This window comes from Lemur catta, chromosome 18 (assembly GCF_020740605.2).
Source record: "Lemur catta isolate mLemCat1 chromosome 18, mLemCat1.pri, whole genome shotgun sequence".
In the NCBI taxonomy this organism is placed as follows: Eukaryota; Metazoa; Chordata; class Mammalia; order Primates; family Lemuridae; genus Lemur; species Lemur catta.
The window spans coordinates 37,130,508-37,269,873 of NC_059145.1; the positions used below are offsets into that span (position 1 = coordinate 37,130,508).

Genomic DNA, 139,366 nt, shown 5'->3' on the forward strand with positions numbered 1-139,366 from the left:
ATCTGAATGCCTCTGAAGGGCTTCAGTTATAAACACTGCAAAGACAGCTTCCGGAAACTCTCCAATGAGGCGCCAGCAGCGCTCCAGGCACTCACCAAGGAAGTAGTTCATCATCTGTGGCGTATGGTGAGGGGTGGGGGCGATCCGCAGGAGCTCTTCGCCCCGCGGCACCGTAGGGTAATTGATTGCTTGGACGTAGATGTTATGTCTGCTCATTAGTTCGTCACAGACTTCTGTGTTTTTAGCAGCATCTGCAACCTAAGTTTGAGGAGAGCAGAAGGTAAGGTCGCAACAGGCTGGACTACTTCTTAGCAGAGATGCTAATGAACACAGTGTCCACAAGGCTCAGGGTCAAGACCAGACTGTAGCAACACATGCAAGCTTGGGGGAGAAGGAAAGTGCTGCCAAACACCTGCATTGTTCAGTGAGCACCAGAGAACCAAAACCATATTAGAAAGAAGGAAACTTCACATTGTTCTCCTCTCAGGCCTCACCTGGGGAAAACAGTGGTTCTATTCACACCAGCTGGCCCTCACACCCAGGATGTATAACCCAGCTTCGGTTATAGTAGCTGTATTCATTATACTAATTCAGCCGTGATACCAACAGGGCTACCGTTTGCAGTGGGAAGGGCATGACTTATTTAAAAATTTACAAAGTAGAAAGCCGTATGTCACAGCTGGCCAAGCTCTGGCTTCTGGAGCTTTCTAGATACAATCTCTGTGTTTACTCTGTTAAGGTCAGTGCTCTGGAGACAGAACCTCTGCTCCAGCCTGCTGGGTTCAAAGTCTTTATCCTCATTGTGAAATCAGCCAAAGGCAGAAACACGGCAGAGGGCTGCTGGCCATAGCCCTTGCCCTAACAGTTGCCCCGCCCAACTTCAGGAAGGTATGCACCAGAATATCTGCACATCACGTGTGGAGGCATAGCCCCAGCAAGTCCAAGCAAAGACAGGCCATTACCCGCACAGGGATGATGTGACTAGGGCAGTGGACGACTGGGAGGCCAGCATCCATTAACATCTGCCTCATGAGCTTCACGTTGCGCTGGTGCTGGCGGCGAAGTGCCCGCCCCTCGGCACTCTTCAGGATCCGCACAGACTCCAGGGCTCCAGCCAGCAGCATGGGTGGCAGAGAGGTGGTAAAGATGAAGCCAGCCGCATAGGACCGTACGGTGTCGATCAGAGAACTTGTACTGGCAATGTATCCTCCAACACAGCCAAATGCTTTGCCTAAGAGGAGACAGTTTCGTTTATTATAGCAACAACCTCTAAATGTACACAGCAAGGTCCTGTAGAGTGTCAAAGCATTTACTTTTTTGCTTATCATCTTAATTTGTCCCAGGACTGAAAGTAGTACAGTCATGTACCACATAACATCTTGGATCTTGGTCAATGACAGACTACATATATGATGGTGGTCCCTAAGATTTTTTTTTTTTTTTTTTGAGACAGAGTGTCACTTTGTTGCCCTGGCTAGAGTGAGTGCCGTGGCGTCAACCTAGCTCACAGCAACCTCAAACTCCTGGGCTCAAGTGATCCTCCTGCCTCAGCCTCCCGAGTAGCCGGGACTACAGGCATGCACCACCATGCCTGGCTAATTTTTTCTATATATATTTTTAGTTGGCCAGATAATTTCTTTCTATTTTTAGGAGAGACGGGGTCTCGCTCTTGCTCAGGCTGGTCTCGAACTCCTGAACTCGAGGGATCCACCCGCCTCAGCCTCCCAGAGTGATAGGATTACAGGCGTGAGCTACCGTGCCCGGCTGGTTTTTTTTTTTTTTTTTTTTTTGAGACAGGGTCTTGCTCTGTTGCCTGGGCTAGAGTGCAGTGGCATCATCATAGCTCACTGCAACCTCTAATCGATCCTCCTGCCTCAGCCTCCCGAATAGCTGGGACTACAGGCACGCCACCACACTCAGCTAATTTATTCTATTTTTTTTTGTAGAGATGGAGTCTTGCTGTGTTGCTAAGGCTGGTCTCGAACTCCTGGCCTCAAGTGATCCTCCTGCTTTGGCCTCCCAAAGTGCTGGGATTACAGATGTGAGCTATTGCACTGGCCCAGTAAGATTAAAATACTGTATTTTTACTGTACCTGTTCTATGTTTAGACATATTTAGATACACAAGTACTTACCACTGTGTTACAACTGCCTACAGTATTCAGCACAGTCACGTGCTGCACAGGTTGCTCTAGCCTAGGAGCAATGGCTATACCAGATAGCCCAGGTGTACAGAAGGCTATACCATCTTGATTTTTGCAAGTACACTCTAGAGTACAGGACGCTCACACGACAACGAAATCATCTAACAATGCACTTCTCGGAACATATACCTGTCGTTAAGCAATGTGTGACTGTAAAAGGATGCCCACCCGTTTTAAAAAGGGAAAAAAGCTGAGGAAGACTATGAAAGGGTCTTGCCCAAAGCCACACGGCCAAGCTGGTATCTGACCAGCATCAAAACGCAAGTCTTGGAAGGAGGCCTAGCACCCCAGTGAGTGGCCCCAGTGTCCCCGAATATCCAGCTGCTGCCTCTCTTCCCACCATTTTGTCCTTACCTGCCTTTCCCACCTGGGCTTGCTGCTCTGTCGGCTGGCAAAGCTCCATTCCCACGTTCTGCACTGTATGTGTTCTTTGGAACAAGATTTGAGTTGCAGCACTTGCGCCACCCTCTCACTGTGAACACTACCCTTGAGGCTGGAATTTTACCCAGCTAAGGCATTAAGGGTTTTGGTATGATTGGTGTTATTTCCTACTTAAGTAAAAACAAAACTCTTGACAATTAGCATTTGCCAGATAAATATGAAAACTCAGAACCTGTTAGGATTGATTTCGGGCCAGAATTTTTTTTTCAATTCTTGTTGAGTCTCTTTATATAATCTGTATCTCAAGTTTCAGGATTAAGAACTCCAGAAGAGTCCTCACAGATCTTAACATTATGTTCTGTAATTAACATTTTTGCTGAAACCACACACAGGGCTGGGTTGGTTCAAACTTCTAAGATGGAAAATTTCTCTCTCCAGCCTTTTCCATCTCACAATGATCGTACCTTCAAAGAGCCCACGTCATGAGAGCTCTTTAAAAGAAAAGAGCTCCTGGAATTAGGACACATGAACAAGTGCTCTTCTCCTGGCAGGGTTCCGCCCTGAGAAGCCTCAGGCTCTCTGGGTTTGCATGAGGCTCTCACACCCCTTGACAGTGCTGAAAGATACTCTCTTTGGCCTGCACTTCCTTTACCAAGTGTAGGCTATAAATTGGTATTTCAGCTGCTAGATGGGTTTCCAACTGCTTACCAACTTTTGAAGGTTAAAAAAAAAATCTCCAAATTTATACAATCTACATTTTCATCTCTTTAGGGTTCTCACAGGCAAAGAGAATGTGTTTGCATACAACTCATTTATCTTCTCCATAAAAATCTGGACTGAGGTCCTACAGCCTCCATTATATTGATGAGCAAACTGAGGTGCAGAGAGGTTAACACCAATGCAAGGTCACATAGGTAGTGAGTTATGGGGCCAGGAGTTAGACCCAGGCAGCTTGGCTCCAGAGTCCAGCTCCCAACTACCACAAGACACTGCCTCCGTATGAGGAGAGGTAGAGGAGAACCAGGGTGAACAGGAATGTTCCCATGTGGCAGGCACGGAGTTTAGCACTTCCTAACACCTGAACCTAATAACTGCTCTAGGAGAAAAGTACTAGAATTCTTTTCTTTCTTTTTAATTCAGGGTAATAATCTGAGGCACAGAGAATGAAGGGTCTTGCCACAGCATGGAGCTAGAGCCACAATTATGTCTGAAATGAGTTCATATGGCAATAAATGGTATTTCTGTCATGTTAGGCTAAGAGATTTACTCTGCTTCTAGGAGCCATGCCCCCATGACCCAGGGGATTCTGCCAAGCTGTGCCATCACTCACTGGGACAAAGAAACTCACTACAACTAAAAAGCGGCCCAGGCTTTATGTGCTATCACACTGTCTCCTTACCTGATACCAGCTAGACTAGTTAGTCCTTGGCCTTGTTAGAATAATGTAATTTTAATGTAGATGACAGAATGTACAAAGTATACATACCGAGTGTTCCAGAAATGATGTCCATTTTTGGCATGACTCCATCCCGATCGCCAATCCCTCCGCCTCGAGCCCCATACAGCCCCACCGCATGGACCTCATCCACGAAGGTGATTGCTCCAAACTCATGGGCCACATCACACAGCTCTTCCAGTGGGCACACTGCCCCTGAGGAAAGACCAGAGACTGCTCTGAAGAGCTTGTCATTTCAGAAATTTCTGTTTTGGTTAGAGTCAGAACAAAACTAACTTACATTCTAAGGTATTGTTTTTAATATTCGGAAGAAAATGAACTTGCCCCAATTTCTAGGTTACCCTGGAGTCTTAGAACCTAGTGAAAGCCAGAGAGAAAATCTACATTCACTCAAATCTGTACAATGTCTACCAATTACAAAATCCCAGCAGAAAGTAAAAGGAAAATAAAATGCAAAAGCAAAACAAAACACCACACTTTTAAGAGTTCAGGCCTAGTTTTTCATCTCAGGTTTCAGATTAGTCTCTCTTTAGACTTACCATCCATTGAGTGGACAGTTTCAAATGCAACAATCTTGGGGACTGAAGGGTCAGATCTTTGCAGCAGTTCTCTGAGATGGCTGACATCATTGTGACGGAAGATGTACTTTGGCACTCTGCTATTCCGAATCCCTTGGATCATGGAGGCATGGTTCCCAGAATCAGAGTAAATCTCACAGCCTAACATGACAAAAATGCTATTTATTGCCATCTGCATCAAAGACAAATTATTTCCTAGAGAGAGACTACAGACTTTTCCCTGAAAATGATACCCTGAAAATGCCCAGCAGGAAAAAGACACTGTGTGCCAGTTTCTTCCTGGCAAAATAACTAGCTAGTGCTTCACCTCTGAGAAGGCCCAGAGGTGTAGAATAACTCTGCGGCAGGCAATTAATCTGCTTTTAAATCTGGCTGCCTCACTCCAAACTCAATCAAGAGTGACTGAAAGGCCAGGCGCGGTGGCTCACGCTTGTAATCCTAGCACTCTGGGAGGCCGAGGCGGGAGGATCGCTTGAGGTCAGCAGTTCGAGACCAGCCTGAGCAAGAGTGAGACCTCGTCTCTACTAAAAATAGAAAGAAATTGGCTGGACAACTAAAGATATATATAGAAAAAATTAGCCAGGCGTGCTGGTGCGTGCCTGTAGTCCCAGCTACTCGGGAGGCTGAGGCAGAAGGATTGCTTGAGCCCAGGAGTTTGAGGTTGCTGTGAGCTAGGCTGACGCCACGGCACTCTAGCCTGGGCAACAGAGCGAGATTCTGTCTCCAAAAAAAAAAAAAAAGAGTGACTGAAAATGATTAGGAGTTTTCTCCAAAGGATGTTCTTAGAATATGAAGCACATTTGAGGTGATTAGCTTAAGGACAAGACCTTTCAAGTCTGAATCTTCATTAGTATCATGTTCTACCGAAACTCATGTACAGTTAGCACGTCATGCTCAATCCAAGAGCAAATGCTCCCAGATAGGACTATTACTTTCAATTGAGAGTTTTTTGGTAAGCCTTCTTTGTTGCCAATATTCTTGTTAATACTAAAAATACCAAAACTCAAAGGCACCCTTTCCAGGCCTCCTTACCTGGCATCATCTTGGCCAGGGTGAAGAGGGTCGAGTCATTGGCCACAAAGCATGAGGAAAACAAGAGTGCTGCGTCTTTCCCATGAAGGTCAGCCAGCTCCTGCTCCAGGTCCACGTGGAATTTACTAGTTCCTGAAATATTTCTAGTACCACCTGCCCCAGCACCATGTTGTTTCAAAGTGTCCCTGTTTAAAAAAAAAAGAAAGAAAAGAAAAAAAGAAAAAGAAAAAGGAAAGGTCATGGTTCTAAACGCTCTGTGAATTATTCCAGGATCCAGGAGACAGAAACTTACATTGATCTAGCAATTCTCTCACTGTGAAACCTGGGACCAGAAGTTTCAACTGACTTCATCTTCAAACTAGGTGGGAGAAGGTATCTACACTAGGGTGATGATACCTCTAGGGACCATTAAGAACAAGTGTTCATTTAACAGTCAATAAGTACTTAGTATTAGCTGAGTTAATTTCCTAAAGTTTCTTTTCTCTGAGAAACATTATTTCCAATAACATGACATCTTAAGGGAAAAAAACCCTAGAGAAACATCTGGGATGGTGGTCACCGAAACCCTCTGCAAACCAGTCACAAAGCATTAGGGTACACTGATAGTTATACCTCGGATGGACTCTCTTTAGCAAGCCTCTTGGAGAGTTTGGCAAGCAACTCTCTCAAGTAACCCTGGCCATGGCGATCCTCCTAAAGGACACGAATGATGGGATCTGACATCCTTTTTAACATGGCCTTTTGAAGTAGCTTTTCCTCTAGTGCTGCTAATCTCTATTTCTCTACCTGCAGCCATGAACAAGGGTGTCTCTGTGCAAGACTGCCTGGTGTTAAAGGCACACTCACTTGCAGAGTGGTAGGAAGTGAACTGACATGTGTAGTAAATAAGCCCATAAGCTTGAACCCTCACCCACGAAGGGGCTCCACCAGCTTCTTGCATGTTGGAGTTTCTTTAAAAGTAATCTGTAGATGTCTTCAAAGGCTAAGAATAGTACTTTGCTATGGCACACTTTCAGCTGCTGAATATTCCCTCTATAAAAGATCCAACCCCTATAAATTATCAATATCTTGCCAAATAACACCAGTGATATTCGAAAGCTGAGGGCTACTTACATCACTGCTCCACACACCCGTGGGTGGCGACTCATTCCTAGGTAGTCGTTACTGCACCAGACAGACACCTGCTTTTTGGTGATGAGGGAGTCCGAATAGTCATCTGCCATGGGGAAGATGTGTGCCCTCCGGTTTACAGTTTTAAAAACTCGATAGGTGTGGTCATTTTTTTTCTCATCAATCTTCTTCTCAAAGAAACGATCATACTGGAAAGTGGAAACAGCTAAAAACCGAACAAAAGATAGTACAGTCTGATGGTAAAGAAGCACATCTGGGTTTCAGTGAAAGACAGACTTGAGTTCAAGTTCCTGCTTGAGTAGCAGGGAGATTCTGGGCAAGTTACTTAACGTCTTCACCTGGTAAGCAGTAAAGGAGACAATGTACACCAAGCATTTGGCAGCGAGCAGTGTGTGGATGGTAGGTATTAAAAGACAGAAGGCAGGCTACCAACAGCATCTGTAGTCACTATAACTGAGAACACCTACTCGCTCAAGCAAGGGACGCGGCTTTCAATCCTCTACTCACCACGCAATTTTATGTTTAATCTGACGTATATTTAAATTATATACTCCTATATTAGGCAAATAACAATGAGACTTACATTTTGGCAAGTTATCTTGAAGAAGATGAGACACTCTTTCTGGTCTTTGCTTTCGCATGATATCTTGGAAGTTCTTCGGCAATCCACTTGGATCCCCTCCGTCAGTCTCCACACTAATCACACCGGGGTTCACTGAAGTTTGGGCAACCTCTGTAGCAAAAGCAACAAGAGGCAAATAGGGCCAGGCGCGGTGGCTCACGCCTGTAATCCTAGCACTCTGGGAGGCCGAGGCGGGTGGATTGTTTGAGCTCAGGAGTTCGAGACTAGCCTGAGCAAGAGCGAGACCCCGTCTCTACTAAAAATAGAAAGAAATTACCTGGCCAACTAAAAATATATATATAGAAAAAATTAGCCGGGCATGGTGGCGCATGCCTGTAGTCCCAGCTACTCGGGAGGCTGAGGCAGTAGGATCGTTTAAGCCCGGGAGTTTGAAGTTGCTGTGAGCTAGGCTGACACCACGGCACTCACTCTAGCCCGGGCAACAAAGCGAGACTCTGTCTCAAAAAAAAAAAGAGGCAAATGGGACTGACATTCTATTCTGCACTCACAATACCCTCCAGACATATTGTCAAAAATGGTTTACTACCTAGATCACCAAAAAAGCCATTCATAATCAAAATCAGCTGTAATCCAGTGTATGAAGCATCTCTTCTTCTATTTTAGTTATTATAATGGCCAACTCTTGGTGTTGTTTTCAGAGCTACCAGCCAGCTTTAATGAACATGAAAGTCCAAAGCTTTCTAGCTGGTTGGTGTGCCTTCTCTACTCTATCCCCATCTGAATCTCAATTTTCTTCACAGAAACCAATTTTGGCCATATGTATGATTTCTGCTGGTGGGGCTTTTTGGGGGCTTTGGGTGCTCTGTGGATACAGCCACAGCTGGAAGTAAGGTTGCCACTCAAGGACCATCAGTAAGACACAGCTTGGGAGCCCTAGGACCAGCGTTTACTGCAGTAACACCAGTTTTCTACCTTTTATCTCAACAAATGGTGCGAAAGACCAAAGGGACAAGGCGTAGTTGGTAGCAGCTCAAGACTGCAGGTTATTTTCAGAAATTAAGCATGTTACTATAAGAGCTGGTCACATCCTATACACTCACCACAAAGAAAGTCCCACATTTTGCAACACAGTGCTTTGACTATCTATCTTGAGGACCTTCCTCCTTGGCCCTAAAAGAGGAATGTGTTTCCATAAATATTGCCCTAATAATAGCTCATACACAAATCTGAAGGTCCAAAAGAGCCAAAAAGACCTCTTCACTCTTCCTAATGGTCCGTGTCTCATCTGTTACCTTTCCTCACAGCATGCATTTCCTGCACATCTTCCTGAAGCTCGAGACTGGCTTTGCAGAAGACACTGCTGCCCCTCTGGCTCATCTGTGCTGCCAGGAAAGGGCATTTGCTTGCAGTGCCCTGGCTCGTGGCAGGCAAGGGGTGTCCAGACGGAAGCTGTGTGCCATCTGGAGTCTGCTGGGATCCGTCAGGAGCCTGCTGGACCTTGGCTTTGGCAGTTTTGTCCTCTGAGGCAGGAAATGGAAAAAGTGAAGCATCAGATCTGGTTGCACAGTATACAAGAAAACCACTTCTTTCTTTCCCTTATTGCCTCAAAGATAAACTTTATACTTACTCTACCCCACCATCCACACACAAGCTTATTTTTATTAGGTTCTGCGAATCTATTTTCTCATCTGTCTCACTGGAAACAATGCTCCTATGAAGAGTTAATTGGCACATTCCAGTTACCTCTCAAACCCACGGCATTTCTCCTTATAAATCCAAAAAAGTCCCATTTTCTAGTTTTAGACAACCCAAAGTCCTTAAGTTGGACCACTTCCAGTACATTCTACCCCAAGTACACTCCATTTATTTCATGAGAGGACATATTCTCTAAGGTAATTGGAAGTACTCACATGAATTTTTACTCTGCTAATATATTTGTTTCCTATTCAACCTGTAAGAAAAGAATCTGCTAATATTTTCTAAATAGATTCTTGACAAAGAAGCTTGCTATTGCTTAACATAAAAACTACTGGTTTTCTTCTAAACAAAAGAAGTTAGACTAAAACTTAGGTTACTGTCTAATATAGTTCAAATTATTAGTATGCTAAGAAAAAACCAGGGTGTATCACAATCACATACCTCATCTACTTTCTCATCTAATTCACCAAAGAAGTCTGCTGACTTAACACAGTTGGCTGGTAATTATGCTTCTAGTTACAATGACTTCCCTCTCCCCTTGAGCAAATTCATTCACTTTCCTTCTAGAAAAGTCTTTCTTCATTCTGGAATACTCCTGTGAGTCACTGGCTAGCCTTTCCTATAACTTGAGTAAGGTGTCTCAATACAGTTCTCATTAAAATCTTCTATAAAGGAAAGCCAAAAAAATTATTTTGAAGTTAATTTCATTCATTACAAAAGTAACACATATTCATTATAGAAGGTCTAGAAAAAAAAATGAGCCCTATCGTTCAAAACATAAGCTTTACAACCATTTTGGTAAAAAAGACATAATTCCTGAAAATAAATCCTACAAAAGATTAAATTCTTTCTGCTTAAAGAAGAAAACATTCCTTTCTTACAAGTCCACACCCAGAGCACACACCTAAAAGAAGCCTATAAAGTAAAATGTTCGCAGGATTAAGTGGCATCTGAAAAGCCTCATCATCTCTTAGCAGAACTGGACCAAAACTAAATTCAACTTTTGTGTCTTTATTAAAAACAAAAACAAAACTTTATATACAAAATAAAGATATATGTATTAAAAAATCACTAACAAATACTGCATTTCACTTATATAAGGTACTCATAGTAGTTAAATTCACAGAAAGTAGAATGGTGGTAGCCAGGCACCGGGGGGAGGAGGAAACAGGGAGGTATTGTCTCACGAGTACAGAGTTCAGCTTGGGAAGATGAAAAAGGCTCTGGAGGTGGATGGCGGTGATGGCTGTACAACATTATGAATGTACTTAATACCACTGAATTATATATTTAAAAATGTCTAAAATGATAAATTTTATGTAATGTGCACTTTACCACAATAAGAAAAAAATTTTTTTTTTTTTTTTTTTTTTTGAGACAGAGTCTCACTTTGTTGCCCGGGCTAGAGTGAGTGCCGTGGCATCAGCCTAGCTCACAGCAACCTCAGACTCCTGGGTTTAAGCGATCCTACTGCCTCAGCCTCCGCAGTAGCTGGGACTACAGGCATGAGCCACCATGCCCGGCTAATTTTTTTGCATATATATTTTTAGTTGGCCAGATAATTTCTTTCTATTTTTGGTAGAGACGGGGTCTCACTCTTGCTCAGGCTGGTCTCGAACTCCTGACCTCGAGCGATGCACCCGCCTCGGCCTCCCAGAGCTAGGATTACAGGCGTGAGCCACCGCGCCCGGCCAAGAAAAAAATTTTTAAGGAAAAAAAATCACTACTTTAAAAGCCAAAGGCCAAATATTTAATGAGGGAAAAGTTGGAACAGAACATTCCAATTAATATTTAGGTAAATGAGGCACTGAAGAAACACTAAAACCACAACAGACACTGACACAGAACCCAGAAACCTGTAACATGGAACACTGGCCACCATTTCACCTTTCAAGGTGTGAAAACTAAAAGTGCCTACCTCATAGGGTTAGGGTGACAATTATAAGAGATAATTCATGCACAGTGCTGAGCCTGGCACAGAGCAACCCCTCTGTTAGTGTGGCCCTCACAACGACTGTGGACTGGAACTGCTTCTAATCCAGTAATGAGTGCAAACACCACACCCGCTCCTTCATTGCCAATGACACCACTTACTCTCATTGGCCGGAGAGGTTTCTTTGATCTGCTGGCAGTGTACTGTTGAAGTGGACAGTGCCCGAGGGGCTGGCTTGGCCCCAACTTCCATCATCTTGGGGCAGTTTTGGGCATAGAACAACAGAGATTTGCCTGCCTTCTGCAGAAAGGCCTGGGGGACCCGGGATAAGAATGGGCAGCGGCGAACAACAGTCTCCATGTCTGGGAAGTACACTGGCACCTGTAGAAAGACTGACGATGAGTGACATCAACACTTGTTAATAATCAGGCAAATACCACACTGCAAGGTCACTGGGTTCAGGTGGCACCTGCAGTTTATGCCAAGGGTACCCTGGGATACTAACATGTCTCACTCAAAAATGCCTAAAGACAGCACTAATGTGTGGGACTCAGTTAAAGAGTGGTGACCACACTCTACCCAAGTCACCAACTTCTTCATTCCCCAGCTCTATACAAAAGCATCTGCAAAGCAACTTCACCGAATGAAGTAAATACTGACAGTAAATAACCAAGGGGGTGGAAGGATGAGGGACAGGTCAAGAACAGGTTTTGGAAGCCAGAAGCTCCTTAGGGAGATGCACAGTGCAGATAAGACACCTTGTCACACACCCAGGTGGAGAAGTGAAGCCAGGGAAGAAGCCACTGTCATCCATTCAGGCAGAGAGGCCTCTCGGAGATCCGGACCTTCTCCTGGTCCCCACGCCCCCAAACCCACCCCTAAACCGGAGGAAGGCATGGAGCAGGACCCAGAGTCCAGGATTTCCCCGAGGTCATGCCCCCACAGCTGGGAGAGCTGGGTATAACAGAAAAAGCAGCAACTTAAAGGCAGGAGTGTGAGAAGCGCCTTGGGGCCAACTGGGGAGCTGCGGGGCTATAAAATAGACCGCACTGGGTCTGGAGAAAGGAGGCAGACTTAAGGGAGTGGTGGTCAGAGATACCCGGGGTCGAGGGCTCGAGAGGGGCATGGGAATGGGAATGGCATTCTAAAGCGGCTAGTTAAACGCGGACTATCCAGAAGGGGCCGAATGGGGGAAACTCAGGAGGCCGAATCGGCAAAAAATCTGGAAGCTAAACGTCGACCCCCAAGGCGGCGGGGGGGCTGGGGCAGTGGGGGATGGGGTCTCAACAGCCAGGGGAGCGGCCGGGCTGGCAGGACTCGCGGGGGCTCCCCCGGCCGGCGCCGCACTCGGAGCGCGGGCTCTCACCTGCGCCGGGGACTCTGCGGAGGCGGAAGCCAGAGAGGCGGCGACGTCGCGCACTCAGGCCGAGAAGTCCAAACGAACGATCGCCCTTGCCCGCGACAAACCTCAGGCCGCGACCGCCGGCGCCCTAATATACAGCGGGAGCGATCGCTGCGCATGCGCCCTGGGCGCGGCCCGCTTCCACGCAGGCGCGCCGCGGCGAACTCCGGCTCCGGGAGTCGGGGGTTGGGGGGAGGGGGCTCCCGGGCTCGGCGGGGGCGGGTGGGTGCTCGATTTCCCAGGCTCGCCTGCCGGGAGGAGGAGGGTGAAGGCGGTGGGCAGACGAAGTCTCGTTTCTGGACCTCATCCTGCACCCCGTTGTCACCTCTCCACCAACTGCCTTATGCTTCGGAACCCAACTTCCCAGTTGTGGGGCATGAAAGGGCAAGGTCGGAGGCGAAGTGCCACTAGGGCCAACGAGGAGGTAACAGGGCTGTTAAAATGGGTGTCTTGAATATGAAGGAAGGAGAGATTCACGGGGTTCCGGGCCAGGGTCTTAATGAGGATCCGCCCCACCTGGGGCTTGTTTTAGACGCTGTGAGGGAGGGCTTCCCGGAGGAGGAGGTGGGGCTAGATCACCCAAAGATGGAGTGGTCCTGGTGGGATGCGCAAGAGGCTGGAGGGGGACCTGGGAGAGAGGAGGGCAAAACAGAAGTGGAAGTAGACTCAGCTGAGGAACTTTCTGGTCCGAGATGATACAGAGAGGGGACTGAGGAACAGGGCTGTATGGGACCCATCCACTAGAGGGGAGAGGGGAGGCACAGAGCCTGACAATAGTTAGTGTTTGACACATATTAGCTACAATTTTTGTTTTCCATCCCGAGTTGTCCAGTGCCACTTGCTGTCCACTCTGGGCACCCACTGGGTAGCTTAGGACTCCATCCCAGAGTTCAGAGTCGGGGCAAGCCTTCCCTGAGTCTCCCTGAAACCACACCTGAAGTGTAGGGCTTGGCAAACCCCTCTCTGGAACGCCAGTCTGGCCTCCTTGCTCCACACCCTTCCCAGCTTGGCCCAGCCTGGGCCAGGCCTGTGCCAGGTTCAGAACCACCTTCTCCACTCTTGGGGAAAGGACCATTCAGGTTGTTTTTCCCCCAGCTGGGCATTAATAAGAGGGACAAAGTCCAGAATGACGGTGACCAAGGTGTGTCCGGGTATTTCCCAATTCCCTCTTTCTGAGCATCCAGCTAGCTACAAGGCAGGCAAATGAGTCTCAACCCACAGATGAGGCACCTGGGTCCAGAGTGACACTGGGATGAGTGGCAGATTAGGGCTCTGGTCTGGGAGTCCAAGACTCAGTTCTGCCTCATCCTGCTGAGGGGTCCTGAGCAGTGACCATGAGCCAGAGAGGAGGAGAAAGAAAAAAAGGTCAGCACTTGGACTCAGACCTAAATGCAGCTAGAAATGAGAACAGGATAAGGATGGTGTTGAGTGCTTTGCTTATCTCTGGGCCTCACTTTCCTTATCTGGGCAATCGGATAATAATCCCCATTCTGCCTGCCTCACGGGCATTTTTCGGTGATCAGAGACAAAGCAAAAGCAGAACTTGATATTGGAGCTGGACATGGCTTCCAAACCCAGCTCTGCATCTTACTTGGCTATGCCCTTGGGTAGCCCATAAGCTCGCTGAGGCTCAGTTTCCTCATTTGTAAAGCTCTCCCAGCCCTGCCACTGTGGTTGGCAGGAGGGTCAGGTGAAGTCATAGATTTCAGAGGATTATTGTTTATACTAATAAGTCTCCAGCCTTCTGGGAGTTTCCTGTTTAATAGAGAGAAAGGTTGGGTAACAAGGCAGACTCACATGGAAAGTGAAATAGAATGTTGTAAATAATTCCAGATGGAGGAGGAGGCTATTACTCAAACAAGCACTGGAGGAGGAGGATCCCAACCACGAGAAAGGCTTCCAGAGGAGAAGCTGGTGCTGGCTGGAAGGGTGGATCTACATGGGACTGGGAAGTTGTTGGGTGAAACTTAGTATGGGAAAGGCCCGGCCCTGTTGGGGTGGGGATGGGGGATCAGTGTGAGTCAGCCAGAATAGCTGGGCTGTAGGAGTACAGCCAGGACCTGGGGCCAGGAGGTCAGTCCAGACAGGCTCTATATAAGCCACAGGGCTTCCCAGTGTCAAGGCCCCCAAACCACCATTAGGGTACTGGTCAAAATGCACATTCCTGGGCCATGCTTCTCTGATTCTGACCCATGAATCTGCATTTTAACCAGACCACCCTTTGGGTGATGTAAGAGTGGGGTATCCTGGGGCCATAATTTTAGGATATGCTGCCTGGGTGGTTCAATTTTTGAGACCTTAAAGGGCAAGACTAAAGCCATGAGTTCTAATCCTGGCTCTGACACTTTCTGACTCTGAGATCTTGAGCAAATTACCCCATGCTCTAAGCCTTAGTTTTGACATCTGTGAAGTGGATGTTACCCCACCTGCCTCGGTGGTGAGTCTGGGGATGCCCTATTCTAGTCTGGTTGTGATTCCTCCCCTGGGCTGCTGCTTCCCCTCACCCCCTCCTCTCCCTCCTCCTTCCTCCTTTTTCCCCCTCTCCCTCTTCCCTTCCGTTTCCTTCCCTCCTTCCCCCTCTTTTTTTCACTTCTTTTCCTTCCCTTTCCCCTCCTTGCTTCCTTTTCCCTCCCTCTCTTTTGCCCCCCCCCCCTCAGAGGCACAGAACAAACTCATCTTATCCCTTGTTCTGGCCCTGAGCAGGGGAGCCCAAACCACTGGAGTTCAGGCAAGGTCAGGCCCCATTCTGGGGATGACGCTGGGGCTTCTTTCCCTCCCACCCAGTCTGCGTCACCATCACCGTCAGGGGCTGCTGCACATAGCACTTGCCCAGCAGTCAAGGCCGGAGAAATGTCAACCCCAGCCCTAGAATTCACCCTTCCTATTCTGGGCCCCAGGAGCTATTTTTAGCAGTGCCCCTCCAGGATGGTCAAGTAGCTCAGCCTGGGCAAACTTCCTGCTTTCCTCTGGGCCTCAGTTTCCACCTCTGCCAGCCAAGCTAGAAATCCTGCCAGCCTTCTCCTCAAGGAGACCCGGGGGAACATGGGACAGCTTAGGAGATGGACAAAACCTCAGACCTGTGCTGCTGATGTTCACTGTGGCCTTGGGCCAGCAGTGCTACTTGGGGTATCAGTGCCCATCTTGGGGTGTCAGTGGTAGACATGGGGCTAGCCTCATAGAGTAGCTAGAGGTTCTGGAAACAGCTCAGCTCTACCCTGGAAGGTTGGAGGCGTGAGCTCCAGGGTTTACAGTGGTGGGAGCCATCGTGTGAAATGGAATTTGGGGATTGAGCAGGGCAGGAGGGTTCTGAGGTCCCCAGCACCTGTCTTGTCCTGGCCCTGCCTTTGGAACCCCCTCTGGCTCTGGTCCATGGAGGACATCCTGGGAGGGGCAGTGCAGGCCTGGGCCTGGGTTTGTGAAGGCAGCTGCAGGCAAGGGGTAGGCTCTGGTTGGGGAGGGGAGTTAGAGGGGCTGGAGAGGAGCAAAGCGGAGATGCCTCAGGAGGCAGGTCCGGAATGGGCTTTGCAGGGAACAGCAGCCCCCATCCTAGACAGCAGGAAATGCCCAGAGAGCCCCCGAGGACCCCTAGACCTAGCCCTCTAATCTGGCACCCACACACTGTGGCCCAGAGGTGTTCTGTTTGGCCCACATAGTGCTTATTTTAAAATGTGAATCAGTTGTCAACATTTAACCATCAGGAGATTTCTCATCACACCTCAGATTTTTAGCTTCTCTTGAGGGATCAGCAGGCCTGGAGCCTCTGGGCTGGCCCGGGCAGGATGTGTTCGCTCCAGTTTTCTCCCAGCACCCGCTTCAGAGGATCCCCAACCTTGAGGACATGTAAGGTCCAAGCAATGACCTGCCTGACCTCGTAGGCATCCGTGCGTGTCCCCAGCCCTAAGCCACTTTAGAGCCAGGGATACTAAGAGCCAGAGGACTGGCTCAACGTCACACAGAAAGTGACATTTGTGCTTCAGTGGGACGCAGGTGTCCTGCTTTCTAGTCCCACACACTGAGCTCACAGCCTCTGGAGGGGGGTCTGGTGTAGGGGGCTAGGGGAAGGATCAGGTTAGCTGTGAGGGGCTCTCTGGAGAGGACTGGCCCAGAGGTGGATTCCCCAGCACTTGTCATCATCCCCCCAGCCCTTGCAGGTGGGTCAGGCCAAAGCAGGGTCCCTTGAGGTGACAGGGCAGGGGCGGGTGGCAGGAGCAGGCTGAGCCACTGCCTCTGGCTGGGCGCCAGTTGCTGGATGCACAGTGTGAAGGTGTCTCCTTCCCAGCTCTCCTGAGCTGCCAGGGAGACAGCCATCAGGAAAGGTGCTGTCACAGGCTGTGACCTGTGTGAGTAAGGATGCTGGGATAGATAATGGTGGGGAAGGGGACCCATCTCAGAGCTGGAGCCTGGTGTCAGGAGATGCCACTTGGGACAGAGCAGCCAGGCCGAGGGGTCCCCAGTGAAGGCTAGAGGGAGCCTGGTGTGGAGGAGGAACCTGGAGAAAGCAAGGGGAGAAGGAGGATGTGTGGCAGAGACGGGCTGGGGGAGCGCCATAGTCCCAGCCAGCTGCTGCTGGAACCTCACCATCACCAACGATGCAGTTGTACACCAAGGCAGGGGCCTCCTTCCTCTCTGGCTCTGTAGGCATTTAAAGGCCTATCCAGCACCCCTTCTGCTCAGACAGAGGGAGCTGGAACAAAGGGGAGAGGGAGGAGGGAGAGATGAGCGGGCTCAGAGGAGAAGTGGTGATAGCTGGGTAGGGCCAATAAGGAGAAGGCCAGGGAGCACGAGAACACAGTGAACAAGGATGGCAGCAGTAGCTGCTCTACTCAAATGTTTGCCCTGGTGCTGTGATTATGTGCACAACCTCAGGTCCCCTTCAAAGCAACCCTATAGGTCAGTGCAATTATTAGCATATACATGGGACAGACGCTCAGAATGGTTAAGTAGCTTGCCCAAGGTCACACAGTAAGCAAGTGGGGAGCATGGCTAACCTGCTGGCCTTCTGCCTTCTGGTCCAGTGTTCTACCCCCATGGGGGTCATTGAGGAAGTGGGCAGGAATGAGGCTTTCGGGGTCTCAGGTCTTAGGGAAGGCATTTCTCTACTTCTGGGTGACAGGTCCAGTTTGGGCAGGCAGATGGGAGCACCCAGCTAAGGAGGCTGACAGAGACTACAGCCCAGCTGCTGGCCAGCCTGACTCTTGGGAGAAGTCACCACTTCTGGGAACCACTGGGCAGCCAGCCATGGCCTCAGGAGGCAGGGCTCCTTCCAGACCCCACACACTGGTGGACACTGCTCACTCTCTATCCCCTACACCTGGGTCAGCGGCTCTGGCCCAGTTACACAGCACCAGGACCCACAGCTTGGCAGAGGCCTCCTTTCTGCCCCCCTCTGCCCTCCTTGGGGGTGCCTCCTGAAAAGAGGAAAGAGTTTTCTGCCCTACACTCCAGAACTCATCTCTAACAGCAGGGAACAGTAGCCCACTCCTGTCTGACTCCTCTTCCAGTTCCAACAACCACCCCCTTATTTACTTTTCAGAGATAACAGTAGTAGTAATAACAGCCACTCTCTTACTGGATTACGTCTCTACCATAGGTATGGTGCCAGGCACTGTGTGTGTTTTAATATCTAACTCTCACAAGCACCCATGAAGTAGCCCCATTCTCCGAGAGAGGAGGCGGTGTGCTGCCTGGGTTCAACTCCCAGCTGCGTCCTCTGTGTGCTCTGTGACCATAAGCAGTTGGCACAACTTTTCTGAACTTCAAGTTCTTCATGTACAGAAAGGGAGTGATACTTCCCGTAATGGTTAAATGGTATGAATCAACTTGGCTAGGCTATATGGTGCCCTCGTTTAGTTAAATACTGGTCTAGATGTTGCTGGGAAGGTATTTTGTACATGCGATAACATCTGCAATCGGTTGTCTTTAAGTAAAGGAGATTTTTCTCAATAATATGGGTAGGCCTCAGTCCAGCAGCTGAAGGCCTTATGAGCAAAAACTGAGGTTTCCTGGGAAAGAAGGACTTCTGCCACAAACTGTGTCATAGAAGTCCTGCCTGAGTTTCAAGCCGGCCAGCCTGCCCACAGATTTCAGACTTAGGCTCCACAGTCATGTGAGGCTGATTAAAAATTCCTTAAAAATCTGTCTCTCTTTCTCTTTCTCTCCTGTTGACTGAACTGGTGCTGTCTACTCACAAGGTTGACAAGAGGTTGCCTCTGTTCTTGGTGGGGGCCCCAGCACCTGGGAACAGCATGCTGCTAGTGTTAGCTCTTGCCTACACATGAGGGAACCGAGCCTTAAAAAAGTGACTTGTCCTAAGTTTCAGAGCTGGAGTCAAGATTCAAGCTGGGCCTGTCTTCCCACAGGCCTCAATCACTGTGCCCTTAACCTTGTCAATCACCACCTTGCCAAGGTGCCCAAGGGGCTACTGGTGGCTCCCTCTCTCCAGCTGTTCCCTTTAAGTTTAATTAAGGCCCTCAGGCCCTGCTAGGGGAAGTGAGAGCAGAGATGCCATTGGGGCCCCTCGAGTACTGAATTTCCAAGTTCTTGTGCAAGACTAGCAGACATGTGACCTGCCAACGTTTACCTGCTTAGAATTATCATGGCCCTGTTGCTGCTTTTGGAGTTGTGTGTGAAATCAGCAAAGGAGTGAGAGCTAAATGATAACCCCTTGCCTTGGGGAAGACTTCTCTGCCCTGCCCCTCACCCTGAAGTCCTAGCAAGCTGAGCCCTTTGCAGCATAGACCGGGCATCGGCAGCGTGAAGGTCCGTGGGGTCCAGACAGGTGAGGACAGCGGGTGCCCTGGGCTGAGGGGCAAACATAGCTCTGGCCATTGTTGTCCCCAGGAACACAGCCCAGTGTGGCCAGGCCTTCTTCCCATTTTTCAAGAAAAGACTCACATCCAGATTTTTATATAAGCATTTTGAATTCTTATTGATTTTTAATACTAAAAACTTACTTATTTGAATAGATATTTGCATATGGTAAAATGCCAGGGTAAATAAAGAGATTCCCCTCATCCAAGTCTCTTCCTATATATAATCACTGCTTTCAGGTTCTCATGGGTCCTTCCAGAAAGATCCTACTCATTTATTTAACATTTATCAGGCCAGGAGTGGGCCAGGGCCCCAGGCTGGGGCTCTAGTTCTATGCTCTTGGCCACCTCCAGCTCTGGCCACTATGCTTTATAATGTAAGAAGGTTGGAAATACCACATCTCAGGGCCCACCACTGAGGAGGTATTGGGTAAGTCTAATTGTGATTACTATGATGATGACTAAAATGTGAGCAGGGAGGCGTGGGAGAGAAGTGGGGGGAGTGGACAGCACTTGGAAGGTGGGCTCTGGGCCCCCTAGTTCTCTGGAGGACCCGTGGGAGGGGGAATGGGGAGGAGCTGGAAGGCCAGAGTCCTCCAAGCCCTCGGTGGAGTCACGAAGTTTGGTGTAGCTGGTGGGAAGTGGGCAGCAAAGACAATCTGGGCCCAACCGAGGGGCTTGAGAGCCAGCCAGAGAATGGGCCTTGTTCTGTGGGCTTTGGGATAAGACGGCTCTGAAGCCTTGGGACTCAACTCCAGCTGCCTCGGCCTCAGGCAGGGTGACTATACCAGACCCAGCCTGGGGGCCTGGGGTGGGGAGAAGCTGGCCACACCGTTTACCCAACCTCCAGAGCCCATCCAGCTGATGCAGTGGCCTGGTTGTGAAACCTCTCAGTGCTTCCCCTCAGCTAACGGCCACCAGCCCACTCAGGCCCCAGGTTCCTCTTTGCTGAATCACCCACACTGAGGTCCACTGGGACTGTGCCTACATTTCTCTGACCTGGGGGGCTGGGGGAGCTCAGCAAGGCTGGTCGCTCACAGGAGTTGCTCAGTGAGCGTTTGTTGAATGAATGCATGAATGAATGGCATGGGTAAGTAAACAAGGATTATTTGTGGACTGTGTGCAGATGAGTGAGTCCCCAGAGATGGGGCAGCCGTGGCAGGTTGTGTCAGCAAAGAGGCAAGTGTGGAAAGCTAGAAACAGATGGTTGGTCAGCAGATGGCCCAGAGGGGGCAAGGGAAACTGAGCCAGGTCACTCACTGGGCACCCAGTTGCTTGAGTGCCGTCAGAAACCTGCCCTGGGGAGATTTGTGAGTGTCCACATCCCAATTCCATGCCACCCCACTGCCACGCGTACATATACAAGCTCACACAGCCCTCCCAGGTGTCTCTCCCAGCCTTCTCAACACCCCTTTCTGTGCTCACCCCGGGACAGGCCACCTCTGATCCCGGGCTGGTCTGGGGACCATGTGTATGTGGTCAGGAGTCAGTTGCATCCCCTGGGAGCTGAGCTGGGGTGGAGGCTGAGGGACACACTACAGAGCAGGTGGCAAATCTTCCCCGTCTCAGACCCTGGTGACCCTCCTGGACCTTGCCCCGCCCCCTCCCTGGCTGGCACAGCAGAAGCTGACCATGGCTGTGCAGCAGAAGGGCTCGTACTTTATATTTGGGTAACAACATTGAGAAAATCGGTTTTCGACAGCCTGCCCATGTCTTAGCAGCAAGAAAGTGCTGGCCACTCTGAAGTGACAGTTCAGGTTTGAAAGTTCTTAGGGCCAAGTTTCTGACAGGGCAGCCTGCTGGTCACATTCGTAGGCATACACACTGAATATCTCTCAGATACATACACAGTCCCCGGCCTGCGTACACACTCCCTCACACACAGCCACCTGCCTAGCCCCTCTGGTCATAGGGACAGCAACACATGTGCCAACAGCCACAGGCAGCTGCAGAGTCCCATTGTTAAAGGTAAATATACACCATAGCCGAGGTGTGCCCCAGGGCTGTGACATTGTCACAGAGGCACACATGCATAGCCACAGTGTGCCATGGCTGGGACAGTGTCATAGGTGGTGTCACACAGATAGGCTGAGCTGTGCAGGGTCACAGGGTTGTGCTGCTTCACCCCTCACCTCCAGGTCACCACCCCCCAAGTGCCGCCTAGCTCCCCAGGATGTGGCATTGTGGTCCCTTCCCCCATCTGCATTCCTGGCAAAGTCAGGGCTATCATTGGTCCTGACTGTCCCTCCCTCTGCCTGCCTCCTCCGTGACTGTTCTGATCCAGCTGTTGCCATGGCCCTGTACATCCTGAAAACAACCCAACTGGCCAGAATGTGGACCGGGGGAGGTCCCTGGGGCATTATAGCTAAGCTGTGTGACCGTAATAGTCCCTTCTTTCTGGGCCTCAGTTTCTCCACCTGTTCTTTTAAAAATGTTTATTAATAATTAATATATAATAGCTGTACATATTCTCTAGCCACAGGAGCATAGACCTGGTGGCTCCAAGTCTCTTCTGGTACCCATGATGGAGACAGCTGTGATTCTGTGGCCTGGCATTTCCTGGCCATCTGGCTCCTGAGTGTCTACTGGGACTTCATGGCCACATGCCTGTTGCTAGTGAACGGGCCCCCAGCAAGGTTTCCTTGGGAGCAAAGGAGAGCTCAGCTGTCCTTGAGGCCTCAAAGGGGTCCCTGAGGCAGGCCTGATGCCTGGTTGTCTACAGGGGCCAGAGGAATGGCTGCACAGCTTGGAGGCAGGGGCTGGCTGGATTGACCTCCTGGGACCCCCCCCTTCCCCACCCCCCGCCCCCGAGCTTTCTACAAGCAACAAATCATCTGGGCCCAGTGTGTACTTCTCGGGCCAAAAAAAATGCCTTCTAGAGAAGCTGCCTCATGACTTGGCCATGAGCTCAGGCAGGGTGGGCATTCTGAGCACCAGAGCTGGTCATTGTTCTGTGAAGGCCAAGGCGGTAGCCCCTCCCTCATCCCTTCCTTTTTCTTGGATCCTCCCAGACCCTTGGGCTCTCAGGGCAGCCCGGGGAGTCAGTGTGTGAGGGACTGTAGCTAAGTCCCCCCAGAGCTTGGGGAAAGGTCAGTTGATTTGTAAATCACCTGAGTCTAGTCAGGGTCACTCTGGGGAACATCATGCACTTTTCAAAGGGCAGTTGTTGATGGTCACTCTGTGTCAGGTGCAGTATGGGAGCCCAGGGAGAATAAACCAGAATGCACCTGAAGCAGCATTTTTCAGTGTGGTCAGATGTTTATAAAGTGAGCTCTGAAAAAAAGTGTCCCATGGTCAAATAAGTTAAGAAAGCCTATTATATAATTCACCTGGGAAGAACAAAGGTGAATGGGTTTCTTTTTTGTTGGGTTTGGCAGAGCCTTTAATAGGCTATGTGTTGAGAGCATTTAGGGGTGTGGGTGGGGGAGCCCACACGCAGCTGACCACAGAACTCTTTTTTCTAGAGCGTTTGGTGGGGTGTGGTAGGGGTGGAGTTCTCTAGAAGCACTGGAGCAATGCTGCTGGCGTGGCACCAGCAATCCCTGGAGGGCTCCTTCTGACACGGACCTCGGTGCCCTGCCCCAGGGTTCTGATTCAGTAGGGGTGCCTGAGAATCTGCATTTCTGCCAGTGCTCAGGTGCTGCTGTAGGGGACCACTCGTGAAAAACCACTGATCTTACCTCAGGGCAGCCAGAGTGGTCTTTTAAGTTTTTATTTATTTTTTTTAAAGACAGGGTCTCTGTCACCTGGGCTAGAGTGCGGTGGTGTCATCACAGTTCACAGCAACCTCAAACTCCTGGATCAAGTGATTCTCTTGCCTTGGCCTCCCAAGTAGCTGGGACTATAGGCACATGCCACCACGCCTGGCTAACTTTTCTATTTAGAGTGATTCTTTTTAAAGCCAAACTTCGTGGACCTCCTCCTCCGGTGAGAGCCCTCCCATAGCTCACTCTCACTCAGAGTAGGAGCCAGGTCCTCTCAGGAGTCTGCAGGGCCCACCCATCTCACTGACATCCTCCTTACAACTCATTCTTCTGTCCCTTAAACCTACCCTGCAAATCCCCACTTTAGGCCTTTACTTTTGCTGTCCCTTCTGCCTGTAATGTTCCTGCCCCCAGTGTTGGTGGGGCAACCCCTCCCCCATGCCCCCATCCCTGTACCCTTGCTCTACTAAGAGGCCCTCCCTGACCACCTTAGCTCCCACCACCCTCCACTCCCCAGCCCACTTTCAGCCTGCCTCTTCACACCTGAACGCTGCCACCTCCTTAGGCTCTGCCAACTCCAGGAGGCCAGGGCTATGCCATCTTGTTCATGGCTCCATCCCAGCACTGGGTGCAGGGCTTGGCACGCAAGGGTGTGTATTGGGGGTGCTGTGAAATGAGTGGAGCCCAGAGTAGCCCAGGAGCCCCAACAGGGCTGAAGCTCAGGCCTCCAGGCCAGTCTAGTCTGAGCAGCTGGGGCCCTCACACAGGAAGACACAGAGGGGGCCTTTCTGGTCCTGTGCCAGGTCCGGTGCCCTGGGAGGGAGTAGGGAGAAGGGAGAGGCATCCAGGCTGGGGTCGGGGGGACTGACCTCGTGGGCTTGACCACTGGCGCTTCATGAACCTTATCAGTGCTGCCCTGTGTCCTAACCCTGGAGCACTCTGTGTTCCTGACTCATCTGCACAGAGGTCACGGCAGTGCGCATAAACTTAGTTCACCTAGTTACCATAGTGACCCTGATGAGGTGTCCTGTGGCAGGAACTAGAAGGCTCTGAGCTGGGCAGGAACAGGGCTCAGACCTGTCCTCCCCATCCCACCCTCCACTTGCCCTGGCCTTGCTTGGGGTGACCGCGGTGGGCAGCTGGAGGGCAGGAGGTTTAGCTTGGGCCGGTCTGTGGGGAGGTGATGGGGGAGTGGCAGTCCCCCCTGGACCTCCTCCTCTGTTTGGTGGGGAGCAGCTGCCCATAATCTTCACTGGGGCCCCTGGGGCCTGATTCTGTGTCCTGACCCATTCCCGCTAAATGGCTGTGCTGGCAGCACCCCACAGCCCTCCCCATCATGCCAAGACTGTGGGTGTAAGTAGCCTTGGACGTGGGGGGCTGTCTATAAATTTGCACATGACGTCAGCAATGGCCTTGCTCAAGATTCCCAAGGAATTTTCTGAAGAACAAAGCTTTGACTTTGGCAGAGCTTCCATCCAGGAAGCTGACATTATGCCCTGAGCCTGGTTCTGCTGGGCCACAGGCTGAGGTCCCTGAGTCACCTGTCTCAGCCCTCCTGGGTATGATTCCGTAAGTGGTGCTTTACTTCCTGTGCGCATGTACCTGCCCAGGCACATGCATGCGTGCATGTGTGAGTATGTGGGTGCATCCAGAAGTCTGCCAGCCTGAGCGCCCTCAGCCTCCCCCTGCCTGCCCTTGTTTTTTAAGCTACCATTTATTGAGAGTTTGCTATGTTCCAGGCCTGTGGTTTAATCCTTACAGTAACCCTCTGCCCTAGGGTTGTGTCCCCCAAAACGTATGTTCAAATCCTGACCCCCAGTACCTGTGAATGTGATCTTATTTGGAAATAGGGACTTTGCAGATATAACTAAGTTAGAAAGAGTTCATGCTAGATTAGGGTGGTCCCTAATCCCACGGCTAGTGTCCTTATGAGAAGAGGGAAGTTCGGACACAGAGACACATAGAGAAGACAGCCGCGTGAGGAAGGAGGCAGAGATTGGAGTGATGCTGCCACAAGCCACGGAGCTCCTGGGCTGTCAGAAGCCAGAAGAGGCAGGGAAGGGTCCTGAGCTTTCTACAAGCAACAAATCATCTGGGCCCAGTGGGTACTTCTCGGGCCAAAAAAATGCCTTCTAGAGAAGCTGCCTCATGACTTGGCCATGAGCTCAGGCAGGGTGGGCATTCTGAGCACCAGAGCTGGTCATTGTTCTGTGAAGGCCAAGGCGGTAGCCCCTCCCTCATCCCTTCCTTTTTCTTGGATCCTCCCAGACCCTTGGGCTCTCAGGGCAGCCCAGGGAGTCAATGTGTGAGGGACTGTAGCTAAGTCCCCCCAGAGCTTGGGGAAAGGTCAGGGGAGGCTCTGGAAGGACAACGGCCCTGCCAATACCTTGACTTCTGACCTCTGGAACTGTGAGAGAATAAATTTCTATTGTTTTGAGCCACCCAGTTGTGGTTCTTTGTCATGGCAGCCACAGGAAACCAGTACACTTAGCTTCTCTTACGATCTCCGTTTTACGTGAGGCAACTGAGGATCAGGGAGTTTGAGCTCCTGTCCACAGTTACACAGCAAGCTAGGCGACACCTGGAATTGGAGTCCGGCTCTGCACAACTCTAAGCTCATGAGCTCAGCTCTCCCCAACGGATCTCTTTGATCTGTCACCTTCTCTCTTGGTCTCATCCTCTGAAGAGCTACAGCACCCTCCCATCCCAACCCTTTGGGGAGGCCCCATCCCTTCCCTGCTAGTTCCTAAAGACCCAGGGTCCTGGCTTCCCTGAGCCCCAGCCACCTACCTCCTTCCCGTCCCCAGCAGGTTTCAGGGGTGCCCCTCACTGTGCCCTAGGCCCTACAGTGGCCTCAGACCTTGATGTCACTGTCAAGTGTCCATTCGGGAATTCTGGTCCCCCACAGCCTGGCACTGCCCCTATGCCCCTGCTGCCTCTCTGTCTGTACTGTGTCATTCTCCCTGTGGCTGGGCCCCTTTCCTCCTGCTGTTCCTCCTGTCTCTAGGGCCTGGGGCCTCCACCTTCGCTCTTTGCTGAGGAAACTTTCCTGGGGCACTCAGCCTCTTCCTGTCTCACCCAGTCCTGGCATTGCCCATTCTGCTCCTTGAGCCCCTCCCCAATTTATTCTCACACTTCTTCCACCACCCCCTCCTGCTCCCCTGCCCGATGGCCAGCAGACTCTGTTGATGAGACCTGGCAGTTCCTCCGTCCCTATTCATTTGGCCCCCTGTCTTCAACCCTGTCCCACAGCTCCTGAATTCCTAAACCTTGCTGAGACAATAGTAACTGGTCACCACCCCTCCCTAAAGAGGAATAATATCCCCTGGCAGTGTCACACCAGGAACATCTCCTTTTACCCTGGGCTAGTCATCTGTCACACTTAGAGCTTTGCACCATCTGCCCAGCTCTGCTCATCTTAACAGCCTTCTCTGGATGCTCTGACCTCCACTCACCCCCACGCCCCAACACTGTGCTTTCCAGCCCTGCTCACAGAGTGGTTCCTCTAAAGGGGAGCGCTGGCTGTGCCCCTTGCCAGCACAGCCAACTCCCAGCACCACCCACCGCCTACAGGGCAGGGCCAAGCCCCCCTGCATGGCATTCTCATGGGGACTTCCCCATGCCCCTGCCGCCACCATGCTGATCCTCAGCCTTTACTCTGGCCCAAGGGCAGGAGCTGCCAGTGCCCAAAGTGGGTGTAGATCTATTTGGCCAAATTTGGCACAGGCCTGATGTGATTTGGCAGTCCTGAGACAGCCAGGCTGGGAGAGGGAAGGAAGGCAAGGCCAGGGCTTGGCTGATGTTGTTCTGACCTTTCCCTGGACCAGCAGAGGTTTGCACAAGGAGATGTCACTGGAGTCCCTGTGTCCATGTGGCATGACGGGGCACAATCACATACACATACACGTGGACACATGGTGTAGCAGCTTGTGTTGATGCTCTACCTGGTCCCCACCCACTTACCATTTTTGTGCACATAAGCCTGACTTCCAGCTGCCAGTACTGGAGACCCTGTGCCCGAGGGCTTCCTTTGTCCCAAGAGCTCAAGCCTGTGTGTCGGGTGGGCCAGAAGTGCTTTGCCTCAACCACGGCTGCTGAGGATGGGTGGAGACTCCCTTATACCTCAGGTGGGGTGATCTGGGACTTGTTCTGCACCGTGTCCCACAGCTTCCAGTGGAATTGAGCCCTGGTCACCCATAGAGGTAACTTGCTTAATATTATACCTGTTGCTGCCACTTTCCCTTCCCTGTCTCACTTTCCCATTCCCTCCCAGTGTTTCCTAGAATCACCTCCCAAAAAAATGAATTACCTTTTTTGTTTGTTTGTGGTTTTTTATTTGTTTGGTTTGGTTTTTTTGAGACAGAGTGTCGCTCTGTTGCCCAGGCTAGAGTGCCGTGGCGTCAGCCTAGCTCACAGCAACCTCAAACTCCTGGGCTCAAGCGATTCTCCTGCCTCAGCCTCCCGAGTAGCTGGGACTACAGGCATGTGCCACCATGCCCGGCTAATTTTTTCTTTTTGTAGTAGAGATGGGGTTTTGCTTTGCTCAGGCTGGTCTTGAACTCCTGACCTCAAGTGATCCTCCCACCTCAGCCTCCCAGAGTGCTAGGATTACAGGCGTGAGCCACCACGCCAGGCCAAGAATTACCCTTGAATCCTTTCTCAGGGTTGGCTTCTAGAGGAACTTAAACCAAGTGACACAGACATGGTACATGCACAGAATCTCACATAGGCACACACATGAAGTACATACAAGCACTCAGAGACATAGCCATGCACATAAAGATCCATAGATACCCACACAGAGACACAGCCAAATACACACACAAACACACATGCACACAGAGGCATAGCCATGGACACAGACAGACACAGCTATACCCATACATGCACACATGTGTATGTACACACAGACATACATGCACAGACACATGCATGCACTCTCAGTCATGCATGCAGACAGGTACACACAGCTGTGCATACACCTTCATCCATTCCATATGATCAAGAGGGGATCAGAATGAACTGATAGGACCCTCCTTCCAGGAGCACATGGATGCTCGGCTAGAATAAGATCTGGCTTCTGTAGCCATAATGGAGGAGAAGCTGGCCTGCAGGAGTCCAAGCAGACTGAGCCCCTGGGTTCCAGACAAGAGGCAGGCATTCCTTCTGCATGTGGGAGGCAGGGACATTTGAACCAAGGTTAGGGGGCTGGATTTCCCCTGAGGAGCCTGGACACAGGAGCCTCCCAGGTAGAAGGAACAGTGTAGACCAGGCACCAGGGTAGGAAGTTCTGGCCCAGGAGGTAGTCCTAGTGGGGTGGGAGGCAAGGGGAGGCTAAAGAGGTGGCAGGGCAGAGCAGGTGGGCAATGGGGAGTCTGACCTTATCCCCAGGGCATGGGGAGCCACAGATGGGCTTTGAGTGAAGGAGCACACGGCAAGCCCCAGCGAAGCTAAGTGTTCTCAGCCCACGTCTATACAGTCCCTTTTGTCCTCTTCTGCAACCAGAAGATAAACCCCCTGTTCTCTGGAACTCAGTCTCCCTCCTGTACAGGGTGGCTGCTCTGGCACTGAGTAGGTGAGTGACTTGTGGGGGTTGAGGCTACCTGGGATCTAAGGATGACTCACCACAGGGAAGACTTCCTCGCTTGGGCGAGCCCCTTGGCTCCTTGCAGCTGAGCTGGGCCAGTCCCTGAGAGGCAGGGGAGCTGATGAGCAGGAGGCAGCAGAGGTGAGTCCACACCAGAGGGGCCTGTGACTACTCACCTCAGCCTGCAAAAATTGTGTCCCTGCTATCCGTCATCATTTCCTTCCAGGGCCGGGGGTGCCCATGTCACTGTGGAAAACCTGCTCTTCTTTCAACGCCCCCACCATGCTTTCCCCTCCTTTTCCCCAGAAGCCTGCCATCCTGCCAACAGAGGGACACCCCCAGTGCTGAACTTGAACCCGTGTGAGGACACTCACTGAACTCAACCTGCCTGGGGCCCTTTGCCTCTTGGTTTCCCTGGAGCGAGGACTCTGGTGTTAGTCACCGGCTTCTCCTGCTGAGCCAGGCACAGGGCTGGTCACACCTGCCACTTCATAAGAGCCTGGTGATCCCAGAACAGGGTTCAGCTGTCATTCCACGAACACCTGTGGAATTGAAGTGTCTATTCCCCACCCCACAGAAAGCCCCTCCCTGAGTCCAAGCCCTGCTGGAGATGGTGGGAGGGATTTCCTGGCACTCAGAACCCCTGATTCCAGGGATTGATCTGTTGGACAAGCCTGAGTGAACTTTCTCTGTGTCACACCATCAGGGTGTGGTCCCTGCCCTCAGGCAGTGCATTGTCATCAGGGGAAGTGGACAGCAAACCCACAATATATGAGCAGTGAAGAGGATGGAAGCATGAGAGGGTGCTGGGGTGGGGTCAGAGGAGGCATCTGAGGAAGTGATGTTCAAGCTGAGGCCTGAAAGACCACGAGCCAGTAAAGTGATGGGCAGGGGACAGCCAGTGCAAAGGCCCTGAGGAGATCCTGAGCCTGGCTTGAGGGAGGGCAGTGGGGAGGACAGTGTGACACAGTGAGGAGGGGAGATGAGGGAGGCCTGGCAAGGCTTGCCTCCAGCCAATTCCTCCAGGGAAGTCCCCTGACCACATCCATTCATTGAAACCAGAAGGGCCCTAGAGGTCACCTATGGATGTCCTTCTTGTACAGGGAAACAGGCCTGAGATGGGATCACAGAGCAAGGTGGAGTCAGAGCTGGGACTTGTCTAGTCTGTGTCCCTCACCAGAGCTTTATAGCTGGGTGAGAGTCCCCTTGCTCCTTGAGGGCACAGCAGGGCTGCCCTTTCTTAGGGAGGCCCCACCAGGAGACTGAAGTCCAAGAGGCTCAGTGGCTTGCCCACAGCCAGACAGCCAGTGCACAGTCTAGAGCTGTGCTGGCCAATATGGTAGCCACTAGCCACACATAGCTGTTTATATTTAAATGAATTAAAATTAAATAAAATTAAACATTTGATTCCTCAGTCACACTAGCTACATTTCAAGTGTTCAATAATTACACAGGACCAGTGGCTACTGTTTTGGATGGTACAGACAGAATATTTGCATCATCCCAAAAAGTTCTTTTGGCCAACGCTGGTCTGGAGCAACAGTTCTCAGCCTTGGCTGCCCACTGGACTTACCTGGGGAGCAGATGCCTGGGCTCCACCTGCAGAGGTGCCGAACATCAGTCAGGGCTGAGACTGCTGCTCTGGAGGTATGTCCGCATTATCTACTGGAGAGATTCTCCGCTTTGAATTCAGACCTTATGTGAGCGTTTACATCCTGCTCTCAGCCCACGTGTGCAGGGCCAAGGTAGGGGGCTTTGGCTTCGTGGGATCTGTCCTCTAATCACAGCTGGGCTGCCCTGGCCCCTTCCCTGGTCAATGCGAAACAGAGGCCTGGCATCTCTCATGGGGCTACTCAGGAGTAAGGGAGGGAGGGCATGCCATGCTCACTGGATGTGGGTAGAAGGACTTGGCACACAGGGGCTTTGCCATCTGATTTGAATGGATGAAAGTGTGGTTACTGGCCAGCTCTGTGTCCTCATACCTCTTAGAAACTGGTCCCAGGAACCCCTGGGTCCATTGATATCACTGTTTCCAGGAATCACCATGGCAGCTCCAGTCATGCTACCCACTGCCTGCAATGTGGAAGGACAGGCCTGAATGGGATGCTTATCCAGAGGGTCTCCCTAATGTCCCTACCATTGAGACATTTTTATCAGAGTAGCCACTGATGTTGGATGGAGGAGCAGGGCTGGGCGAGGTGGAAGGCTTACGGCCACATTGGATGTCTCCTCACTCTGGGATGTGGCCTGCTTTTAGAGGAAGCTGACATACAGGGGCATGCTAGTTCCACTGTGGGTACCACTGAGGCCCCAAATTGCCATGGGACTCCCTGGGGAGGGGCACCTTGCAGGAGTCATTCCCATAACAGGTGGGCCTGGTGCCATAGCCCCATCTCGGGTCTCTTTTGGCTCACCTTAGCCCTAGGAGGGGACAGGTGGCCCCCTGACCCTTTGAGACCAATCCCCAGGGATCTTGCCTACATTTGTGGCCTTACAATCAGGCCATACTCCTGACTCCATCTGTTTTGCCCCCATTCCCTAGACAGTCCATGTTCACTCTTGTTAGCAGACCTTTACCTAGCCTGTCCCTACAGCTGAACCCCTCTTCCTCTATTCTCCCATCTGAGCTCCACTCACTAGAGGAAAATAAAACAGGGATACGGTAGGTGTGGGTTGATATATTAAATAGGGTGGGCAGGAAAAGCCACACCAAGAAGGTGACATTTGAACACAAGTCCTGATGGAAGTGATGGATTGAGTCAAGTGGACACTGGGACAACAGCTGCTGCAAGAGTCCTGAGATGGGAGTGAGGCTGGCACCTTCTTATTTAAGGAACAGCAAGAAGGTCAATGTGGCTGGAGCAAAGAAAGCCAGGGGAGAGCAGTGGAGCAGAGATTGTCAGAGCAGAGGAAGTATGAAGTCACATATTTCACATTATGTGGCAGCTCAGCATCAAGCTCTGACATGAATTAATAGCTCATGGAATCCCCCTTCCCCCATCATGGCAGGTATGTTATTATGATTATTTTATAATTGAGAACACAGCAGCTGGGAGAGGTGGTATGACTCTTGCTAGATCACCCAGCTAGGAGGTGGCAGGGCCGGGACTCTTCCCCAGATCTGCCTGACACCAGGACAAGCTCCAAGATGCCCTGTTCAGAGTTTCAAACCCACACCACTAGCAGGTGCAGGGTAGACTGATAGCTTTGCTGGGGCTTTCCAGGTGCAGGCTGGCTGGGATACATAGATGGGTGTGATCTGTGCCTTTCCCACTTCTTTCTCTGCCCTACCCTGGGCTAGCCTTGGCCTGTGGGCAGCAGGTTAGGGAATGAGGACAGGGTAAGAGGCTCTTGTAGAAGAGGCCACCTGTGGGCTTGTACCAGACAGAGACCTTCCTGCTTAAGGGGGGCTTGAAAAAGAAGCTCCCTTCCAGCCCCCCTCAACGTGAAGGTCTCCCCAACATTGAGGCTCCTCCAACACTTGAGTTCTGCCACAATATGGAGGCCTCAGTCAGAACTGGAGTGCAATCTTAATGGAAGTGGCACTGGGGCAGGGGACCTGCCCAGTCAGGAAGTGATCTTGGTTTATGCAGGTTGTGCTAGCAGCAGATCCTGGGTTGTCTGTGTGTTGTTGGCAGTCTTTGCATTTTTTTGGTGAAGCAATGAGCAAAAAGGGGTGGGGCATCCCCTGCTCCTCCTCCCTGGTGAGTAGGGATAGAAGACAGAATGATCTGGAAAGATTAGGGAGGGTAAATAAAATCTTCCAGTGATTCTCTCTTTGACAAACCTGACATTTGAAAACCATTTTACCGATGAGTTTCTCTAAATTCAATCTTCTAAATTACAAGCTCCTATAGAGCAGGGTGTTCCACAGCTAAAATTGACAAAAACAAAACAACCAAAACCAAAACTACCACTCAACAATAGAAGAACCCTTAAATTTAGTGGATAGATTTTTCTGTATTTAATTTTATTTTTTTCCTTAACTTTGCCCCTGTAAATGTTTGGCTGGCAGACAAGAGAACAACTGAATAAGACACAAATGTTGGTGGAAAGACTTAAAAATTGTCCTTTGAATAATGTGGAACAATTTCAGGGTGTGTTGTGATTTTAAGGACAATTTCATTGTGTCTAAGTTAAATTAGTCTGAACAGTTTTAACATCAAGGAACCAATTCTATACCAAATCACGTTTCTTGTGTCTGGCCTCAGACCTTGAAAGTTAAAACGAAAGAAAGCTCCTCCACATGCCAGGTCCCTGCCATGTGCCAGTTTCTGAGTTTACTGAACCCGAGTATGGTTTGCAGATCCAAGGACACAGTGTCAGGTCTTGATGTGGTAAGAAGCCTCATAACCTGGACAGATCGTATCAGTGTTGTAGTCTGGCCAAGTCAGCCTGCCCAGGAGAGAGGTGGTAGAAGCTTCCTGAATCTTGCAAAACATGCAGTGCAGGTCAGTTGCAGGTTGGGAAGATGCCGGTAGTGAGGCGGGGTAGAAGAAAGATTAGGACAGTCTGGGTATTCGGACCGCAAAAGTGAGTAGGGACGGCCTCTGGTGGCCGCCCCTGGATTGCCACCTCCTTTTATACGTTTAAAAGGGCTCAAGGGCCCTAAGGGCCCGGCTGCATCACGCTCGCTCTCATTACAAGTGGGGAAACTGGCCCGCAGAGCAGAGGCGTTCTCCCCGAGATCGCACAGCAAGCCAGGGCGAAAACTAAGAATCGAACCTAGATCTCTCCGCTCCGTGGTTGTAATTCCGAGTGACTCGTGTTCTTTTAAATCGATACTTGTCCAAAGAGCGTTCGGAGGAGCGAACCATTTAAAGAGTTCCCGAGGGGCGAATAATTAGTTCTTAATGGAGTTTAGCACGAAAACCTGGAGACGCGAGCGCGAGCGGGTTCTTTAAGGGAACACAGACACAACGACCCACTAGCGCCCCGCTTCCGGGATCCCAGAGGCCGCGTCGGCGGAAAGCCCGGCCCGCCTCCTGGGAAATGTAGTCCCGCCTCCCTCCCGACTCAGGGGCGAGGACGGCGTGGAACTGCATTTCCCAGAAGGCTGCGCTCTGCGTCACGTTAGCCGGGCCAGGGCCGGTGGGGCGAGCCCCTCATTCGGCGCTTTTTAAGTTCTCGGGAGGAATGAGTGACTGCAGGCAGGGGCCTTTGGCGGTGTCGTTTGTGGGCTGGTTGGCTGGGCGGAGCTGGTCGCGGGGGCCGTGGCGCCGGTCGCACAGCCCTGCCTCCGGTCGGGGGCAAAAAGCTGAGGCGCGTCTCCTTTAATTGCGGTGGGCGGGACGCGGCGACGGGGTCCGCGTTGCTATTGGCGGCCGTTGGGGGCGCGGAAACTGAACGGGCCGCAACGGCCGTCGCAGCTGCTTCGGGCTCTTCAGGCGCCTCTGGCGCTGCCAGCCTCGCTATGGCTGCGCCCTGCCCGGTAAGTCCCTGCCGCCGCCGGCCCCAGGCCTTAAGCTCCCCGCTGGGACGATGGGCACTTGGCCGGCTGGAGCGACGGCTGCGAGACCGGCCGGTGAGGCGCCGGGTTCCACGGCGGTCCTCTCCAGCCCGGTTGACAGTCTGTGCTGGGGGCGCTGGGTCGGGGCACTTACGGAGCGCCCCCTGCTTGCCAGCCCTGTGCGGGGCTTTTGGGGCGAACAGACAGTCCCTGCCTCGAGGGTTTGCACCTTAGTGGGGGAGACAGGAGCATGTCCCAACTCAGGTGTGACCTGCGACCTACGGGCCTCTCTAGTCTGTCTCATCCTGAGCAGTGGGTGGCTGCATGGGGTCATGGGGTCTTGTTGAGGGTACACCTCGCTCCATCGTGGGAACAGCAGGCTACTGGGATGCCTGGGACGGCCTAGGCCTGCAGTGTGACCTGGGCGGGGCCGCCTTGTTCGAGCTCCAGGCTCCTTCACAGGCCAGAGAGGAGCACTCCAAAGCCGCTCATTTTGAGAGGTGGTTTTGAACGGGCCTGGCCCTCTGGCTGGGTGGAGAGTCAGGGAGTGGCCCCTTAGGCATCTGAGGACTTGGGCAGAGGGTCCAGACTTTTGACCCCTGGTTTGGTACTCTCCCTACAACCCCGCCTCCTCCCCTGATATATAAATCACTGTTGAGGGAGATGAGGCCCACTTGTAGGGAGTTACAAGATGGGAGAGAGTCTTGGGAGTTACCAAGGGGCCCACTGGTCAGGGGTGGACCTGAACTTGCCCACTGAGCCTAGAAGTAGGCACTCTCCTACCCTTGTTCTTCCAGAAGGCTCAGGTGAGGGCAGGAGGCTGAATGGGGCAGGTGCTGCTCTGTTGGGGGTCCTCTGCCAGCTGTCACCCCCCCTGTTGTTGAAAGGAGGACTCAGGCAGGTGTATGGGGGGGTGGAGCTGGGCACAGGGCCATAGGGCCTTTGTTCTAGTTACAGCTTTGTTGGGTGGCAGTGGCTTTGCTCTGCCCCAGTGACATCTTTTCCCAAGAGGAGCCTTTGGGCTCCCTGGAGCACCCAGTATACTTTGAAGTTTCTGATGTTTGGGGTGGGGGGAGATGAGGTATAACCCTTCAAATGCTGAAACACAGGATGCTGTTGGATAGTGTCTCTGGAATATTCTCTCTGGTGTCTTCCAAAGCAGTGTCCTGTACGGCCTGGCTGTTTCTCTGACATTGGGTAGAATGGAGATGGTGGTGATGCCAGCAGGGGCCTGTCCATAGCTGATCTTTGGGTTCACTGGTCAGTCCATGGTGGGATTGAGATGATGGGATCTAATTCCTGAGATGGGGGTTGCTGAAAGGCCCCTATTTACTCTCTGTGGGCTTTTCAAAAAATAACTTTATTGAGATATTCACATGTCATAAATTCACCTTTTTTTTTTTTTTTTTTTTTGAGACAGAGTCTCCTTCTCTGTCACCCCAGCTAGAGCTCAGTGGTGTCATCATAGCTCACTGCATCCTCAAACTCCTGGGCTCAAGTGATCCTCCCACCTCGGCCTCTCAGAGTGCTAGGATTACAGGCGTGAGCCACTGCGCCTGGTATACGCCTTTTAAAGTATACAGTTCAGTGTTTTTTTTATACATTCACAGTGTTGTGCAACTGTCATCACTATCTAATTCCAGAACATTTTCATCTCCCCAGAGAGAAACCCGTACTCAGTAACAGTAATTCCATTTCTTCCCCTTCCCCATTCTCCTCAGCCCCTGGCAATCACTAATCTGCTTTCTGTCTCTGTAGATTTGACTATGCTGGACTTTTCATAAATGGAATCAGACAAAATGTGGCCTTTCATGCCTGGCTTCATTCAATTAGCATAATGTTTTCAAGGCTTGTCATGTTGCAGCATGTGTCAGTACTACTCCTTTTTATGGCTGAATAATGTTCTGTTGTAGGGATATACCACATTTGGTTTATTTGTCTCTTGATAGACATTTGGGTTAATGAACCATATTTTCAATTCTTTTGGATATTTACCTAGAATTGCTGGATCATTTGCTAACTTTCTCCCATCCAAGTACTCACCAGGCCCGACCCTGCTTAGCTTCCGAGATCAGACGAGATCAGGCGCGTTCAGGGTGGTATGGCCGTTGACCATTTTACTTTCTGTTTAACTTTTTAAGGAACTGCCAAACTGTTTTCCGCAGTGACTATTATTGTTTGTTCGTTGTTCTTTTTAAAGACTGTTTTGTTTTTTCTGGGTATCTTGCATTTTTATATGAATTTTAGGATCAGCTTGTCAATTTCTGTAAAAAAGGTACCAGTGATTTTGATAGGAATTATATTGACCCTAGATTGATTTGGGCAGTATTGCATCTTAACAATATTACATCTTCCAATCCATAAACATAACATGTCTTTCCATTTTTTAGATTCTCTTTCATTTCTCTCAGTGAGGTTTTGTCATTTTCACTGTACAAGTTTGTACGTCTTTTGTTAAATTATTCATAAGTATTTTATTCTTTATGTACCATGAGTGGAAATTTTTTTTGAGGGGGTTGTTTATTGCTAGTGTACAGAAATACAGTTGGTTTTTGTTTATTGATTTTGTGTCCTGCAACCTTGTTGAACTCATTTATCAGTTCTAATAGTTTTTAGTAGATTCTTTAGGATTTTCTTTATATAAGATCAGGCCTTGAGCATTTTTAACCCCTCCTGGCTGTTATAGGAAGAGTCTTGGCCCCAGGGAAGCCCCTTCCTCACCCAGGCTTCACACATTTGACCATGGCTCTCCCCCAGGAGGACCCCTCGCTGGAGAGGCATTTTAAGGGCCACCGAGATGCGGTTACCTGTGTGGACTTCAGTCTCAACATGAAGCAGCTGGGTAAGAGGAGGCATCCTGTCCAAGCATGGTTATGAGCTGAGAAGGCCGAGTTTCTATCTGGGAGGTGTAGCGTGCAGGCAAGCAGAGGACAGCAAGGACGCACAGCTTTGTCTAGGCCTGCATCTTGCTTCCACCTCCTAGCTCTCTGGGTGCTGGGTTTTGGGAGCTCCATTTTACATGTGAAGAACTTGAGGCTCAAAGAGGTTAGGGGCCTTGCCAAGGTCACATAGCCTCTGAGGGTGGGATTGGGGTTTGGGCTTTTCCCTGTACACCCTAGCGATCACTTGGGTCTGTCCTGTGGAATGAGCCCTAAACAGTAGGTCATTTTCCTTGAATCTTCATTGATTCTGTTGCCCATAGTTATATGGCACACCTTGTTGAAGAGACCTACTACCAGTCAGAAGGATGTTGAGCAGAGCTGGGGACCCCCCTCTTCCACTGCCCTTGTGCTGCATTTGAGTGCACCCCCCTTCCTTGGTTGCATGGGGGTTCATACACAGCTTTTATGAGTGCGTTTTCTTGTTTTCGTGGACAAGCCTTGCCCCTTCGTCTTATCATCAAGGCCCCTGCCAGAGGCTGCTGGCTTTGTGGTATGCTGTAGTTTAAGAGGGAACTGAAGTCATTTTTGGTCTGTTTTGGGGGCCTCCTCTAGGCTTCTTATTGATTTGGGCCCTCTCATTGGGTTGGGCTGGCTCCCCAGCATGGGGAGGACTTGCTCTCTGGTTCCCCCGGGGTGTGTCTGTGGGGAGACCTAGGGCCTGTGGTGCTTAGTTTCCCCAGAGCTCTGAGTTGCAGCCCAGGGGCGGCACATGAAGGGCCTTTGTCAGTCTTATTCCCATGTGGCCATACTGCTTGGAGAACTGCTGGGCCATAGGCCCAGTGGGCAGTCACTGGAGGTGTGGCCTGCCCCGGGGGGAGCCTTCTCACTGCCCTGCTTGTGGATGCTGGGGAAGGCGGAGCTGGGCCTCTTGCTACCCCTGCCTCGCCAGTCCTAGCTTGACTTGAGGCCTGCTAGAGTTGAAGGTCATAGCATCACCCACTCTCCTCAGCCAGTGGCTCCATGGACTCGTGCCTCATGGTCTGGCACATGAAGCCCCAGTCACGTGCCTACCGCTTCACTGGCCACAAGGATGCTGTCACCTGCGTGAACTTCTCCCCTTCGGGACACCTTCTTGCCTCAGGCTCCCGAGACAAGACTGTCCGCATCTGGGTGCCCAATGTGTGAGTTTTAGACTTTGAGGGGCTTGTCAGAGTCTGGGGCCCTGGTGCCAGAGCTGTCCTGCCCCTACCCTGGCTTGGGACTTGTCACAATGGAGCATCTACCCTGCTTCTGAGGAGGTGCCATCAGTGGCTGGGCCTTTAGTTGGAGCCCTTCCCTCAGGGTTAGGAGAGGAATTTTGGGCTGACCCCAGCCACCCTTGAAGAAATGCTACCTGATGCTGCTTGCATGTGGATCGGGGGTGGGGGGCGCGGGGGCAGTGCTCTGCTCCTATAGGAGAGGCTCTGGCCTTCCCTTTTGGGGACTGGGGCGCTCAGGTCTGACTGACTTTGGGAGGGGTGGCTGAGGGGTGGGGAGAGCTTTGATGTACTTGTGTGCCCTCATGTCACTCTTGTGGGTTTCCTGACTTGTGATGCCTGTCCTTGTAGCAAAGGTGAGTCAACTGTGTTTCGTGCACACACAGCCACAGTGAGGAGTGTTCACTTCTGCAGTGACGGCCAGTCCCTTGTGACGGCCTCTGACGACAAGACAGTCAAGGTGTGGTCGACTCATCGCCAGAAATTCCTGTTCTCCCTGAGCCAGCATATCAACTGGGTCCGCTGTGCCAAGTGAGCATTGTCTGGTCTGGAGGGACCTGGGGGTTGGGGGGTGGCTCAGAGGGGCTGTTGAGTGCCTGCTTGTGACCTTGGACAAGTTACTTAGCCTCTCTTTAATCTTCCTGAGCCTGTTTCCTTATCTGTAAATAGGAACAATAATAGTTCCTGCATTGTAAGTTGTTGAGAAGCTTCAGTGAGCTGATGAATGACACATAAGTTAGTCCTTTGTCAGCCATGATGACCCTCTGACATCTGTGCTGACATAGCACAAGCCAAGTCAAAAAGCCAAGTCAACAATAACAATAGTTGTTATTAGCAATAACAACTTTTATGAGATATGTCAGTACCACCAGTGTGTTTTCTTCCTGTTCCTCATGAGAGTTCTGCAAGCTAGGTGGTATCATTTTCACTTTGCAGATGAGGAAACATGCTCAGAATGGTGCTGTATCTTGCCCCAGAGCACATGGTGGGTAAGTGGCAGAGCTAGAGTTTGTACCAAGTCTCTCTGGCACTAGGCTTGCTTACTTTGCTCTGTGGTGCTCTCTTAGAGACTGATTTTGCTCCCGAGCTGCCAGATGGGGGCCTAGGCTTCTGAGGGGGTTTGGCCTGGAGGCTGACCCTCCCTTTGGCCTGGGAACCTGTGCTGTGTGAATGGGGGGCCAGGGGATCCAAAGGACCTTTCAAGGTCTAAGAATTGCAGACACAGATATGCCTACTTCTAGTTTATTTGGTTCCTTTCAACAGAGCTTTCTCATGTGTCAAATATCTTTGCTTCAGAGGAAGGGGTTGGGTGTGACCAGAAGATACTAGGAAACCATGGGAGTCAGAGGTTGGGGACTGTTGAACTGTGTTCTTCTGGGGACCCCATGTAAGTTACTCAATTTCCAGGGCACCCTCATTCCTTTGTTCTGGAAGGCTCCTGATTGCTCTGTGAGGTCTCATAACCAGGGGCCTGAGGATGGAAGGGGCCGGGCCGGCAAACTGGGGGTATCAAGCCCATACTTGGCTGTTGGTGGTGGGTCCCCAGGACATTCATACCTTTTTATTGGCAGATCGTGTTTTGTTACCCCACACTCGAGTCAAATGTAGATTCAGAGGACCTGGGCACAGGATAATGACACTGATGTTGGGCTTTTGGCCACCTTCATGCTAATAATACCAGCAGTCAACACAGGCTGCGTGGTGCCACGTGCCATGTGCTGCTGGAGGCTTATGTGCATTATATTGCTCTGTGCTTACTGTGAGGTAGGCATGTTCTTTTTTATTCATTTATTTAAATTCATTTTTGCTCTAGAGCGGCCAGAAAAAACTTTTACTTTTTACTTTTTGTTAGAGTTTACTGTTTAGATGGAGTGGGGGAGTTGTTTGTGCATGAAATTAAGTAAACAAAAAACAAGAAAGAGCAACATGAAAGATCAGTTTCATAAATTCAAGAAGAAAAAAATGGGTGGGGTGTGCTGGCTCTGGCCTGTAATCCCAGCCAATCCGGAGGCTGAGGCCAGAGGATCACTTGAGCCCAGGAGTTCAAGTCCAGTTTGGGCAACAACATAGTGAGGCCTTGCCTCAGGAAAAAAAAAAAAAGAGGAAAAGAAAAAAAAAATAAAGGAAACAATTTTATAACATTCAAATTTTAGTCACAGGTTCCTGAAAAACTCTTTAGAGGGAAAAAAGAAAACTTATCAAGTGCTAAAAGTTATCATTTTCAATAACAGAACATGATTAAGATATAACCAAATAAACAGAAGTAAAACTGATATTTACCTTGTATGATGCAATCCGTATGTCCCTGAAAAGATATATTAGGGCATTCAGTTTTTGGGTTTTATTTTTACTGTTTTTTTAGATTTTATTTTTTTGTTTGCTGCCAGGAATACTGTGTTGAGATTTTCTTTTTCTCGTAGAGACAGGGTTTTGCTTTGTCACCCAGGCTGGAGTGCAGTAGCATGAGCATAGCTTAATATATCCTCGAACTCCTGGGCTCGAGCAATCCTCCTGCCTCAGTCGCTTGAGTAGCTGGGACTATAGGTGTGCACCACCACATCTGGCTACTTTGTAAAAAATTTTTGTGAGATGAGGTCTTGCTATGTTCCCCAAGCTGGTCTCAAATTCCTGGCAATCCTCAAGCAATCCTCCCTCCTCAGCCCCCCAAAGTGCTAGGACAAATTTTTTTAATTGGCAGATAAAATTGTATGTATTTATCATGTACAACATGGTGTTTTGAAGTATACATACATTGTGGAATGGTTAAATCTAGCCAGTTAGCAAATGTACATGGTTATCACATGGTTATCGTTTTGGCACCATTCTAATTCATCTCACAGAGAGGGAAGCCACTTTGGCCTGGATCACTTGGGGCCAGAGCAGGGTGTGTAACCCCGGGGGGTTCCTGGGGTCAAGTCGTAGGCACTCAGGGAAGGGTTGCTGTGGAAAATATGTGTGGTGCCCATGACATCTGTTAGCCAGTGGTGTGACTTGTGCCCCATCTGGTTCAGGTTCTCCCCTGATGGGCGGCTCATCGTGTCTGCCAGTGATGACAAGACTGTCAAGCTGTGGGACAAGAACAGCCGGGAGTGTGTCCACTCATACTGCGAGCATGGAGGGTGAGTCCCTGGATGCTGTCCTCCACCTGCAGGCTCTCAGGGACAGAGCTCAGACCTGGGCATGAGGAGGCCCAGTGGCCTTCAGTAGCTGGAACTGTGGGAGCCAGCCGCCATGTCTCTGCTGCTGTTTATCTGAGGTGTCTTCTGCAAAGGCTGGCAACCAAGCTCTCTGTCTTTTCCTGCGTGGATGGAAGGTTCAGCGCCATCCCCTTCCCACAAATAACAGGAGCACTTAACTTCGTGCCATGTAATTCTTTAGGCCTCTCTTTTTCCCCTTTACTTTCTAGTACTCAGCGCTGCAACATGCCCATCTGTGAGCAGCTGAACTCAAATGGTTTTATTTTCCAGCCTATATCATGCTTTGACCCAACTGTGTTTTAAAGCTTTTTAGTATGTTCCACCTATTGTGATGGCTTTCCAAGTGAAAGCCTCATCAGGTTCTTGTAGCAGGTGGTGGCTGTTCATATTGTGCCACATCATTGAGAGGGGGAGGAGCCTGCATTTGAGTAGGGACTCAACTGTTCCAAGTTCCTGAATGAACCGCAGCTTCTGCCCTCCTTAGTTAGCCTGGGAACCACAGGAAAGGGCCCCTCCTGAGAGCTGGACGTGGTAACAGCCTGAGTGTCATGTATGGGTATAGTGAGGGTCCTTGGCCTGTTTCCTTAAGATAGGTGGGCCAGCGGCCCCATAACCCTGCTGGACCTTCCCACCTGAACCTCAGCTGGCAGGATCTGTCTTGCAGCCAGCCCTGGCAAGGGTACCAGCTCCAACTCTCAAAACCCCAGAATAGCCCAGCTGACCTTTGAGTCTAAAGACAGCTTTCTCTACTTATATTTAAAAATTGATAGTGGGACAGGGTTCTTGGTAAGTCCACCTTAGTTCACTGCTGGCCACTGTTCTTACCTCCTACTTCTTGCTTTCTCTTGCCCACTTGGTAAAGAAACGTGGCAGAAAGGAGGTGTCTGGGTCAAGGGAACAGTATGAGCAGATGCACAGGGATGGGGAAGCAGTGGACATTTTTTAATTCTTCCTGAGCCAGGATAAATGGTAGTCCCTGTCTTTCCAGCTTTGTCACCTATGTGGACTTCCACCCCAGCGGTACGTGCATTGCTGCTGCCGGCATGGACAACACAGTGAAGGTGTGGGACGTGCGGACTCACCGGCTGTTGCAGCATTATCAGCGTGAGTGTTGAATCGCCTCCTGGGCACATGAGCAGCCGTGGTGGAACTGCTGGTGCCAGGCATTGGTTCATTGCTGCAGTGCTTAAATGGGCCTGAGGATGGCCTTGGGTGGGGAGGAGTCCCAGTCTGTTGGGATTCCAGGGGTGGGTAGTCTGTGGCGTGGCTGCCCTGACTTGGAACCTTGGCCAGGAGATGAAATGTGGGCTACTTGGCTTTCACCAAGCCCTTTGGTATCTACCTCCAAGGTAGCAGAGTCTCACACACACTCCAGGGCCAGATGGGGAGTCCTCAGTGGGTCTCTGGCCAGGGCTGTGGAAGCCACTGGCCTCTCCCTGTGATGGAGGCCCTGCCCTCCAGTGCCAAGGTGACAACCCTTGACCTGTGGTAAAGGGGGCAGGGCTGTCAGTAGAGGTTCAGCATTGGCCCTTGTCTACCTCTGGCCTCATAATGTCCGCCACAGATGCAGAGCCATGAGTCATATCGAAGGCTGACTTAGCTAGGGGCCAGGTTCAGAAGGCAGGCCCAGGACTGTTTCCTCTGATTTAATTGTAGTCCTTGGAGGGCAGGGCAGTGGGCAGTGGACATGGGCTCATGTCAGGCTCCAGGTGGAAGGTGAGGGGGCGAGGGCAGACTTGGATGTGCTCAGGATGGGCTAGCTGAAGGTGTTGGGGTCTGGAACTGACTTGGGAGCAGGTATGGCTGGGCAGGGCCATGAGGTGTCCCAGTTCTGGGGATGGAGCTGCCACGGGCCGTAGGAGAAATTAGGAGTTGTGAACTGTGGTCATTGACCTGGGACTAAATTTAAAGTTTATGGGTTCACTTCCCCAATCCACACCTAAAGTGGGAAAGATGTGGATGTACACAGGTGTGGGGCTTGGGGTTCACAGCTCTCCCCTGACTCCCCACAAGTTCTTCCTAGCTGACTCTTCGACGTTTGAGGACAGAACTGTTTTGGGGATAAACAAGAAGGGGGAGAAGATCCTGGTGTTGAAAAGCACGTGGTGGAGGCCGGGCGTGGTGGCTTCCGCCTATAATCCTAGCACTCTGGGAGGCCGAGGCAGGAGGATCGCTCAAGGTCAGGAGTTTGAGACCAGCCTGACCAAGAGCGAGACTCCGTCTTTACTAAAAATAGAAAGAAATTATATGGACAACTAAAAAAAAAAAAAAAATATATATATATATATATATATATATATAGAAAAAATTAGCTGGGCATGGTAGTGCATGCCTGTAGTCCCAGCTACTCGGGAGGCTAAGGCAGAAGGATTGCTTGAGCCCAGGGATTTGAGGTTGCTGTGAGCCAGGCTGATGCCACGGCACTGTAGCCTGGGCAACATAGTGAGACTCTGTCTCAAAAAAAAAAAAAAGCACTGAAAGAGTGGCTGACACAAAGGTATGGTGTTAGTGATGAGGACATTGACACTGATGATGCTAAGAGTCTTGGTCCTGGTGTCTGGTCTAGTGAAGAAAACCTGATTGGTTATGGCCTGCAGTACTCTACACCACCACCAGGTGGCAGGGGCTGCCACAAGAACTGCTTCTTTACTACACAGGGAGTCCTGGAGTTTGTCACTGATGCTCTTTCAGACAGAAGCTTCCAGAACAGAGCAGCAGGGGGCCTACCCTCCACTTGGAGACCATACCTCTCCCTTCCCTTTTTCAGCCTTAGAGACTTGTCTTCTGCTTTGGGCCAGGTCTGAATTAAGGGTGGGGTGGATGAAGATTGGGCATATCTGCACAGCGGGCTTGGGGGAGGTGGGCAGGTGCAGAGGAGGGAGGACTTGGATGGGAAGGGAAGGTGAGAGGCAGGGCAGTGGTCAGTATTACATGCTGTGTAATACTTTCTGTACTTCTCGTACTTTCTGTACGAGGTGATAATAAGGCCTTCCTCATGGGCCTTATGTGGGTCTGGTGGGAGAATCCACATAAGGATTATAATACAGAGCAGGTGCATGGTTTGTGCTACATAAGCCTTGATGCTGGGAGGAGAGGATCTGTAAGTGAACTTGGGAGGGTCCGGGCCCCTCTCTGATGGATCAGGAGCCTGGGCCTGGTGTTCATGGGATATAGCAGCAGGTACCCATTGGGGAGAGCCTTGAATGCCATCCGCCCAGCGTCCCAAAAGATGTGGCCTGGCTCACAGTGCTGGAACTGGCCCTGTCACTTGAGGAATGAAGGGAGGACGGACATCTGAGAGGACAGCTATGTTGAGAGCCTGTTTGGGTTGGGACTGGTGTGTCCCAGTGACTGGTGGATGGGCTGTCCATGCCCAATGTCAAAATGAGGGCTGGCATCAGAGCGAGGGAGGGGTCAGGCCCAGAGGATGGGTTGTGGAGATTGAATAGAGACAGAGGCTGACCCTGCAGGGATGGAGGGGACAGCTGGGCCCAAGGATCTGGGATGGAAGAAGGGCTGAGGCCACATCCTGGGCCCCTACAATTGTGGGACCATGGAAGAAAAAGCTCCACAAACAGCCAGAGTGAGGGGTATGAGCCCCATCTCCCAGCATGGGAGGGCTGAGGAGAGTGGAGCCAGGGAGTGAAGGAAGGTGACGTCTTGTGTAGAGGGTGGTCAGGAGGTAGAGCACTGCAGAGCAGTTGAGGAGAGTGGTGGATGCTGGGGAGAGGGCCCTGGGATTCTTTTTTTTTTTGCCCCCACTCTGTTGCCCTGGTGCCATGGAATCAGCCTAGCTCACAGCAACCTCAAACTCCTGGGCTCAAGCAATCCTCCTGCCTCAGCCTCCCGAGTAGCTGGGACTACAGGCATGCGCCACCGTGCCCGGCTAATTTTTTCTGTATATATTTTTAGTTGTCCATGTAATTTCTTTCTATTTTTAGTAGAGACGGGGTCTCGCTCTTGCTCAGCCTGGTCTTGAACTCCTGATCTTAAACGATCCACCCGCCTCAGCCTCCCAGAGTGCTAGGATTATAGGCGTGAGCCACTGTGCCCAGCCTAATTTTTTCTATTTTTAGTAGAGACAGGGTCTTGCTCTTGCTCAGGCTGGTCTTGAACTCCCTGAGTGCTAGGATCATAGGCGTGAGCCACCTCAGAGTGCCCTGGGATTCTCGAGGGAGCAGGCTTGGTGGTGGCCAGGGTGGGGGAGGTGTAGGTGGATGCAGATGAGCCCTAGGGGCCGAGTCCTGTGTGGACCTGAGTGTGTGTGGCTGACAGTCTCCACTGAGGGATTGCAGTCTTCTTGTGCTGCTGGCCTTGCCTCTTGTGACGGAGCTACTCAGTGGCTTGCAGCATCTTGTTCCTAAGCCAGCCTTAGTGTAGATTGGAGGCTTAGAGGAACTTGGAGTACCCTGCAAACATGACTGGGTTCCGCTGAGCTCTTGCGCAGTGCCATGGCACATGACAGGTGTTCACAGGTTAGCAAACTCATCCCATAGCCTCTAGGCTCGCCCTCAAGGGCTCAATGACCTCTTTGCTGATGGAGGGACCTGGCCAGGGCTGTTCAGCTCTAGGGGCTCCTGAGAGAGCCCCTAGCTGAAACCCTCTACCTGAGAAGCTCCTCCTCCCCCATAGGGGCAGTGGGATCTCTTTGGAGGCTGATTCTCAAGGGCTCCCAGTACTGTGCAGCAGCTGCCTGAGAGGTTTTATATCCCCGATCCCTATGAAACCCAGGGAAATTTTTAAGGACACAGTGACACCCATTGTCTCCTCTGGTAACTCTGGATGGGCACCAGGCACTTCCTGAGTGGCCTTCAGGTGTGTGAAGCTGATGGGCTCTTCTAAGAGAATTTGGTTAATGATGTTGCAGTGTGTGGCCAGCAAGCCCCAGCCTGCCTGTGTCCAGCCATCGCATGATTGTGCTCTGTGGAGGGCACTTCCTGTTCTGGGTCAGGTTGCTGGAGTCGGAGCCTGCTTGGGGCTTTGGGCCACAGTGGGCAGCTGGCGCCATTTCTTTCAGGCTGGCTGACTCTCTTCCCAGGCAAGGAGTTGGTTGGCTCTGGCCTGTCACTGTGGGGAGCAGTTCTGACTTCCCAATTCAGCAAGGAGTTGACGGGCTGGTGGAGCCCCAAGAGTGCCAATCCCCATGAGGTGGTTTGCTCCACATGCTCTGAACCCATGTTAAGACTGTTCAGACATCTGAACAGCAGCCCCCGTCCCAGAACCCATAATGTGCGTTGTGGTTTATGGCATGTGCAGGTCCGTTATCCAGTGACACGCCTGGGCTAGGCCTGCTTTGCCCCAGAAGGGTATCTCCTACTTGGGTGGGTACCCAGGCCTTCTCTGGACCCCTTGGTCAGTTTGGAGCCCATCGGATAGTGGGCCCAAGTTTGCTGAGGACCTCTACATGCAAAGCAGTGTGGGCCAGAGTGGATTGTGGGTACTCAGGTCTCTCTTTAGGCCACCTGCTGTCCACAAGCCATGAGCAGTTCCTGGTGTTTGGGGACAGGGACTGTGGTGGCCTCATCCCACCCTCCTTGGGCTCCTGGTGACCTATAGAGGTTTGACATTGGTATATCTCCCATCCTGAGTTGGAAGTTCCCTCTTTGGGGTGGAAGTTGGGGATAAGAGCCAGGAGCTCACAGCTGCCACCCAAATGGCAGCGTGTGTCATCACTGATATCTGCCATGGAGCCAAGAAGAAGGCCTGCAGCTTTGTACTTGATGAAAAGTGGATCATTTCTGGACAGTTGCTGCTCAGGGCATTGTGATGGGAGGCTCACCCCATCATGAGGCAGCCCTCGTGGAGGACTGTCATGCAGGGGTGGTTCTGAAGGTGAGGCCTTCACCACCTCTACAGAGGCAGGGAGGCGTGAGAGCAGAGGCTGGTGTGGCCAGTGGATGAGACAGGAGAGCGAGTGGGGAGAGGTGGGGTGGGTCCTGGTGTCTGGGGCATCCCCAAATCCTGGTGTACCAGACCAAGCCCTCTCCTAGAGTAAATGGCTCCAGGTGTTTCTTGGTATTTCTGGCATTTCTATGGAGCCGGGGCTTCTGTTGCCCTTCCTCTGGGAGAGCTTCTCTCCCTCAGGTGGGCTTGGCCAGGCGGGAGGCCCTGCGTGGTATGCACACGCTGACCCTGCTGCTTTGGTCGTGCTATGCTAGGGAAGCCCTGGCCTCCCCTCCTGCCACTGGCTGCCCTCTGCTGGCTTTGTCTCATGTAGGGGTGGGGGTGGCCTTCATCCCAGTGCAGGCGAGGGGGTCTGTGTATTTTGCCTCGAGAAGCTGGCTGCAGAGACCTCAGTAGCCCCTCCCCAGGCTGCCTCATGGAGCTCCTGGCACTCGGAGGGTGTTGTTCAGATATAAATATTATCTTACGTAAAGCCTTGGCTGTCTCCCCTAAGCGTGCATGGGAACATGTATCCCTACTCCCCAGCACATCGGCATGTCAGCTAGGCTGGCATCTGAGGGGCTCTGTGCACCCCCATGGGCCCTGCCAAGGGCCGTTTTGTGGTAGGTATGTTTACCAGCCCAGCAGGGGTTCTGCAGCCTCTCAGCGCTGGGGTGAAGGGTTGGTTTTGAATTTGCCTTTATGTTTGTAGCAATTCTGACTTGGCAGGGTCATGATTACTTCAGTCCTGCTGGTTCTCCTCATCAGGCCTGTGGTAATGGGAAGGAAGGCACCAGAGTCTCCCTCAGCAGCAGTGCCACGTGAGGGTCCGTGATGCAGCTGGTCCATACGTGGGCTGTGGAGTTGCTCTGTCCCCAGGTGGACTGCCTGTGCTTGACCCCAGCTCCACTTAGAACATGCCCTTGGCCTTGAGAGAGGGCTGTGTAACCTGCTGGGACTTCTGGACATCCAGCCTAAACACCTACTCACCAGCCACTTTCTGGGTCCCACTTGGTGCTAGGCACTGAGCCAGAAGCCAGGGACTCAACACAGCCCCCGCTTGGTGGAGCTCGTGGTCTCATGGGATACCCAGACGTGAATCAGATGGCTGCACATATATGTGAAGAGTGAACTGAAGGGAAGCTTGTCATGTTTTGGAAGGACACATGGAGGGGGTGGCCCCAATGAGGTCAGGGGAAGCTTCCTAGAGGAGGTAACTCCAAGTGGTAAGCTTTAAGGTTGGGGAAGGGAAAGGCAAGAGTCTCCCAGGCCTATTGGGAACAAGAGGTGTAGTAAGGCTCCATGGCTGGGGGAGTTGCAGAGTGGAGTGGCTGGATCTTGGAGAGTGCCGGACACCAGAACAGATGGTGGGGCTTGGGCTGGAACAGTGGGGGAAAGAGAGCCATGGACAGGGCCGAGCTGTTGAGTGGGTAAAATGGCAGGACCTGGAGTTGCATGGGACTCATGGGGGCAGAGGAGAGGGACATCCATGCCGGCACTGGGGCCTGAGGGCTCACTCTGCAAAGGCCTCAGGGGCTTAACCTGGTAGCATCCCCATAGCACCCCTAACACATGGGTGCTGTAGTACAGACGGATAAACTGAGGCTCAGGGTGATCAAGATGCTTGATCAGGTGGGCCAACGGGAGGCTGGGATCTGAACCCAGGCCTGACCGCCTGAGAGTGTCTTAGCCTTCTGCTTGCCTGCCTCCCGCAGCTTCTCCTGTAGGGCAGTGGCATTGTATTAGCATTTCAAGGGTTTTGTTTTCCGATTGGCTTCTCTAAAGAAACAGTACATGAGACCGAGTAAGTGCTGTGTGTGAGTGCTCTATTGTGCTCTTGCTCGACTGCTCATTGTCATGGGAGAGGTGAAGGAATCACTTGGTGCTTCTGGCTTGCCACATGCTTCCACCTGCTTTGCGTCTCCCACTGCTCACCTTTGCCTCTGGATGGGTCTTCTCTTGTCTTTTGATTGTGCTGCTTTCCTGGAGGTCTTTTTTGGGCTCCTCGCAGCTCTTCTGAGCGATGGCCACTCTGGCCCAGCCCTGTCAGGCCCATGCTGAGCCTCGATTGGCCGCCATTGCCTGGCTCGGGCTTCAGCTGTTGTCCGTGTGCTTCCTAGCCAGCACCTAACTGATGTCCTTCCCCCAGTGCACAGCGCAGCAGTGAATGCCCTCTCCTTCCACCCGTCGGGAAACTACCTAATCACAGCCTCCAGCGACTCGACCCTGAAGATCTTGGACCTGATGGAGGGCAGGCTGCTCTACACACTCCACGGGCATCAGGTGAGAGCTGTTGGCCTGGTGCTGAGTGGCATGGAGTGGGGCAGAGGTGCCACCTCAAGACCTGTGCTGGGCTGGGTTCTCCTGAGATGTCCTTCCCTTGGAGGCCACTGTGATCCCCTCATGGCCTGAAAGTAGAGTGAGATGCAGAAACAGACTTGCTACCCACATGACCTGCAGGGAGATGGATGAAGGCCTTTCCCTGTGAGCTGGGAAGATCACTGGGCTGGGAACTGGTATAGCTGAGAAGGGAGTATGGGAGTTAAATTGGGGGGGGGTTGTGTGCTTGGGGGCCGCATCTGGACATGGTTGGCAAACTTTCCCCCAGGGGCTAAATGGACTCTTTCCCCTAATGGCCTCAAGTGTCCCTTGATCCAAAGGTTGAGTAGAGTCCTAGAACCCATGCCCTAAGTTGACATCAGGGTCTCGTGGGGGTCCTGGGACTGGCAGCCATCGATGCTTCTAGAGATGGAGATAACCACAGGTTTCTAGCAGAGGCAGGCAGGAGGAGGGAAATCTGCACATTTGTTTGAGAATTCCTGGAATCAAATCAAGGGAGCAGAGGCCTTCTCTCTTAGCAGGCTTTAAAGCGTCTGATGCCTTGGTCTCCCTGGGTGGGCACTGGTCAGCGGTGGGCCCCTGTGGGCCAGCTGTGGGGTTGCCTGTGACTCTTCGCAGCAGCTTGCCTGGGTTTGGGCCTTTCACACGTACTCCCACTAGGAAGTTGTGGCTGAGCTATCTCCTGCTGAGCAGAGAGAGCAGTCATCAGAACATCTGATGTTCAGCAGTCATAGTCACCGTGCCCAATTGGGACTGGGGCACGGAGTCCAGAGATTTAAAGTTGCTCCCTTCCTCTGCCTGCCAGCCTGAGGCAGGCAGGATGGAGAGTGGGAATGGGCCTTTGAGGGCTGAAGGAGGCCCTGGGAATGCTCATGTATCTTGGGCCGGCAGCCAGGTGTGGGGTGTCTAGCCCACGACTTGCTTTTTTCTTTTTCTTTTTCTTTTTTTTTGAGACAAGGTCTCATATTGCCCAGGCTGGAGTGCAATGGCACAATCATAGCTCACTGCAGCCTTGAACTCCTGGGCTCAAGTGATTGTCCTGCCTTAGCCTCCCAAGTAGCTAGGACTACAGGCATGTGCCATCACGCCCAGCTAATTTTTTTTTTTTTTTTAATTTTCGTAGAGATGGGGGTCTCGTTATGTTGCCCAGGCTGGTCTTGAACTCCTGGCCTCAAGCAATCCTCCCACCTTGGCCTCCTGAAGTGCTGGGATTACAGGCATGAGCCACTGTGCCTAACCTCTGCCCAGGGACATCTCACCACCATCTGAGTTAGGGCAGATGGGGGCCGTTTGGCCATGGCTGGGGTGTGGGGACATAAGCCTTTTCGTCTGCTTTCTTGGGGCCTGGAGGCTGCTTGCTGCCCCAGGCTTGTGGTAATCCTTTGTCTTCCCTGTCAGCGACGTGTCTGCTGTGCAGGACCAGCAGGCCTGTTCTCCTTGGGCTGGCACATCCAGGTGTGATGTGCAGCCGGGCTGGGCCAGTGTGACTGCTAGCCCTGCCGTAAGCCTATTAGGGAGCCACCTTTGCAAGCCCTTGGGCAAGTCAGTTATTCAGATTCATGTGTGGCCAGTTGTGGATCTTATAACCAAGAGGGTATTTGAAAATCATGTGATCTACTCCCCCCCCCCCCAAAGAAACAAAGGCAATACTCAGAAACAATTTGCAAACAGATGCTTATCACCTGATCATCTCTTTGTGTGAGTGTTCTTTAAACAGCTGACTCACCTCTTAGCCCAAGAACACTCTTCAACGTGGTATCTAAAATGTCGTTCTCAGTGTTCTGGTGCAGCATCCAGCATGTAAATGAAAGCCTATTGACGTTGTTCTCTCTGAGAAGTGAAACGAGGACTGTGGGGCATCTTATGTGGTTGCTCTTCTGCTGTTAGACCTAGAAATATGCGAGCTAGGCAGAGGAACAGCTGACAGTTTGGGGCTATGGAGAATGGGAAATGGCTCCATGGAATTGTTGGGTCACTTCTTTAGGGCACCAAGCTCACAGTGCTCAAAGGCAGGGAGAAGAAAGAGAAACTGGCCTCTGTTCATGTTGCCATCTGCTCATTCATTCATTATCCGCTCCCCAGCTCACTGGGCTGGGCACCAGGGAGAGGAAATGGATGTCATGGTTCTACCTGCCAGAGTTCTTGGCTTGGAGATTAGGGGACTCTGTGGGGAGGTTGACAGAGCCCAAGGCAGCAGGAGGCAAGTTAGGGGACCAGGAAAGGCAGGCTCAGTCTTCTGAAGTACTTGGAGGGTTGGGTGAAGGTAAGTAGGCCTGCCTCTGTCTCCCAGGTGAAGGTGGCAGTCAGGATATGAGGCTCAAATTATTTTCTGCTCTCAAGCTCCCAAACTCCTTATCAAATGTAGAAACTTAGGACTGGTGTACCCCTGGTCTTAGGGGCCCTTCTTCCTGGGATATCCATGACCTGCCCCCCAGCCCACAGTGGGGTACTGCAGGTGCCAGTGGGTGGGAACCCCTGTGCCTGGCTTGCTGCCAAGTGCTTGATCGAACACAGCTGCCACCAGCCACTTCCCGAATTGTGTGACTCTCCCATCTTGTTCAGCTGAAACAGCCTGAGCTTTGGGAGGCTGCAACTAGGAGAGGAGTGGGTTTGCGCATCAGGTGAGACGATTCCAGCTTTGCCTCTGTGTGACGTTGGGCAAAACCTTGACTTTGCTGAGCCTCTTTTCTCATCTGTGAGATTGACTTCCTATTGTCTGCCTCATAGTCAGAGAGGACGTGTCTAAATTTCCCAGCACCAGACGCAGTAGGTCCTTGCAGATGTTAGTCCCTTTCCACTTAAGCTCTTAGAAAATGACATGATGCTGTTTTTGGTGAGAGCTGCTTAAAAGGCCATTACAAGTTTCTGTTGTGGGCACAGTCCTGGCACTGAACAGGTGGGCAATCAGTGTTTGCTAAGAAAATAGGTTCATGGGGGTGTCTTATTAGCCACTCCTTTTTTGGGCACAGGGCTGTGGTCATGATCTTCTCCCCGATCCCGGGATGGCAGCTCGTCTGCTTCCCCTCCTCCCATGCACCCACGGAGTCTCTCAGGGGTTTGTCTGGCTTTTTATTTTGCTTAGGGTGGTTGTCATCTCCCCTAGAGCATCATCTTGTTTTGGCATCTCTTATCATGCAGCTCCTGAAATCTGTCCCCTGGTGGGTGGGCAGAGGTGACTCCCTGACCCAGACTTGCTTGTCCCCACCAGCTGCCTTAGTGGCTTTGCCCTGGTGCCTGAGCGTACAGGTCGACGTGCAGTGCCCTTTATTAGGCCTGTCCATCGAGTCCTCTTTTCCAGGGCCTGACTCCTGGAGGATGGGTATCAGGGAACCCACGTGGTGGCACCAGGCTGGCTGGTGGTGCCAGTGCCCCGTCTGAGGCTCTGGAAGGTCTTGCTTAGGGGATGTGCCATGACCGTGACAATTAAGCAGGAGGAAAGGGAGTCCTTCTCGTTGGATGTAGTACAGATTTTGAGTTGTCAGAGCTGCAGAGGAGCCTCATCATCCTGTCTCACCCCCGCGTTTTATAGAAGGGAATGCTGGCCAGCAGAGGGAAGGGCTTCCCCACAGACTACCGCTGTCATTCAAAGCCTCGTGCCCCAAGCGAGGCCCTCGCAGCCCTGTGTGGCAAGCGTGGGGACAATGTGCTAGAAATACAGATTTATCTTTCCATATTTTCTGAAATATAATCTTGAGCCATGCTCATTTGGTTTAAGTTCCCTAGAGCTATTTGGGAGAGGATGGTGGGCGGGTTGTGGGTGGGGAGTTAAATCTGGTGTTTGTGGCTGTGCAGTTGGTGTGCGTGTCTCTGCAGAGTGACTGAGCTACACGCGGCTCCACGCTCCCCCACTGGCCCCAAGTTCGGGTGAGCTGCCCCTGCCTTGGGCCCCCAGGGGTCTCAGGTGGTGGGAACTACCAGGCTCAGAGTATGAGACTGAACAATGTTTACTGGGTGCTTCTGCTACACCAGGCCCTAGGCCAGGGCTGGGCAAGTGGCAACAAAGGGGACGGCACCCCTGAGGAGGGGAGGCAGCAGAGTGGCCTGGGCACTGGGGCCTGCCACTCAGGCCACGCCAGGTGGAAAGCAGATCTTGGAATGTGCCTCTCCTCCCTTGTTTCTTCAAGAGCTCTGCAGTCCTTGTATTGTCATTTAATTTTGGAGGATTATTTTGATACTTGAGAGGGTCATACCTGGCCTGGATGGTTGGGCACCTCCTGTGAGAGGTGAGGGGACATGAGGAGAAAAAACAGTTCGTTTAGTCCACTCTAACCAAGAGGTCAGCCTGGCCTCCTCTGTCCCCTGTCATCTACCCAGATTTGAGGGCTAGGAACAGGTGTCCTTAGCCAGGGTTGGGAGAGAACCTCAGTGTCTCTAAGCAGCAACTACTACACAGTGGCCACTCCCTGTCCACTGGATTGTGGTGGCCCTATGGGCCATCACTCAGACACAAGCACCCAGCCCACAACAGATGCTGGTAATGAGTATGGGAGCCTCCTGGTGGGGGTCTGGGAGAAGCAGGCCAGTGGGCCAGGTTGTGGTTTCTCTGCCTGAATACAGGGGTCAGAGACAGAGTGCCCACTCTAGAGGCCTTTTGGGCTTCCTTGGTCTCTGTTCTCTGCTTGATAGCCACTCTGCTTTGACCTCTGATCGAGGGGACGTGTGGTGTGACAATCCTGTGTGTCCACTGGCAGAGCATACATATGAGAGCCAACAAAAAATATTTTGCTCCTCTTTCAAGGTGGTGGAGGGTGAGGGTACGTGGCTGGACTTTTGCCAGTATAGCTGTTGTGGGCAGAGTGGTCAGAGTCCAGGCAGCGGGGACCTTGGCAAGTCAGGTGGGAGACGGTGAGGGGAGCAGAGAGGTCTGGGCAAGCTATGGGAGCAGCAGAGTGAGTGAACATGACTGTGAAAGCTAATCTAATTGCCTTGGGGTCCTTTGTTTGTCTTTTTTTTTTTTTTTTTTTTACTTTCACTTTCTCTATTGATGCTTTGTCTTTTGAAGAAGACAGTGTGGGGCCCTTGGGTCTGGAAATTGGCAAGGGAGAGCTGATGTCTGGTGAAATGACTAGATGTGGTTCCAGCCAAGTTCAACAGCCAAGTATGGCTAGGTAAGGAGGGAGAGCAGGGTGGGAGGCCAGGCTTCCTCTGGTGCTCCTGATTGGTCAAGCAGGATCATCTCGCGGAAGACTGGCTGGGAGGGAGGCCCTGGTTGAGCCTGTGAAGCATCCTTGCCATAGACTTGGCTTGGAGTCAGGTGGGAACCAGGGTTTCAGGCAGGTGGGCACCTCTGGTAATTGGGGACAGGCTGGAATCCACACTAGGCAAGGCCTAGCCAAGAACTGCTGCTCAGAGTCACACTTGACGGTCACTGTGGATGTGCCCAAGGGCAGGCCTTGCCTGAGGGAAGAAACAGCTTGGCAATATCCGTGTCCCAAACTGGTGTCCTAACGAATGAAGAGTGATTAATTAAATAGAAGGAATAAACCATTATGAAGATAGAACAATCTCAAAGAGATGTATCATATCTACTCACTGGCAGTGATAAGAAGAGACTCCCCCAGGTGCCCAGGGTCGGGATACTTTAGAGCTCACAGACAACTGATGGGCTAAAGGAGAAATTGCAGTGACAGCTAAACATTGGGAAGTGAATGACAGTGAAAATGTTGCATACTGGAAACTTCTGAGATCTCTTGAAGGTAGCCATCAGGGGCAAATTTGTAGCCTTAAATGAATTTGTTTGAAACCAAAAAAGATTGAAAATACCTGAATTAAAAGCTCAGTGCAGGAGGCGACAGAAAGAATATAAAGAGCAGACCCTTTCTGCCTAGCTCATGGTGAGCAGTCCAGTGGCCCAGGGCGTTGAGGAGGGGAGAAAGAGAGGGCCTGGAAAGTTGGCAGGGGCCTAGACTACTTGGGGTCACCAAGGCCTGAAGCATGTCATCAGTGGAGAGTCCTTTCTATAGTCTAGTCCATGTTGGCTCTGGCCCACAGCGGAGCCCAGGGCCAGCATTCTATGCCTTCCTCTGACTACCCAGGGCTGCTTGCATAGACCCTACCTAGCAGACAAACAGGAGTCTTCATGGAAGGCCACTCTTACCTGGAGCAGGAGGCACGCGGGCCTCTTGGTAAATGGGCACTGTTGAAGAAGACTGTAGGCCCCACACAGCTTGTTGCTGGCTCCATCCCTGAGTTTCCTGAGGCTTAATGTCTGGGGAAAGCACTAGGGCTTCTTACCTAGAGGGGTTCTAACGCCTGCCCTCTGGTCTTGATCCCCCTGTGGGCTGTGGGCTTCTGGGCTGCCGGCCACATTCTTCCATTCTGCTGTTCTTGCTGCTGCTCTGCCTCTGACATCTTGTTCCTAGAGTGGCATATGATGGTTGAGCAATGACAGGAAAGGGGAGTACTCGGTCCCTTAGTTGTTGTGCCTCCTTGGAAGCCTGCCGTTACTCAGCTCTGGGCAGGCAAAGGGCCCATCTTTTTTGACACTCCATGTACTAGTTTCCTTCCCTTTTCTCTGTTCCCTTTTTGTTTTTCCTCAAAATGAAAATAGTTTTGTTTTGTTTTTCTATTAATGTAGCAATGCCATGTAGTCACTGTTGCCATGTACTCACTGTTAAAAAATTCAAAGTATGGAAAATGACAAAGATTTCTAAGAATCAAGTAAAAAAGTTACCTGAAATTACCCCGCCCCATAAGCCTTGTTGACTGTCCCTTGGTGACTGTCCACTTGGAAGGGTATCTGAGTGATGCGTGCCCTGCCCCATCCTGCACTCAGGCCCTGCACACGCAGCCAGTGTTTTGTAGATTGAATCACACAGCCCATGCTGTCTTACACCTGGTATTTCCCACTCACTGATGTTACTGGGCATTGTTCCTCATTAGTAAAAGGGGATCTACTTTATCCTAGTTAATGGTGGCTTAGGATTTCTGGGGCTGCTGGGAGTGGGGCTGCCTGGGCCCTTGTGGCTCCACTGTGTGAAGCAGGCAGATGACAGGCACAGGCCAGAGGCTTTGCTTTGTGTCCTCTCAGGCCTTGTCTTCTGTGCCTAGTCATGGCACCCTTAGGAGGGGTGCTGTGGTTTGAATGTGTCCTGCAAAGTTCATTGTTGGAAATTTGATCCCCATTGCGGTGGTGTTGAGAGGTGGGGCCTAATGGGAGGTGTTCAGGTCATGGGGGTGGCACCCACCTGAATGGATTTATGCTGTTATCCTAGGAGTGAGCTTGTCATCATGAGAATAAGTTCCTGATAAAAGGATGAATTCGGCCCCCTTTTCTCTCTCACCCTCTCTTTGCCCTTCTGCTGTGGCAGCAGTCCCTAACCTTTTTGGCACCAGGGACTGGTTTCATGGGAGACAATTTTTCCATGGGAGGAGGCAGAGCTCAGGCAGTGATGCGAGTGATGGGCAGCCACTTTGAATACAGATGAAGCTTCCCTTGCTTGCCTACTGCTACCTTCTGCTGTGCAACACCGCCCCCCCCCCAGCCCCCTGTTCCTAAGTTTCATGGAAGACAATTTTTCCATGGATGGAGGTTGTGGGGGAGGGGTGGCGGAGCTCTGTGGCCTGGTCCCTGACAGGCCACAGACTGGCCCCGGGGGTTGGGGACCACAGTGCTATGGGATGGCACAGCAGGAAGGCCTTTGCCAGGTGCTGGCCCCTTGATCTTGAACTTCCCAGCCTTCAGAACTGTGAGCCAATACATTTCTGTTCATTATAAATTATTTAGTCTCAGGTATTCTGTTATAGCAGCACAAATTGACTAAGACAAAGGGTAAACACACACACTATCCTCTGAGGATTTCATGGGTTAAGCAAGTGAAGTGCTCTGTGCCAGCCTGAGCACCCAGTGTTCACTGATGGTGTACTCACTTTCTTCTTCATCACCCCCATGGTGAGCACCTCTGAGATGATGAGCCGCAGGTAGACTCTGGAGGCATGAGCAGGCATGTTCCCTCCTGTCCGGTGTGCCTAAGCCTGGGTGGCACCTCTCAACCTACCTGTCTCGTCTCCCCTGGGGTGTCCGAAGCTGCCTTGCTCTATGACCTTGGGGTTCCTTTTCCATTCCAAAACTTGCTGGTCTTTTCTGGCATTGAGTGGAAGGTGCCTCCCAGCGCTCCCCATGTCTATGGTTCAGCCAAAGCTGTGCTGGTAGAGGCCCCTCTCAGGGCACTTGGGCCCTTTACACTCCCGGTGCTGCTCTGAGGAACTGAGGTGGCCTGCATGACAGTGGCTGTGCTGTCTTCTTCTAGGAGAGAGCCTTTTTTATCTGGTTTTGCTTGGGGAATTCCATGTACTGGCCACAATAAAAGTTCAACTGGGAGGAAGAGATGATCGTGGTCGTGGTATGTTGGCTAAACAGATTCTTACTCTGTGCATCTTTCTGGAATGGATTTCAGGCTAGGGGAAAAAAATCTTCCTTTACCAGGAGAAATGAACACCCCCCTGCCACACCTGGATGTGCTCACTGGCCCTCAGAGTGCTGCCTGGTACGTGCCTGGCATTCCCTGTCAGATGGTCATGTAGGCTGGGTGTAGTGGCTCATACCTGTAATCCCAGCACTTTGGGAGGCTGAGAGGGGAGGATCGCTTGAGCCCAGGAGTTCGAGACCTGCCTGAGCCACATAGCGAGAGCCCATCTCTACAAAAAATAGAAAAATTAGCTGGGTGTGGTGGTGCATGCCTATAGGCCTAGCTAATTGGGAGGCTGAGGCAGGAGAATTACTTGAGCCCAGGAGTTCGAGGCTGCAGTGAGCTATGATCTGGCCACTGTACTCTAGCCAGGGCTACAGAGCAAGACCCTGTTTCTAAAAAAAAGTTTTTAAATAATAAAAAACCAAGGTGGTCATGCAAATTTTTAGCACCTGGGAAGCCAGAGCAGGCACATCTTCTGCCACAGCCCAAACTTAAGAAAAGTGACCTGCAGGTTAGAGGGATGTATCGCTTTGCTCCACTGCCCGAGCACCTTTGGTAACCTGCTCCCCAGCCTCCTTCCTGTCACCTGGACCCCCGACTGCCCTGTCTGCTTGAGCCATTGGTTCCTCCTTGGGGTTACCCACTTATCTTCAGCGGGGCAGTGTTGGGGAGAAGCATGGCCTGGGCCAGAAGGACCGAGTTCTGGTCCCGGTGCTATGGCCTGGGGTGAGTCAGTGCATCTCTGACCTCTGGCTTCTTGCTGGCAACAATGAAGCAGCCCAGGCGGGCTGCCAGTGTGGACTGTCCTGTTCACTCATTTCTGCCCACTCATGATCCCATGGCCTGGCCTCTGACCTGTTGTGGTGCTCACGACAGTAGCGGCATTTGTACTTGGCCACAGGCAGTCTCCTTGGCTACAGCTTAGGGGGACTATGGGCTGGATGGACTCTCAGCCCTTTATCCTGCTGTTGCTGCTGCTGCTGCTGCTGTTTTTATTCAGGAACTTCTAGTTTTCTTCCCATGCATTTAGAATCCAGAGAGACCTTTGGTGTTTGTTCTTTTTTTTGTTTGTTCTGCTAGGGACCAGCCACCACTGTTGCCTTTTCAAGAACGGGGGAGTATTTTGCTTCTGGAGGCTCTGATGAACAGGTAAGTGAAGAATGGTCTGAGGAACCTGAGCTGATTCGACTCAGAACCAAATGAGAGGTGGGAGGCTGTCTTAGGCACGGGCCAGATTTCACCAGCTTCCTTGGTGGCTTTCAGCAACTGAAGAGGCCCCGAGGGAGCACGGGGTAGGGACACTAGGGCCCTGTGGCTCCAGAATGGGTTTCCTGCAGGTGCTGACATCATGGCAGATTTCCGAACCGCCACTGCTCAGACTAGCACAGGTTGCGGAGTCTGGGCTATGGTTGCCTTGAAAAAGTTGAAGTTTCTTAGTTCTTTTCCTGATTATAAGTGAATAGATAATAGTTATTGTATATACTTACTGTGGGCCTGGTAATGTGGCCAATGTGACAAGAGCTTCATACCTGACTTAATTCTCATGACAGCCCTATGGGGCAGGCCCTCTCCTGTCCCCAGTCAGATGAGGACACTGAGTCCCAGCAGATGACAGAGCTGGGACAGGCACCAGGACCATCTGACTTCAGAGCCATGCCCCTGCCCTGGGATCCTCTGCTCTGTCATTTGCTTCCCAGCCCACTAGTGCATTGTATGTGGGGTCAGCACTGTCAATATTTTTGGCTGCAGAGAGACGACATTATGAGGAGGTCCTGTCCCGCCTTGTCACCCTTTGTGCTGAGGCCTAAGCCTATCAGCCTTGGTGCCTCCTGCCCAGACTGCTGAACACCAATGACCTGTCTCCTGGTGGGCACCTTGCCCCTGAAATCTAGCCCAGAGCCTGGCACTGGGGAGGCCAGGAGCACTGAGGAGTCTACCTGTCACAGTTTTTCTCCAGAGTGTCTACACAGTCAATGCCACTTGTCCAGAGCACTGCACTCTCCTGAGGCAGGGAGGAAAAGGTGGTTGTTTTGAGCTGCTGTTGATGTGGTGGATTGGTGAGAACGTTTATCCTATTGATGCCAGGCCTCCCAGCTCGGGCTGCTCAGCCCAGACAGTCCTATTGGCTTACGTGAGCCCTGGCCTCAGCCAAATGTGCCGATTTTGGTTGAGTCTCTGCCAGTAAGGCAGAGAGTAGTTGCCGACTCTTTGACCACAGCCTGGATTAGAGATGGCAGGTGTCTTCTCACACCAGCACCAGCCCCTGCGCTGGCAGACAAGGGAGGGGGAAGGCATAGGAAACCCCTGAACCTTCCCCGAGCATGGAGTCCTGGCTTGTTGCTTAGAAGACAGGAAAACTGGTACAGTAAATTCACACCATAAATAGAGTCATGGTAAAATAAATTGCCCAGTGGAAAGTAGGGCCTCCACCCACACCGGCCCCTCCTCAAGCAGCCACTGCTGTCAGCTCCGAGGCCGCTTTCTTAAAGTCTGTTCTGAGAGTGTTTCGGAGTGGCATTTGGCATTATCTCTTCACATCCATGATAGCCGCTTCTAGGAATTTATTCAGTAGTTAGATTTGCAGTTACGTGAAGACTCTGTAAACAAGGGTGTGTATGCCGATATTCTGTTTGTAAGGCGATGGGTGTGAGGCCCTAGGTGCCGTCCACCTGGGAGCGGAGCAGTAAACAGTGGAGCTGCTCAGGGAGTGGTGAGGAGCTGCCCAGAGGACCGGGCTCACAGCTGCGTCCTGATGGGGACGGCGTCCAGAACACATCAAGCGTTCATCTTGTGTGGACATGGTGGTGTTTCTGTGGCCTCAGCTAACCGCTGGCCACGCCGCACATTCCTTCTGTGAGGCCCAAGCCGGCTGTCCTGGAAGTGCCCTAGAAGCACACACCACGTGTGGGCAGCAGCCTCCAGCAGGGGGCGCGCTCACTCCCCACCTGGCACTTGCCGCAGTTTTGTCCGGGAGCCTCAGGACATGATCCTGTTTATGGAAGATATTCACAGCAGGACATGATTTTTATGGCCTTGGGATAATGGTTGTGTTACCAAGTGCGTCCTGGGTGCCAGTGTCTGTGACAGGCTGTCTCCTGTGAGCCTCCCAGCACCCCTGTAAGACGGGCGCTGGGATCATCCCCTCTTCACAGGTGAGGGAGCTGACACGTGGAGGTTGAGTCCCTTGCCTTGGGCCACACAGTAGGGAGTGGAGCCAGGATCTTAACCCCAGTGGTCTGGCCTGGAGTCCGTATGTTAACCACTTCTCACGGTGTAACAGGCCAGGCCACTACCCTCAGGAGTTTTTTTTTTTAGTGGGGAGAAAGATGACAAACAAGGAAAAAGGACAAATAGATTAAATAACTACTGACTCTGATGGAAACAGAGGGCTATGATAAAAATTAGTAGGAGGCTGGAAAAGGCCTCTTTGAGAAGGTGGTGTTGAAGCAGACACTTGAACCTGAGAAGGAGCCAGCCATGCGAAGCTTGGGCCTGGGATACCCCAGGCAGAAGGACCAGCAAGTGCCAAAGCTCTGTGGTACCACACAGTGACACCCCATCCTGGTGGTGCATCCAGGTCCTCTTGAGGCCTGTCAAAAGAGCCTGCTCCCTAGGGAGATGGGGCAGGTCCCAGAGTTGAGTTGGGGTGTCAGATGGGGACCACTATCCTGCCATGGCCCAGAACTTTGGGGCTGGCCTCTGGGCCCACTTTCTCAGTGAAGAAGGACTGACAAGAGATTTTCTCCCCCTAATTCTGTGTGCTTGTTGGTTTTGGCAGGTGATGGTTTGGAAGAGTAACTTTGATGTTGATTATGGAGAAGTCCTAAAAGTGCAGAGGCCCCCAGCCACACTGGCCAGCTCCGCTGAGAATCTGGTAAGTGGCGTGGCAGGCATGTCCTGCACCCTGTGACTCTGGCAGGCTGGGTCATGGTGAATGGCACTGGACTTGGAGACAGTGGAGGGCTGGAGGTCCCTTACAGGGACCCCAGTAAGATCTCATCATCTACCACATAATACTTCGGCACTTGTGGTGCTAAGTTTCTAACCTAGAGGGAACAGATGAGACAGAGAGGATGTTGAAGCAAGCTGCTGGGTGCCCTCACTCCCAGACCACTTGGCGGGGAGTGTTTCCGTGGCACATGCTGCTGGTTTATTGAGGCCTTAGGGCACGAGGGACCTGTCCCATACTGAGTCCTGGGCCATGGGACCCAAGTGTGGGGGCTCCTAGAGGTTCAGGGCCTGAAGCCACAGCTGGAATGAATGAGAAAGGCCCCAGCCCTGTTGCTCTCACTTCCTTTTTTTTTTTTTTTTAAAAAAACCATGGAGAGGAAGTTCCTCAATCATGAACCATTTTTAGCGCCTTTGTTGGTAAAAGGGCATTCAGTGTTCCTGAATAGTTAATATTTTTTGACAGATATTTGGGAAAAAATTTAGTAACTGATATAGTTTCATTAAATAAGGTTGTATTCAGCTTTGGCTGAAATAAATGTTAAAGCCAAGGTTGTGGAACCCTGAGGGTTTTAAGCTTCTATGGCCACTGGCTGTTTAAATATCTCCCCCTTGGACCTTAGAGGCAGCGTGTTCTCCCCTTCACACACACGGAAACTGGCCTAAACAACAGGAAGTGGCTCGCCCAAGGCCCCCAGCAAGTCAAGGATGGGTCCCAGAATAGAACCAGGAAGCCTCCTGAGTCCATCCTGGGGCTTTCTGTGGTTCCAGCAGATAGATGCTGCATGCCTCCCCATGCCCCTGTTCTGTGTGCCGGGGCTGCCTCTAGGAATAGGCCAAGTTGGGCTTTATGGTCTTTCTTCCAAGGGTTGCCCTCCTGGCTGGCCCCTTGGCTAGAAGCTTTTATTCCTCCTCTGCACTTGTGAGTGTGTGGCTAGTTCTCAGCTTTTGAGTTTATTCGGGGACAACTGGGTTACATGATGCTCTGCTTTCTTCCAGTTTATCTTCTATCTAGAAAGGCATTTCAGAGTGCAGGGTTGGGTCCCCGAGGTCCCAGCCCTTCCTCTGGGTCCCTGCCCTCTCTTCCTGTGCCTCCCCTCTATTGGGCACTTGCCTGAACCAGGCATAGCCAAGGCTTTTTACATGTGCTGCCCTGGTTATTTCTGTCTCATCAGAATGGGCGGGTAAAGCTGCTGCTCAATTCACAGATGAGGCCTCTGGAGCCTACTCACCTGCCTCAGTTTCCTAGACCCAGGGGTACACCACACTGGGCCCTCTGAGAAAGGCGAGAAACTGCAGGTGGCAGAGGGCTGCATGGCTGCTTTTCCCCATCCCAGGGGAGGCCATCTGCCTCTTGGGCATGGTTAGTATCCACCAGCTGGGGGAGAATCCCATGTTCTTTTTCTTATAGTTACTAGGAAAATAACTTGGATTTACTGCTTCTTGTTCCTTCAGTCCTGGCTCAGAGATGGAGTATGGGGCACCTTTGCTTCCGAGGCTGTGGGACCTAATTAGCTGGACTGAAGATGTGTGGGGTGGGGGGAAGCCAGCACAACAGGATGGGGCACGGGTGGGTGAACAGCTCAGCAGGGCTCAGGGCATCCACTTGTTCCCAAACTATAACACCTTCAGGCCTATGTTAGAGTTGTCATCACAGCTCTGCCCACTGGACATCACCATGTGGGGCTCAAATAAAGGAAAGAATGTGAGTGCTGGGGTCAGAGAAATGTGTCTGCACTCTGGCTGTGTGGACCCAGGCAGAGCATTCACTTTTCCCAAGCCTCCGTTGCCACAGTGGTACCTGAATACCCCCATAGGCAGGCCCTGACGTGAGCTCTGCTACCCCTTGAAGTGACTCGTTAATCCTAAAATCATTCTTGCCTGAGATCAGGGCTCTTTCCTTGTTTGTCATAAGCCCCTTTGAGATGCTGACTGGACATATGGGCCCTCTTCCAGGCACACGCTTTCACCAACACGTGCATACCACGTTTTGTACACATTTAGGGCTTCTCCGATCTCAGGACTCCCAGATCAAGAGGAGAGCTAGGTTTTTGGTTGGTTGGTTTTGTTTTATTGTGGTAAAATACACATAACATACAATTTATAGTTATAACCATTTTTGAGTGTACAGTTCAGTGACATGAAGTATATTCACAATGTTGTGCAGCCATCACCATCCATCTCCAGAACTTTTTCATCTTCCCAAATTGAGTTCAGCTACTTTTTGTAACACACTGTTCAGTGGTTTGGTTTTCTCCTGAAATAAGAGAAGCTGATGAGTGTATTCTTGCCCTTCCTGCCCAGGGGTTTCTCTGAGCTAATATCCGGGGACTGATTCTGTGGCTGGCCTTGGTGTCTCAGCCCCCAGGAGCACTGCAGCCATGCCCCAGGAACTTGTGAGTCTGGTGAGCCCCTGTCTCTCCAGCTCTGTCCACATACCAGCCTTCCAATAACCCAGGGTTTTGCAACCTTGGCACTAGCAATATTTTGGACCAGATAATTCTTTGTTGTGGGGGGCTATCTTGTACATTGTAGGATGTTTAGCAGCATTCCTGGCCTTTGCTCACTAGATGCCAATAGCATCCTGCTCCCTACCCGCCGTCATGACAACCAAAAATGTCTTCTGTTGTTGCCAAATGTCCCCTGGGGGTCAAAGTTGCCCCCAGTTGAGAATCACTGTACAATTCTTGCCTCAGAAGTGAGCTCAGAAAAGCTGACCCAGCAGTGGGAGGAGTGTGGGAATGTATCTGGGGTTGGGGCTGTCGTAGCAGCGGGAAGAGCACAGGGAGGAGGTGAGAGGGGGTCTGGGAAGGATGGGAGGAGTGCCGGGAGGGGGGTGAGGACTGGCCATTCTAGCAGCCGTGAGTGTGAGGACTCTACCTGATTGGCCAGATCTGTGCTCCCACCAGTAGCCAGGTTTCTCAGCCTGGGTTTCTAACAGAGACCCATTTTATAGGAATGTTGTTTGGTCTGAATCTTCTAGAGGTGATAGTAAACAACAAAAAAAGATTTTTTGCCTTTAGCAACTTGATTTTCTTCACTTAAAATTGGAGTGTATTCTTGCCCTTCCTGCCTACAGTCTTGCCTGGCTCTGAGATAATATCTGGTCAGTGGTTTGGTGGCTGACCAGGGTGGCTTGACTTCTCAAAGAGCCACGAGCACCACAGCCATGCCCCAAGAGCTTGTGAATCTGATACCCTGTGCCTACTTCAGCTCTGTGCACACATTGGGCCTCAGGCCCTGAAGCTACATGAAACACTTCTGGGCATTTGGAGATCTAGGAGGCCCATGGGGCCAGGTGTGGGTATTGAATTCCTGACCATGTGCCCATTCCAGTGCGGCAGTCAAAAGCCAGAGGGGCAGACCCAGCATGGACCCCCTGCTCTTCTCACCCACCAGCAGACCATGGCAGCGGCAGCCCTCTGAGCCTGTGACAGTCCCTCCACCCTGGAAAACCCCCTACCCATGACCCCTTCTCTGACTGTGGCATTTCAGCTCTCAGATCTTGGAACGAAGGTTGTCCTTGAGCCCACTCTGAATAGAGCTCTGTTCACTGCAGAGCTATTTTCAACCTCTGGTTGAAATTCACAGCTTATTTTTAGGCACATTTCATGTTGAAAAGCAAAAGCCATTTCCCAGCCATTCAGAATGAGAATAATGGGTTCCATTTTCCCTCTATTCTTGGCTGAGTTGTGCATGAGGAGGGATTTCAGGGCTTGTGGTGGGGGAAAGTTGCAGATGAAGGATTCCAGGCCATGCTCTGGGCTGAGGGTGGGCAGAAAGCTCCATGTTCTGCCCCATGACATGCTGCAAGGCTGGAGGAAGGTTTGAAGAGCCATTGTGGACAAATGAGCACACAGAGGGGCTTGTGTGGGGGCAAGGGATAGGGGCCCCAGGGAGTTGTCTGCAGCAGGTGCTTGTGCTGGTGTTTTCAAGGGTCTAATGCTTAGCTCTGTTCCCTGCTGCAACCCAGGCCTTCTCATCCTCCTCTTCCTTGTCTACCGTCCTGCTGTCTATGCTTTGGGGCCTGTCCCTAAGGCATAAGGACCCCTGTATCTTGGCTGACCTTGGATTTAGCACCTGCCTCCAAACCCCAGCCACCGCTGGATAGACTTCTGCCTCAACCACAGAAGCATTTTTTAACTACTTTTAAACAGTAAAGATGCATTTGTTTGATTTACCCTTATTTTTGCCCTCCCTCCAAATGTCTGAGAGCCCATTGTGCAGTTGGGAAGAAAGGTTGTGCTGGGTGGGGTAGGAGGGGAAGAACACAGAGTTCTAGGTAATTCACTGAAACTGGAAAAAAAAACCAAACCACTTCCTGAGTTCTCAGGGTTGGCTGCTCTCCAGTTCAGACATTAACCTTGAGTTCTGGAGCTGAGGGCTTTTCTCCGCTCACCTTTCAAGATCTCATTTTAAGGAGAAAAGCCTGTGGTTAGGAGCTTAGGTTCTGGCTTTCAACCAACCCGTAATTGAATCCTGTCTCCACCTTGCCTGGGCTGTGATCCTGGGGAAGTGGCTGGACCTCTGTGAGGCCCAGTTTCCTCTTCTGTCAAATGGGGAGATGCTGAGCCCTCTTCCGTGAGATTTCATGGGTGGTACATGCCAAGCAGCACTTGGCACCCTACCTAGCACATGGCAAGTGCTCACCAAGCTTTAGCTATTGAACAAAGTTCCTTTCCCCTTCTTTATCTGGCTGAAAGCCAGGCAGGGTGCTTGTGTGTTTGAAACCTGCTGGGGTGAGGGACAGTGTGTAGAGATGGGGGCAGCTGACCAGGATGATTTTCTATGTTGACTCCTCTCTGCAAGCCATCCTTGTGAGCTCCAGTTTGGCTTTTAGACCCTTGCAGGCATTAGTTGTGTTTCCTGATGACAAAACCAAGTCCTCTGTGCTCCCAGATGAGAAAGCAAATCTATGAGGTGGGTAGAAACAGACCTGTTCCCCTCTTCCCCCACCCCGGCTACCCCTGTTACTCCTCAGGGCAAGGTACCGAAGACCCCAGCGCCTCAGGGCTAGAACTGTCTTCTGGAAGAGGGGAAAAGGTGAGTCAAGAATACCTAACCTGAACCTGAAGCCTCATGTTTCCCTAAGGATGGCCCATTTCTTCTTCTTAGTTCCTCTGGGTCTGAGGGTGCAGCCCCAGCCACCTCCTGTGCCTATACTTCAGCTGCCATGTTTCTGTTTTGGGGTACCACCACAGCGTGGCTTGACTTAGGGATTCTTGGGGCCCTGATTCCTGGCCTAGAGATTCTTAGCACTCGATCTTGCCCTCTGCTGAGGACCTGGGAGTCCTGGATGCCTGTGGGTTTTTAAGATCTAGGTTCTCACCCCAGGTACCTTGCCTGAGGAGTCATAGGGTTGGGAGAGGGGGAGAGAAGAGACCCATTCCCACCTGCTGCATAGCTTTTGTCTTAGTCCCTTCAGACTGGTATAACAAAATACCGTAGACTAGGTAGAGTATAAACTTCTATTTCTCACAGTTCTGGATGCTAGGAAGTCTAAACAAGGCGCCACAGATTCGGTAACTGGTGAAGGTCTGTTTTCTGGTTCATAGATGGCTCCTTCTCACTTGTCCTCACATGTTCATAAGGGCTAGCTAGATCTCTGTTGTTATTTTATTTTATTTTATTTTTTTTTTGAGACAGAGTCTCACTTTGTTGCCCGGGCTAGAGTGAGTGCCGTGGCATCAGCCTAGCTCACAGCAACCTCAGACTCCTGGGCTTAAGCGATCCTACTGCCTCAGCCTCCCGAGTAGCTGGGACTACAGGCATGAGCCACCATGCCCGGCTAATTTTTTTTTTTTTGTATATATATATTTAGTTGGCCAGATAATTTCTTTCTATTTTTAGTAGAGACGGGGTCTCACTCTTGCTCAGGCTGGTCTCGAACTCCTGACCTCGAGCGATCCACCCGCCTCGGCCTCCCAGAGCTAGGATTACAGGCGTGAGCCACCGCGCCCGGCCTTCTGTTGTTATTTTATAATGGCACTAATCCCAATCCTGAGGACTCCACCCTCATAACCTAATCACCCCCAAAGACCCCCACCTCGTAATACCATCACCTTGGGGTTAGGATTTCAACATAGGGATTTTGAGGGGTTACAGACATTCAGACTATATAGCAGATTAGCTTTCTTGCTTGGACGCATGGAGTACATGGGTCTTTTACTGAGAACACAAATTTCTGGCCTGGCATTTGCTTTTAGTAGCAGGGAGAAGTGTAGATTCAAGGGGATGCTTAGCAAGAGGGGTGTTGTGGGTGTTTGGAGCAGGAGTGAAGCTCGGATTTGTGTGTTTGAAAGAGGAGCCTCTCCCTCATCCATTTGACTCCAATTCTGGCTTCTAATTTTTCAAAACTATTAAAGGGGACTCCTGGCTTTCTGCCTGCTGCAGGTGAGTCAGAAGATGCCCAGGCAATTACTCAACTTGGAAAAGGGTTGACTTCCTGGGACCCAAATCCCCAACACATGAAGCTCCCTCTGTCCCTGGGCTCAGGGCATCACTGGGTATTGAGACGTTCCTATTAATGTGTTATGCATGATACTGAGGAAGGAAGGCCTAGTTGATGACTTAAACCAAGGGGAAGTGTCTTCGCAGACATCCAGGGCAAGGCATATTAAGACAGTCAGTGTCATGAAGCCAGAGGGACCTGACTCAGGAATCCAGACAAAGCCTGGAGGCCCTTGGGTCTAGCTCTGCATGTATCAGGACACACCTGGTGCATAAACCTGGCCACAAAAACCCCGCTGAAAGTTCTGTTATCTCTTTCAAGAGTACCAGAACTGTTTTGGGTTTTCCTTTCCCCTGGCAGCCAGAGTTTGGGTTCAGGGTTATTGGAGATTCCACATTTGCTTGTGGGAAAATGAGCCTACATGACAGGACAGAGGACAGTGGGGGTCTCAACATTGTGATGCTTCACTACAAAGCCCCAGGCAGGGCCAGGCTGCAGGTCTTGGAACACCTTTCATTTCAGCCACTGGGGCCACTGCTGTGCCACTGCCATTTTGCTTATGGTGATGATAAGTAATCTCTAGCCCCACTGGGCCATACACTGACAAGTCACCTTTTCACACGAGAGCCAAGAGACGCCACAAGAAGAATCTTGCACCAATTGTGTGGTGTAAAGCAGAGAGATGGACAAGAACTGAGGCCTTTGGCACTTGAGAATCTTTTCCTTTTGGTTTAATTCTCTTTTTTCAAACTCAGAAACTTGAAAATGGATGAAATGAGCCACATGTAGAAATAAACCCAGTTGCTCAAGTCTGACTGTGATTCTTTGGGCCACCGTGCCCTGTTCCCAGCAGGTCATACTCATCCTTTTAGTTTCTTTCCATGCAGCCTTCTCAGGAGGCCAGCAGCTGGTGAATTCTTCCTGCTCCACGTATCCAGAGCACTCTCCTTCCCAGAGCAGCCCCCTTTCCCATTGTCGGTTACTGGTAAACCTACTGTGTCCTTGGAGGGCTGGGGCCTTGTCCTTGCTGCAGTGCTCAGCATGTGCCTGGTACATTAAATGCTCAGGAAATCAAAGTTAGGGGGACACATGCCTGCAGACTGTGGGCAGCATGGGTTGAGTGTGAAAGGCTAGAGGCAGGCCCTGATTCTTTCCTTTTGGCATTTTTGATGTTCCCAGACTAAACGAAGGAAGCCACTTTCTAGCTTATTTATCAGTTTGGGGGCAGATGGCATGGGGTGGTATGGGCAGTGACTGGGCAATAGAGGGTGGTAGAGTCTGTGTGTCTGGACTAGAAGCTTCAGAACTTCTTTTCATTTTAGATGGAAAAAAACCCTTTGTGGTTTATGTTTTCCAGATTGGATAGCAGCATTGCCCATGTGTTGTAAGGGTGTTGGATGGTACTTGTGTTTATGTTCTTATTGGTTACCATGGGAAAAAATCAGAATAGATGGTTTCCATGGAGATTATCTTACAATTAGTTTCTTTGAAGGTCTGGACATCGCTGCAGGATTTGCTGAATACTCTCGGTGCCATCAGGGGCTTTCTCTGTGACAGTGCCAAAGGCTGGTTGGAACATTCCATGGACTTAGACAAAGTCATTTGCCTCCTAACTTGCAAATCCCAGGACATTGGAGTAGGGGTGATCCTGAGGCTCAGCTTCCTGTCGGGGTCCCACTCACCTGGCCTCAGTTCCACAGCTCATGTCAGTCACCAGGAAGCTTTTTTTATTGAACAAAACACCTTTGTATTGTGGAAATTTTCAAGTTAGCACAAAAGGTAGGGAGAATAATATAACAAACCCCCATGTACCCCTCACCTAGCTTAAGCATTTTGCCAATCTTATTTCATCTGTCTCCACTCACATTTTTTAGAAGGGTTAGAATATTTTTTTAATTCCAGATAGATCATTTTCCCCTAAATAAGGAGTTTTCTTGGTTACATAATGGCAGTGCTGTTATCACATCCAACAAAATTAATAATTCCTTCATATCAAATACCTAGTCCATATTCATTTTCTGCATTGTGTCAGAAATGTTCTTTTATGCTTTTTTGTTCAAATAAGGACATGGGAAGCTTTGAGAAAACCCTTGGCCCCCTCACCCCTGTCCCTGGTTCTGGTGCATGGGGTGGCTGAGGAGTCTTTGGCCTGGAGCTGTTACTGGGCTGGGGTAGAGAGGCTTCTGGGCTCAAGCCACCCTCCCACTATCCTCAGGGAGGGGTTGGTACTGTGAGCACCTTGTTCCTTCCTGGAGATGTGTCAGCCGCAGGTGGGCCAGCTCCTGTCAGCTGTCCTGGGGCAGGCATCCGCTGGGGGGTGCTGGCCCTTTTCAAAGCCTGCAGAGGGAGGGAGGAAGAGAGGTGATGTAACCTTGGTTCACAACAGCTGTCTGCAACTTCATTTTCCAGGAAAGGAGAGGCCATGAGATCCCGTGGGACACAGCCTCCCGCGACTCCTCCCTGGAAAGCATGGGGCGTCTGGTGGAGGGCTGTGGTTGGTCTGAGACCCATTGCCTCTGTGGGTTGGGCAGAGCCAGTCCCAGTTATCTGTCTTGGCAGGCTTGGCATGAGTCCTGTACTGCTGCACAAAATATGAATTACAGAGCTTGGGAGTGATGCCCGGGGTGTGGTTGGTGGCTCTAACACTCTCCATTGAACTAAGTGCAAGGAGAGTTTAAAATAGCTAGCCTTTGTTCCTGAGGTTTTAAAAATTCAACTCCAGTAGTTACAATGAGCTGTCTTCAAGTGGATCTATAAATAAACCGCTACTGTTCCTCTTTGTCACTGAGAGCCTTGGCGTCTTCCAGAGATGTCGGCTCTGCTGCTCATCTTCATTAGATGCCTCTCATCTGTGGGGCAGCTGCAGCCATCAGCAAGCTGGGCTGACACATGGAATTTGTAATGACGGCAACACATTCCCTTTAAAAAATCTCCAGCCCCCCCTCCCAAATTAACTACACAGGAACTTTGCATTAGAGAAACCTGGCAGAGAGGTCAGTGTCATTATTGATCAAATCAACACCACCAGTAATATAAGTCCTGTCCGCATGAACCCTGTGATAGCATGCAGATCACTTTTGTGGTAGTGTCAAAATTTATAACCTGAGTCTAATCATGATAAAACATCAGACAGACCCAAATTGAGGGACATCTGCCAAAATAACTAATCAGTATTCTTCCAAAGTATCAAGGTCATGAAAGACAAGGGAGGACTAAGAAACTGACACAGATTGGAGGAGGGGCTAGATATATGATAAATGCAATGTGAAACCGTAGGTAGAATTCTGGAACATCAGGATTCAAGGATATTAGTAGAAAAACTGGTGAAGCTCGAGTGGCGTACCCAGTTTGGTTAATGGTTTTTGTCCCAGTGTTAATTTCCTGATCTGGTCACTATCCTATGGTTATATAAGATGTTAACACTGGGAAAAGGATATATGGAAATTCTCTACTATTTTTTGCAACTTTTCTCCAAGTCTAAAATTAGTTCAAAGCAATTTAATTTAAAAAAAAACTACAGTCAACACTTGGGCTTTATTAGAATCCTTAATCTTCTCCATCTCAGGGTGCCTTTGTTCAAGTGTTTGCTGTGGTAAGGGTAGGCATTTCTGTCTCCAGGTAGGCAGTAGGTAACCCTAAGATACTCAGTGCCGGTTTATAGTGGGCCCTTGGGAATGTTCGTGGAACTGAACTGAACAAGAGCAGCCCTAAAAGGAGCTCATGTGTTCAAGGGGAATAATCTTACACAGGTGCTGGGCACCCGCATGGGGCTTGCAGAGTGGGGTTGAGGGTGCTCCTGAGGTGCATCTGCTCCAGCAACTCCAGGATAGACTGTCAGCAGGGGTGTGGTCCTGGCCCGGGATGGACCTACTTTCTTCTAAGGCTTCTGTGGGCCACCCAGGTCCCAGACCCCGCACCCTGCCCTGCCCTGCCCTCTCCCGCTCTGTGTTCCTGAACCCAGCTCCGCCTTTCTGCCCACCAGTGTGTTTTTCTGGCTGTAACAAGTGTGATGATCTGGAGGGCTCCAGCCCCTAAAAGCTGGCAGTTGTTTTCTTTGCCCACCTTAGAACCCCTCCAGGGAAGAGGGCCGGGGACTTCCTCTGTGCCAAGGAATGTTCTCGCTGCATGGTGGGCATGGCTGCTTGCCTTCTCACGGCCTCCACCAGTTTGAAATTGCTTAGCCTTCCCCTCCCTTCTTCGTCTCCTTTGCCCCCCATGGATCCCTTCCCCTGTGTGTGTCATTTCAATAGGAGAGAGCTTCGTGCTCCACTTCTTTCTCCTGGGGGTATATCTGGGCACCTAATAATATTCCATTTCCTGCCTTCCAAGGCAATCTTTTGCTCTTTTGAAAAATCCGCCCCTTTCCTGTGTGGGGAAATACTTGGAAACCCTTGGAGAGTGAGGCCGGGAAGCCAGCAGATAGGTGGGGGTTAGCCCAGGGGTGGCTGTTAGCCTGGAGGTGACTGTCACAGCTCTGGCATGGTGGCCTCGGGCTTGACTTGAGCCTGGATGAGGAGAGAGGGTTCCTTGGTTTATGTATTTATTAATAGCATTTCCCACATGTTCAACGCCTCTGAGTGACACAGGTGTAATAATAGGATGACAGAGGTGCCTGTGGTCCCTGCCTCAAAAGGACTACTCTCTGAGGGTGAATGTGAGATGAGAAAGTGGGCCACGCAGCCTGTGGTCCTGGGACCTGGGCAGCACTGTTCTGTGCCAAAGGCTGGAATCCAGGAGTTGGTCAGGTATGCAGATTCCTTATCCTCCATTTTAGACCCACCCTCCAACCTCTTCATAATTTTTAGTCCAAAGAGCACCCTGTTTCCCATTGGTGGGGGCCTGGGGCATCTGGTTTGGTTTAGAGGCCCCCAGGTCCTGTGTCTCTGTGTCCCTGAGCTTTCACAGATGACCCAGCACCCTGCTGTCCTTGCAGCCTGGTGTGAGGAACGTGAGCAGGCACCCTGTATGTTCATACCCTAGATGAAAGCCAGCAGCAGTACCAATCCCCACCGTCACGCTCAGGCTGCTCGGAATAACATTGGTAGGACTGCCAAAAGTTAGTTGGTTTTAAGAAACCAGAATTCCTCTTGGGTTCAGAGCTATGTTTAGTACCAGAAGTTTCCTCTCTTGTTGGATTCCAGGCCGGAACACTAAATTATAGGGCAAATAAGGCTGTAGTATATCTAGTCTGCAAATGTGTGTGGTGAATACAGTACCAGGATTTCTTTTGAGTTTTGAGTTGAGAAAACAGCCCTGCCTTTTCCACTTGAGAAGCTGGACATGAGGCTGAGCCCAAGTGAGCTCTGTCCTGTTCCCTGCCTCCGTCCCCAGGGCCAGGTTTAGCAAACATGGAGGCAGGCAGACATGGATGCCTGTTAACTGCTCCTGAGGGCAAATTGTCCAAGCCAAAGGCCTGAGGCCCGGACTAAGACACATCTGTGCCTGTGAGCCTCCTTATCCTCACTTAGCAGAGTAGCAATTCACAGTCCAATGAAAGAGTCAGTGAAAAGATTTAATCAGTGTGTGTGTGTGTGTGTGTGTGTGTGTGTGTGTGTTGTGTGTGCATGTGCACGCGCATGTGTGTCCATTTCTTCCTGTTTTGTGCTCAGCCCTGCTTTGGGAATGTAGTGACATGCTTTGGTTTTTTAAGTGGGCAGCAGCCAGACAGGATGCCCACCTGGGTCTGCCCAAGAAGGATATGAGTGAGATAGCCCAGCTCTTAGCCTCATGTCACCTCCTTTTCCCTTCTCTGGCCCAGACTCAAGCTACGGACCAGTTTCTGCATACTTTTGTCCATTACAGAGTTTCAGTTTCAGAAGCAGGCTGGACAGAGGATGAGGTCCAATGTTAGAAATTAAAAGGGAAATTTCCACCTTGAGCAGTTGTTCATAATTGTCCACTCTACCCCCCAGAGGCGGGTGTTCTGCCAAGTCAGCTCATACCATCTTGTGGTCAAGCTCAGCCACTCCTGGCTGCTAGCCCCTGTCAAGCTACGTGTGGACCCCTAAGCAGCTAAGGCCTGACACTGTGTAGACTAGGCAGCTGCTGCTTGGGACACTCTGCCTGGGGATGTCTGCTGCTCTCTTAACTTCCACTGGGAGATTGAGGCTTTGGGAATTGAACTGCACTGAAGTGTGACTCTCTGGCTTTCTGCATTTGGAAACTGAAATCCCCAGACCGATGGTGGGCCTTGTGGGCCTCGCCTGGGGTCTTCAGCCTTGGGTTTTGCCCACTGGTAATGCCCTGTGAAGAGGTGTTGATTTTTACCTTGAGTGCAGAGTGGCAGCGGTGGGTAGTGTCAAGTGTGTCACGTGATGTGTAGGTTGGGCTCCTGGGGACATTGCAGTTGTAACCACATCTTTTTCTGTTTTGGTCAGGCTTTATAATTTACAAATAGTAGCATTCACCATTTTAAAAAGTGAACAGTTCTCTGAGTTTTGACAAACAGGTATGGTCCTATAACCACCATCACAATCAAGATATAGAATATTTCCATCATCCCAAAAAGTTTCCTTGTGCCTCTTTATAGTCAATCTACTCCCTCCCCCTCCAGGCCCAGGCAATCACTAATCTGCTTTCTGTCACTATTTTTTAGAATTTGATACAAATGGAATTACACAGTTATGTATTCTTTTTGGCCTGGTTTCTTTCACTCAGCCTAATTTGAGATTGACCCATGTTGTTACACACATCAGTAGTTCATTCCTTTTTGTGGGTGACTAGTACTCCACTGAATGGCTATACCCCAGTATGTTTATCGATCTGTTGGTGAACATGTGCATATTTTCAATTTTTGGCTATTATAAATAAAGCTGTTGTGAACTTTCATGTATGTATTTTTCTATAGATATATGCTTCCATTTTTCTTGAGTAAATAGGAGTGGAATAGCTGGGACATATAATACATGTATATTTAACCTTGTAAGTAACTTTCAGCCTGTTTTCCAAAATGGTTGTACCATCTTACATTGGTGCCAGCAGTGCATGAAAGTTCAGGTTTCTCCACCTCCTCACCAACACTTGGTATGGTCAGTCATTTTTAACTTTAGCATACTGGTATCTCACTGTGGTTTTAACTTGCATTTCCGTAATGATTAATGATGTAGAGCATCTTTTTATTTTTTTATTTTATTTCCTTTGAGACAGAGTCTTGCGCTGTTACCGAGGCTTGAGTGCAGTGGCATCATTGTAGCTCACTGCAACTTCAAAATCCTGGGCTCAAGTGATCCTCCTGCCTCAGCCTCCCGAGTAGCTGTGACTGCAGGCACATGCCATGACACCCGGCTAATTTTTCTAGTTTTAGTAGAGATGGGGTCTCACTGTTACTCAGACTGGTCTCAAACTCCTGACCTCAAGTGATCCTCCTGCCTCAGCCTCCCAGAGTGCTGGGATTACAGGTGTGAGCCACTGCACCTGGCCTCTTTTTATGTTTGTTTGCCATCTTTACATATAGATATAAATATATCTATATATATATATGTATTGCCTTTTGTCTTTGATGAAGTATCTGTTCAAATCTTTTGCCTGTTTTTCCTAATCGAGTTGTTTGTTTTCTGATTATTGAGTTTTAAAAGTTCTTTGTATATCCTGCATATAAATCCTTTACCAGATACTTGATTTGCAAATACCTTCTCCCAGTCTGTGGTTTTTCTTTTCATTTTCTTAACAGGGTCTTTCAAAGAGCAATTTTGAATTTTGATGAAGTTTATTTTATCAATTTTCTCTTTTATGGATTGTGACTTTTCATATAAATTTTAGCACCAACTTCTCGATGCCTACAGATGATTTTGGGGAGAATTGACATCTTAACAACATTAAATCTTCAATACATAAACATATATCTCTTCATTGATACAGATCTTTGATTTTTCTCATCAGTGTTTTGTAGTTTTCAGTATACAAATTTTGCACATATGTTGTTAGATTTATACCTAAGCATTTTGTAGTGTGTTGCATGGTAGACCCTAAAAGATATGTCTATGTCTTAACCCCCAGAACCTGTGAATGTGGTCTTACTTGGGAAAAGGGTCTTGGCAGATGTAATTAAGAAACTCAAGATGAGATAATCCTGGATTATGAGTCCTCAATCCAGTGATAAGTGTCCTTATAAGAGACACACAGAGGTAAGAGGACAGGCCCTGTGAAGACAGAAGCATAGATGGAGTGATGCAGCCACAAGGCAAGGAATCCTGGAGCCATCGGAGCTGGAAAGAGGCAAGGAAGGATTCTCCCCTAGTGCCTCCGGAGGAAGCGTGGTCCTGCTGAACCTTGATTTCAGACTTTTGGCCTCCAGAACTGTGAAACAATTAATTTCTGTTGTTTTAAGCCACCAAACATGACAATTTATTATAGCAATCCTGGGGAGCTAATAAACATTTTATGTGTTTTTGGTGCTATTGAAAATATAATGACCAAGAATGTCCAAAAAATAATGAAAGGCATCAAACCATAGGTCCAAGAAGCTCAGAGAAACAACAAACAAGCTAGATAAAAAGCCAAAAACAAAACCCTAGAAGAGTTATATTCAAACTTCTGAAAACCAAGGATTAAGAGAAAATCCGAAGGTAGCCAGAGAAAGACATATAATGGATCAAAAGTCGGAATTACAAAAAATTCTCATATGAAACTATACAAAGCAAAAGAATGGAGTAATGTCTTTAAAGTGTTGAAAGAAAATAAACTGCCAACCCAAAATTCTGTACTCAGCAAAAATATCTTCAGAAAAGGGGAAATGAAGACTTTTTTTTTTTTTCCTGAACAAAAGCTGGGAGAATTCATTACCAGGAAATTTGTACTGTAAGAAATGTCTCTTTTCTCTCTCTCTCCTTCTGGGATTCCAGTTGCCCATGTCTTAAACAATATTGTCCTTATAGTAGCTTATAGATGCTATAGATTGTTATAGTAGCTTATAGTCCTTATAGTAGCTTATAGATTGTCCCAGTAGTAGCTTATAGATGCTCTGTTCTGCTCTATCCCTCTTATATTTCATTTTGAGGAATTGATCTGTCTTTAAGGTCACTATTTTCCTCAGCTGAGTTGAGCTTACTAATAGCTCATCAAAGCCATTTTTCATCTCTGATATGGGTTTCTTATTATGTTTCTATCATTTCCATCTGACTCTTCTAGTTTCTGTGTTTCTGCTGAAATTCTCCATTTGTTCATGTGTGTTGTCTGGTAGAACCTTTAACCTATTAATCATAGTTATTTTAAACTTATATCTGATAGTGCCAACCTCTAGGTCATCTGAGTCTGGTGCTGCTGATTGCTTTGTCTCTTGACAGTGGGTTTTTTTTTTTTTCTCCACAATTTTTTTTTTTTTTTTTTCTGTTTCAGACCTGAGGGATGAGCTCACAGTTTTTGACTGAATGCCAGACATCATGTTTAGGACAGTAGAGATGGAGTCAATGTTACTAGGAGTTCAGCTTAGTTTAGTGTTACCTTGCACTTAGGGTGGGATCTGGGTGTTGGATCTCAGTGTTCCTGCTCCACCCTCTGCCTTCAGCCTTCCCTCATAGGGGCAGGCTCCTTTCCCTGCTCTCAGCCCTCCGCCATCGACAGGCTACTGTTTCTTAGTACTTGGTGCATGCTAGCTTTGTTAGGGGAGTTCTCTATTGTCCTGACCCAGCTTCAATGTTAGACAGGCCCTATGTCCCTGGGTCTCAGAAGTAGGGAATTGTCAGTCCTGCTCCTCCCTCGATCAAAGAAGACTGATAATCTCAGCTCAGGATGGTTTCCTGCCTCTTCCTCAAGGACAGAGGGGTTTTTATCTTTGCTCTTCCCCAGTAGCTTAAGGATTTTATTCTGTAGGGGAGAAGTCCTGGCAGGACTTCATACCTTTTCCTTGTCCACTCCCTTCCTCTGAGCCTGCACCTCCACGGATGGTTTTCTCCCATTGACTGCCCTACCGCCAGTCTTTCTCACGAATGCCCGGTGCAAGTCTGTGTAGAAGAACCTGCAAGTGGGTGCAAGCTCCGCTTGTATCTGTGGCTCCCAGGGGCTCTGCACTCTTAGGCTAGTCCACACTTGGCCTGCAACCATTTGTTAAAACTTGTGTGGCACTGGGTATTTCTGCTCATGCTTTGCCACACGTGGTGCTCACTTCCTGTTTTCCTTGCAAGAGTCTGTGTTTCCTTAGCGTTCAGGCTAGTTTGTTGCTCTGTGACCCCAGCTCTCTGATTTAAGAAAAGTTATGATTCTTCTAGAGTGTCATTCTTTTTCTTGTTAGGATAGGATTAACACTTTCCCCAACTTTCTCTACTCCAGGCAGAAGTTCCTTATCCATACCTGCATCTTGATGAAAAAGTGAGACCATAGTTAACCCAGAGATGAGAAGTCAACCCAGATGAGTTGATTTCTTGTCACAGGAAGACCGACAAGCTATTCTATTTTATTTTGTTTTTCAACTTTATTTTTTGTAGCGTTAGAGTTGGTGGTAGGGGTCTCACTATGTTGCTAAAGCTGGTCGTAAGCCTTAGTCCTGGCCTTCAGCAATACTCCCGGCCTCCCAAAATGCTGGGATTACAAGCATGAGCCACCACTCCCAGCTTGTTTTGTTTTTTAATGAAGTTTTTTTATTTGGTTCCTCACTGTCTGGATGGCTGAGCATCAACCGCAGATATTTATGCAATTCCTGCTGTGTGTGAAGTGCAGAGCTCTGGCAGCAAAGGAAAGGGGAACTGAGGCAGGCAACACATTCACTTACCTTGAGAGCCCAGGGTCCCACACTAGGGTGGCGTGAGGAGTAAGATGACAACTGTAGACCCCAAGTGAGATTTCCACAGGTAAAATAGATTCATCTCTTGAGAGTCACCTTTTTTTTTTTTTAGTTTGATAGTAAGATGTTATATTAATATTTGGCAAAAGTGAAAAGTTGTTGACTTGGTATGGATCTATATGTGTGTATAGGTTAGTCTTTGTTGCAATTTACTCATGATGTACTTAACTGAGAACCACCAGGCAAAGGCCCCAGGACCCTTTGATGTTGAACAGGCAAAATGCTGGTGTGATTTTTGCTTTTAAGTGCTGCTCAGGTTCTTCTGCCACTGTCATTACTCACAGTCCCAGTACAGAGGCTCTTCCTACTTCTGGGTGTGGTGTTCTTATCTCCGCTTTCTCTTTATTTGCCAAGCTCTCAGGGAAATGCCACAGCTAGAGTGCTGAGTGCAGGTGAGTGGCTGCAGTGCCGTGGGGGCAGGGCTGCTGCTGGCCCTTTGGCAGTGCAGACGTTGGGGCGGTTCCATGACTCAGAGTTTTACTGTGGTAGGCGCAGCTTTCTGAGGCATTGAGTGTTTGTAGAGGACCTGCTCTGTGTTCAGCTCTGTGCTGGGCAGGCATTCCCGGGAGCAGGTCGGGGAGTGATGCAAAAAGCGTTAGACCCAGAAGCTGGGACCTGCATAAGGATGCAGGAGAGGAGCTGTGCTTATGGAAGCCCTGCTGTGCTAATGCCACCTGCCAGATGTCTGGGAATAGTCTGCACTTTGGGTTCAGATCCCAACTCTGTCATTTGCTCGGTGACTCAGACAAAGTTACTTAACCTCTATGAGCTGAGGTTTCCATATCTGAAAAATACGGTTAATACCCGTTGTGAAGGGACATCATAAAGATTACGTGAGGTGACATGTATTAAGTGAGGTGACATTAAATGAGGGCACACAGTAAGGGGCAAGTAAACAATAGTGATTGCGGGACTGGTGGAGTGTTAAGTGCTATGATGTCTTCTTATGCGAGTGAGCAAGGAGGCAGAGAAATGGCTCCGGGCTGCCCTGGGAGTTTGAGGCTGGGGATCTTCGGATAGCCATTTTCTGTCTGAGCCTCAGTTTCCTTTGTTATAAAATGGAGAGAGCCCACTAAAAGCATGGTGTAGAGGGGAAAACGTGGTCGTTCCTGCGACCCTCTTTCTAAAGGCCACCTCTCCAGCTCAGAGCACTGTGGCCGCTGTCCTTAGTACTCCCTAGAGCTAGCCCAGCTTTGGCTCAGAAGGAAGGTTTCTGTTGCTAAAGTCAGCGGTGCTCACCCTCCCTCCCGCATCCACTGTGCGTCCAGAGGTGGAGCTCAGCACTGTCGGTTTCTGGGCCATTCTACAGAAACACTCAGAATTTCCATTCCCTCCTTCCTAGGCAGCAGGCAGCACCCGTCTGGCCCATTGCATGACAGTGGCGGCTGTCAGGACAGAAGGGCTGCCTGCTTGCACCCTCCCTCCAGTGGAAGAGTGTGCGTGTCTGGAAGGTGGTCCTCTGGAAAGAGCGAGCACAGGACTGTGGGTATTTCTCAAGAAAGGTCTGCTGGTGACTTCAGATAAGCGCCTCTCACAGCCCAGCCCTTTGACGGACTGGCCCAGTAGTTACCCCCATTTTATAGATGAGGAAGTGGAGGCCCAGAGAAGTTAAGCCCCTTGCCTGCTGCCACCCAGCCGGTCAGGGGTGGGGCTTGGGTTTCAGCTGAGGCCTGAGTCACCATTCTTGCCCACTGCACTATGCTGCATCTCCCGTCAGAACTGCATGGGTCTGAGGGCCACTGTGGTGGGCCGAAAGCTGTCTTGGCAAGGTTGGTGGGCTTCTGAAATGTTTCCTTTTGGGGTGGACTTCTGGGTGGGCATTGAGATCTGAAGTGCGTTGATTCCTGGAGGACTGGAAGAGCCCACCCAGCCCTGCTGGCCAAGGTCTTATACAGTGGCTGCAGGCACAGCAGACATGCCAGCGATGGGCTTATGGACCCAGCACTGCTCTTGTTCTCAAGAACATCCCTCTGGCTCGTGTCTCACATTCAAGTTCTCTAGCCACTATGGCCTGCATTTTTGCAAGTTCAAATCAACATGCCCTTGAGAGTTTGTGATTTATGAGTTAGATTAGATTCTGTGAGATTTCGTAATGAAAAATATCCAGGTAGGGTCCATGCCCTAAACTCCTTTGCTGGTTGGGAATCCTCTCCTGGGCTGATTCTTTTCAAGGACTCTGATGCCCACCAAGGTAAGCATGTCTAGGGCAGAGAATATTCCCAAGGCTGGGCTGCTGTTGGTTAGTCCAAGAGATGAGACTCAGAATGGATGCTGCCAACTGCTGACGGTGGGTCTGCAGGCAACCGAGTGTTGTCAGGGCTGGGTGGTGGGTGGGTGTACAGACATCCTAGATGAGCCCCAGCCATGGCCAGTATACTCCACTGGCTGTGGCACTGGGGGTGGGAGGCTTCTCAGTGGAGTACCCTTGGCTCCATGGTATATGGTGACCTTTGAGTGCAGTGATGTCCTGGGTTTTGGGGTAGAGGAGTGATGAGTGCAAGCAAGAGGAGGGACAGGGTGCAGACACAGTGGCAGCTGGTGGGCTCCGTGGACAGGCTGGCATTGATCATCCCAGTCAGGTGACTCAGCCTGGGCCTAGAGATGCAGTGGCTGGAGGAACAGGGCAGGGATGGGGTAGATGCAGGCAAGCAGGAGCACAGAGGAGCTCCTGATTAGGAGGGGGCCTTGCGAGGTGGGGGGGATGGAGTGTTAGGGTTGGGAGGGCGGATGAGGGCATCCCCAGTGGAGAGGACCATGTGAGCTGGGCTCAAGGAAGGAGAGAAGCTCAGGAATGAGGCAGGCCGGATTGGGGTGCCTTGCCAAGCAGTTTGGATTTTCACCCAAAGGTGGCAGAAAGCCCTGGAGGACTAGTGAAGCTGAGGAGTGACGTGGTAACATTTGGAATGTCCATTAGTGAGGTAGTGGTTTAAAACCCAGAGCCCCAAGTGTGACTGCATTTATGGGTTGCTGAGGCTTTGGGGCTGGCCGAGAGTGTGGGCCATCACTGAGTGCCACATGCCCACTGGGAACAAGTCCACAGGAGAATTGTAGGCTCCAAGACCAGAACTGGGGCATCTGCTAGCTCTGCCTTCGGGTACCCCTGGCTCCAGCATCCTGGCCTGCTGAACACATGCATGGCACTTCCTAAGTCAGGAGAAGCCTTTGTTTTTGTGTAGAGCAGGAGGCTGACTTTTCTGAATTTGGGGACTGAAGTGCCTTAGGCAGAAGCACCCATGCCCCTCATTCCTAGAGTCCTCTCTGAAGCAGCCCAGGAGTGTCTGTCCTATGAATGCTGACTCCTGCCAGCCTTCTGATGAGGACATTCACAGAAACATCTTTATTTTCCCAGGTGATCTCTCACCACCGCCACTCCTACCCCAGTTCTGGGCCACAGCTCCTGGGGCCTTGGGAAGGCATTAGTGAAGCCTGGGACATCTCTGTGCAGGAGGGTGGGGAATTGGAGTTGAGCTGACCAGGAGGAGGAGTGACTTCAGAGCCAGGCCCAGCTTCGATGTCTCTGGCCTCACCAGGATGCCTGCTGGTGGGTGCAAGCTGCATGAAGAGACGGGAGACAGGCCAGGCTCCCTGAGGGCCTCTGAGAGCAGGCTGAGGGCAATCGCGGCCCACCTGCTTATCCCTTGCAGTCCCCTTCCGGCCTGGACCTCCAGGTACTCTGACTCTGCTCCTCACTCATGGCCTCTGCTCGGAAAGGTGGGTGTGTGCACCCGGATGTGGGAACACCGCCACATTGCCGTTTCTCACCGACACTTGGAACTCATTTTTTGAAGTTTGCTGGTGGTTTTCCCTTTAATCCTTTGAAGGGGCTAGTTCTCTCTCAGTCTTTCCTAAAGCACTGAATAGGCTGAGGGACTGTTTTCTTTCTATCTTTACCTAGCCAGCAGTGGATTTCCCCATCCCACCAGGCAGAGGCAAGAGTCTGGAGTCGGTGCAGAGCCAGCCCCCGGAGCCCGTCAGCCTGCCCCAGACGCTGACCAGCACCCTGGAGCACATCGTGGGCCAGCTGGACGTCCTCACCCAGGTAGGCCGTGGTGTGAGTTCACCCAGTCACATGCATTTGAGCTGGTATTTGGATGATTTGAAGTTGGCCAGCAAGTGCTGCATTTTTAAAAAACATAATTATAATGGACCTATTTTCCAGTCCACATTAATGAAATAACAGTGCCTGCCCCAGGGTCCTGGCTCTCAGAGCCATCTAAGCCCTGGCTGGACCACTAGACTCCAAAATCACCAACACTGGGTCCTTCCAGAGTGTACCCACTCAGAGCTGGCCTGGGCCACAGCAGACTTTGAAAGAAACATTGTGTGTGTCCATTCATCCCCCTCCTTGCTAGGTGGGCACTCCAGGGACATGTCAGGGAACTGTGAGCAGTGAGTCTAGGCTTCTGAGAGCCTAGGCACTGAGTTTGAGTGTGGTCCCTTCCTAATCCTCTGAGCAACGCTGGGGAAATCCTTTCAGTTCTCTAAGCTCTGGTGTGTTTATCTGTAACGTACGGGTGGTCATGGTGAGGACTAAGGGAGATGAATCTGTGGAAGTGTTTGGCCCATGCCTGTCTCAGGTAGCTGCTCAATAAAGGTTGGTTGTGGCCCAGACCACACTCATCAGCGAGATAGATGTGGCCCCGCCCTTTAGGTCTTAGGTTGGTAGCTTGTATCACAGACCCATAGTGCAACAGTTTCAGTAAATGCAAAGTGCCCTGACAAGAGGTGGCGGCCAGCACTGGGGGCATGCCCAGAGCGGGTATCTCACCCTAAGGACGGAGAGTGGTCCTGGCAGAGGGAGCAGACTGCCAGCAGGTCTGGAGGGGGCCATGGGCACATCCAGGGAACAAGAGAAGTGCAGGGTGCCTGGCATGTGGCAGGTAGGTGGTGGGGGTGGGGGCAGGGCAGGGTTTAAAGGTTCTCCAGTTCCTTGGCTCTTGATGCCAGGCTGGGACTCTGCAGATCCCCCTCTCCCACTCCAGCGCATGGGTAGAGTGAGGCTGCAGGAGGGACATAATCCAGTCCACGAGGAAAAGAGAGAGGTGTTAAAGCCAGGGGTGGGGGGCAGCAGGAAGAGTGGTCCCCAGTTCAGCCCACACGAAGGACGCAAAGGACCCTTGGTGTCTCTAAGTGGCATGGCATCCTTTCCCCACCTCGGGAACATGGGCTAAGTGAGGAAAGCTCTTCTGCGTTGTCTCACATTGTCCATGGCACGTCACAGGAGCCCACCTGGGACTGCACACCTTGGGCCCACTGAAGGAAGCACACTTGAGGGGAAAGGCCGGGTGTTATGGGGGGGTTGTGAGACTGCAGGGCACTGTGTGCAGTCGTTGCTGAAAGCCTGCTAAACCCGAGAAGAAGGCATGTGCTAAGGGAGATGTGAGCAGCATGCAAAGACTTAAAAAAATACCTATTTCAAACCCATCAGAAAGCGCCTAATGTTTTTCACAGCCTCGTCAAGTGAGAGATCAGGGGAGGTGGAATCAATTAGAACTTTATAGGATAAAATTGGAAATTGAGTCTGAGAAGATGGTTAAAAATAGCTTCATTGGATCCAGACGAATATAACACTAAAAACATTTTCTGTCACTGTTTTTTAGGGGTGCACATGGAAGGTTTTGTTATGTGGTAGCAGTTAGGAGTACGATAGTAACTTTGCAAGAAGCTTGCATCACAGAGAATAACTGAAGGTTGTCCTGTGGCCTGTGGCTGGGTGTCTGGGGGTCTCTGTGGAACCCTGGTCCTACCTCACACCATTCAACCCCTTTGCAAATCCAAATGGCAGTCCATCCCCAACCAGATGCCAAGAATATCAACCAGTCACCTGCTTTGCAAAACTGGCGAATGTCTGTGTGTTTCTGGATGCCACAGTGAGGAATGTTCTTGATGGACTCAATGTGTTCTGAGGAAACTGGGATTCCACAGATGAAGACCCAGCTGAGGCCTTGAAGTTCATCCCATTTTCAGAACCGTACAAGGGGCATGTGTGTTAATCAGCCCCTGTTCTCCTCAGTTGTTTGCCAAGCCCATGTTCTCTCCTAGAGTTGAGGCTTTAGCTGGGGTGTTCCAGCCACAGCCAGAGCTGTCGGAAGTTTCCCCACTCCCTCCTCTCAGGTTCAGCCCAGCAGAGGGCAGGCCCACAGAGCAGGCCCCTCTCCGGATGGTCCAGACTGACCAGCCCTCTCCTGAGGCCTGCAGCCAGGTGTCCACCGCCACCCCTCTTCCCAAGTGGCTTGCTCAGCCAGGCTCCCTACTTGGTGTGTGGGCACTGGCCTCGGCTGCCGCCCCCTCAGTGCACACTCCTCACCATCTGTCCAGTTCTGAAGTGCCTCTGTGCTCTGGAGTCAGCCACCCAAACCCTGACTCCTCCTTCAAAGTCGTCCATCTGAGTCATGCTCTTCTGTCCCATCCCCCTCACTGCCCCTTCCCTCCCACACAAGGAGCTCTACTTTAGAGCAGCCCCTGAGAGTGAAACTGCCTCGCGGGTCCTTCGGGTCTCGACAATGTCCTGCAGAACATCCTTCCAGGGGAGAACCGTGGGCTGCAGCAGGCAGTGGCCAGGGATGTTTTCTAAGTGAGTCACAGAACCTCCAGCCCCTGGGGGACGTGACCAGGTCACCCCATTACGGAGGCTCACAGTCTCAAAGCCTGTCTTCCTACTCAGCAGGCTGGTATGGCCCAGTGTAGCGAGGCCACCTCTGTAGGTGTTTGTGGTCCGTTTGGCACCAATCTGTGGGCCAGGGACCCAGCTGCAGTCCCCTGCAAGGTGAGCCCTTCAGTGGCACCTCTTTACAAAAGAAAGGCCTGGAAGCCAGGAAGCTGAGCAAACGTGGGTAGGAGTGATTCAGAGCTATGCCTGGCTTCATTACTGCCTAGCTTGGTGACTTTGGGCAAGTCACTTAACCTCTGTGCCTCACTTTCCAAATGTGAAACACAGAACTTCACAGTCCTCTTGCAAGGATTAAATGTGTCAGTCTGTGTGAGGCTCACTAAACAGTGCCCAGCAATGCCATGTGCTGCAGACGTGTTAGATGCTGCTCCTGCTACTGTCGTTGTCATTATCTAAGGCAGGGTGGGGGCGGGGAGATCTTCATGACAGCACCAGGATAAGCTACCCCAAATCCCCACTGCTTCATGAAGCTAGACCTGTCACTGCCCAGAAGAGCCATTCCTCAGCCCTGAGAGCTGAGGTGTGGCAGGTTCCCTCCATGCACACACATCCACTGAGGCCATTCTGTCTGCTGTGCCTTGTGTAAGACCCTGTCCCATCCTCAGGACCGATTCTGCCGATGTCAAAGCCAGTCCAGGGAGGAGCAGGCAGCCAGGGTCATAGGAGTGGAATGGAGTGTCAGGTGGGAGCCCAGCACACCAGGTCAAGGAGGCCATGGGTCCTCTGGTGTGAGGTGACACATGAAGAAACCCAGGAATTTGGGCTTTACCTGGTGGGACACTAAACAGAGCAAAGTCAAGGTCTGACGCATGCTGAGGGCCTGGGGCAGAGTGGCGATAGTGACCCAGAGGCTGGGACTCGGGCAAGGGGCAGAGCTGTCATGGTGTACCCCCTGGGAAGTGACTCCTGCAGCTGCCCTGGCTTGGGGTCAGCTTGGAGCCAGGTTTCACTGCAGGAAAGGGGGTGATGAGATAAGCAGGACCACGGCGGGCCCTGGCAAGGCTCTTGGCCTCCTGAACAAGCTACCAAGTGGGGTGGTGGCTGCCCCCCAGCCCTCCCAGGCGAAAAGGCCTCTCCAAACTGCACTTGGGGATTGTATAGAAATCCAGTTCTTTAACTCCTGAATTGGGGCTGTACTGTTTTACTTTTTTATGAATACCTTTCTTATAAAATGCATACTTTTTAATCAAAAGTGTACTTATATGGGGAAAATAGACTTTGGGATAACCTTGCAAGGTACGTGGCCCTTTGCCCTGTCTCCCACTTGTCGGTGCCCTCCCGGGCAGGAGCAGTCTTCAGGCTGTCCTGGCCTGTCAGGTTTCCCCACATTGTTGTTTTAGATGGAAAGTCCTCAGAGTGTGGGCATCACATCCTCATCGTAATTATCATCCTCCTGGTGTTTATCTGAGGCCTGCAACTTTCCAAGGGCTTGCCTTCACAGCCCTGGTTATTCTTCCACCTGTTACCTGGCAGCAGCATCATGCCAGGTGCAGATAGGGCATTAATAATGGCTTGTTGTGCCCAGACCAGCCTCTGGGTCCGCCTAGCCTGAGGCTTCTCCAGGAAGCCAGGTGATCCTGATCTCAACCACTGTGGGTCAGAGCTTTTCCAGCTTCCCTTGCAAAACAGTTTAAGTAGAGTTAGGGATGGCTTCATCAAGAAAATCTGCAAACCAAACTTGACCTTCCTGAAAGGTAAGGCCAGAAGTTCTTGCTCCAGGCTCTGTGATCACACAGCACAGCAGGCCAAGCCACTTAGGTCACCAGCTAGAGAGCACACACCACCCTTGCCTGGGCCTGCCCTTGTGTGGGAGAGACCCTTCCTTACGCCCTACAAGAGGTTGCTGTTTGGGGCTTCTCTGGTTCCTTTGCTGAGCTTCCTGGGGCCCTGATCCCAGCTGATGCCATGCTTTGAGCACTGGGATTCGTTCAGCTGCAAACGTCCCCACCAGTTGTGAGGAGCAGTGGTTCCCCCTTGGGTTTCAGGGCTGCTCTACTGACCCAGTGAGCTACCTGCCCATCAGCCTGGGCATACCTGCTTTCCTGGATTTGAGGAGCACCTCCACCATTCATCACCCGGGTGAACTTGGGCAGGTGACATCTGTCTCAGAGCCTCAGGTTCCTCTCTTGTAAAATGGGGACAGTCATGCCTACTTGGGTGCTCTGAGCACTCTTGTGAAGCTCTTGGTTAACTGGGTGTGCTAGACTGGTGCCAGCTGTTTTGTGAAGCAAGGGTGAGTCATTGTTCTCTGAGGGGCAATGGAGGAAAGCTCTAGGGCAGCCTGGTGGCCCGGAAATGACAGGAGTAGACATTCCACAGTCCTCTGTAACTGCTGGACTCGAGTCCCAGGAATGCTTTTGAGTTGCCAGTGAGACTCTAGTGTCTAGTTAGGCAGGAGCATGGGAGGGGAGAGAAAGAAGAGGTCTTTCCCCAGGCCCTAGAAAGGAGGAGGGCATAGGAGGTGACAGAGGCCCTGGGGTGGGCATAGTGACTGTTGAAAATCAGGAATAGGTCATGGGCCCATTAGATCAGAACTTTGAACCTGGACCTAGGCATCAGGGGCCAAGATTGAAGCTCTTCAAACATATATATAGTACTTCTAGTGACAGCTGTTCTTTGGATCAAGTTATGATAATGATTTTTGGAGAAAATGTATTTCCTAACAGTGGAACTTAGGTTTTTCTTTGGGGGACTTTTTGTTCCTCAGAACCCCTAAGGGAATTCTCAGGAGCACAAGGGCTGAAGTCAGGAGTGTGTGCACTGTGTATGCCCCACCCAGATCGCACGGCCATTGTTGAGGTGCAGGGGCTCTGCTGTGAGCCTGTTCTGTGCCCTATCCCCTCCCCTGCCCCTTCTGGAGAGAGCACACGCCTGTCCTATAGCTGTCCCAGGGCCACTCACCTGCTGGGCCTGCCCTGAGTCTTCTAAGAAAGTTGGCTCAACCCCAGAGGCATGAGGAGTCCAGAGGAAAGCCCAGACCAGGATTCAGAAGCTGCAGCTGCTCTGACCTGGCTTTGCCTCTTTCTAGCTTTCTGTAGAGAGGAGATTTTAGGGACTGCCTATCTATCTCTATCCCATGGAGTGAGCAGCAGGGGTCAGCGTCTCGGGAGGGGCCACACTTCCCCTGGAGCCTTATTTCAACTGCCCTGCCCCCAGGCCAGACCCTTCCTTTCTGGCCACCCCTGGAGAACTCTAGGCCGGCCCCATGGCTGCTCGGCCTGCCTGCTTGGCGATGGGCCCTTGGTGCTTCTTCCCCTCATGCTCTTGTGGGTGCTGCCAAGCAATCTAGGCGTCTTTTTCACAGATGCTGGAAAACTCACCAGTAGGCAGGGAGAGGTATGTCCACACAGAGCGTTTCTGTGGAGCTCACCCCTCCATTGGCTCCTTGGCTTCCTCCATGGACTCTCAGAGGCCAGAAGGGCTGCTGTGCAGTGCTCGGTTTGCTCAGGAGTAGCAGGTTCAGGTGGTGTCTGGAAGTCGCAGAAACCCTGGGTCTTCCCTAGGGCGAGGGGTTAGAGCCAGAGATATGGACAGTGACCCAGGAATTGGGGAGGCTGCTGTGAGGGGCCCGGCACAGGCCCAACAAGCAGCTTGGTGGTTTTGCCTCAGAAGCCCAAAGCAAAGTTATTTTTGACTCCAGTTTCACGTCTTGCTGCTTTTTAAAAATACCAAGCCATGAAATTCCTGCTCCAACTGTTTTTTTATGGCACCCAGTGCTTCAGGCTGGCCACAGCCTATGACTCATGGAGGCTTCTGGGCTCCGGGACTTGAAAATGTATGCAGTGGGGAGCAGGCGGGGAGCAGGCCCACCAGCCCTGCTGGTTTGGGTCTCTGGCATTTGAGTTTGGTAAACGTCCAGGTCATTCAACTCTGCTGACCTAACTCAACAAGGCCAAGGATTTTTGCCTGTTTGCTTTGGGGGGTTAAGAGAGAATGGCCCATTTCCTTCTAGATACCTTAACACACACACATACCCCCACACTCCCACCCCCACACCATGGTGCTGGCAGTTCCCTATTTGATGGGCTGCTCAGGTGAGGCACCTAGTTCCACACTGGTGGGGAAGGTGGGAATTCTGGGCCCTAACGTGGCCTGACCTGCCTAACCACACTCAGGGGGTCTTGGTGTCTATCCTTCTTTCTTGGGAAGGTCAGCTGCTGTTTGTGGAAACAGACTCCAGATTTTAAAGTAGTTATGCCATTTTCCCTGGGGGTCAGTCCTGGGCCAGGTGTGCCCAGACGGCATTTGTTGGGAAAGTCTAGAGTAAAAGTCCCACAGCACATCCAACAGTGATCCCTGTTTGCAGGGCATGTGTAGCCCTCCTGCCACTGCTACCGCTCACAGGCTGCACTGTGTAAGGGTGGCCCTTCCTACACAGATGGACCCTCTCTCTGCATCAGCACATCTAGCCACCTCACCTGCTTGGTCCAGAGTGGACTTAGCCATTCTCCTCTTTGTGGACATTCAGGGTCTGCCCTTTCAGCCAAAGTCAAGTTCAGGACAAGCTGCGCTTCTGCCCCTGGAGGTTTAGAGACGAGAGACTTGTTTTCCCTCTATTAAGAGACCACTTCCTGGGGAACAAGGGTCTCAAGATACTGTCTACTCTGTGCCAGGGACACACTTGGTGGCTGTCTCTAGCCAGTTGCACAGGGACTGGTAAAAAATGTTTATCCATCTGGGCCTCTGGCCCCTCCCCAGCCCTGTTGCTCTTTTTTGGCACTTTACCCATAGGCTCCTCTGGCTTTGCAAATGTGGAGGGATGGGGGAGGCTGTGTCTTCCCCAAGTCCCAAGTCAGGGCCAGTGCCTGGCCTCCCCTCGAAGCATGCAGCCTGCTAGCAGTACTCAAAAATGGGGCAAGCTCGTGTTTGTTATTGCAGCACGGCTGGATGGCAGCTCCCTTGGGGGTCTGGCAGAAAACTTTGGTTTTCCATCTTCTATCCTGTCTGCGGTTGTGGCAAAAAGCACCCGCTCTCCAAAGAAGCTGCAGATTGAAGGCCCCTGCCTGCCAGATGGGCTCAGCAGTGGCTGTGGTTACCTCTGGGGCCTGGGAATGTTCACGGTCGGTTGTATGAGATTTCTTCTGTGAGGCCCTGAGCAGGTCTGGAGGTGGGGAGAGGGCCGGGAGAAGGGGGTGGGGGTGATGGTGGAGAGCAGAAGCTGGGAGCAGGGAGTGAGGCCCATTCAAGGACATCGCATTCAGGCTGACTTGGGCTCACTCTGAGCGCAGGGAAGAAGGGGACTCCAGATGATTTGCTCTTGCTCCTCTGGGGACCTGAGGGCCCTTCAAGGAAGGATCAAGCACAGGCCTGAAGAAGGGGGCCTGTGAATATTAGGACAGGCAGCCCCAAAGGGGCCTGTGAGGCTCGTGATTAACCCAGCCACAGCCTGGTTGATTACGGTTGGCCCTGAGGCTACTTGGTGCTCTCCCAAATGAAGTGCCACCACAGCAGGGCCAGAAAAGGCTGCAGTCAGCCTGCTACTTCCCTCCACTCGCTCTGTAGAGGCCCTGATCCAAGCCTGTTATGTGGGTACAGACCCTCCTCATGTCCACAGTAGCCATGGCAGGGGAAGAGAAAACAGAGAGAAGCCTTGACTTTAGCAGGACATGGCATTTGGGAAGCAATTCTGTGCCCCCATTCTGATCTGGGCCATGCTGGTGGCTCCAGAAAACTGGCTGAGAGGCCACATTTCCCCACTGTGGCTCCGCCAGTGCTTGGCAGGACAGGGGGAGGCCTATGAGACTCAGTCCCTGGCGGCCTGTGCCTCCCTAAGGTGGTCCTGCTGAGCTGCAGCCTGACTTGCCAGCCCGTGCTGAGGTTTCTGGCCTCCAACAAGCTACCAAGCAGTCCCTCCAGCTCAGGACACTTGTGTTCATCAGGTGTTGGTAAATTAGCTACTTTATTTGGATGCGGAAAAGCCAGCCTCTGAAGAAATGGGATGCAGAAAGCGGCAAGGCCAAGGTCCAGGCCCCACGCTCAGCCCTGTCAGGGCTCACCCTGGAGTCAGAGTGCAGCAGAGCCTGTGGCCCAGCATGACTGGCATCTTTCACCCTGGGGCCTGTCCCGGTCAGACGCATGGCTTCCCTGGTGGCCTGCACACGGCTGGCACAGAGATGTGCTTGAACACAGGCCAGTGTCATTGGATTGTGGCTCAGTTGTCCTCCTTTCTGGTGTGAGCAGTGCCCCATGGGTCCCGGAAGCAGTTTTATGAATGGTGGTAAGTGGCCATGCTTTTTACAGTTTCTCCTTTGGGGGGAAGCAGTGATGTGGAAAAGGCTGTGTTCATTTAAAAGGAGTTGCTGCAAAGCCCTGAGGAAGGTAAATTAGCCAAGATTCTTTAATCTGGTGGCTAATCTACTGATAGAAAGTAGTGTCTCGTGTACTTGCTGAAGAGAGCTGATCCTCAGTAGAGGTGGGGGCTGGGGGACGCAGAAACGTCAGAGAAATCCTATATTCCTGAGATAATGTGAAACAGAAACATGGACCTGTGGGCTCAAGGGACCAAAAGCTCATTCTGTGTTGTTTGCAGCAGACTGTGGGGTTAAGGGGAGTGGTTAAAAAGACAGTTTCTGAGCCTAGAAAGATTGGGAGGAATTTCTTTAGAAATTTCATTTTTTGGTGTGGATCAGCTGTGTGTGATCCTGGGCACATTAGCATGTCGGACATCAGCGTGAGAGGGAATCTGGTCTCCTTCCCCTCTGAAGCTCAGGCCTCGAGCTCTTAGCCACTGTTAGACCAGGACTAGGGTGGGAAGGGGAGAAACCAGGCTGTTCCCTTAATTCCCATCCCCCGCTGCCTGATGAAGCCAGGAGGCTTCCTCCCTCCCAAGACCAGCTGGTGGGGGCTGGCCCCTCCTGTCTGCCCACCCCCCTCTCCCTGCCCCACAATTCTTTTAAGTCCCCCAGGTTCAAGGCCCAAGCTGGGGTGAGTGTTCCTCACCAGCTAGGCAGGCTTGTCCCCAGATACGCAGCCCTTTGGCCTTGGGGACCTGGGCTGACAGGTGTAGGACGTGTGTTCTGTGCATTCTCACAGCACTCAGGGCTGGGCATTTGTCTATCTAGTACTCAGATAACACCTACTGTGTGCCTGGTGCTGTCTGGGAGCAGGAAGACAATAGTGAACAAGAATAAACAAAAACCCCTGTCCTCACGGTGCTGGCATTCAGACTGACTGACGGCAACAGGCTGCTCAAGGGCCAGCGTTGATACCCTCTGACCGGAAGGCTCCTGAACCACAAACCGTTAGGTGCTGGGCAGTGGCTGGGGCCAGGAAGTAGAGGCTTGGGTGGTGGGAAGGGCTGGGCTCAGAACAGCAGCCTCTGTCCCCAGGGTGCTGTGCTGGCCCCTCCGGCCCCCCAGCCACCCCTGACGGGTGGCAGCGGGCTGGCCGGGACACCATCAGCAAGGCAGGGCCCTGTATGCATGCACATGTGTGAGCACACACGCACATGCACACACACACAGACACACACCAAGAGACAAAGCTGGAGCTGGCAGGAGACAAGACAGAGCGGGGGTGGGTGGCGGGCCCAGCAGCCCCACTTTGCTTTGATAGCTCACAAGACCCCACAGCAAAGAGATTCCCCTTTTATTGCATCTGTTTTAGATCTTTAGAATCTGAGTGAAGTCAAAACCATGCTACAGGGGAGATTAATTCCACATTTTCCATCTTTGAAATGAAACCAAAGGAAAGTTAGACATTCTGTGCAGCACAGTTGAGATCAGGGGTATTGAGCCAATGGCCAGACCCAGGACTTTCCCCCGCTGGCACAAGTGTCCCCGGTAGTGTGACTGGGTGACTGCGCCCTCTCCCTGAAACCCAGGGCAGCTGGGACCCCCCCATACCCTGCAGTAATCAAGGCTTCTGTGTTGGCAGGGAGGGGGCTAGAGAGCCCCAGTCCCACCAGGGAGACCTCCTGGGGGAGCCCAAATCAACCACGATCTGGGAAATGATGAAAAGGAACTTTCCATCACAGGAGAACTTTAAGAGGCAGCCAGACCACAGGCACCAGCAGCCAAGAACCTCCCAAACCTGACCACATCTTTGGGGCCCTCGTGGAGCTGCATCTATGCCCAGGGCTCCCCAGCACCCCAGAGCTCAGCCAGGGCAATGGCTGGGGGAGTCATGTTGCCCAGGCACACCCCTGTCCCCGGCCTGACACAGAGCAAGAGCTACATACATATTACCTGTTAATATGAATATTGCAGTGGCTCAGTGAGAGTTGCATTTGACAGGCAAAGAAGCTAAAGCCCTGAGTCACGTAACTTATCTAAGGCCACTCAGTAAATTAGTGGTCAAGTTCACACTGGAACCCAGGCTGTACAGCTGAGGAGCCTGTGTTCTTACTGGGCATCAATCCGATGGCATTTTCCAAGGCCCCACACCCGTGCTGCAGCCATACCGTGCCGGGAGGGGAGGAAGGCAGGCGCTGGAGCACTGGGGCAAGGAGGCTCGGGAGAAAAGATGGAGCAGGCCTCAGGTAGGGGGACATGGGGGGGGGGGCAGTAGTGACAGGTGCTAAAGGGCCTGGATGGTCACATGAATGACATGCCACAGGGTCTGGCCTTTATTCCTGAGCTCTTGGGTAGGAAAGAGATATGGAGATGTAAGGAGGGCAGGGGGTGAAGGGTGACCCAGGGTGACCCAGGAGCAGAGCAAGGGGGAGCAGCCAGGAAGCCAAGGTGTGGGGACGGGGATTGAGAGGAGCAGGCAGGAAGTGAACCCAAGTGCTGAGGGGAGCCCCTTGGGCCTCCAGCCCTGACTGGATGTTGGGAGGCCTCGTGCAGAAGGAGCCCAGCCCGGGCAGGGGTGGCCCGCTGAGTCTGGCAAGGACGCTGCTCTCAGCAGAGCCCTGACATGACTGCCCCTGCCGATGGTGCCCCAGGCAGCCCGACATAGCAGCCAGAGGGGCCTGGGATAGCCTGGCCCTGCTGTGCCCTCTCCCAGGCTTCCCCCAGGTCCTGCCTCTCCTTTCTCTCAGTGTATGTATGTGGCTCCCTGTCTTGCCCCATCGGACCCTGACGCCCAGGTCTCCTGGCCTCCCTACTAGACTGCCAGCCAGGGCCGTTCTAGCTCCCCTCACCTCTGTACCCCCAGCCCAGGCACAGTGCTTGGTGAGACACTTGGCTAGACGTCGGCTTTCTGCCTCCATCCTTCCACGCGGCCCAGCCACCCTGTCCATCTCCGCACCACCTATCTTCCAGCTCATAGAGGAGCCCCGGGAGGGAAGCTCCACTGTAGAAACCTGTGCCATTCACCGAAGAAGCCCTGGGCACCACCTAGGGCTCTACTTAGAGCAGGACACAGACATGGGGAAGTGCCCTGGCCCATGGGGAAGGGAACAGGGGGCTGCTGGGAAGAAGGTCTGCCCCAGGGCTGGGGGTTGTTGGGGGTCAAGTAGGGAAGCCTTGAGTGAGGCTTGCACACATGGAAGTATTTTTAAGGCTCTAGCCAAATATCTGAGAAATGCAGATAAAGTGACTGACTGATCACCCTTGTTCTTTCCACCCTCTAAAATGTCATTTGCTGTCAGGGGTAGTGGAGCAGCTTTGCCACCAGCCAAGACAGGACTGGTGCTGAGGCTGCATCAGTGCCTGGAAGCCCTGAAGAGCCAGGGTCTTGTTTGCTGCCCAGGGTGGGTTCCTGACAAATGTGTAGAGTGAATGATGTTGGATGCCCCCGAGGAGGGCGGTGAGGGCCTGTGGGACTCCCATAGCCCCCGGGGTTTTGGAGAAGTCATGGCTTTAGCTTCCCTGCCACGTTTGCACATGGGTGCTTGAGGGAGGCCTTCAGCAAAGGTGGTGACAACAGTGGCTCTGGGAGGAGGAGCAGCTACTGGACGGGACCTGGCCCTCAGGGCGCACCCTTGCTCTGTGTTCTGAAGTGCCAGTCCACTCCCTTCTGTTTTACCACTTGTAGGACCAGGTGGCTTTGGTCAATTCCTGGGCCAAGCCTCTTCTCCCAGAGTTCATTCTGGAACCAGCACTCTACAAACTGGCCACAGACATGAGGGTGCACCCTCCTTCCTGGCTGTCCCTGCTCAGCCCTGTGAGCCTAGTAACACCGTACAGGGAGTGGAGGCTTCTCCATTCCCTTTCCTTTCGGGCTGAGGGCCCTGGGATCCATTCCTTTGTGGCCACCATCTCTCTCTTTCCTGCTCAACCACTCAAGCCCAACCACACTGGCCACCTGGCAGTTTCAAGAATGTGCCTCAGGGCCTTTGTGCATGCTGTGCCTTCTACCTGGACAGCACTTGCATCGGCCCATCTTGTGTTCTTTCCAGACAGAGGCCTTCCTCAGAGTTAGCACTCTCCTTCCCAGGCCTGGTGGCCCCGCGTCAGCCCCAGAGCAGGTGACAGAGCCATGGCAGGAGCCTGGGCTGCCCTCAGAGCTGAGTCCCTGTGGGCCAGACACACACGCTGCTCTAGTTGTCTCTGCCTTCGCCCCAAACACAAAGTGAGAAGGGGGTGAAAGAGAGGCCTTAAGAGGAAACAGAAATGAGAACTAAGAGAGCTGAGAGAAAAATCCAGGACAACCCACCTCAAGAGGAAACCAGGCCAGGGAGAAAAAGAGGCCTGTGGGGCTGAAAGAAGGGGAGGTCAGACCAGGAGAAAGCAGGGAATCTGGGGAGTAGGTGGTGAGCAGGAGAAAGGAGGGACAAAGGAAAGGCCGCACAGCCCAAGGAGAGCGCCAGGTGTGGCTGGAGTGGGAGGGAGAACGTGGGCATGAGAACCGGGCATCACTCCACGTGGCGTTAGGGACAGCTGGGTGAGTCGTGCCTGCCTTCCTCGCTGCCTCGCCGGGGGTCTCACCCTCTCTGGGAGCACTAGGCTCCCCCCTGCTCTGTGCCTTGCCCAGAGAAGCACTCTTCCTGGACCTCTGCAGAGCCCATGGGGGTGTCACGCTGCCCGTGCTCCTCCCCAGTGGCAGACTCAGTACAGAGGCCCTGCAGAACCCCCTTTGGCCTCTTCCAGGTGTGCATGCGGGACACCTGGACTGGCCAGTTTAGGCATGGAGGACAAGGTGGGAGCCGGTCTCAACCGCTCGGCTCCCAGAGCCCCGCGGGGCCCATGGCAGGCCTTCAGCAGACACCTGATAACTTGCTGCTGGTAGAGAAAGACGCATTGGAGGTGGTGAGATGCAGAGTAGGGGGGGCTGTCAGAATGTCCCCAGTGTTGTGTTCCTTTTCCACTTGGAGTTGGGGGCCCAGGTGCCAGACATGTCTCTGAAGATTGGCATTTTGGTGCAACTTCTTTGGGCATCACTACAATCTTTAGGAGACTAAAAATAAAAGCCTGTCACTTTAAAATCAGTTCTTTTTATACCATGCTCAGAAGGCCCTTTAGGGTGTTACATAAAACATCTTACACGTCTTGAACTGTGAGCGAGAGGAGAGGCACTCACCCTGTTAATGTTGCCCCAATAGGAGACAGATCACAGTGTCTTCTCTCCCCCGAGCAGGAAAATTAGGATTCAAATACAATGTCATTGTTTGGTGTCTCCTGGGAGGATTTTCCTTGGAGAGTACAGGCGGTGAGTCATGCTGGAAACCCCGGCTCTTGGCCTGGGCTCCGAGACCCACTGTCCAGCTACGGAGAGCCAGCCCAAGCTGGCCTCTCACCATGCTCTTGCTTTTGGTCCCCAGCACCGCATCACGGCCCAACCCAGTTTGGGTCACCCGGGTTGGGCCGTCCCTCCCTCGTCACTGAGGAGCTAGGCTGCTTTCCAGGGGGTGTTAGTGGCATCGCTGACATCCTCCTGAGCCTGCAGGCCCTCTGCTCACCAGCTGGGATGCTCATCCCGGCATCCAGAGCCTCGTGGATTCACTGCCCTCTTGCCCACCCTCCTGTCCCCCAGGCTCCCTGGCTGCCCCATAGTGAGGATCTCAGCAGTAGGAGTCTCAAAAATACAAAACAACACTGCTGCTGTCAGACCACCCGTGCCTGCCTGGTCCTCTCTCTGGGGGCTGTCACGCTCAGCCTGTCCCATCTGGAGCCCATCTTCTGCCTCTCCCACAGGGCCAAGTCCTCGGCCTGTGTCCTCAGCCTCAGGGAATGTCTCCCCCTCCCTTGGATCCCCTGTCTGATTCACCACCAGGTGGTGTTGGTTCATTCTTTGTGGATATCTCTGGTTTTGTGCACTTTCCTCCCTAGCCCCCACCCCCGCCCCAACCAGATGGTGCCACCATCATGCCCTCTTATCTCTTGCCTCCACCTCACCTTCCCACAGCCACCCAGTCACTCCCTAGATCATCCCCATGTAGCAGCCAGAGGGGTCTCAAACCCCTTAACCTAGGACCCCCCCCACCAGGACCCCCTGCTGCTCTGAGGGTAAAGCTGGAGCTGCCTGGTATGGCCCGCTGGGCCCAGCCCCTTCTCTTGCCTTCTCCGAGGCCTACTGTCCTCATCAGCACATGAGCCTCCTTTGGTCCAGCCTCCTGCCCCTTACCTTCCCTCCTACTTCAGGGCCCCGTACACTCTTCCTTTGGCCCTCACGCTTTTCCTGCCCTTCCGGCCTGATGAACTGCTCCCCAGCCTCTGCTCGCTCCTCACCTCCTCAGTGCCACTGCCTCTGGCTCTGACCAGGCCAGACCCCTGCATTCTTCCCGGCATGGCCGACTGCATTTGTGTCCTTGAACCAGTGTGCACCTTGTGGGCCCAGCTGAGTCTGTCTTACCATTGTCACCTTTGGCCAGCATGGGGAGGTGTTCAGTAAGGATTTGAGTGAGTTAAGAGAGTCTAGGGGAGGGGTCAGCAAACTTTTCCTTAAATGGTAAATATTCTAGGCTTTGTGAGCCATAGGACTTTGTCACAGCTACTCAGCCCTGCCATTGTAGCCAGAAAGCAGCAATAGACAACACATAAACCCGTGGGCATGGCAGTAAAACCTTATTTACACAAATGGGCATCAAACTGTAGTTTGCCAACCCTTGGTCTAGAGAAACAACAGAATGCATTCGATGGCAAACAGTGTTTTGAAGACAAAGGCTTTCCATGAGGGCCATGGTTTCCTGGAAATTGCTTTTTTTTTTTTTTGAGACAGAGTCTTGCTCTGTTGCCCGGGCTAGAGTGCCGTGGCGTCAAGCTCACAGCAACCTCAAACTCCTGGGCTCAAGCAATCCTCCTGCCTCAGTCTCCCGAGTAGCTGGGACTACAGGCATGCACCACCATGCCTGGCTAATTTTTCTATATATATGTTTTTAGCTGTCCATATGATTTCTTTCTATTTTTAGTAGAGACGGGGTCTCGCTCTTGCTCAGGCTGGTCTCGAACTCCTGAGCTCAAACAAGCCGCCCTCCTCGGCCTCCCAGAGTGCTAGGATTACAGGCGTGAGCCACCACGCCTGGCCTGGAAATTGCTTTTAACAGAGTAGGAAGAGGTGGTTAATAAATGAGATCCCAGGTGACCCTCTAACAGTTGTGACTTTGAAAATAAAACTTCTGGAGCCCTGATGACCACATCCCAACAGGCTCCCCAACATGAGGATCCTGAGCCTGAGAGGGGAACAGTGTCAGGTGAGGGTGACAGTACCCAGGTATGGGGTCCTCATTTTGGCTTCCTGTTGCTCCAATTTAGGGAGGGAGGTGCTTGTTTAAAGTTGAACCCAGTCTTTGAAGGGGGATGAGGCACCTGGCAGTGACCTGGGCAAGTCCCACAGCCTGTTTTAGAGCTGATCACTTACGGTAGAGCGACACAAGCACCCCAGTGAAAGAAGCCTTCCAAAGTGAAGGTATTAGCGTAGTCTCTCACTGCGTAAATATTAAGAGGTTCTTGTCAGTATGTCCTTTTTGTTCCTATAATATTGCCTTTTCGTGGCTGAAGTGAATTATTCTTAGAACTTTTGTGATAATTTCAAGCCTAAATGTTTAGCCAGGTAAGAGACTTTGCTTTTCAGGGGGAGGTGACATCCAAGGCCTGGGAACTGCCTGAGAGTGGCCTGAAGGTGTGAGGCGGGTGCTGGGTGGCCCTCAGGGCTATGCGGCCCCACCTCGGTCTGCAGGTGGGGAGCTTCTGCTCATTCAGTCTGGAGTGGCCAGGCCTAGTGACCTAAAGGAGGGCAGGAGTTGGCCCCCCACTGGGGAGGGCAAATTTCTCCTTAGGCTGCTTAGGTTTGGGCATCAGGGCTGGAAGTGGGAGGTAGGGGACAAGCAGGTCTCCTGGGGCCACATGACCAGCAGGCCCCTCCTCAGGTATGCTTGACAACAGGGACAAAGCCAAGATGCACGCTACCCAAATGCTTTAGCGCGCACTCTGAAGCCAGGCCACAAGGGCTCACACTCCAGGTTTGTCATTTGTATGCTATGTGACTTTACACAAGTTGCTTAATATTACTGTGTCTCAGTTTCCTTATCTGAAAAATGGATATGATAAAGCTCCTACCCTGAAGGGTTGTTGAAGCATGCTTGGCACAACATGTGTGCTCCGTGAACATCGGCTACCAAAGGAAGCCTGGGGAGCTGAGGGTATCAGGAATCATTAGAGTGACCCTCCAGAGCCTGGTCCCGGGACCTCCCGCTAGTCTCCCTCAAGTCTGGTCTCCACCCCCTGATTACAGAAAGGACTTAGGACTCAGCTGCCAGGATGGCTTAGGGGCCAGGGAGGGGGGGGAATGAGCTGCCTGGTTCCTCCAAGGTCAACAGACAGAGGAGCCTCACTATGGAAGAGTTTGGACCTCAGAATGAAGGAGTTCTGGGAGGTGGGCCATCTTCCCTGGCCACCTTGCCCAGACAGGCCTACCCAGAAGCCAGAGCCCTGGGCTCCCCAACCCTTTCTTCAGTTTCCCTTTACGCCTGTGTCAGCCAGGGCAGTTTTCCTTCTTGACAGCTGACACCTGACCCAGCCTGCACCTCCTTGGGGACTTTCTGAGGGGCTGGGACCAGACCTGTGGCCCCTGCTCCTCTGTACAGAGCAAGGCGGGAGGCAGTGTGGGTCACAGGCTGCTTGGAAGGTCAATTCTCATTTGCCCTTGAATAAAAGAAAGTCAAGACTGCAGAGGGGTTTGCCTGTAAAGTGCTCCTCGCCCTCCAGGGCAGGTGTGGCCTTGTCTCCAGACGGCCAGGCACTGTGTGGCAGGAGAATTCCCAGGCGGACAAGGCGAGGCAAGTCAAGTAGCAAGCAGCCTGCTGACTGGGCCTGCTGGGGGTGGGTCTCCGGCATGGCCCCAGCTCCGCTGCAGGTGGCAGTGGGCAGCGGGGGCGGGGAATGGTCGCGGCCTCTGGACACCGAGGCAGCATGTATTTACTGAGCCCTGCTGTGCTCTTGACACTGCTGTGGGGATGTACTCACCCTTTGTTGCTCTGATCTGACAGGAAAAGGTCACACATACTACAAACAAGGCCACATGATGTGGCCCCAAACCAGTCCTTGCCAGGGATGCAAAGACACACATGCGCCACATGCTGTCCCGGGTGCTCTCTTCTCCACCCACAGGACCCAGCGCAGCCGGGGAAAGCACAGTTGCACTGTGGGGGCCCGGCTGCCTATGGCCTGGGCAGACTCCCTGCAGGCGGCTGCCAGCCTTCCGGCCTGTCTGCACCACCAGCCCTGAGTGTGTCTGACCTTTCCCATTTGGACGCCCCTGAGGGGGGCCCTAACTGGGGGAGCCCTTTCCCTTGTGGAAGGAAGGCACATCAGCAGAATGTGAGGATGGGATTTCCAGGTTTCATCTTATCATGAAAAATAACCATTTTCTGTGAAAATGAGGCCCCATGCTTTACTGGAATAGGATTATTAACAAAAATACATGGAGCGGAGAATCCCAGACAGCATTCTAGTGTACAGAAATCCAAAAAGCATCCTCTTCTCCCCGGCCCTCTTCCAGCTCACAGGGGGTTGGTGGGATCAAAAGTGTCTGGGGAGTGCCTGGCGGACTTACACCTGATGATGGTGGTCACCACCTGGCCCCTTGGCAGAGTAGGCTTGGGGGCAGAAGGGACAGGGGAAGCAGAGACCAAACACAGAGGTGACATGTGTCTTCGCAGGCTTGGTTAGGCAGAGGAGAAGCTGGAGAGTGGCAGGGAGGGGGGAGGTGCAGGATTGAGGGGTGGCGGACTTTTTAAAAGCCTGTTTGTCTATAACATGCCCCCTCAAAGCTCGGAAAGGAAGGGCCCCTAGCTGGGCCGGCACCCTTCAGCCAGGGGCGGGTTGGGAAATAGGTGATGCTTCTCTGTTCAGAGAATTTAATATCGACAGATGTGATGGACACATCCCTGCCAGTACGGGCCTCCGTGGAACTGGCCCAGCACATCACCCGGTTTTCTGGGCGTACTATGTCCACGTTTAGAAAGTTGGTTCCCGTGAAAAGTTTTGTAACAAATAAAGGCAGAAGAGGAAAAGCAGCAGGCTCAGCTCTCCCACTGTGGCCTTGAGTTCAGGGCCATCGGAAAAAGTCTGGATGAAGAATGATTTTGGCTCTGTGTGAGTTTCACAGCAGCCAGTGGAAACTTCCAGGAATGCTGCCCCAGGCCAGCCGGGGGCTGTTTCCGCCGCCACTTTTACGAGATGCAGACCCCCTCCCCGGCTGGCCGGCTGTGATAGTCTCTCCCAGCTCAGCCTCTCAGGGTGCAGTTCATGTTCCATGGGCAGCAGTTTTGCCAGGCTCTGCCCTGTGGTCCAGGGTTCAGAGCCCTCACAGCCCCGCCAGCTCATTTGAAGGGGCCAGCCACCAGGCGGAGCACCCTCCATGGCAGCTGACATCCGTGCGGGATGCTGTGAGAATTTATAGCGGCCTTAGAGGGGAAACTCCCTCCCAAAATGTTTCAATGTTTTATTAAACGTATGAAAGGAAAGTTTCCTTTCCACTGGACCGAGGCCCAGAGCCTTCATGCAGCCCTGGGGAAGGGGCAAAACCGCTTGGGAAAGCCCACAGGTGAATTAATCTGATCCTTCTGAAGCCTGTAGGCCACAGAGTGCAGGAATCCAGCCTGCCGGGTTCACAGTGGACTCGTCCGGTGGCTGGTGTGGGCCTGGCATTCCCTCAGTGAGGGAGGTGACGTGATGGGCAGAGCCGTCACGGCCGGTGTGAGCCAGCCCCTCTGTGGGGAACAGTGGGCTCCCAGACACCACTGCCCCTCGGTCCAAAGCCAGAGGAGGTGGGCAGGTTTTTGCAGCCTGTCTGGGAGCCCTGTCTACAGACTGGCCCCTGAAACAAGCAGCACCAGCAGCTGGGGGCATTTGGCAGGCCAGGTGGCAAGGTCCACAGGAGAGCCGTCATGCTGGGTGTGGCAGAGAGACCAGGGAGCCAGGGCTCAGCCTGGAGAAGGCAACATGACAAGCATGGTCACAGTGGCCCATGTGGGCCGAGCTGAGCAAGTGCTGGGCACACTGAGTTTTGCCTATGTGACAAGCTTGGTGTTGGCCTTCCCACTCACAGATGAGGAAATGGGCTGAGTTGTGTTGTCATTTGCCTATGATTGCCCCAGGCCTAACCCCTAGATGGCACATCCTAAGGTAGTCCTCACTGGACTTGGACAGGCAGAGACCCTCCTGGGCTCAGGTGACTCACCTCCAAGCCTTTGTCCCCTGCCAGCATAGGAGGTACTTCCAGGTGTGGAGTGCCTTCATTTGCTGGTGCAATTTTCTTACCTCCGGAATGGAGATGGTTGATGGTCTCCAGCTGTTTATGGACAGAGCCTGGCCCAAACGAGGAAGCTGGGTTTGCTCCAAGACTCCAGTCTAAATGCCAGACCACCAGGGCTGGGGATTCCTGACCCCTTGGTTGTCTTGGGAAATGACCGAGGGCTGGGGACTTACTGTCTGCTTTCCCTCGCTTCCTCCCCTGCCCACACACATCAGAGATCAACCATACAGAGCCGGGAGGAGTGGACATGAAGGCACGGGCTGTCCAGCAGCCACCAGGAACAAGAAGTCAGGCAGAAAGAACCCCTGGGCAGGAAGTGCTGGCACCTGACATTTGGGCGGTGGGCTGAGGCAGCCGAGTGGGGACTGGCCAAGGACGACAGTAGGGCAGCCCAGGGGCCCCTCCATCCTCTGAGCCTGACCATTTATTTTGCAGACAGTCTCCATCCTGGAGCAGCGGCTGACGCTGACAGAAGACAAGCTGAAGCAGTGTCTGGAGAACCAGCAGCTAATCATGCAGAGAACGACACCATGATCGGGGGAGCAAGAATCAGGAGCTTGGTCGATTTGGGGGGGGTGGCAGGCCAGGGATTTGTACTGTGGGACTTGGGCATATAAATAAAGGGGATTCAACTTTGTGGGAATCACATCCGTACCGGAGCCCCAGGATTATGCAGTTCTGCCCTGCACCCTGCTGTTGGCACCGGGTGGCTCCCCCAGCAGCCAGACATCCGCAGCGGACAGGGCCACGCAGAAAGGATGCTTAAGGCCCGACGGCCAGGACCGTGTTTCACTTAATGTACAGGAGCCGCTTGAAAACGTTTGCTACCTCGGAGTCCTAAGATTATAGCTCCCGCTCTGAAGGAAGTGGTCCCAAGATGCCTTGCTTTTCACTCACCTTGCCATTCGGACACGTGACTGACTTCTCTCACCCCTGCCACGGCTTAGGAATTGACTACTTGTTGGTTGGATGAGCCAGGAATTTTCTGTAAATCTGACCAAAGGCCCAAAGTGGGCCCATCCGAGTCAGGCCTGTCCAGGAACAAGCCCTCTGGAGTGGGTGGTGACTTTGCGATGGCCTTGGTTTTTGATCCACACATGTTCACTGGGGCCTCCTCCCTGCATGAGTGAGGGCAAAGGAACTGAAAATTAAAACTGACTTTATTGCACTTGTTGCAGGAATGGCTTGTCCTGGGTGGGACTTAATCAGTTCTCCTGTCCCCAGGGCTCACAAAGGGAGAATGAAAATGGTGGCTTGGGAGGGCTCCTGCCAGGATCACCTCTGAGGCCAGGACACCCTTGTTTGCCGCTGCTACGGGTGTTGGGGGAGCGAGGGTAGCCAGAGCCCCACGCACCCCTCTCCTCCCTGGACTCGGAGGCCTCCGCACCCGTGTTTCCGTTTGCTCATGAGGGTTCCGTGGGCTCCTTTGCATCTGTGCTGCGGAAGCCGTGTTTCCATGTGTCTCTGTGTTGCCCACGCCTTTAGTCCTTGGCTTCTTGGGGCTCAGCAAGCCTGGGGGAGGGGTCTTTGCACTTGCCCTGCCCTGAGGGGTTGGGGGTGGTGTTAGATCTTCCCAGGAGCTATCAGTACCACAAGGTTAATGGGTTCCCAGCCTCTGTGGCTTCCAGGTAGGAGCAGAGCCTGAACGCCTAAGTGCTTAGACTGACAAGGGGCAGCTATGTCGAGTTCTGATGAACAAGAATGGGGAAGCTGCCTCCCCTAGCCTGCGCTGGGTCAGGAGAGAGCTAAAGTCCAGGATCAGTCCTGAGGCTCTCCCTGTTGCCAGCTGTGTGACCCCAACATTGTGACCTAACCTCTCTGTGCCTCAGGTTCTTATTTTGTGAAGTGGTGATGATAGCCATTGCTCCAGGTGGTTACAAGGTAGTGCTGCACCACACCTTGCTGGTCCAGACTGGCAGATAGGGCTCTCAGCTGCCTTGAGAGGTAGTAAGCTCCTTATCCCTGGAGGTTTGTCCTTTTTTTAGAGATAGGGTCTCAATTTGTCACACAAGCTGAAGTATGGTAGTGCCATCATAGCTCACTGCAGCCTCAAACTCCTAGGCTCAAGCAATCCTCCTGCCACAGCTTCCTGAGTAGCTGGGACTATAGGCATATGCTGCCGTGCCCAGCTAATTTTTTTATTTTTTTGTAGAGATGGGGTCTTGCTATGTTGTCCAGGCTGGTCTTAAACTCCTGGCCTTAAGTGAGCCTCCCATCTCAGCCTCCCAAAGTGCTGGGATTATAGAAGTGAGCCACTGTGCCTGGGCCCCAGAGGCTTTTAAGGAGTGTCTAAGTAGCCACAGATCAGCCTGCTCAGAGGGGATGCAGCTTGTGGGGCCAACCTTGTGAGCCCCCTCCCATGCCAGCGTTTTTGCCACTGACCAGCCCTAGACTGTTATGGCTTCCAGACCTGGTCTTGGACCTACCAGGTGTTGGGACTCTGATGATTTGAGCAGCCAGCCCAGGGCACAGTCATCTCCAAAAACAGATGGTGGCCCCTAGCTGGGGGCAGCAGGGTCTCTAAGGTGTTGTACAGCAGCCTTTGCTTACAGGCCAGACTGGGGTTGCCATCATCCCTGTCTTCAGTTTACCCCACTGTCAAGTTTGGAATGTCTGAAATCTACTTTTCTCTGCAGGAGGACATGTAGATTTGAGGGAACTGGTCTGCTGGTCTGAGGGCAGTGGTGTGGTGTGTGTCCCTGGTGGTTTGTTGCCAGTGGAAGCTCCACCGGTTATCAGATGTAAACAGGAGGGTTACTCAACCCCTGCACACGCGCTTTTTCCTGTAGCATGATGTTGGCGTGTCCTGGGATAGCCCCGGGACTTCACCGCTGGGCCCAGCCCAACATGGGTTCTCCAGAGAGAGGCAGGCCGAGCCACGGGCTGTGTGGGAGGGCTTTGCTAGAGTGGCCCGGGCGGGCCCTCCTGAGGCGGTTCCCGCACACTCACACCCACAGACCTCCCTCTATGGAGCCACCAGCCAGACAGGGAACTGGGGGGGAATACGGTTCTTGGAATGCTGCGCTTGTCTTTGAAACAGCACAGAGACCTGCCTTCCCCAAGCCTGGGGTGGAAGCGAATCAACATGTCCGGGGCAGAGCTATGGGAGGGCGAAGGCTCTCATTTGCGGCCTAGGTTCTTCCCAAAAGAGTTCCTTTTCTTGCTCATGTGAGCCCCGACCTGGGACCTCACTGTTCTGAGTCAGAATCCAGGGTCCCAGGTTGCTCCTGGGGTAGGGGGATGTAGGGGGTCCTAGAGAGCTATGACTACTGGGGCCACTGTCCCCTCGCCTCAGTTCCTGAAGATGCTTGAGGACCCTGAGCTGGACAGCATGCTGTCTGGGATGGTGGGGGCAGGACTGGGTGTGGGGAGCCCTCACAAGCAGGGGGAAGTGTGGGGCCTGGGTGGGCTTGAGGTGGCTTGATGAGGTTGGGGGCCACGTGACAGGGCCTTTCTTGTGGTGTCTCCCCAAATGACACTCCCTGCCAGCCCTACCCAATGGCCCCCCTGTGGCTGGGGCTGTTGCTGATCCCCTACTCTTGCTGCCAAGCACAAAAGCAGCCCTTCTGGAAATGCAAATGCCTCGGTTCTGCCGTCATCTCTCCTAATTTTGGATTTTGGTAACTGAGCTCCCAGAAAACCAAATTGCAGGCATCTCTCTCTTTTTTGTTAGGAAGATGAGGTTAGGTTAGCATTTTTTTTGTTAGGAAGTGCGTCTCAGCAGCAATTCCCAAACTCCCACCCCCCACCCCTTCATGCCCTAATTTTTCCAACGTGAAATAAAAGAATAGATGTCTGTGATTTAAATTGCAATCCCCCGCCTACCCACTGCCAGATTCTCAGGGATGGACCTGGCACTGGAGAAGCTGAGGGTGTCCTCGATGACCAAGCCAGGCAGCTCCCAGGAAGAAGCCTGTGAGTCGCACCCCGCCCATGGCAAGCCCTGCTGCTTCTCACCCCCGAGTCCCCACAGGCCTGTGGCCACCCAGCCACCCACTTTTCCAGAGACTCAGGTGGCACAAGCTGGCCTGCTGCAGGAACCCAAGCACAGTGGTCGGCCTTCTGTCCCGAGATGTGCTTGCCAGGGCTTCGTGACCTCATGGTGACAGGGTTCTGTGAGGCAAGGGCAGAGCAGTGGGGTCGGGGCCCTCACCCATTACCCAGGTCCAAATCCTGGCTCTGTCCCCTACTAGTTCCGTGACCCTTTGGGGCCTCTGTAAGATGGTACTTGCCTCATTGGGCATGCAGTACAGTGACTGGCACAGAGTGTGTGTGGTCAATGTGTGACTGTTAATGTCACCCGCCACCGGCCTGGGGGGAACTTCTGGCAGGTTGGGCCCCTTCCCTGGAACTTGACCCCATGTGTCAATGGGGATGGGGGGCTTGTGGTCCCAGGGTCCTGCTGGCTCTGAAATTCTAGGTGGTCAGAGTTACCGCCTTGTGATCCCACGGCCCTCCCTAACCGCCACGTCCCCAGTGGTAAGTAGGGAGTTGGGCCCCTCCCCACCCAGGAGGCAAGCACTCCAAGGCTACCTCTTTTGCTGTCACTGAGACCACCACTAGGGCCAGCACAGGCTTGGGGGTGGGTGTTTGTGATTGCCCAGAATCCCGGAAACCCAGCCCGCTGAGCAAGTGAGAACGTGGTGAGTCACACTGGTCCTGTTGCCCCTGCTCCCTGTCATTAACCTCATCTCCCTAAATGATTTGCTCAAGATGTGCCCCTGATGGCTCCAGCTGTAATTGGTGTGTGGCCATTTAAGGGGGACCAGACTCCCCCCAGGGGTTCTCTCTCCGCCAGGCACCCCCACTCCACCCTGCCCCACCGCACCCAGGCTGCTGAGGAGGCAGCCACACACACTAGGGCAGCAGTGGCAGGTCGGGGATGGCCCTGGGGCATCGGGCCACTTCCTGTGAGCATTGCTGCCCTGGCACAGGGCCTCATCCCCTTGCCTGGCAGGCTCCAGCCACCCCAGCCAGGCTGCCCTGGCACCACTGCACACTCGCTTGGCCACTTTGGGGAAGTATCTCTCTAGAAGCCTCAGGATGCAGGACCCCCACGACCATTGAGGCTGGAGCCTGCCCAGAGAGCCTGCAGCAAAGCCATTAGGAAGCGTTCTGTGCCAGCCCCTCCTGCTGCTGCTAGGAGCTGCCCTGTGGAAAGACTCTCCCAAGAACCTGTTTATAGAGCAAGGCCAGGGAGTGTTTTCGCTTTACGTGAGGCCTCCTAGAGCCCCATCTGCCCGGAGCGCTGCTTGTGGCAGGAACCCCTGCCCTTACCCACTCTCTCTCCTACCACCTGTGAGAAATGGGACACTGGGCCGAGGAACCCCAGCAGGAGAGGAAGTGATGGTTTCCTGCAGCTTCCCTAAGCTGCTCTCAGGCAAAGCGTGTGCTACTGAAAGTGGGACTCTGGCATCTTTTGTGGGTACCCAGTGGGCAGAGGCCTGGCCTGCAGGAGCTAGGGCCTATGCTGAGCAGTGCCACTCAGCCACACGTGCTGACATAAGCTCTCGTCCATCCCCACCCTGCTCAGCGGGGCACCTGGGCTCAACTTTGGAGTCCAGACTGACTTTGAGGCCGTGGGCGCCCCAGCACCAGGGGCCCATGTGTATCCAGCCCATGTTCTCTTGGTCTGCGGCCTGGCTGAGGCCACATGTTCCCTGCAGATGCCCTACTCAACTGGCCTCTCTGGCTGGATTCAGCCTGGGGCCTTGCCTTGACCTGGCAGTTCTCTCTAGAATCATTCAGCTCCCTTGGAAGCTTTGATGGTGCCCATCCCACCTCCGCACAGAGCCCCTCAAACTCTGACCCCAGCCAGAGCCACCCCAAAGACATGTTGCCATGCCCAACGTTGCAATGGGAGCCCTGCTCATGCTCTCGGGAGCCAACACCCCCCAACCCCAGCCTCGGTCTCAGAATCTCTCTCCCGTGGCAACTACTCCTGAATTTGTTCCTTGGAAGCCTCTGAAACTTGGAGCAGGAGAAGCGATGTAATTAGTCCTCCCTGACCCTCCAGGCGGCAGCACACATGCGCCTGCTAACTGCAAACAGAAGGTACTTTCTGTCGCAGAGGCCAGGGTGGCCCGTATCTGGGCTGCTGCCACGAGATCTTGGCTGGAACAGTGAAGCTGACCTCTGCTCCTGGGGTTGCCCTCGTTCCTGGGTTGGGTCCAGCTCCCTAAGTAGTTGGGGTGTGCCCAGGAATAGGGCCACTTGTGAGGCCCCACAGTGATGCCCACAGCCCTTTGATAGGTGTCCCAAAGTCTCCTGTTGGGGACAAATGCCTCTGGTGCTGGATGGGAGCCACAGCGTGGGGCAGGTCAGGTGAGAGTCCCTCCAGCCTCCCGCAGAAGCCTGGGCCTGGCCTCCTCTCTGGCCATCCTGGAGCGAGCCCCCCGGGGAGCCAGGACCACTGAGATGTTGCCTGCTCATCTCCTACCTGCTCTCCCGCCTCTGCTCTAGGCCTACCCCATCAGTTCTCAGCACAGCAGCCATAGTCTGCCGAGATGGAAGAGTGAAAAATAGTAAGTTATAAGAAGAAAATCTGTAAGATAGCTCATGCCATCCTGCTCAAGCCCAGCCTCCTCCAAGTACAGGCCAAAGTGCTTATCACAGCTGAGGCTCAGTCCTGCCCATCCCAGCCCCATCTCCCACCCCTCCCCTCAGTCCGCTCCAGCCACACCTGCCTCCTCACTGTTCCTTGGCCACCCCAGGCACATCACAGCCCCAGGGCCTTTGCACCTGCTATTCTTGCTGCCAGGAATGCTCCAACTTCACCTCTCTGGGCCTGGGCCTCCTCATCCATAACATGGGGTAAGAGCAAAAGTGCCCTTGTGGGACTGCTGGGAAGATTTGCTAAGACAGCTCGTGCAAAGCTCTAGGAGCTGGCTTTGTCCCTTCTGGACTGCCATCCATGGCCCAGGGAGGTGGGTGCTGAGCAAAGGACCCCTAGCATCAGAGTCCTGTAGGCCAGCCAGCTGGCTGCAAGGCCTGTTCTAGCCTTGGCTGGCTGACCTGGGGCTCAACCAGTGCCCCTGGGAGTGGGATCCATTGTGCCCTGAGGCCCTCAGACCCCTGCTCCTGAGCTGCCACAGGTCTCTCTCACCGACACCCCACCCCACATGCCTGCATGACTCCCTCACAGCCTTTTCGTAACGTGACTTCCAGTTACCAGGCCGATCCAGGTGCCCCCGCACAGCCCCCACAGGACAGGGAGGGCGGGTGGAGCAGCCAACACATGCCAGGCCTCCCTGCCTGTCTGCCAGCTGACAGGGGCAGAGGTGGGTGTCAGGGCTGGAGGGGTCTTCGCCTTGTTGCCCCGGGGCCTCTCTGAGGGGGTGTGGGCAGCTGGACTGGATTGAATGAGCATCTCCGTGATCATTCAAATGAACAAGGGGCTTCCTCAAGGCCCTGCAGACCCTCCCACCCACCTGGTTCTATTTGGAACCCCAGCCAAGCAGGGCTAGGGATGTGCGTTTTTCTGTCTGAAGAAGAGAAACGGGCCCCGGAGGGGCCTCTCCCACAGCTCCCTCAGCAGACCAGTGGCCTGGGGGCCTCCTGCAGGGGCCTGCGAGCCTGGCAGCCACCCTCATGGGGGGTGAGCACCAGAACTTCTGGGGATAAAGTCTTCCCATCCTCCTCCCCTGCCTGCACAAACACATGTTTCCAATCCCCTCTCAGGCCCCCTCTCCCCCTCGCCAGCCCCTTCCCATTTCCTCTCTGAGGCATCCACCAGCATGTGGAACTCATTAGGAGACCCTCAGGGCTCGTAACCCAACTCTGGCCTGAGCTTGGGGGGGGCTCTGTCCGCTGTCCCCATGCTGAGACGCAGCGGCCTCCCCATGTCTGGGCCCTGTCTGGCCCTGTGCAGCCCCATGCTGGGGAGCACAGGAGCTGGGCATGGCCAAAAGGCGGCTGCCGCGGGTGGAGGGAAGTGTGGCCAGGCGTCCCGGCTCATCCCCCGCCTCTGCAGCCTGCTCTCAGAGCCTGTTGGAGCATCCTGGCCCCCCGGCAGCCATCCAGGATAGCTTCTGATCCCGCTGGGGCGGCTTTGGACCTGCGTGTGAAAAGCAGACCTCAGGGCCCCTCCAGCGAGCCCAGGGGTGTGAGGTTGGGAGCAAGGAACTTGATGATCCTCAGCTTTCCATCTGAAAAATAGGGAGGGAAGTCCAGGCAAGAGAACACTGTACGTAGAACAGCCACTGAAGGCCTGGTTCCATGGGCTGTTAGCGGAGGTTATGCAAAAAAACAAAAAACAAAAAACTGGTGCTATTGGGAAATGCCAGGATGAACAAAGTAAAAAAGATAGCTACTTCCCTGCAGGATTTGTCAGAGCCTTTAACACACACCTATACATACAGTGCACCTGGGGCCATAGAGTTCATAGTGTTTCTGGACATTTGACCAAATGACCCTTTTTACTGAGGTGTACCTGGCAGGCCTGGTGTTCTCCGGAACCCACTTTGGAAAACACTATAGGAAGAGCAGGGGGGACGGGCAGAAACTCCTCATGAGTCCCAGCAGGAATTGTCTGCTGGGTCCAACCAAAGGGTGGGGATTGAATGAGGGTGACAGCTAAGGAAGGGAGAGCAGAAGCCAGCAGGGGGCTGGTGCGGCCCAGGCTCGGAGGGAGGACCGCACTTGGGCCAGGCTGGGCCCCGGTGGCTCTGAATCCCTCCCTGACCTGCTGTTTCTTCCTCATGGGAAGCGGTGGGCCGGCGTGGGCACAGAGGCATGAGGCTGCGGGCAGGGCCTTCCCCAGGGGATGGGACCTGCACAGGCAGGCTTGGGGTGTTGGGAGTGCCCATGCTACCACCCTGCCACAACATCAGCCTTGAGATGCGCAGCCATTGGCTCTGGGTTCAGAAGAGCTGCTTTGTCTGTTTCCCTCCCTGTTGGGGCCGCCTCTCTGCTCAGAGCCCACTCCCAGCACGCCCTGCCTGGCACAGCTGCTACAGGCCCCTTCCTCCCGCTGTTTCCAGGTTCCTGCCTCCCCTCTCTCCCCACTGTCTGGGCGCAAGGAGGGCGGAGCAGGGGGCCGGACTGGGCCCTTTTCATGACTCCTGCCTCACAGCAATCTTGTGTGGTGTGCTACACCCCCATTTTAGAGAGGAAGGAACTGAGGCTCAGAGAAGGGAGGCCAGGGGCAGAGTTGGGATTAGAACCAGGAGTCTTGGTTAGGCTTCCCAATCTCCACCCAAACCCCGTCTTACCCCTGCCCAGTCCCAACACATATGGCACACTCACACCTTGGTCATCTGAGGGCCACATTGGGCTTTCCTGCTATGCCCAGCACAGGGCCTGCCAGGTAGTCAGCCCTTGACCTTGTCAGGCACAGGTGGGCCAGGCCAAAGTCACTCCTGCCCGTAGTGCATCGGGGTAGCCAGGGGTCCATGCCCGGCCCCTTAGGACAAGGAGGCCCTTCCCTCTGATGGTCCCAATGTAGAACCTGCCTGGCTGCCCCATACCCCCTGGGAATTAGGGTAGACGGAAGGTATTGCCCCACTTTATAGATGGAGAGATTGAGGCCCATGCGTGGGGCACCACAGGGGCCATCCAAGTCCATAGCAGGCAGCAGAGCTGTGTCTCCCCAGCCCCGCAGGTCTCCAGCTTCCCAGGCCTTTATGCTGCCCCTGGGAGCTCCATGTCTGAGTGGACCATGGCCCAGGGAATCCAGCCACCCCTAGCCTGAGTTCCTGGGCTGGCCTGGTGGTTCTGGGGTGGCTGATGCTTTGGGGTCTCTGGGGAGGGCTCCAGCTATAGCCAAACACCTCTCAACACCCTCATCCCACCAGCCCTGCGCTCTCAGATGGCCCTAGGGCTCAGGCTGGAGGGTTGTCCTGTTGGAGACGGGCATCAAGGCAGGGCTGTCCTCTGCTGGGAGACTACAGAAGCCATGGGGAGGGGTAGGGAAGGGGGCAGGGGGCCCCAGGCAGAGCTGGCCCTTGTCCCCCATCCCCACCTTGGAGGGCCTCACTGGGAACCCTGAGAATCAGAGTCCATTGACCCCTCCTCCCTCCCAGAAGACCTAGTCTTTTCAGGGAGGGAGTCTTTCTTTCTTTCTTTTTTTTTTATTTTAGTATGTTCCACAAAGGAACGGGTCAGTCTCCACAAGTGGAGAAGGACTGAGTCTTTCACGTCTTGGGGCATGTGCCCCTGTGGCAGGAGTAGGGCTGGGTGGGGCCAGGCCAGGACCCACAGTCCCCTAGACTGCTTCCTGGTGCCACCTGCCTGGGAACAGCCCACATCCAGCTCCAGGCAGCAGCTGGACAGCTAAACCATGTGGGATGGTGCTGGGTCGTGAGGCCTCAAGCCAGCAACCCTGCACTTGGGCCAGGCCATTCCCCCAGCCTCGTCACGGTCACCCTCACTGTCACCATCAAGGCTAATAAGAGGGATTCCTGAAAAACAGGGCTGCATGCGCTGGCAGGGAGGGGACCACACAGGCCCGGGTGGCAGGCGATGCTAATGAGGCAATTAGGCCTAGCAGCTACAGAGAGACCTGCCCACCCCGGGCAGGCCCAGCCCAGGCCCCTGGCACATCCGCCCATCCAGTGCCCTGGGAATTCCTGTCCTCTTCTACCTTCCTGGCCTCAAAGGGTGGACTGTCTTCACTGTCAAGAGCCTTCCACTGCCAGCTCTCCCAATCCAAAAGCCATGGGCTGGTTTGGCAAAGACAGAAGCAGGGCACCCCCCAACTCCATCACTGCTCCTTGCCTTTGCTCTGGCTGAGTAAATGCCTGCCCAAGATGCCCTTTTGTCCCTTACCCAGCTCAGACCACCTGGGCTCCAGGCCTTTCCTGGCACAGGTGGCCTTGGAAGCATCAGAAGCTTTGAGCAGGAGGCAAGGGTGACATGGTAGCCAGGTGGGCATGCAGTTAAGGACTCCTGCTCCCCCAAAGCCCAAGCTTCTATCACTCAGCCCTGGAGTGCTCATATTGGGGGAAGGGATTCATATGAGGGTTCTTATAAGAGCCCGGGCAAAGATGCCGGGGATTCTGGGGAAGGGGATGCGAGAGGCAAGGGAACCTTCAGCCATGGCTTTGGAGCAGGGACCCTGGCCCAGCTGAGCTTCCCTGAGTCCTTGGCCCCTCTCCCCTGCTGCCTCTGAGGCCCCAGGAAACCAGGTGCAGCCTGCCTGGTTTCCCCAGGCTGCTGGGTGGCTTTTCTTGGCTCTATAGGGATGACCTCGGTTCAGCAGATGGGGTGTCCAGCTGAGTTACAGCCCCCGCCTGCCCCAGCCCAGCCCTCCTCCAGGCTTGAAGGGCAGTGGGTGCTGTGTGAGACTAGAACCCCAGCTCAGGACCCCAGGGACCCTTGGGTCCACAAAGAGGCAGGAGTTTGGCTCATTCTGTGGAGGAAGGATGAGCTGCACCTGGGTAGGGGAGGGAGGACTCTCTCTGAAACAGGGAAATCGAGGCCTACAGTCTGAGGCCAGGGATGAGGCCCTGCCGGGCATGGTGGCAGCAGGGATCCGTCCCTTCATGGCAGGGAGCCTTGTGGCTCTAGGGACTCTCAATGAGTGACTTTGGGCAGGTCAGGTAGGACAGGAGGAGGCCCAAGTGGGGAGTGGAAGTGAGAGGCTTCTGGAATCATGCAGCGTGGCAGGCGAGAGCCAAACACATGTTAAATCGCAGGACCATGTGCTCATGGCTGATGACACAGAAGTGTCTAGAAGTAGGCCAGGGTTCCAGCTCTGGCTCAGCCACTTCTCAGGTGCCCACTCTGGCCCCAGAGGATGAGTAGGCTGAGGGGAAGAGTAAGAAGGTGGTCAGAGGGATGGGTTGGAGAGCAGGGTCCCAGCACAGGGACTGGGGAGTGCAAAGGCCCCACACAGGGAGTAGGTAGGACAGTGTTGGAGGCTGGGCTGGGGAGGCAGGGTGGCAGAGTGGAGGGGCAGGAGGACCCAGGACCCCCTAAGGGCAAGGAGGGGAGTGGGGAGGAGGGACAGGGCCAGATCACCAAGGGCCATGCTGGCCACAGAGCCCAGTCTGGACTCAATGTGCGGCCAGTAGGAGGCTGCCGACCCTGAAGGCCAGGTCTGATTCACATTCTCAAAGATGCCTCTGGCTGCTGTGTGGGCGTGGACTGTCGGGATGGGGGCAGGGCCCTGGGAAGGAGGCAGGGGAGGTGGTCTAGGGTAGAGGTAGGAGGGCCTGTCCTGTGTAGCCGCGGCCCGATGGTTTCTGAAACTGGATCCTGGGATGCATTAGCCACGTCTGCTAATCCTGGAAGTGGAAGGGCCATTTGGTAGCACAAATGTCCTGGGGAGGATATGGCCCCTGTCTTTATGAGGCTGAGTGGCTGCCCATCCCCCCAGTGCTGGGCCTCCCTAGAGACGGGAAAGAGCTGGCAAACCCAGGCTCTGTGGACGGTGCTTGAGCCACAGTAAGAGCCAGCTGCGAACCCCTGGGCTGGGGAAAAGGAGCTCTGGGTTTTTAATCTGGGCCCAGCCCCCTACCACAGCTTGATTTGTGACCATGGGCCTCAGTTTCTCCATCTGTCAAATTGATTGGCAGCCCACCCGGGGCTGATGCAAAGCCCAGGTGCAAGACCAGAAGGGAAGATGATTTGAGACCGTCAGGCGTGTGCAAGCCCAGTAAGCGCGTGGTGGCCTGTGTGTGGGAACCCTTAGCTGGGAGCCCCAGGCAGACATCCACCCTCCCGCAGACCGCCCTTCCCACTGCCCGTGTTTGTGTGTTTCCTTCCCATCACCTGGGCCACCATGACTCACCCCAGGCCGGGTGGGTAAGTGAGTAACTGGCTGGGGCTGGAGCCAGGCCCTCGGGCAAGACACTTCCCTTCCTGGGCCTCAGCTTTCCCATCTGTAGAACAGGCAGATAAGCCCTGCTCTGCTCACCCCCTGGGAAATGTGGGGTGAATACAGGGCTGACGATGTGAAAGCAAGAGGCTGCAGTGGGGTGAGGGCAACCCAGGGAGTGGCCTTTCTTCTGGGACGGAAACCAGGCCCTCTCGACATCAGCCCCAAGTCAGCCCCGAGAGGAGCTGGACACGCGCACTTGCCCAGGCCCCTAGCCCGGCAGACCCCCATGCCCCTTAGGGGAGCCCACGCGGAGAGCATGGGATGGCAGGCAGGGTGGGGCCATGAGGGAGGCCTGGCTGGGCCCCAGGACTCTGGGTGACCTTGTGGGGGAGGGGACTCCAATGACAAAAGGGAGGCTCATGTAGGTGGAGTCACAGAGGTGAGCCCCCCAGACCCCTGCAGGCTGAACTGCCCTAGAGTGGGTAGAGTGTAGAATATGCTGGGCCCCACAGGGGAGGATCAGGAGAAGGGCAGACTCTGCTGTGGCGCTCAGAAGCTAGAGAGGATTTCAGAGGGTGGGGGCATGGAATGAGGAAGTGTGTGGAGGCAGGGGCACTGTGTCTGGGGCACAGTGTGGGGAGCAGGAGGTCAGGGTAAGGTGAGCGGCAGATGGGGACAGAGAGGCCATAGCTGGTCTGGCTGTGACTTGGAGCCTTAGCAAATAGGTTTTATCTCCCTTGCCTTCCACACTCTGCTGGTCGTGCCTGCCTGGAAGGGTTTTCAGGCCAGGGATGGCTCCCCAAGAAAAAGTGCTATGATTGTCTAGTAATGTCTGTCAAGGACAAAGCACAGAAGAGAGGTGCATGTGTGTCCTCTATTTTCCATCCTCGAGCTGGCCCCACTGGGCTGGGTATGGGGTTGGGAGAGGTACACTCTCCAGTGGCCATGGCATGACTGTTTCCCACCAGGGCTGTTTGCCCCCCAGGCCCTACACTCTCACCCTCTCTGCCCCACACACCTGGGCAAGGGAGGAGTCGGATGAATAGGCACGTGGCTCCCCCACCGCAGAGCTATCCCAGCTTTCCTATGCCATACTGCCATCACCCAGGGCCTGGCAGTCCCCTGCTAGGAGGAAGGTAGGGGTGGACTTCTGTTCAATCCAGAACCTGTCCTCTCTGAGATCCCAGCAGCAGCCAACAGGGCTGGGTGAGCCCCTGTGACTGGACAGCTGAGGGGAGAGAAGTGTGGATCCCACCAGGCTGGTAATAGCCCCTCTGGGGGACTTCTCTGTGGCCACCCATCTAACAGGAGTGGCAAGTGCCCAGACATGGGGCTGTATGTGTATGTGTGCCTGTAAGAGAGTATGTGTGCCCACATGTATTGTGTATTTTTGCACACATGCATAGGCATCTGTGTATCTCTGCACATGTACTATGTGCCCATGAGCACATGTGCATATATGGGTAGGTCTGTGGCCTATGTGTTTGTGCCTGTGTTGTGTGTAACTTACATGTATGTGTGTGTGTGTGTGTACAGCCAGTTCTACATAGGGCAGGAGCATTGCCAGTTCTTTGACAGTCTATTCCTGGCCTGGCTTAGATGTTACTGTCTCGATACCAACCCAAGTGGGCACCCCACCAAGGTTTGGGGAAGAAGCTGTCCCAAGGTTCAAGCGCAAGCAGAGTGAGTCTAGGTCTGAGCAGGCCTCTGATGGCACATGTCCCAGCCTGATGGAGCTGCCCTGGGCAGAGGCTGGCTCAGTCACCAGCAGGCACCATGGACCAGAGTGCCTGGCCCCTGTGTAGCCTCTGCACAGCCCTGCTCATGTCTTACAGTGAGATAGACCCATGTTATAAATCTGCCCTCCTGGTGGTGAGTGGGAGCTCACCCTAGATTTGTGCTGGCCTCCTTAGGACCAGGAAGGCAAGGAACTGACCCCCCACCTCAGCATATGCCATTAGAAACATGGTGGCCCATCTCTGAGAAATCCATGGGCACCAGTGGGAAAGGGAAAGATTTTGTTTCTAAGATGTTTAAACTGTTCTTGGTGACAGAGCTCCTGGGTCAACAAGCCACGTGTGCTTGTGTGTTGGAGGGTGCGCACCAGTTTACCCTGCTCCTGGGGACCCACAGCTCCTCCCAGAGGAACAGCAAACGGCCATGAAACATCCCACCACCATGGCCAGGCCTTGCTCTGCCAAGAAGGCTCCTTCCCAGTGTGCTTCTGGCGTTGGATGTGTGCCGACAGAGAAGGCAGCCCCAGTGCCTTGTGGGTTTGGGCCTGGCACCTGGCTGAATAGCGATGAGACAGGGATGGCAAGCAGAGGGCTTGAGGGAGGGCAAACGTGCCACCGGGCATCCAACATGAGAACATCTGGTGTGGGGTGTTGGACAGTGACTGTGATAGAGCACAGAGCAAAGATAGGGCTGAGGGGACAGGGGTCCTGGGAGCATGTAGCAGGGGAGCTAATATAGCCAGGACAATCAGAGGCGGCCTCCCTGAGGGTGACATCTGAGCTGGGATCAGGAGGCAGGCAGAAGCTGCAAGCGAAAACTGAAAGTCCTGGAGGTGTGGAGGTGTGGGAGAGAGAGAGAGGGAGCCCTCAGAGAGCTCAGACGTGTCCCACCTGCATTTCATCTGAGACCAGCCCACCCTCAGGGACCTAGACCTGTTCTGGGGGCCTCTTTCCCACTCCCCCACCCTGCCCCTCAGGGAGACCCCAGTGAGCTGAGCACCTCTGCTGGGGGCTGCAGGTGAGGGAGGGCCTGAACCCAGAAGGGCAGGAAAGTTCACATTCCCAAAGAGGAAGAATGTCTTTGATTTCCAAGGCCTTGCCCAGGACACTATATTCCTGCCAAGAAAAAACCTTTCCCAGCATCCTAGGGGGAGGCTCAGAGCTGTAGGGGTAGAGTTCTGACCTCTTGCTGCTTGGCCATAGTTAAGCTCCTGTCCTGCTCTGGGCCCTGCAAGTCTGGGAGCAAGGGTTCCTCAGCCCCCCACCCCATGCTCCCCTTCTCCTGTACTCATGCAAACCCTGCCTCTTTACATCCCTGCTGGGTGACACCCCTCCGCACCCCAGGAGCAGCTCCAGTTCCACACATCCTCCTAGACGAATCCACAGGGAGAGAGATAAGTGAGTCATCACAAGCTAATGCAAGGTATGGCAGGGCCCTCTTCCCTCTTTAGGGTGGTCTTCCTCAGGCCTGGCAGTGGGCACTGTGGGGGCACAGAGGAGGTTCTTATTTCAGCTGTGCCCTCACCAGTGAGAACGATGGCTACTCCTCACCAGGTACTCGGAAGCTAGTATGCCTTAGTTGGACTCCAGCCTGCCCCTCAGGAGATGTCACATTGACTTATTGGGCATGTGACATCTTCTTCAGCTACCCTGTTAGCAGAGTATGGTCCCATCTGGGGAGGGGACACCAGGCCAGAAAGAAAGGTCTTTGTTCATCCTGTCATGGGCCTAGGGGAGGGAGTACACAGATCAGCATGTAACCTGGGGGAGCAGAGGGGAGAGGCTGCCAGGCCACATGTGATGCTGAGTGGAGGATGGAGTGTCCACTGCTGTCACTCCAGCTCCAGGCACTGCCTGGTGAGCTCAGCAGGCCCTCAACAGGCCCCTGTCAGCAGCTCACCCTCCCCCGGGGGCTTGCTCAGGCCTCCTTTTTGAGTGCTGCCTCCATCCTGGACAACCAGCACCCAGACTGCCAGCCCAGAGGCCTGGCCTCAGAGCATGTCCTCACAGCCGCCCGATTTGTAGACTGGCTGGGCACTGTTCAGATGAGTATTCTCCTATAGTGGGAAAACCAGCCATGCTCAGGTCACACAATAGGTCAGCAATAGGCAAGACAAAATTTGGGTCTCGGCTTCTCAGGCCTGGGAAGCTCTTTCTATAGGGCCCAGGACCCCAGGGAAGCTGGTTCTGCCCAGCAACCCCAGGACAACCCTGGGCGGAGGGAGGGTTGATTCTCCTTTCACCTGTCGGGGCATCCGATCACTGCTGAAAAGATCTCTGGCTGCACTGCTGTGGCCTTTCTGAGAGTGTGACTGTGGGAGAGACCCCTGCTCTTTGGGGATACTGGGATGCAGCCCTGCCACCAGGCATGAAACCCTTCAGAGAGACTATCCCTGACTTGGAAGACGGGGTGGGGGCTGCTCCTGGGCCACTCTTTTTCGTGCCTTTTGGTCAGAGGCCAGCGGAACGCTCAGGTCCTCAGGGTTCCAGAGGCCCTCCCTTTCGCAAATTTCAGGCATCTTCATCCCCTACTCCGGACCCTGACCCGACACCACCACCCTCCCCCACAGCCGGGGGTGGGGGCAAGGTGGCTAAGAGTTGACCAGCTTCAGGCGGAAGGGGAGGTTAAACCCCAAGGAGGCAGGGGGCCCGCCCGGCAGGGAATGGGCCAGGCTAACGGCTAAGCCCCAGCCGGAGCTCCCTCCCGGGGAAGACCACCGTGGCTCCGCAGGGAGAGCACTGCAGGTCTTGCGCAGGCGCGCCGCCGAGTCGAGCCGCTTTGTTCTAGCGCTACCTGCAGATCCATTCACCTCCTCCGCCCCGCCCGCACGCCGGCGAGTCCGCACACGCTGGCGGAGACCCCGCCCACTGCCCCGCGCTGGGTGGAGCCGGCGGCGGGCCCCGCCTCCCTCCCACACCGCCTCCCTCGGCCACGATTGGTCCTCTGCCGGCTCGTGCCCGCCTATCGGGAGAGTGGATTGGCATATCGAGAGGGAGGTAAGAGAAGGAAAGCTGATTATAAAGGAGCGCTCCCCTCCCACCTGCCCCAGTGGAAAAGTCACGTGGCGCTTCACTAGACGCTTGTCACCACCCCGCTTGTAAAGCTTTCTTAAAGGGCTCACGCTCCCTTCCTAGGGCTAATCCTTTCCAGGATTTCTCCACCCCTGCCCACGGAGGCGTCCTACCCCTCCAGTCGTCTAGGTGCAGATTTCCCATTAGGCCTGCTGGGGTAAGACACTGCCCCTCAGGTTTCGGACCCTGTGACAGGGAGACGATGCTGTCGCCTGAAACAGTGACCGCCTAGCACAGTGCCTGGCACGTAGTAGGCGTTCAATTACCATTTGTTGAATGAACTCGACGAAAGAATGAATGAATGGGGATGACAGGTGGGGAGGGGAGGTTGACTCGGTGTGACCGTCCCCCCCCGCCCCATCCGGGGGAAGCTCCGTTAACGTGGGGTGGGGGTGCCAGTTGTAGGACTCCCCCCGTTAGTTCTTCCCGTAGGGCACAGGTCTCTCCAGAAAAGACCACTCCAGAAGAGCTGGGCGTGCGGGCAGAGGAGAGGGCGTCTTGGCCAGGCCCCCTCGGCAGGTCGTAGCGAGTTCCGGGCTAGACGAGACGGTGACCGTGCGGAGCCCGGGAGCGGATCCCGGGCGTCCCGGGCCACGAACGCGCCCGCGCACCCGGTGAGGAGGGGCGGCAGAGGCGCTGCGCCTTTAAGCCCGGGCGCCGGCCCCGCGCCCCGCCCCCCGGAGGACGCCTCGGCGCGCGGCCGCGGGAGCTGCCGTTTAATTGGGGCTGTCAGGCCGCGGTGCGCGCGGAGGGCCGGGCGGGCGGGACGGAGGCCGGGAGGCCGGGGCGGCGGGCGCACAGCTCGGCGGGAGGCGGGCGCCCGGAGACGCGGCCGGGGCGCCGTCCCAGGGCAGGGCTGCCCGGCCCCGGCCCCGGGCCGCCCGCTCTCCCCATGAAAAACCAGCTCCGCGGCCCCCCAGCGCGGGCGCACATGTCGGCTTCGGGGGCGGCAGCGGCGGCTGGGGGCACCCGGGCGGGGTCCGAGCCCGGTGCGGGGTGTGGGTCCAGCGCGGGCACCGGGGCGAGCGCGGCGTCCGGAGCAGGGGCCATGCCCTGCAAGAGCGCGGAGTGGCTACAGGAGGAGCTGGAGGCGCGCGGCGGCGCGTCCCTGCTGCTGCTCGACTGCCGGCCGCATGAGCTCTTCGAGTCGTCGCACATCGAGACGGCCATCAACCTGGCCATCCCGGGCCTCATGCTGCGCCGCCTGCGCAAGGGCAACCTGCCCATCCGCTCCATCATCCCGAACCACGCCGACAAGGAGCGTTTCGCCACGCGCTGCAAGGCGGCCACCGTGCTGCTCTACGACGAGGCCACGGCCGAGTGGCAGCCCGAACCCGGCGCTCCAGCCTCTGTGCTCGGCCTGCTCCTACAGAAGCTGCGCGACGACGGCTGCCAGGCCTACTACCTCCAAGGTGAGGGCAGCACCGAGACCCCATAAGGGATCCAGGCTCCCCCTCGACTCCCTGACGCCCCCGCTGGAGGCTTTTTCCTTTCCACGCGCTCGGCCTGCCCAGCCGGGCGCCACGTCGTCCCCGGCCCCCATCCGCCCTCCCAGGAGCCCAGTCCCCATGGCGTGGATTTGGCAGGCACGGGGCTCCCTCTGCGCCCCCTTTCTTGGCTAGATTCGAGTGGGTGGAACAAACTTTTCCCCCCCTAGGGTTTCGTTTTTTTACTGCTGGTGGGGCGATGGTAGCGCCCAGCTCCAGGCTCCCTCAGGAGGGAGGGGCCGTCTCCTGGAACCCTAAAAGCTGCAGCGCACCCAACTCCAGCCTGAAATTCGTGTCCCTAGAAGGCCAGGGTCAGGAAGGGCACCTTTTAGCACCATCCTTGCCTCCAGTGCATGGGGCCCATTTGGGTTGGGGTCTCTGGGATCCCATTATGGCCCCTACCACCTGGGGATCGTTGGCTCTTAGAGACGCTTGAGAAAGTAAGCAGTGTTCATTGCCCTGACCCAGGTCTCCCGGGCCCCCAGGTCCCCAGCCTGTCTCCTGGGAGCTTGCAGAGGGGGAGGCAGCACTGGGGGTTGGGGGGGGGGGCGGCAAGTGGCTGTGGCCGGTGTTTCCAATTAACATTCCAAAATGGCCTCTCGCTGGCAGCGGGGCGGGAGGGGAGGGGAGGCCTGCGGCACCCTCGGGCGCAGGGCCCATGCCTAGCTGCAAGGCGCTCCCCATCTCTCCCGTCCCGGTATAGCCCCAGTGGCCCTCCCCCTCTGCAGGTCCAAAGCTGGGGGCCTTGTATTCTAAGGGAGGGCTCTGGAGAAGTGGAGCTGGGACCTCCTTCTGGAGCCTGCCCCCGCCAGGGGGGAAGGGCCAGCCAGTACCTTCACACTGCCCTCCCCAGCTGTGTTTCGTGAGCTGGGCAACCACTGGACTCCCAGTCAGGGGTCCAGGTCCTCTCTGCCTCTGACTGACCCAAATGTGGCTCTGGCTCTTATGGTGTCATCTGTAAGGGGGGTTTGCAGACCCATAGGTGCTGGCCTGAGATGTGGTTGTCTACTTTCCTTTGCCACTTAGCTATTACTGAGCACCCATGCGTGCCAGGTGTGCATGGGAGCTGCAGACGAGGAATGAGCTGGGGCCTGTCCTCAAGTGCCCTAAAGCTGTAGTATGGCTGGGGGCCCTGATGTGTTATGAGTAAGGGTTTAGAGCTCAGGCATGTTACTTCCCCTCCTTGGGCCTCAGTTTCCTCATCTGTGAAGTAGTCGTAGTTTAGATGGAGAGAACACAAGAGAGGGTGCACGTGTAACACTCGTCAGTGCTGTGGGGCTTGACATGGGGAGTCCTGGCCATCGGGGTCTTGTGCAGGCTATCTGGGCTCTCACCAGCCTCTCACCCAGGCCCCATCTCACCTCGGCCACAGGTGGTTTCAACAAGTTCCAGACAGAGTACTCCGAACACTGCGAGACCAACGTGGACAGCTCGTCCTCACCGAGCAGCTCACCACCCACCTCAGTGCTGGGCCTGGGGGGCCTCCGCATCAGCTCTGACTGCTCGGATGGCGAGTCAGACCGAGAGCTGCCCAGCAGTGCCACTGAGTCGGACGGCAGCCCTGTGCCATCCAGCCAACCAGCCTTCCCTGTCCAGATCCTGCCCTACCTCTACCTCGGCTGCGCCAAGGACTCCACCAACCTGGACGTGCTCGGCAAGTATGGCATCAAGTATATCCTCAATGTCACACCCAACCTGCCCAACGCCTTCGAGCACGGTGGCGAGTTCACCTACAAGCAGATCCCCATCTCTGACCACTGGAGCCAGAACCTCTCCCAGTTCTTCCCTGAGGCCATCAGCTTCATTGGTAGGTGTTGCCATGTGCTGGGTAGGTGGGTGGGTGCGTCAAGGTGTGCACAGGATTCTGGGTGTTGCCCGCGCCTAACTGGGTACCTCTGGGCCTGTTGGGACCTGTGTGTGCCCTGCATGTGCCAGCTTGTGCCTGTGGGTGTACCCATGCCTGCTGTGAGTCACCGAGTTCCCCAGGCCCCTCTAACCTGTCAGGGCCTGAGAAGTCCCCTGAGTCTTGGGCTCCCCCCAACTGTCAGCCCCTCATGGGACTTGTATTTTTCAGGCTTTGCTGTTGTTTGGGGCTTAGAAAACTGAAACATCACACGCGCAGACCTCCCACGGGTCTCGCTCACTCTGCATCACGCCTCGGCACATGTGTCTCTCCAGGATGGGGTTGTCACAGTGCCTCTTTGGGCTTTACTGTGTACCCGAGAGGGCTAAATGGTAGCCCTGGAGCCAAAGGCCTGCCCCAAACAGGCAACTATTGGAATGTGGGACCCAGAGTGCTTGGTTTTGGCCCCAGATGCTCTCGGCAGCCTGTGGGGCTTGCTTGGAGGGTAAGGGGTGTACGGTGGAGGTGGAGGGAGTCTGAGGAAGGCCTCCCCCAGAGCAGTGCATCCTGCTGTCTGGCTTAGAGCCCTCTGAGTCCCCTGTGTCCCCAGCCTCAGCTGACTCTGGCTCCCCACCCTGGTTTTCCTCCTTGGCCAGCTGGGCTGTCAGACGGCAGGTCATCCCCCACACCGGGCCCACAGTGTGGGGAAGGGACACAGGCCCAGGATAAATGGGAACCCTGGATTCCCGACCCAGTGTTTCTAACCAGCCTCCTGTGGCAGGGTGGGGGTGGCCCGGGCAGTCTTCTCCTGATGGCGGCTGTGTCCAGTGGAGGGCGTTTTGGTGTCGGCTGGGCTGGGCCGGCTTTAATAACAGGAAGTGGGAGGCTTCTCCGCCTCATCCGCTTACTGGGAACCAAAAGTAGGTGCCTGGCTGGGAGGAAGGAAGGAAGCTGAGGCCTGGGGGAGGGGCTGCAACTGGGGCTGCCTGGAGTATCCAGCCCTGCCCCAGGGGGACGTGGCCAAGAGGGCTGTGGGTGCTGCCTCAGCATTTGGGCTCCCCCAGCAAGGGAGGGGAGCAGAGGGGGAACCTGGAGCCTGGCTTGTGGGTGCCTTTATCCTTCCTGAAGGCCCCTCCGCATCTCCACATCGGGGTGAGGGTGCAGGGGAACAGGATGCAGGGGTGGGAAGGGGCCTTTTCCCTCATTTGACAAGGGGAGGACCTGAGGCCCAAGCATCCCGGGGGGTCAGTGGCATGGGTCAAGCACCAGCCTCACACTGGAAGGGCTCAGAATAAAGCCAGTGGAAGCAGTTTCACTCGGGATCACCTGTGGGTGGGCTAGGGGCCAGGTGTCCTCACATCCTAGTGTCACCACTGGAGGCTCGTCCCTACCACCCCCTTTCCTGCCCCAAATCCCGAGGTCAGACCACAGGGCTCCACATGAAGCCACAGCACCCCCCGTGCCTCCCCTGCTGGTCCTGCCCCAGTGCCTTAGCCATGGGGCCGCCCTGTCGGCCCCTGAGTCTGGATTAAGCACTTACAGCATGCTAAGTCCTAGGTACCCTTGGTGGGTGGGGAGGGGAGGGGGAGCTCTGTCGGACCAAAGGCAGGGAAGAGCAATTTGTGGACCCGTGTGTCGTCTGGTAGGAGGGTACTGGCTGAGTGCAGACTGTGCCTGGCTTCTAGTGGTTCAGCGGTAGGGAGGTGGGGACCTTGAGGACCCCAGGGCTGCCTCTTGTTTTTGTTTTTTGGATTTTTTTTTTTTTGGTTTTCTTTCATTTTCAGGAGTAGAACCCATGCCTCTTTTTAATCCATATCCCTGGTCTCCCTCCAAAGAGGAGAGATTTCAGGACTGAGGTGTTCAGTAGCCCAGCCAGTGTTTACTGGGTCCTACTGTGTATCAAGTAGAGGGGTCTGAAGGCGGCACGGGGAGAGCTGGGGGGTTGGCCGCATCCAGTTGGCGTGGTGGGAGATGTCACTGGTGTACAGGCCTGCTGGGGAAGGTCTAGCAAGTGGGAGGGGTGGGCCCCATTGAGCAAACCCCATTCATAAAACCTCAGGCGTGGCTGTCATGCTGTCCCTGGGTCTATCAGGAGCTGGAGTTGAGGCTGTGCGGACTGGCTGGGCACAGGGCAGAGCCAAGTGCAGGGCCAGACCACCCACTTCCTTCTGGAGCAGCTGCCCTCGGGCCTGTGTCCCAGGAGACTCTCAGGAAGTACTCCTGGGAGCTGCACCAAGAGAACAGGTCCAGCCCCCACCCCCAGGTCACAGCCTGGCAACAGCGGGTGCTAAGTTAGAAGGAGCCTCTGTGTGGCCTTGGGCTTGTCACTTTGTCTGTCTGTTTCCCCATTGATAAAATGGGCTTACTGGCCATGGTGCAGATGGCCCAAGAGGATGCAGGTGACACCACCCTCAGCACCAGTCATAACGCCCAGCTGTGGCAGCAGCAGGACTAGCAGCGATCCCACTCGGTACTGTAGCTCATGTTGAACCCTCACTTGGCTCAGGTCCTTAGGAGAGCACTGTGAATAAATAGGCCCATTTTATAAATGAGGAAACCGAGGCACAGGGGTGTCCAGTGACTGGGAGCTGAAGCGTGACAGAGCCCTCTTCATAGTTATGCTCTTAACCTCTACCCCAGGTTGCTGCCCCAACTACGGGACTGTGCTGCCCTCTGTGCCCCAGCCCCAGCGCCCACCCCGCGCTGTGGCCCCTCTGCCTGCGCTGTGGGAAGCCTCCTCGGGAGGAAGCACCTCCCTGACCCGTACCCCTGTGTTTCAGATGAGGCCCGCTCCAAGAAGTGTGGTGTCCTGGTGCACTGCCTGGCAGGCATCAGCCGCTCAGTGACAGTCACTGTGGCCTACCTGATGCAGAAGATGAACCTGTCACTCAACGATGCCTACGACTTTGTCAAGAGGAAAAAGTCTAACATCTCGCCCAATTTTAACTTCATGGGGCAGCTGCTGGACTTTGAGCGGACGCTGGGGCTAAGCAGCCCATGTGACAACCACGCGCCCAGTGAGCAGCTCTACTTCTCCACGCCCACCAACCACAACCTGTTCCCACTCAACACGCTCGAGTCCACGTGAGGCCTGGAGCACTGGTGGGCATGGCACCGGGCCCCTACCCAGCCCTCCACAGGGCCAGGTGAGAGGGCCCAAGCCTGCTGCCTCTGGCCTGAGGAACCCACAGACGTCGCCTGTGCCCAGAGGCCCAGGCTAACTGGTGGCCGGACGCCCCTTACCATCCTGCGGGAGCAGGGCCCACGGCAAGGCCTCCCTCTGCAGGGCTGCTGGAGAGGCCTCAGCTCGCAGACACGTGGCTCTGGGGGGGCCAACAGGGCCTCATCCTTTTCTAGGACACTCCTTTCTGCGATGGCCCGGCCAATTTGGCCATTTTTTAAAGACACATCCAAGGACCTGAGTTTACTTTTTACTTTTGGCAGGTAAATCCAAGCTCCCCGGAGCACAGAGAGTGTTCAAGCTCTTCTTGATTTTTCTTTTTTTAACGAAAAGTGTTATTTTCAGGCTACATGCAACAGTGGATTGTATAAACCAGTATTTCATCCCTTTCTTGATCCTGCGAGAGAGAGAGAAGTGTTCTCAGTTTTGTTTTTCGTTCTACTTCAAAAAGCAATTATTATGTTTGTTTTTGTTTTTGTTTTTAATGGAAAAGACAAACCCCATGTTGATCTTGACCAAATGCGTTTTGCACATGTGTGAAGCCTCCGTTTCTTCGGCGGGCCCTTCTTGAAGGGGTGGCTTGCTGCTCTCCAGGTGTTGGGACCCCCAGTCGTGCCATCTCCCACCCTTGGCCCAGTCCACCTTGGCACTGCACTTGCCTGTGATGACTGCTGCAAGTTGTGATTGGTGGGCTGTTTGGGTGGTCTTTGCAATCTCTGCCCGCCCATTCTTCCCTCTGGTGGTCCCTGCAGACCTCCCTGAAGCAGAAGGTGAGGGGTACAGGGCCCTGCCATTGTCCTGCCGGAGATGGGCAGCAGGGGACTACCAAGCAGTAGCATTAGCCCTCTGGGCTCAGCCCCTAGGAGGGCCTGGGCTCTGGGCCCTTTTATATATATTTACCCACTACTTCTGTCTCTTTCTCTCTCTCTTTCTGTAGCTGGGAGTGGAGGCCCAGCGGCTGGGGAGAGCTTAGGTGGTGGGGATCCACCCCTGCCTCCGGCTTCTTCCCTGACCCTGGCTGTTGCTTTGGTCCAGCGGCCGCTCCCAGCCCCCTTGTCCCCGTGGAAGCCTGCCCTGCTCTCATCTTGCCCATGCCTTCTACTGCCAGGAGACTTGCACCCATTTCAACCCCAGGGCAGGGGCAGGTGGGGCAAGGACAGACAAGTGGAAGGGGTGCGAGGCTCTGTCCACCCCACTCGCAGTATCCACAGAACAAAGCCACGGATTCCGTTATCCTCCTCCAGTTTTGTTCCTTCTCCAACCTCGGTTCTACCAGCTGTCAGGACTGCATGGGGGCCCGGGGAGGGGTGAGTGGTCGGGCCGGGGTCCCTGATGGAGCAGCACTCAGCATGTGAGTGAGGCCACGGAAACTCTGCCCCACTGCATCTTACCTCACAGGGGTGGCTTTCAGGGATTCTTTAGGGCAGCAGATTAAAATCTTGCCACAGTCGAGAAATTGACAAAAAGCTTCCATGCTGTACATGGTTCTCTTTCTCTCTCTCTTTTTTATTTTTAAAAAGAAAAACCCAGAAAGAAGCATCAGATTTGTGTAAATGAGGGTATGCCAGAGGGTGGCCAGTTTTGCTTTATGATCTTATGAAGGAAAATTTGTGACCCTACCTATATATATACACACACACATATATATATATATCCCGAACCAGCAACGGGACTTTGTTTATATTGCAAATAAATATTATTTTTTCTTTAAAATGAATTGTGATGTCTTGGGGTCTGGGAAGGTGAGGAAGGGGCACTGTCGCCTGGCATCCCAGTGCCTGCTCTGCATGAGGCACTGGCCTGGTCCCACCTGGCATGTGCCAGGCACTTGCTTAGACCAGTCAGAGGTGCCCTGCAGACGGGAGGGAGCAGCCAGGGCTTCTGGATGAAGCTGGCTGGGTGGCATTTCCTCAGCCCTTGGGCACTAGCAGACCTGAGCAGCAGGGCTTTCCCTATGGGCTCTGCTGAAGTCGGGGGGCTTGGAGAGGTTGCGGGGACAAGTTTACACAACTGAGCCCCTGCTTAGCCAGAATTGCCTGAGGCTGTCTGCTTGGGCATTGCTAAGATCACCTCAGTCCTGTGCAGCCCCACAGCCCTGACCCTTTCTCTTGCTGCTGTCAGGGGTGGGAGAGGGGAGTCCGCACTGAACCCTGCCCCTTCCGATCCTGGAGAGCCAGTGGGACAATCCTGGACAGTGAGTGCTCAGCCCTGCTTTGCTCTTTCGGGGCTGGTTGGCCTTGGGCAGGCCTCTTAGCCCCCTGAGCCTCAGTGTACATCTCTGTAAAATGAGGCCAGTCACACCCAGTTACTGAGTGCTTTTCTCGTGTGTGGCATAAGAGCACATTGCGTTCATTTCCTGGACTGAGCCTGGGCTTATAGGGAAGAATCAGCCATGCTCAGGCTTGCACAGAGCAGGGGAACATCAGCCCTCCATCCGGGCTCCCTGGCCCGCAGGAGCAGGAAGGGGCCTGGGCAAGGATGGTGGCCCTGGCTGGGGGAAGCGAAGCCCCCAGTGGTTGGCACAGCCCCACGTTACAGATAGAGAAATGGAGGCTCCAGAGCACCTATGTCTCCCTCACCTCTGGCTGGATCAGGTAAGCCTCAGTCAGGGACCTAGGGGGCCTGGGTGCTGACTCAGTTTCCCCATTTCTGCTGCTCACCTGGCTCTCTCTCTTCAGTGGACTGCGTGATCAGCACTGAGCTGGACCCTGCTGGCAGGTGGGTGGGCAGGGCCAGAAGGGTGAGGGCAACTCAGCCCCTTCCCTGGGCCTGTCTTTGTTGGGTTGCCCAGGCGCTACCTTCTCTGTCCCTCCTCTGTCTCTGCACTTCAGTTACATTGGACCAGAACAGTTACCACCTCTGCTCAGCCTGTGATGAGGGGTAGAGGGCAGGTCCCCGTCAACCGTGGGACTGGGGTTCGAATCCCAGCTGTGTGACTGCCAGCACCACAGCTCTCCCACTCAACACTCCATCTTTAGAATGGAGGAACACTGCTGTTCAGCCAGCAGGCCTGCGTGGGGGTGGGGGGTGGGGCTTCTCGCAGCGTCGGCAAAGGGATGGGTGCTGCGTTTGCTCTCGGGCTCCCTCAGCGCCCTGGTCCTTCTGTGCCAGGGGCAGGCAAGGGGGTGGAGGCCTGAGCAGGGAGAGACTGGGCCTTTGTTCCCTCTCGCTGCCCTCGCCCAGGGCTGGGGAAGCCCGAGGGTGCTGGGCGGGGGGCTGGGCCCTCGACAGGCAGAGTAAGTGCCTGGCAGTGCCAGCGTGCCCAAGCACAGGCCAGGGTGGGGGTGGGAGCAGCAGCCAGCTCCCGAGCCGACTCAGACAAGGACTGGGAAGCGTGGGAGCGCAGGAAGAGGGCCAACGCCACCACTCGCTCCCGTGCAGTCTTAGGCCAGGTGGTCTCTCTGACCTTCAGTCTCCTCATCTGTGTCTGGCTAAGGTTCCCTGCAAGGGGACAGAGGACCAGGTCATGGCTGAATGGCTGGGGCCCTGGGTCCTTGCTCTGTGACCTTAGGCTAGGCCACAATCACTCTGGACTGCTGTCCCCCCCCTCAGGTTTCAGGCTCCTGCCCCATGGCCCCTCACCCTGAGCCCCTCTTATTCTGCCCTGTTTCTGCCATGCCTTCCTCCCCTGGCCGTCCTTGGCTGAGGCCCTTGGCGCTGGCATCCCCGGAGCTCCTAGACACCTGGCTCTCCGGGGCCGCATCTGCTTGGTCTGTGTGGCTTGGATGCTATTGCTCTCCTGGCCCTCTCTTTGCCTCCCGGGTCCCTATTTCTGTCTCCATCTCAGCCCAGGTCCCAGGACCCTCTCATCACTTCTTAGCCACTTAGTGTTCTCGTGGGAGGCGGATTTAAGACACTTACTCACTGGCACATTCATGCAGCAGCCATTTCCCGTGCGGCTGGGCGGCCCAGAGTGGGAGCAGCCCGAGGGAAAGCTCAGTGATGTCATGCTGGGTGGCAGGATAATGGGGCCTCCACTTGTCCGCTGGTAAATGAATCAGGTGCAACGTCAGGACTGACTAAGTCTGCCCACCAGGAAGAACTTGGTAGCACTGTGGAGCGGTTACCTTGAAAGGGGCCTGACAAGGAGACCAAAAAAGAGACGAACGTTTCCCTGGGTGGTCCTGCTCCGAGCCTGGGGGAGGGGAGGCAGCCTTCAGGAGAGGGACCTGCTCTCCCTGCCACCCCCAGAGGCCCCTCCCAGAGTGCACTCAGCCTGGTGAATGGGGCAGGGTGGGGGCAGCAGGGAGCCTCGACTGGAAGCCGCCCCTCCATGCTGCACTCAGGCCTGTGCCTGACGCTGTGTCCGCCTTGGGCCGCCCTCTGTCAGTACGGGTGTGTCCGGGACGCCAACACCTACACCCAAACCCTCAGCAGAAGCCAGAGGGCCGGCTGTTGCCAGGTATCTCTGGAGGCAGCACAGCAACATGTTAGCCTCTGGGTGCCCCAGTGAGGGCTGTCTCGTCCTGATCTTTAATATGTTTTCCCTGCTGGTTCTGGGCCCCGCCAGGACACAGTACTCTCACCTCCTCCCAGAGGCCTCCTAGGATTGGTCCCATCTGACTCCTGAGACCCAGCAGAGCTGAGAGGCCCTGGAAGGCTCAGAATCATCCTGTCCCCCAACCCTGTGCAGATGGGGAAAGTGAGGTTTGCAGAGGGGTGTCCCAGAGTGGGTGGGGGCAGAGCTGGGGCTCCCACCTGCTGCCCTGAGTCCTTCCACTAGGCCCCACCCCCGCCACCAGGCTGGGAGCCCTCTCCCTCTGGCCCTGTGAGGGACCACACACACACACACACACACAGCCTCCTCACTTCTCAGACTGGACAAGCCCAAGCAGGTCCCTTTGCAACTAAGGAGCCACCTGCCTCTGACTCTGGCCTCCTCTCCTCAGGGTGCGTCCTGAGTGAAGTCATCCCTTCCCAGGCAACGCCATTAAAGACCATCTTTAGCAACTCTTGGAGGCCTCAGTCCCATTGTCTCTGGATGGGCCAGATGTGCTCCCGCAGGTGACATGGGACTCTAGCCCTAGCTGGAACCCCCATTTGCCCAGGTGGCCAGCCCCTTCCTAAGGCTGCCCTGTGGCACACCTCCAGAGCCATCATCTACCTGTAGCTTCTGTGCGTGTGTGGGGTCTGCATATGCCTTCCATGCCCATGCCTCCTCCTCTGGCCTCCGGGCTGCAGGCAAAGGAGAAGCTGCCCTGCCCTTCCACGGGGCTGGGTGGGCTCCCGGGGAGCCTCTTTAGGGGCACAGGGCTGACAGGGTCTGATTGTCACTGTGAAGATCCCCTAGTTGCAGAGTGGAACTAGTAGCCTGAAGGGCAAGTGTGCAGGTTAGGGGACAGTGAGGAGGCTGGGGTGGTCGTTCAGGGTGGGTCAGGAGGGCTGGGCCCTTGTGGCACAGGAGGAGAGAGGGAGGGAAGGACGTATCTGCAGGACCGGAAGGACTCGGGTCCCATGGCAGGCAGGCTCCGTGGTGTGAGCAGAGGGTCGCAGCTTGTCTGCTCCATGACCATGGCCTGAATGCCAGCTGCCATGCCAGGCAGAAGGATGCTCTTAGCCAGGGCATGTGTGGGTCCACGGGGAACCTCTGAGTCCCACTCAGCTCCCCCAAGGGGAACTCGCCCTACCTCACTGTGCAGCCGCAAGCTGAGCGCCCAGAGAGAGACAGGAGTCACCAAGGCCAATACCTCCTACTGGGGACTCTTTGCCAAGACAGCACAGCCCTGATGGCCCTTCTCAGCACCTTGGTTTCCTCATCTGCACAGTGGGGGTACGAACTGTCCATCTAATGGCTGGGCGCAGTGGCTCACGGCTGTAATCCCAGCACTTTGGATGGCCCAGGCGGGAGGATCGCTGGAAGCGAGGAGTTCGAGACCGGCCTGAGCAAGAGACCCTGTCTCTACAAAAAATAGAAAAATTAGTCGGTTGTGGAGGCGCCTGTAACGCCAGCTACTTGGGAGGCTGAGACAGGAGGATGGCTTGAGCCCAGGAGCTTGAGGTTGCAGTGAGCTAGGATGATGCCACTGCACTCTACCCAGGTGACAGAGTGAGACCCTGTGAGCCAGGTGATGTTAATTTAAGGTGACCTCCTGCCTTTGTTGAGGAGCATCTCCCAGGGCCAGCCATTGCCTCCTCCCCCATTCAGTCCTAAAATTCCCTGTTTCCACGAGCAGAGAAATAAGAATAATGACCCCGAGGGACCTGCCCTCCAACTCAGCACTGCGCCACGAGCCTGCCTCTGGCCCCCAGCACATAGGCACAAACCCGAGACCTAAGCTCCGCCTGCAGCTGCTCCTCTGTTCCCCACAGAGCCCAGCGTGGGGCTCAGGCCAGTGCTCCTGGCAGAGGAACTGCAGGAGCAAAGACCCAGCTCGCGCCTTCCCCCCATCCCTGGAGCCCCGGCAGCCCCCCCCCCGCCCCAGGGAGAGAGCTTGGCTGGACACTCAGGTGGTCTCACTTCTTCGCTGTCCGTCAGGACCTCTGGACAGAGAGTCTGGGTGCGGTTTTTCTGCATCTCAGAGTCTTTCCCTGGGCCTCGTGCCCAGAAGTGGCATTTCTGGGGCAAACACCTGTGCTCCATTTTTCCAAATGGCTTCTGAAAGGAAAGCAGCACGTTTTCTTTTGTTTGTCTTTTACCTTTGGCTACTATTGCTGCTGATTTCCATAAGACACTTGTCGGTAATGCCAGGCACATGGTAGGGGCCCAGCAAAGCCCTGGGGGCTGAATTGCTCCTCACCCTGAGCCCCTTCCTGGGGGACTTGTGCGGACAGGCCTGGTCCTCTGGCAGCCCCCGTGCAGCAAGAGTAATAACAGTAACATCCAGGCGCAGCCCTTGCTCTGGGCCAGGAGTCCTGCAGAACTTACACGATAAACTCCCTGAATCCTGCTCACAGCCCTTGCGGGGAGGTGCTGGGTTACCCTGATGGGAAGATGAGGAGGCCGAGACAGAGCAGCGAAGCCATGTGCCAGGAAGGGGCCACACTGGGTCTGGGCACAGGACTGGCTGACTTGGGAGTCCCTGCTCTCAACTGCCCCAGGCCTGAGAGGTCAAGAGGGCCTTTGGGTTTTTGACCCCCTCACACCCCTGGCACCAGCTGGGCCCCTACCACGCCAACGCCAGGAAAGTGGCATGTCTCGGGAATGAACCTGCGGCCCCTTTCTGAAGGGATTGGGAGGTGCCTGCGTGTTACATGGGCCGGGCAGGGTAGGGGCAGAGCCGGCCACCGCTGGGAGGCTCGGGAGGGAGAGCGGAGTCAGGGCTATCCTCCCGGAGTGAGCAGGCTGGAGGGGCAGAGTCAGGGACACCCGCTTCTAGCGGGCGAGGCAGACTGGGAGGCTTCTCAGGGAAGGAGACGTCTTCCAGTGAAGAGCCTTCTGCTGCTTCTGCCTCCAGCCTTCGTGCTGCTATGTTCTGCCCTGCAACACTCTTCGCCACCCACCACCCGTTCAGTTCACTCTCTCTGACTACTCTTCTCCTGAGCGTAGCTCAAATATTTCCCCCTCCAGGAAGGCTTCCCTCGCCTTGTCCCAAGCTGGGTGCTGGAGCCTCCTCTGGCTTCCACGGCCCTCTGTGCAGCCCCGTCCCTGAGATCGGGCTGGGCATATCAGCCCCGCTGGCCATACATCTGGGCACCTCTAGGGACTTGCCGAGCTCTGGGTGTCAGGCCTGCGTGACTTGTGCACATGGGTCCCCAGAGTACTTGCCTCACTGTGTCCCCGCACATGTCTAGGCATCACTTGTTCTGTGTGCGCCCAGGCCTTTGGCCGTGCTCAGGGGGTGGGGCTGGGCACCTCTGTACCTCTGACAGGGTCCCCTGCCTCCGCAGCCCCTCCTCGCTGCCTCTGTGCCCACCAAGATCGCCTGCCCTCCCCTCTCCAGCCACAGAAGGATCTGGCAGCTCCTGTTTATAAATATCTGCCACTGCCACAGCTAAGTGGAGGGGTCTGGAGGCCACGCTAATTGATTAATTAAACCCTCTCGGTTAATTAGCTCCGTCCCTCCAGGGAAAAAAGTCTAGAGCTGGAGCCAGAGCCTCTGGGCTGGGGGAGGGTTTAATTAGCCTGGGTCAAGCAGAGCCCTATACCAGCTGCTGGGGGCAGTGGAGAGCCCGGGAGGAGAGTAGTTCTGGGCACTGGAGCCTGCAGGCCACCAAGGGTGGGGAAAAGGGGCTTCCAGCTTCATCCTGGACCAGTCGTACCTCCTGCAGTTGGACCTGGATCGGGAGGGAAAATCTGCACTCGAGGGGGCAAGACTGTGGGAGCAGGAGTGTGAAGCTGGATCTGGGAAGATAAAAGTCTTTACTGAGGCCAGTTTTCCTACACAGGGGCTGAGGGAGGACCTAGACAGGAGTCCCCACCCCTGGCTGCTACGGTGTAGGGAGTGCCTTGAATGCCAGCACAGGAACTTGCACTTTCTCTGCATGTGGGGTCCATGGCAGGGTTGGAGCTGGAGTAGGTCGTGATCAGGGTTGAGTTTCTAGAAAGATATCGGTGGGGGTGGTGGGTAGAGTGGGGAGCTGCTCAGAGGAGAATGGATTGGAGGAGCAGGGGCAGGAGGAGGGGCCTTCAGGTGTCCAGAGAGAATGGAGGTCCATTAGTCTGGGGACTGGTAGGGAGGGAGCTCTAGCCTGGGCATCAACAGACCAGTTCGTGCTGCAGGGCCTGGGGCCACCCAGTTCCCCTCTCTGGGCCTCTCTCCCCTCATCTGCAAGGTGCCAGGGTTAGGGGTGAGGGTGGGGAGGAGATGTTTCTGAGGCCACAACCTTGGGATGCAAAGGTCGTTGGCATGTTTCCTTGCCCTAGGACAAATCACTTTCTCTACCCCCCACCCCCTGTCCCCAGCTCTCCGTGGCTCTCACAAGCGTCCTGCCCAGCAGAGTTCACACGGGGGTAAGAGCAGAGCCCCAGCCCTGGGCGCGAGCCCCATTCGTGATCTGCAGTGTCGTGGTTCCAGACTGGAGGAGCTCAGGGGAGGGAGCGGACACCACGGTGGGTGAGGGATACCTGTGCCCAGGCTGGCCCTGGGAGAACTGGCCACGGGTAGGAAGCTGAGAGCCCAGGACACTCCAACCGGCCACAGGCGGCAGGCGAGGCTGCAGCCTTGGCATGAGGCCCACTCTGGGCCGGTCCTCCAGCTCCCTGAGTGGCTGCCCAAGTGGGAACAATGACCCTTTCACGTCATGCCTCCTCCAGTCACAGCAACTTTGGCGCCGCAGGACAAAGGGGCCGTTTCATCATTGTTGGGCTGGATCAACAGCCCGCCCGCCTGAGCCCTCCTGCCCCCACCCAGCCGGGCCAGAGCTGGGACCATCTCCCCTCCTGGCCCAGCCACAGCCATCCCACAGACCCTCCTGCCGTCCCTGCCTTGTGCCTTCTGGGCGCACTGCTGGCCCAGCTCTGCTCCTGCTCCTCCCCTCCCAGCCCTGGCCGCCCTACCTTGGGAAGCGGGCTGGGGGAGACGGGCCCCCAGGCTCCATCTAAGTCCTCCACCCTGAGGTACAAGACTTTCCACTGGGGCGCGGCCCTGGCCCCCAAGGGGGTGCATTGAGGCTGGGGGAAGCACAAGAGGCCTTGTGGTCTCAGTCCTTGCCCGGCTCCTGCCCAGCCTTCTGTTCCCAGTGACCTTTCATGATGTGAGTGAGCCCAAGGCCATCTTTGCTCACTCTTGGGCTAGCCCCAGCCCTCCGAGTGTACCAGCTATACAGAGCGCCACAGGGCCGGGACTCTCCCGAGGGTAGGAGGCCCAGCCCTGCCTCCTGCCTCCTTTTGTGAGGGGCTGGGGGTTTGGGACCCCGAGCCCCATGCTTCCTCCCTTCTCTGTCTGGCTGGGGCTTGCTGGGGCTTCTTAAGGGGTCGGGGTGGGAGTGAGGGTGGAGGCCTTGCCTTGTTCTTAGTGAAGAGGTCCCAGTCTAGGGACCAAGACAGAAGATGGCACCTCTCACTTCCCTGTGGTCAGAGCTGGGTTAGGAAAAATGCCTGAGAATCCAGCCACCAGCGACCTAAGCCACACCCTCAGAAGCAGGGGTTGTGGGACAGGTTGGTGGCCTCATGGCAGGTGCCTGCAGATAGCAATGGTGTTGATAACTCACCACCCAGTGGTGGGCAGGGAGGCTTAGTTTGCTGGGCCCCGGCAGAGGGAGGGGTGCAGGTGGCTCTGTCAAGGCCAGTGGGTCTGGGGAATCACCCTGGGCTCATATGTGTGGCATAAACTGTCCAAGCAGCCTGTTCCTGAGAAAGCCCTGCCACTCTGGGCCTGAGTCTCTCCTTCTGCTCAGCGAGGGCGAGATTCTACCCTGGTGGGCTCTTTCAAGACCAGGTCCCCAAGAATGAACCAAACTGGGAGGGTGGGAAGCCAGGGGCATGTGGGTTCCATAGTCTTCCTCATTTTACAGAATCACGAGGCTCAGAGAGGTAAAGTGACTGTCTAAACCACACAGCAAGTGACAGGCAGAGCAGAGACTCGGCAACTGGGTCAAGAGTTGACACTGCTGGGGCTTAGTCTCAGGGTGACCCACTGGGTGCTGGGCAGTAGGTGGCTGTTGAGGGCAGACGTGGCATGTATGGGTGTGGGAGACCTGCAGGGCCAGGCTTGCCCGGCAGTTCCTATAGCTGCCAGTCCCTGCAGCTGCTGGGCCTTGCCAGACCCGGGGGCATTGCATACACATTGCCACTTGCCCTGCCCCACTTCCTCTAAGACTAAAGAATCACCCCTTCAGGGGCCTGCAGCCCTGGCACCTACTGGCAGGAAATGCCCAGCCCAGCCTCCCCAGAGACTGCCTGCCCTGGCACCTCTTATCTGGGCTCCTTGGCCAGGGCTCCCAGGAGCACGCGGCAGGGGTAGGGCTGCTGCCCTGGTTGGAGGGTGCTGCGCTCTGCCTGGGCCAACATCAGGCTAGGGGTGGAAGTGGGCTCTCTCCCACCCAAACCTGGCCAAGAGCTCCTTCTGTCCTGGATGCCAGTATTGCTGACGCCCTAGCCTCAGAATCCTTGGTGCCTAAGGCCTCCCAAGCCTAGTCAAGCCCCAGGCTCTGGGAGGGCGTTAAGAGCCAAGCTCCCAGCAGAAGGGCACAGCCTGGGCTCTGAGCACAGGTTCAACCTCCTTCAGTTTTGAGGTATCCCCTGAACTATGTCTGTCCAAGGAACAGAGAGGTCGAGGCTGCTCCAAGATGCCTGGGAGAGAAGTGGGAGCCTGGCCTAATGACACTGGGGGCTGACCCCCCTAGGGTCCGTGGATGATCTGGGACAAGTGGGGACAGGGATGGGGCTTCAGTCAGCTTCTGGATCCAGGGCCACAGCTCCCACACAGCCCACCTCCAGCCTGTGCCCCGGGCGTAGGCCCCGCAGCAGTTGGCACCTGCCCGAGCTGGGCGTGTAAGCAGAGGCCACTGCGGGAGAAGCGTGGCTGCTGCGTGTCCCTCCACAGGGCCAGGAAGCTGAGGCTCTGGCTTCTGGCCCCAGCTCTGCCTCTGAAGGGCCATGGGCCTGCAGCCAGGTCCCTGCCCTTTCTGGGCCTCAGTCTCCCCATCTGCACACTGGCTGGACTCCCAGTTCAGACACTCTGAGTTCTTGTATAACACCTGCGAGGCCAAACATGCCGGTGTCTACCAGCCAGCAGGCCCCAAGCGATCACCTCACCTGTCCCGTGAGTCTCCGGGAGGAGATCCCACTCTGTCCTCAGACACTGTTCTCCCATCAATGATTGCTCTAAGGAGACAGCGACGCTCTGACGGCAGGGCCAGAGGTGGGAGACCTGGCCTCGAAAGGCCAGCCCTGTGGACCTTGTTCAGTGCTCACACGGCACTGTTTATGCGGAGCTGTACGAAAGCACTTTGCCACTCAGACCGTAAAGCACTGGGGGTGCTGACAGTGCAGCCCTGGGGGGTGGGGCTGGGACAGGTGGAAAGGCCACTGCAGCCCAGCCTCTCCTCCCGCCTTCCCCCGGCCCAGCA

General features: G+C 53.7%; 3 protein-coding genes across 8 annotated transcripts in view; 2 read left to right on the forward strand and 1 right to left on the reverse strand.

The window, feature by feature from the left end:
* The window catches only part of ALAS1 (5'-aminolevulinate synthase 1), a 13,953-nt gene extending 1,430 nt beyond the window's left edge, over positions 1-12,523 (reverse strand). The window contains exons 1-10 of one of the 2 annotated variants that reach the window (XM_045530067.1): positions 12,362-12,523; positions 11,157-11,376; positions 8,657-8,884; positions 7,365-7,514; positions 6,764-6,986; positions 5,651-5,835; positions 4,580-4,759; positions 4,071-4,235; positions 963-1,231; positions 96-258 (exon numbers count right to left, since the gene is read on the reverse strand). In XM_045530067.1, coding sequence (XP_045386023.1) covers positions 96-258; positions 963-1,231; positions 4,071-4,235; positions 4,580-4,759; positions 5,651-5,835; positions 6,764-6,986; positions 7,365-7,514; positions 8,657-8,884; positions 11,157-11,355 — 1,762 coding nt within the window. In that variant the 5' untranslated portion in view covers positions 11,356-11,376; positions 12,362-12,523. Of the gene's footprint in view, positions 1-95; positions 259-962; positions 1,232-4,070; positions 4,236-4,579; positions 4,760-5,650; positions 5,836-6,763; positions 6,987-7,364; positions 7,515-8,656; positions 8,885-11,156; positions 11,388-12,361 lie in introns of both variants that reach the window. The other variant, XM_045530068.1, reaches the window with a different exon arrangement.
* A 21,059-nt stretch (positions 12,524-33,582) lies between these two features.
* On the forward strand, positions 33,583-104,516 carry POC1A (POC1 centriolar protein A). Of its 5 annotated transcripts, none has more exons than XM_045530069.1 (11): positions 33,583-33,928; positions 36,704-36,788; positions 37,838-38,009; positions 38,436-38,615; positions 41,096-41,203; positions 42,270-42,385; positions 49,314-49,447; positions 58,996-59,064; positions 61,694-61,789; positions 82,984-83,127; positions 103,771-104,516. In XM_045530069.1, the coding sequence occupies exons 1-11, from the start codon at positions 33,911-33,913 to the stop codon at positions 103,867-103,869; spliced, it is 1,221 nt and encodes a 406-aa protein (XP_045386025.1). In that variant the 5' UTR covers positions 33,583-33,910; the 3' UTR covers positions 103,870-104,516. The 5 variants fall into 5 exon arrangements, with proteins under 5 accessions (XP_045386025.1, XP_045386026.1, XP_045386027.1 ...); XM_045530070.1 differs by having other exon boundaries at positions 33,846-33,928; positions 36,707-36,788; XM_045530073.1 differs by having other exon boundaries at positions 33,898-33,928; positions 36,633-36,788.
* Positions 104,517-121,642: 17,126 nt separating this feature from the next.
* DUSP7 (dual specificity phosphatase 7) lies at positions 121,643-129,130 on the forward strand. The gene is made up of 3 exons (XM_045530074.1): positions 121,643-122,318; positions 123,766-124,200; positions 127,017-129,130. Exons 1-3 carry the CDS (start codon positions 121,799-121,801, stop codon positions 127,322-127,324), a joined length of 1,263 nt encoding a protein of 420 aa, XP_045386030.1. The 5' UTR covers positions 121,643-121,798; the 3' UTR covers positions 127,325-129,130.
* Positions 129,131-139,366: the final 10,236 nt, after the last annotated feature.

Excerpts from the sequence above, each read along its gene's own strand:
- POC1A (XM_045530069.1), top strand. Across the intron at positions 36,789-37,837 it reads TCTCAACATGAAGCAGCTGG|CCAGTGGCTCCATGGACTCG; the intron begins GTAAGAGGAGGC and ends CACTCTCCTCAG. Across the intron at positions 38,010-38,435 it reads CGCATCTGGGTGCCCAATGT|CAAAGGTGAGTCAACTGTGT; the intron begins GTGAGTTTTAGA and ends CTGTCCTTGTAG.
- DUSP7 (XM_045530074.1), top strand. The coding sequence starts at position 121,799 with ATGAAAAACCAGCTCCGCGGCCCCCCAGCGCGGGCGCACATGTCGGCT. Across the intron at positions 122,319-123,765 it reads CCAGGCCTACTACCTCCAAG|GTGGTTTCAACAAGTTCCAG; the intron begins GTGAGGGCAGCA and ends CCTCGGCCACAG. Across the intron at positions 124,201-127,016 it reads TGAGGCCATCAGCTTCATTG|ATGAGGCCCGCTCCAAGAAG; the intron begins GTAGGTGTTGCC and ends CCTGTGTTTCAG.